This window comes from Drosophila kikkawai, chromosome 2R (assembly GCF_030179895.1).
Source record: "Drosophila kikkawai strain 14028-0561.14 chromosome 2R, DkikHiC1v2, whole genome shotgun sequence".
In the NCBI taxonomy this organism is placed as follows: Eukaryota; Metazoa; Arthropoda; class Insecta; order Diptera; family Drosophilidae; genus Drosophila; species Drosophila kikkawai.
The window spans coordinates 5,324,404-5,468,582 of NC_091729.1; the positions used below are offsets into that span (position 1 = coordinate 5,324,404).

Here is a 144,179-nt window from a genome sequence, read left to right on the forward strand (position 1 = left end):
AAGGTCTTCCAATATCGAGAAGTTTGTGGAGGCCCTAAGGTCTACCAATAGAATGAAGTTTGCTGAGGCCCTAAGGTATTCCAATATCGAGAAGTTTGTGGAGGCCCTAAGGACTTCCAATAGAGAAGTTTGTGGAGGCCCCAAGGTCTACCAATAGAGAAGTTTGTGGAGGCCCTAAGGTCTACCAATATCGAGATGTATTCGGAGGCCCTAAGGTCTACCAATATATAAAGACGTAAGATATGGTCGGGGTCCGACTATTACACCACTTTACCAATTCCATGTCATGCAGCATTCTCCCAGGCGAAGTACCTGGCTGAACGATGGGTGAGTCGGAGCACATCCTGGCGAAGATCGTTCCCTTCGCAACCTGAGTGAGTAACCTTACGGACTTCTTGCAGTCAGCGGAGGCGGAGAAGCACCTGGGAAACCCAACGCTCATGGAGGAGCTTGTGGCCAAGCTTCCTAGGAGCAAGCCAGTGGGCGGGGCTATGTATTTTGTAACCATTGTGCCCTTTTCTACTGTAGTGCACTTCAGCGCGTGGCCAGAGGAGTAGGTATTCTGTGACGATTGTGCCCTTTTCTACTGTAGTGCACGTCAGCGCATGGCTACAGAAGAAAGCAAACGTCGTGTGTACGATTTCGGACGTCCAGGGAAAGAAGCCGAAGCGTCGAGTGCTACAAGTAAACATCGACCAAGGCGTATGCAATCAATAGCATGAACCGCATCGAGGTTTTCTAATCTAATAGAATCTAATAGAAAATCAGTTAGAAACTGCCGAAAGTTCATTGGAGGTTCGACACCAGGCAGGTGGCGCATGGTGAGGAGACATTGACTTTGCTTTACATGCTTACAAAGTGGACATCTGACTAGATCCTGCGAGACGCAGGGTGAGGGTCAGATCGGACGAGGAGCGAAGGCCGGCTGCTATTGGCTTCAGGCGCCACAATGGAGGGGGAACCAGGAGTCAGCTCCTGCTAGGCGCAGTCCGGACAGGTGGTTTTCGCTACGAGGTGGTTACAGGGACCACGAGGGGAACAAGCAGCGAGCAGTTTCCAGAAACAGTCTGGACAGAGGGGCTCCGCAGGCAGCGGAGGCGTCCGTGTAGAGGAATTTCGGCTGTGTTGACTCTCCCGTATACTGTCAATAACGCTGTATGGAGCCAGTAGGAAGGTGGATACGTTTGCGCTCTTGGAGGGACGACGATTGACAACGAGCTACGGAGAGATCTGGTTTGAAGGTAGGGCAACCAGAAAGTCTACCAACGTGGTGAGTCTGAAGATAAGTGATTTTGGGAAGCCCACTTACCACGTACTGAGAAACGTCTATGCCGTATCGAGCTTGATTCTGCCGATGTTGAGTCAACGGGATCTGCTGATGAAGCCGTATAGCAACGTAGTGCCGAAGATTCTTATCGGACTGGACCATGGACACCTAGGATTGCCACTTAGGATGAAGTGGTTTCCCAGAGAGGGCCGTATGCGGCCGCAACCGAGCTGGGCTGGGTTGTTATTGGGCCAGTAAGTGGGCAATCGACTACGCCGTCACCGAGGTCTTGCCTACTAGCAGTTTCAATGGATGATATGATAGAGCAGATGGTGGAGGACTACTTCGACATGCAGAACGTTGGTGTGAAGCTCGTGCCTCAGGTCGCAGGCAGCGATGATATGCGGGCCCAAAGGATGTTCGAAGACACCACGGTGAGAGTGGGATGTCGCTACCAGACGGGATTACTCCAGAAGAACGACCACATTGTGCTGCCACAGAGCTATGAGATGGCGTACAAGCGGCTGGTGAACGTCGAGAAGAAGTTAAAGCGCAAGGACTTGAGGAGTTTCCAGCCGGATCGGTTTGTTGGCAACCGAGTGGAGAAGATTTCGGAGTCGTCGATTTCCTAATGGCGATGGGTACATACAGCCGACAATGAGGCGGATGACGCGACTCGGTCGCAGAGCGACGTGTACTTTAGTCAGGAATCACGTTGGCTAAGCACCTGCTTTTTTATGGCAGCCAGCGGGCAGCGTGTTTCATCTGCAAAGTGAGTTTATATTAGTTATGACAAAACGATTTTGTTATACCGCTTCAGAGTTTCTCGAGTTTCAGTCGTCTAGTCTGGGTCTTAAGGTTTGTACGCTAGTGCCGCAAACAGTGAAACGAGCACGAGGAATACGGCCCCACTGCAGCAGAACCTGTTGGTCAGACAGTCGACGGAAGCTGGAAAGGAACTCACTAGGCTCGAACGATATTCGAAGGCTGGTGCCTTACTTGGATAAAAACGGGGCTCTGCGAGCTTACGGCATAATTGACGCCGCATTGTGCATACCATATAGTGCGAGATACTGTGTCACAAGCACAGCTTGACAGAGATGATTGTGCGACACTTCCACGCAAAGATGAAGCATCAAAACGTGGACGCAACGATTGTCGAGATCTGGGTCACGAAGATAAGGCGTGTGCTACAGAAGGTGGTTGCAGCGAGCACGGCCGAAAATGGGACCCCATCCAGGAGTGAAAGACCGCCCGAATTAGAGGACGTCTTCATACGGAGTTTTGTTTCAAACTGATTTTATTTCATTCAAACCCTAGCTTATATAGCTAACATGAGAATGTACATTGTAGATCTTAGTTCTAGACCCACGCATCGGACAGTTCCCGATCGTGAGAAATATTCTAAGTGCGATAAGGGTGCACATTGTCAAAGCGATAGCACATATCTTAAACAAACCCAGACCGCTCACAGGAGGTCATATTTCGGGTTACTTGTTACATAGGCTCAAGTGGCGGTTTCAAATAGCTATGCACACAAGTGCTAGACAGTGCACTGTGGCCGGGACTTAATCGCTAACAGATGCTTCTTATATATAACCGTGTTCATGTTTGAACAAGGAGAAAGACTTAAAGCGTGTAGTTGACCATTCAACTACACTGAATTGGACTATTTTGAGCCACTGTTGGTGACTGTTTCCCGTCAAAAGGACAAGCGCTGGACCGGCTTATTTACATGTTTGACTACAAGGGCGATTAACCTGGAGTTGACGCATGACCGTCGACGAATTCCTGCAGAATTTTTTCCGCCTTAGACCAGTAGGTAGGCTTTGTTGACGTGTTTTAAATAGAAAGGATTAGGATTGAGTTGTCAAGCAGATGCATAGAATTGGTTTTTAATTGCCCAGTGAACTGGTCTGAGGGCGGAGTATGGGAGCTGATGGTGCAGTGCGTCAAGAGAGTACTGCGTCGTACCCTAAAGGAAGTCGCGCCGACGGACTATGTATTGGAGAGTTTCCTGATCGCGTCCGCTCACCCACTTGCTGGTGGATGCTGACCAGGAGGCACCGTTTACGCCGAATGACCTACTTAAGGGAGTAGCCGACGTGCCGGATACACCTAGCTTGGATGCTGAGCTGCCCAAGGAGGGTTCTACGCGAGTGCAGTAGAGGATTGCTCATGGTCGCTGGCCGCGTAGATCTCGCTGATCCTCCACCTGGCTTGGCAGGCTAGTGCGCTGCTAGCGTACGTGAGATCTATTATGGACCCTACTCCAGCTCTGTTGAAGGTTTGCTGGGTGCCCCCGTTAACAAAGTGATGTCCAGGGAGGCGAGGGCTTCCAGGATGGTCCGGCCTCTGGCGTTGGTTGACAGCGACTCCCAATCCTGGGCCCAGACGTTGAAGTCGCCTCCCACTATGGTGTTGCTTCGTCTTCGGATGTCATTACTGAGCTCGTCGATGATGCTGCTGAACGTCTCCAGGGTGAGGCTCGGTGCCAGGTTCTTCCGCAGCCTTGCCGGAACGGTCCGTGGCCCATCCGTGTGTGCTAGCAGCCTTTTTTGGCTCGCTAAGCACCGCCACCTCTGCGGTCAGGTCGCGCACTGACTGCATCACCAGATCCTGCGCGGCCCTGCAATGATTCAGGTTCACCTGAATCCTGGAGTACCTGCCTATGCTTGTGCGCCAAGAGAAGTGGTGCCGGAGAACGAAGCCCATCCGCCAGGGCGACGTAGTCTTCGTCTGTGATCCTGCCCTGCTGAACGTGGCACAAGGGCATCGTGGAAGAGGTATCCAGCGCAGCTGATGGAGTCATCAGACGCGCCACAGTGCGCGTGAACGACAACGGACTATCTCAGACAATGATGCGACCCGTCGTTAAGCAGTTTTGAATTTAAGTGAAGCGGTCGATAGTCAGTATTTTAGGGATCGAATATTTTGTGAACTTGGTTATGAATAAGTGGACTGTATTAATGTTTTAATTAGTTTTGTAAGTCTTATTTAATATTACAAAGGTTTAAGCGGGTTACGGCTTGCGAGCGGTTGCGGTACTGTACAATTCTTGATAAGCAGTTTAGCGTACGGTTGCGGTCAACTGTACAATTGCAATGCTGGCGAAGAACAATGTGCAGAAAAAAAATAGTTCAATGATCGCGTGATGTTCTTATACATACAACTAAACGCTGCATTTTCGGCTACGTATGTGAGCTTTAAGATTTCATGTTATAAACAATAGTAAAGCAATTATTCTACTGATAATAATAGCGAAATTCAATTAAAAGACCGATCTATTCCTCAACAGTGGACTAGTCCGAAACAGTATAGATTTAGCCAGAGTTAGAAACGGGCATACTGAGAGCGCCATTATAAATTTCCGGGAAAATTTGTTTTTTATTGTTGTGCTAAGTTAGGAGGACACACTGCGGTATGTTAAGACTAATTAGATCCATAAGTTATCGGCTATTTTCAAAATTTGTTTTTCACCACACCTTTCCTTTAGGAACTATCATTCAAACAATCAATCAGGTAGCACTCAAATAGTGATTTCCTCGCATTCTTTTCTATTATTCCATTCGCACTTACTAACACTTAACAAGAACAAGAACGTGCGTGGTGTGCATCAAAGTCCACATACATATTCAAGTCGCAGTAAATAATACATATTCGTAAGAGACACGTACACTTATCTATTTTTAATTATTTATTAAAAATTCAAAACAAAAAAACCTCCAAACAAGACACTTTTAGTAGTTAAAATGATGGCGCTACAATATGGAAAAAACGGTTTGCTAGCTCGATGCCAAAGAAACAAGCAGCATTGGCAGGGAATGCGCGAATCATAATTGGTGTAACACCACGATATAAAGCTAGTGGACCATCCTTAACAATCAAATCCTTGAACACGCTACGAATTCCATGCTTGTATGTTCCCTCTGGAGCTATAACGGCACAAGGGTTATAATATTGGCTTAATAAATATATAGGTAATAATATAGTCACCTGATTGCAGTCGACTCTTTAAAACATCCGCTGGCATTCCCAAAATCCAGTAGGCCATTCCGGCAGAGCCACCAGCAAAAATAGTTGAGGCTGTATTAATTTGTCCAGTTGCTGATTTACTTTTAGCCACGTCTTGAATATATTCATATACCAGGAAGTACAAACCGTTTGCGGGTAAATCTGAAATAAACATTTTTATTATATTTTATTATTATTATTTTTTTTTAGGTTATTACTACAAACAATTATACCAGGAAGGCGGTTGTAATCAGCACATAAAAGGTTCGTGTATGTCAAAAAAAACGCGAAAAAAAACCATAGTGCAGTGGTAATATTCGAGACAATCAACATATAATTATAGTTACGGCATATTTATCGGCGTTCTACTCTGGGACCGTGTTGCCATCTCTTTCAGCAACCACCTTTGACTAAAAATACAAATTTCTGAGACGAACCCTGGCCAGCTCTGAGCCACCGGAAACGACCAACCGTCACAAAATAAGGGTATAAAGGATCTAGTGTTCTACTCGGTAGGTCAAAATTAAGCTAACCCAACAGCACTTTCCACGTCACCGCGGACTAGGTTATAAATGAATCGAATACCTAGCATATGGTAGTTTACGGTTAGATAGAGAAGGTAAGTTGAGTTTATTAGAATACGATTGTAACCTCAGGTTTCCATCCCAGTTAAAACCGCGTAAAGCGAATACCGATTCGATGTATTTCAGATAGGATGAACTAGAATAGTATTGTAACGAATCTCGGCCGCGCGTAGGAGGTGCCGGCCGAGATCACTACGGAAAGCCGAGCGGAACTTTTATTTAAAGGTGTGGCTGCCAAGAACTCTGCATTGCCAACACCCCGTCTATGCCTCGCAATGATCACACGAGTATTTCTCGTGTATTTCGTAGCTTTTATTTATTTTCGCCAAATCGGCATGTTGCTTACGGAAATCGGGCTTAAGAACAAGAAGAATAAGAGAGACCAGACATCCTGGCTGTCAAGATCTCGGAATTGCGCAGCTTAGCTCGTTTGGAGATCCGTGCTGCTCGCGTTGCTAACTGGCTTGAGGATCGAAAGCTCTATTGAGCGGCTTTCGTTATAGTATATATAAATTTTGTATCATAGGGGTCATTGAATGCTTTTGACCAGCATTTAAAAAAACCAAGCACACACACATGGCTCTACCATGCACGATAACGAACGGACCAAATCATCATTTATATTAATTTTTTCCAAAAAAACAGCAGTTCGGCATATAGCTCAATAGCTAGGGAACGACACGGGAGAATGTCATAGGCTTGCATTTACAGCCATTTAAGTATATTGCAGTAGTTTTCGCGGCACCATGTTTGTTAAGTATTATATCTGTTTGTAAGTCTGACTTAGACGTCATCAGCGTGCATAAGTACTTTTGAGTTAGTCAGATCTTTGGGCAAGTCGTTAATAAATAATGTAAACAATAGGGGACCCAAATATCTCTCTTGCGGTGCGCCAGATGTAAGCCTGAGAACATTATACAAGTTTTTTTTTTTTGCGCATTGACATTCAGATAACTTGAGATCCAACTAAGAAGATCAACCGGAAAAATCATTAAATCGAGTTTCCAAACCAGAAGAGGTTGGTTAACAGAGTCAATGCTTTACTGAAATCAGTATAAATTACATCTGTCTGAGAGTTATTTCGGTAGCCCTTAATAAAAAAGGAAGTAAGCTCCAAAAGATTGGTTGTTATTGATCTTTGCTTAATAAAACATTGTTGATATGGAGAAATAACCGACCTACACAAATGAGGAGTAATGTCATTTTCGAAAAGTTTTGGGATGGCCGAAAACTTAGAGATTTCTCTATAGTTGTTGGCCTCCAATTTGCTACCTTTTTTGTGGAGAGGAATAACAAGCGATTCCTTCCAAATGAGGGGAAAGTGGGAAGTTTCTGAGGAAAAGGTATTATTATTAATTAGGAAGTGAAAGTGTAGTCAACCGTAATAAAGACGCCTCCCACAACTTTTTCCCACCACTAAAAACTACTCCTAAAAAAAAAAATACGTTTCACGTGTATATAAGCCCTTTTTTTTCTTTCTTATTTATTACATACTCGTTTTCCTTTTATTTTTGTCTTAGGATTATTGTAACAACAATAAACAAATAAATAAAATAGAAACAGAGATAAGCAAGCCCTTAATTAACTTTTAATTTTTATACCCTTGCAGGGTATTATAATTTCAGTCAGAAGTTTGCAACGCAGTGAAGGAGACGTTTCCGACCCTATAAAGTATATATATTCTTGATCAGCATCAACAGCCGAGTCGATCTAGCCATGTCCGTCTGTCCGTTTCTACGCAAACTAGTCCCTCTGTTTTAAAGCTATCTGAATGAAACTTTGCATATAATCTTCTATATACTCTTACTGCTATATATGTCGGAACGGGCCGGATCGGACGACTATATCATATAGCTGCCATACAAATGTTCGATATATTTTTAGAAAAAAAAGTATAACTTTGCTGTTTTTCAACATTTTTGCACCATTTTTTAGATATGGCCATTTTAAATTATTTCAGAATTTCGATAAAAATTTAATGAAAATCAGACGACTATATCTTATAGCTGCCATAGGAACGATCGGTAAATTAATAGAAAAAAATGATAACTTCCTTGTTTTTCAACCTATTTTCATCTAGCCATGTCCGTCTGTCCGTTTCTACGCAAACTAGACCCTCAGTTTTAAAGCTATCTGAATGAAACTTTGCATATAATCTTCTATATACTCTTACTGCTATATATGTCGGAACGGGCCGGATCGGACGACTATATCATATAGCTGCCATACAAATGTTCGATATATTTTTAGAAAAAAAGTATAACTTTGCTGTTTTTCAACATTTTTGCACCATTTTTTAGATATGGCCATTTTATATTATTTCAGAATTTCGATAAAAATTTAATGAAAATCAGACGACTATATCTTATAGCTGCCATAGGAACGATCGGTAAATTAATAGAAAAAAATGATAACTTCCTTGTTTTTCAACCTATTTTCATCTACTCTGAGATATAAGCTTATAGAGATATAAGCTCATATAGCTGCCATAGAAACGATCGGTAGATGTAGAGAAAATGTAAAACTGGGAATGTAAAACTGGGAATGTAAAACTGTAACTGTCAAACTGTAAACATAAGTATAGGTAAATTGAAATAGTATCTGCAAGGGTATACAAACTTCGGCGTGCCGAAGTTAGCTTCCTTTCTTGTTTAGTTTCTGGCACTAACTATTCAGTACAGTATTTTAAAATATGGTTATTCCTTTTCATTGAAAGAAAAAATATTTTTTTCTGCCTTTGGTAAAAGGACAAAATTATTGCAATTTGAATATTGTACCGTTCGCTATTATATGTAGGACAATGCAAATGCTTACTTTTGTATCATATATACATTAGGAATTGACGAAAAAGAATTTTTGATCTATTCTATCAATGAAACGCAACATTATTATTTATTTAGTTTACATATTCAAACAAGACTTCAATTTTTTTATTATTTGTAAAAATTATTTTATAACTGCAAGTCCGTAATACTATCTTTTTATACTTCAAATAGTACTGGTAAAATCGTAAAATAAAAACTTTTTAAAAAAATTCAAATTTTAGTCATATTTCTTTCACTTTATGCCGTACGAATGTATCGTTATTATTATTAGTCACAAAAGAATTCTTAAAAATAAATTATTTTTACCACATCCACAATTATTCGGATTATAATAGTAGTTTACTTTTTGATTTTAGAATACCCAGTCAACTGAAGAAACCGAGGCTGGGATGTCAGCCCAAAAAGCAGTGAAAAGCGTGACCGCTACCACCGGCGGGCACGGGGGAGCAATCCTTTCTGAGTGTCGCCATCGGTTACACCTCTGATGTGACGGGAGCAGGTCATGTCAGTTTCAACGCTACTGCCCCAAAAACACCGCAGGGGAAGTTAAGCCGCTCACGTGCCATAGTCGATACAGACTCGGTCCTTGAGAGCGTGCAGCTCTCCAAAGAGAAGGAAGAAAGCCTTCTCCACTCAAGTTGGAGGAGACGCTTGCCAACAAAATGCAACGAGGTGGAAGATGGTGCATGCATGAAGTGCATGAATGACCCGAAGGGAAAGTGGCTAACCCAAGCGGTTAGAGGCGTTAGAGGCGCTGTGTGAGGGGGCCAAGCTGGAGGTGGTGGACCGGGAGCTAATGCCATCCATTCCAAAGGCAATGGTACTCTTCCCCATCGCAATCCAAGCGGACCGAGCGCTGAAGCTGTCGCAGCGTCAGAATCCGGATATACCAACCGCGGACTGGAAGGTTCTGCACGTGGTGGCCCCATCATCCAAGGAGGGGGAGGGGGCAAAGTGCAGTTCTCCAGATAAACAAGGAGGCAGAGGACATCCTCTATGACGCTGGATGAGTCCGACGAAGGAAAGGACGGTGACCTGACCGTAGTAGTCAACCAGTCGTATGGAGGTGAGTCCATGACACTCAGGGTGCTGCAGCTCAACCTCCATAAGAGCAAGGTCGCGTCGGCGGAACTCCTCATAGCCATGGAGCAAGGATCCGCCGACATAACAATGCCATCGCCGGACTGAAGTCCGCAAATTACAATTTGCTCCAACCACCAACGGTAAGCAGGAATAGAACCGCCGTATTTGTACGGAAGGGTCTACACGCTAACCTTATGTCTCACTACAGCTCTGATGACCTGACCGTGGGGATGCTGGAGAGCGGGAAAAAGCGCCTTTTGGTAGCTTCCTGCTACATGGCACATGACAGGACGGCCCCACCAGAAGATCTCATGAGCTTGGTAGAAACCAGCCCGAAGGACCAGCAAGTGCTCGTGGAGAGCCCCGACATAAACGACAGAGGTGAGTTCCTCTTAGACTTTATACTCTCAACCAACCTGTGTATAGCAAACGTGGGGGAGGAACACACCTATATAGGTCCCACCTCCTCAAACGTGCTAGATCCTACTCTTGTAAGGGGACAAGGTACTTTGGTATCAGAATGGAGAGTCCTTGAGAGACCATCCTTCTCAGATCATAAGTACATACGGTTCCAATACGCATTCAAACACTCTCCAAAACAATAAGTCCTCAGGAAGCCCCGGAATACTAACTGGGGAAAGTTCAAGGAGACTGTCGCGACACGGCTCGCGATCTCTCCGGGCATAGTAGAATCCGCGGAAGACATAGAAAAGTCCCTAGAGACCCTCTCCAAAGAACTGCTGGATGCGTACCACGCATCATGCCGAAAGAGGACCAGGCCACCCTGGTGAAATAAGGACCTTTCACTCCGACGCAACAAACTCAAAGAATTCTTCAAAATCGCCAAGCAGGCGAAAGATGATATCATCAATGAGGAATACAAAGTCCTACTTAGGGACTACAAGAAAGAAATACGCAAGGCGCAGAGAAACTCATGGAGAAACTTCTGCTCCAATATAGAGACTGACCCGGAAACGGCTAGACTCCGGAAGCTGCTATCGAAGCAGCCAACCATACAGAGTCAGCTCAAACGCGACGACGGACAGTGGACTGAGGGCAGCGAAGAGGCCCTAACACCACTAATGCATGGGCATTTCCCAGGATGCACTGAGGTACCCGATGCAAATAAGCACCAGGAACTAGCAACTGGAAAAGAGCATCTCAGAAAAGATCTAATATCCTCTAGAAGAATCAACTGGGCTATAGACTCCTTTGCGAGGATAAAAGCACCAGGACTAGATGGAATATTCCCAGCCATGCTGCAGGCGACCAAGGAAGTGATCACCCCATGGCTCTACGCAATATATACAGCTTGTTTAAGCACGGGCTATATCCCTATCCAATGGAGGACCTTTCGGATTGTCTTCCTGCCCAAAGCAGGAAAGTGCAGCCACATGAGCCCCAAGGATTACAGACCGATAAGTCTCACCTCATTCCTACTTAAATCTCTGGAAAAGCTGCTGGACCTATACATTAGGAACGATGTAGGGAGACAACTGTCGACCAACCAGCACGCCTACACGAAGGGGAAATCAGTGGAGACGGCACTGCATTCGTTGGTAGCCACCATTGAGAGAGCCCTAAACAATAAGGAGTATGCACTTGGAGTGTTCGTGGACATATCCGGGGCATTCAACAACGTTAGCACGGACGCAATAATGGATCGCCTAGAAGCGACCAACTCGTCCCCCGTTATTAACTTGTGGATAAAAAATCTTCTAAGTTGCCGGCGGGTACAATCAGATTGGGGCACCGCTTCCGTGGTGAGAGGAGCGCACAGAGGCACGCCGCAAGGTGGGGTTCTGTCGCCCCTCCTATGGAATCTGGTGGTAGACGACCTAATCAAGAGATTCGAGAGGAAAGCACCAAAGATAACAGCTTATGCGGATGACATAAGCATAATTATCACGGGTGTCTATCCATCGCCCCTCAGCTCGATCATGGAAACAACACTCAGGGAGATATGTGAGTGGGCGGAGAAGGTAGGACTCAATATCAATGCGGATAAGACGGACCTAATTCTCTTCACCAAGAGATACAAGGTGCCGCAATGGATCCCCCCGAAAATTAACAAAACCAGGCTGACCCCTAAAACACAAGTCAAATAACTCTGCATTGTACTTGACAGCAAGCTGACGTGGAAGGCCAATGTAGTAGAGAGGGTAAAAAAGGCCACCATAGCGCTATATGCATCCAAGAAGATGCTTAGCAGCACATGGGGCCTCTCACCCGCTCTAATGCATTGGGTCTACATATCGGTGGTGCGTCCGACTCTGCTGTATGGAGTCTTAGTGTGGTTGCAAGCCACGGAGAAAAAAAACGTATAATAAGCTTATGGAGAGAACCCAGCGGCAGGCACTGCTCTGCATATCAGGGGCGCTGAGGTCAACCCCCACCAAAGCACTCGAAACCATAATCAGTATATATCCCCTAGATATCCAAGCGCAACTGGCAGCAGGAAAGGCGGCACAACGTCTGGTTGCATCAGGAAACTGGTCGCTACAAGGTTTCGGGCACAGTTCAATTGGTCGAGACATGAGCAGTACATCTGACTACATGATATCCGGAACGGCCCGGATGTAAACACAACAGTATTCATGGGACCAAATGACTGGAAGTCAGGCCAGGACTCTGCTCAACACCTCAATATATACACCGACGGCTCCAAGATGGAAGGAGGAGTTGGAGCGGGCATATACTGTTCAGACCCTGAAATGAGGCTGTCGTATAAGCTACCAAGCCACTGCAGTATATTCCAGGCGGAAGTATTCGCCATCAGGAAAGCACATGAGGCGGTCAATTTGTTCGTAGACAGTCAATGTACTGGCAAGCAGGGAGTCACTAGATAGCCTAAAGCACGACTAAGTCAGTGAGGATCTACTGGGTTCCCAGCCACCAAGGCATAGACGGTAACGAAACCGCGAACGAACTTGCAAAGGAAGGCGTTGGACTGGCGAGTGAAAGAACAGAAAACGTCCCTATCTCCCTAAGAACGCTCCAAAGCGAGCTAGAGAGACGGGCTGACGCAAGCGCAAAAAACAGGTGGAGGAGTAATTCCGCAATATCAAAAATCATGTGTAAAGAGCACAACGAGAAACTCACTCACTACGTGCTGCATCTTAGGCGGAAGGACTGCAGAATGTTAGTGGGTATTCTTACAGGTCACTGCCTGTCTGCTGCACATGCAGTCCAGCTGGGTATTACCGACAACGTCAAATGCCGGAAATGTGATGAATCCGAGGCAATCGAAACCTTGGAGCATCTCATTTGCAAATGTCCGGCCCTAACGAGGGCAAGAATGAGATACCTAGGCTCTCCAGTTCTGGCATCGCTAGAAGATGCCTCTAGGAGAAAGCCAGGCGAACTCCTTGCCTTTGCGAAAAACACCTTGATATTCAAGGATCTCGAAACCCGCATAAATAGTCTCTAGGTCCATCCAGGAGTTTCCCCGGATAGCTATGGGCCATATTGGCCAATGTGTGGCCCATCGAGGGCCGTCCGGTTTAACCTAACCTAACCTATTAAAAAGTTGTCAAAATGAATAAAAAATTAACAAAAAAAATATAAAACTAAAAACAAAAAAAAAAAAAAAATTGTTTCATTGTTTAAAATATTTTTATTTGTTCAATTGAAAAAAAAAATAAAGCAAACAAATTAATAAATTGTTGTTTTTAAAAATTCGTGATCAAGGAAAAAATGTATTTTTTCACTTTGATACCCTATAAAAAGGCCAATTTGTATGCTTGGCAGATTATGCAGTACATATATGAATTTTACAACAATTACCTGTCAAATGCCGTTTAAATTTTTTGAGTTTCTTACTTGGTTCAAATGTTATGAATTTTGCAACGTAAAATGAGAAAAGGCGCTACTGTGCGACGCCTGCGCCGTGGGAATTTCATTCAACATAACGGAAAGAGTAGAGCGAGCAGAAAGAGCCACTGCATACCCTTCCCTGATATAAATTAATTGTATTTTATAGAAGGCAATTACGCTCTTTGAATCGCGAGACGATCTAAATTTTCAGAAGAGATTCTTCAGTATGTATTATGCATTTTTACATACCTCGCTTAGGAGTCACTTTGAGAAAAGTTCAGAAGTTTTTTTCTAGCCATATTGTTAACTCGTAGAAGAACTATTATTAAATACTTATGGCTCCTTTGATCACATGATTTATTTTAATAAGGATCCTTAATCTTTTTTAGCAATAAATATATTTTTTCACTTATGGACACAGAAATACTGATCTTTCCTCGTTATAATATGTTGAATATGAAAGGATGCTAACTTTGGCTTGCCTATGTTTTAATACCCTTGCAGTTTGCTATTGAATTATTAAGAATCGATCCATTCTGGTCAAATTAATAGAAAAAACAAGAAAGGAAGCTAACTTCGGCACGCCGAAGTTTGTATACCCTTGCAGATTGGTTTTCATATTTATATTATAAATTATAATGCCGAAAACAGACACTAAACGGAGTTTCATAACATTTTACCTATACTTAATATGTTTACAGTTTGACAGTTACAGTTATACATTCCCAGCTTTACATTTTCTCTACATCTACGGATCACTTATATGGCAGCTATATTATATAGTTCTCCGATTTTCATAATATTGTTACCAAAATTCTGAAATAATACTAAAAGCTCATGTCTCAAAGTAGATGAAAATACGTTGAAAAACAACGAAGTTATAATTTTTTCTATCACTTTCCCTATCGTTCCTATGGCAGCTATAAGATATAGTCGTCCGATTTTCATTAAATTTATACCAAAATTTTGAAATAATACCAGAAGCTCATGTCTCAAAGTAGATGAAAATACGTTGAAAAAGAACGAAGTTATAATTTGTTCTATTACCTTCCCTATCGTTCCTATGGCAGCTATAAGATATAGTCGTCCGATTTTCATTAAATTTATACCAAAATTCAAAAGTAATATATAATGGCCATGTCTTAAAAATTGTGCAAAAATGTTAAAAAACATCCAAGTTATAATTTTTTTTCTAAAAATTTATCGAACATTTGTATGACAGCTATATGATATAGTCGTCCGATCCGGCCCGTTCCGACATATATAGCAGTGAGAGTATATAGAAGACTATATGTAAAGTTTCATTCAGATAGCTTTAAAACTGAGGGACTAGTTTGCGTAGAAACGGACAGACGGACAGACGGACGGACAGACGGACAGACGGACGGACAGACGGACATGGCTAGATCGACTCGGCTGGTGATGCTGATCAATAATATATATACTTTATAGGGTCGGAAACGTCTCCTTCACTGCGTTGCAAACTTCTGACTGAAATTATAATACCCTGCAAGGGTATAATAACAGGAAATATATAAACTTTATATTTGGTATATTATAATTTGGTTTCGATAAAATAAATAAATAAAATGTTTAATCGTATAAAATAACTAGTTTTTATTTGAAAAAATCTAATGAAATACACATTATTAACATAAATGCTGAAAAAAACCATAGTAATATAAAATTTCATAGCACTTACCTATACTTATTATATTTACAGTTTGACAGTTTCAGGTTTACATTCGCAGCTTTACATTTTCTCTACATCTACCGATCGTTTTTAAGGCAGGTATATGATATAGTCTCCCGATTTTCGATCCTATGGCAAAGCTTCCAAATATTTTCCGCTCTCGTGCTGCCGCCGTATCCTCAATTTTGCAAGCATGCCTGTTAGACCTCCGCGCTCTTCCCAACGTTCCATTAGCTCTCCGCTCCTTAGGACTGCCAACCTTCACTCCCCCGCATATTGCTTTACGACTATATATTTAGCAAAATGTTATTTGTTTTAGTTTTAAATTGTATTTTTTTTTTGTATTAAGAAAAATAAAGGCAGCAATTGCTTATACACAAAAAGGGGCTTCCAACTTGCATGCAATTTTAACTCTAGTGGTCTCAATTCAATTTTTACTGCTCTTTTAATAAAATAAAAATTGTTTTATTTATAATGAAAGACAGCTGACTTCGGCACGCCTAGATTTTAAATAACCTTGCACGTTGCATTTCGATCATTAAGAATATATATCTATACATAACATAGAATAATTTTGGTTTCATAATATCTCTAAAACATTATTTTTAAATCGTATAAAATTACTTAATTTCCTCCGGGGCGCTCAATGGATAATTCATGTAATTATGACAGCTACTTATAACCCGATGGACAGGCAGAGTTTATGGTAATTAGTATAACGAACTAAAAATTTATATTCTCTATTTGCCTCCTTATGCTTTTGTTTATGTTTGTTTACATTTATTTAAGATACCCAAAACCCAAAGAAAGGGTCGACAGTCAGATAAATACAGTATTGGAGAAGCTTATTTGGTTGGCAATCGATTTTTCACTATAAAACTTTTAAATTTAATCCTGAAGTAATGCGTTATTCTAGGAGAATGCTAGTACATACAGCTGTGTTCACTGAAATAGCAGTGCGACAGAGGAACAACTTCAAAACTTTTTTTTGTACATATTCCTTTTTGCAAGCTGATCTATTGCACATTGTTTTTGTAAAATGGAACATAAAGATAAGAATCGAGAAAAAATTCCGTTAGATTTGCTCTATTTTTATGTTTTATTGCTATTTTTTCAGATATGCAGCTCGTTTTGGCCGATCACTGAAATAGCAGTTTTTAATTTTTTTTCGCAAAAAGTGCCGAAATTTCTTTTAATTTTGTAAAAAATGGCTTTAATTAAGGTCGTTATTATAGTTTATACTATAATACACCTTTACAACGCAAAAAAAAATATTTTAGTGGGCGCAGGACCTCACTGCTCCATGAGAGAAAGATATCAGATAATTTAGCCTAGAAAGAAGGGCAAAACTGGTAAAGAGTCTCTAAATCTTTCAAATTGTTCTTTTAAAATAGTTTATAAGTCATAAAATATGAACCGAACCCAAAAAAACCGAGGTACGATTCGCAAAACCACAATTATACAGGCTCGACGCGTACTTCGCTTCAGCAAAGCTCGTCCTTTTGCATCCTCTAGGGATATATGAGCGGGAATTGGCATGGGAATCAGTCATGGGACCATTCGCCGGGGACTTATTGAATAAATTTTAGATTCGCGAAGTCCATGGAAAATGTCACTGCTTGGTTACAGGCATATCAAGGCCAGATCCGAGTTCGCCAATAGCCACTTGAACTGCCACTATTCAAATGGCGTAATATCCTTTGGACAAATGACTCCAAACTGGTTTTATTTGGTGGAATAGGACAAGACAAGACCTCCAAATAGATAGTACCCCCCAAACCATACGCTGAAGACAGTAAAACACGGTGGCCTAAAAATCATGGTTTGGGTATACTTTTCATACAACGTTTTAGGTTCCGTATATATGATCGGTGGGATCAAAGACCATTATGTTTATGTCGAAATATTAAAAACTGTCTTGCAGCCGTATCCTGATGAAAATATGCCATTAATTTGGACATTTCAGCAGGACAGTGACCCTAATCATACCAGCAAGGTGGCCAAGGAGTGGGTTCTTAAAGAAAAGGTGGATGCAATGCCATGGCCTGCACAGTCCCCGGATATTATTCCGATCGAAAACTTATGGGGGACATCAAGGGCTACGTATTAAAGAAGTTTCCGACTTCTAAGCCGCAGCTTTGGCAATTTGTGCAGGAGGAATGAGGCCATATTCCCCTCAAGCGTTGCTAAGACTTGGTGGACTCCTTGCCACCCAGGTATGAGGCTATGATAGCCTCTAAAGGCTATTTAACAAAATATTAGATCATAGTCAATTAGAATTTAAGAAGAAATAGGTTTCTTATACGATATTTTTAAATTTATGAAGAATTTTAGTTTTTCACTGCTATTTCAATGAACTGCATAATATAGACCTTTTTTGTTGTTATTGGCTATATCTTCTAAAGGGTTTATGTTACCTAAATTAAATGATTGTGGTATTGTTAATAATTAAATATACTAAGCTTTTATGAAAAAAAAATTTATGAAAATAGTGTTTGTAACAGGATTTTCCGATCTTAAACGTGCAGGTCGTTGGGCACTGCTATTTCCGTGAACACAGCTGTATATACAAATTATGTTTTATTGTTATACCCTTTCAAGGTATTATACTTTTAATCAGAAGTTGGCAACGCAGTAAAAGAGGAATTTCCAAACTTATACAGTACATATATTCTTGTTCAGCATTAACAACCGAGTCAATCTAGGCAAGTCCGTCTGTCTGTCCGTTTCTACTAAAACTAGTCCCTGGGTTTTGAGGCTATCTGAATGGAACTATGCAGATAGTATTCAAACTAGTCTCACTAGTATACATATATGTCAAAATGGGCCGGATCGGAGGACTATAGCATATAGCTGCCAGAGAAACAATGGGTAAACTTGAGGGAAAATATGTATACTACTCTGATACTTGGTCACTTAATTTCTTTCAGAATATATTATTTAAAAAAAAAATTATTTTTAAAAAGTCGGACGTCTATATTATATAGCTTCAATAGAAACGATAAGAAAACAAATTAAAAAAATTACTAAATTATTAAACCACCTTTTATACCCTTGCAGGGTATTATAATTTCAATCAGAAGTTTGCAACGCAGTGAAGGAGACGTTTCCGACCCTATAAAGTATATATATTCTTGATCAGCATCAACAGCCGAGTCGATCTAGTCATAACCGTCTGTCTGTTTCTACGCAAACTAGTCCCTCAGTTTTAAAGCTATCTGAATGAAACTTTGCATATAATCTTCTATATACTCTTACTGCTATATATGTCGGAACGGGCCGGATCGGACGACTATATCATATAGCTGCCATACAAATGTTCGATATATTTTTAGAAAAAAAATTATAACTTTGCTGTTTTTCAACATTTTTGCACAATTTTTTAGATATGGCCATTTTAAATTATTTCAGAATTTCGGTAAAAATTTTATGAAAATCGGACGACTGCCATAGGAACGATCGAGAAATAAATAGGAAAAAAATTATAGCTGCGTTGTTTTTCAACGTATGTTTATCTACTCTAAGATATAAGCTGTTTTTATTATTCTATTATTTTATAAAAATCGGACAACTATATCATATAGCTGCCATAGAAGCGATCGGTAAATGTATAAAATATATGTATATGTATGAATGTAAAACTGTAACTGTCAAACTGTAAACATAATAAGTATAGGTAAAATGTAATGAAACTCTGTTTTGTGAGTGTTTTCAGCATTTAAACCCATCTGCAAGGGTATACAAACTTCGGCGTGCCGAAGTTAGCTTCCTTTCTTGTTTCAAAATATTTTCTTCTACTCTGAGACGTGGCAATTTTGTATTATTTCAGAATTTTGGTTTAATTATACTATATCATATCGTTACCATACCACGTAAAGTAAAATGTAAAGCTGTGAATATAAAACTTTTACTAAAAATATTTATATTGGTAAATATATTAGAAAGTTGATATTATTTTCTTATTCTTCAGCATATACATTTGTAATTTAAATTATACTAAATATTTCAAATCTAAAAAAAAATATATAAATTATAGTTTTTTATTAGGTAGTTATATTAGATAGGGCAACCCAAAATATAGTTTTTTATACGATTTCAAAATAATGTTTTTGAAATTTATTCTTCCTCTTAGTTTTTCTATTAATTTGAGCAAAATGACATATATTTTTCTGTAGGTGTATACATATATTTATTTATTCTTATCGAAACAAGAGGAGGATGTTCTTATCTGGCAATTTCCTTTATAGCAATAAGAATTACAAAATAACTACAATGCTCCAATTCAAATGTGGAAGCCGCCTGATATCTGCCATTTAATACAGTATGAAACTGTTACGCTGTAGGTTTGGTTCAGTTTATATATGGTATTCGACTTTAGAGTTTGCCCGAAGACTGTCAATTTTAAAATACGGGTGCTGTTTAAACTAGGTTTCTTTAAAGATGAAAAGTTTTATCATGATATTGCTCACATTTGTAAGTAGTCTCTTGAAGAACCAACTAAATGATTACTGAAAACTGTAATTAATTAAGAGCATTGACGGCTCTGTAGGCCTAAAGCCACTATTGATTGAGCCAAAGGCGAAAGTGGAACAGGACGTCTTCAGTTGCCCAAAGAGCTGCGTGTGTCAATATGCCGCCTTCGAAAAATTGCCTATTGTTCGTTGGGTTAAACATTACAAAGCAATCGGTGGTAATAAGGACGATTACTCAAAACTTACAAAACTGGCAACTTGCCTTCTGCAGCCGAATGGTGAGACGCAGAAACTATTGGATTCACTTCCCTCCGATTTGCAAGCTTTGATTTTACTGTACACAGGTGGCAATCAAGAAAATAAATTATCAGGTAAATAAGCTGGATTCCAGTAAGTTAATTTATTCATATATTCTCTTTAACAGTAAATGCTAGCGACTTTGGCAGACTTCAACAGTTAACATCTTTGGAGTTTCGAGGACCGGGTGCAACAATGGTCATTGATGAGCCCATGGATTTCTTGCAGCATGCTAATTTTGAGCAGATTCAGTTGCACGCCAGCGATACGCTGCAGCGCCCCAAATTTGCGAAATTTCCCAGTGAAGATTACGACTACAAGCCGCCCAGTGAACTCCTTTCATACAACAACAAATATCCGCTTCAATTTATAAATTCTTCCGCAGAAATTATAACTTATGAGCAGCACATTCAACGTCTAAAGCGGACGCGAATGCCTTGTTTCTATGGATGGTCACGTTTAGAAGTATTGCGCATCCACAATTGTGATCTGAATGAGCTGCATTGGCAAATGTTTGACGGGCTGACCCACTTGAGACACTTAAGTCTGGAAGGAAATAACATCCGAGAGATACCGCCATTTGCGTTTTCTGGGGCTTTCCAACTGAAAAGTATCTCATTGGCCCACAATTCACTGGAACGATTGCACTATTTTGGTTTAGCCGGATTGCTTCAGCTAGAAACACTAAATCTGTCTGACAACCAGCTGGATCAATTGAGTGAACTAAGTTTCCCACCCCTTCCCAAACTACTAATGGCCGACTTGCAAGGCAATCCATTGAAACACATTTTACCGGCTACATTTTGGGTGATGAACGCCACAAGAGAGCTCTATATAGGGAGTGATAAAGAAGCTCTTAATTTACGGACTTGGAACTTTTATGGGCAATTCGATTCCCTCCATAAGCTAAGAACGCTTAAACTAGGTAATGTTACCACGGAAGCATTGGAGCACGGCGTATTCATGGTAATTATACAGTCTTGATCGCAAAATCATCTATCTTAACGGTGAAATCTTCTTATGCAGGGTCTCCACAACTTGGAATGTCTTACACTACGCGGCACTATCAAAAGTCTACAATTTGACGTGTTTACTGGATTAAATATGCTAAGGGAGCTTGACTTAAGTCACTGCATGATTAGGGAACTATCCATGGACGCATTAGTGGGCGTGAAACAGCTGCAGCTTCTCAATTTAAGCTACAACAATCTCACAAATGTTCCGCCAGGTTTGCTGGATGATCAGCTTGAGCTGAAAGAGGTTCAACTACAAGGAAACCAACTAACATTTTTACCTCTTCAATTTTTTAATTTGCCACGCGTCAGGGTTGTCCGCCTCGATCAGAATCCCTGGCAGTGTACATGCCAGATGAGCAGTTGGGTGGCACATTTAACCAATGTAATGCGAGGGTCTATGAAAGAGATATGCGTCAAAGGTAACGATAATACCCTATCATGTAGAAATGTGACTACATATAAAATAGACAAAACTCTTGCACCACGATGCGCTAATTATAACGGACGCAGTGTCTACTATGTCCTTCGAAGGCAGATAAACTGTGGCGCCATAAAAATCATTCAACCCTCTTATCAAAGCCCAGGGTTGCCGCACTGGCGAAAAGTACAACTGCAAGGAATAAATTTGAGGCCTATGAACCGAAATCAACAAAATATTTCACATAAAAAACAAGCAAATAGTCTATTGTTCGTCACAGGGCAAGATAAAGTGCTGTCCAAGTCTCAACCCTCTTCTTTGAATATATTCAATAATATATAATATATTTACATATATATTGTGGTATGATTAAAACTTATATATGGTCACCCTGTTGGTAATGTTAGTATCTTAGATATTTAAGTTATTGTTTATTTACTTGGACTTAGGAAGCCATATTAAGTTGAAACCAAACAAAAATTCCTATTAACGATGTGAGATAAAAGTGACAATGCCACCTCCAACTTAAAAAATTGCGGATATTACATTTTGTGACGATTAATAATAACATTAAGCAAATGTACATTACTTATTATAAGTTATTTATTCGGCACGCTAAACACAAAATAAATTAGAAGTTTTTGCTTTAGACTCACATGGTACAATTAATTTTTTTTTTTTTTTTTTTTTTGTATACAAATATTTTAAACGTTTTTGGCACTTTTAAAATTCGTACTAATATTAATAGTTAATATTTATATTAAATTTATGAAGATTTTGTATGTATCAGGAAGTTTGCCGGTTTTTTCGATAAAGAAAACACTCAATTCTCAAGAGAATGTGAAAAATTTGTTATTCAAAGTATTGACCGTTGGCTTCTACACATTTCGCCCATCTTTCAGGCAAATTATGGATACCATTCCAAAACAACTTTTTTTCTTACGAAATTGGCAAAGAGCTGCTCTGCCAGTGAGTGTCCCATCGATGCAAAAAGGTGATAGTCGGACAGGGCGAGGTCTGGAGAGTACAGCGGGGGCGATAATATTTCCCAATCAAGTCCTTTCAATGTGTCCTTCGTCAGTTTAGCGGTATGAGACGGCGCGTTGTCATGTTGCAAGATAACCATGCCATGTTTTCGGGCCCATTCCGGCCGTTTTTCGATCAACGAATTATTCAAATTGATAATTTGTTGTCGGTAGCGATCCTTTTTAGCAATTTTACCAAGGTTTGAATAACTTGAATTACACGACACCACATGGGTCCCGCAAATTCGATTTACTTGGAACGAAACTCGACATACTCACTGAGGAAAAAAAGTATGATGTTTTTATTTTGACGGAATGCGACTTGTGTATTTCTTGAGGTTAATCTCAACAGAAAAAAATGACATATGTATATGTCGAATGATACAAATGTATATAGTACTGCTAGCGACATCAACAGTAAAACCGGCAAACTTCAACTAACACCCCTGGTATATCAGGGTTATAAAGTCTTTTGTTAAAGTTAATTAAGCGGGGTTTTAAATTATAAATTATTTTAGTTAGTCGTTAAGAAGCTCTTTTCGCGCTAAACTAGAGGGAAAAATTTGTAAATTAAGTTGTTTAACTCATGCTTTTTAATAGAATAAAAAAAAGGTCTTTAATTTTATACGTTTTTATTAATTCTTAACAGTTTTACATCGATCATAGCAAATCCTGCGAAGTTATGGGTAGTTAAATGAAGGTCGTGGGTTTTTAATTTGTAGGTAAATGGCAGAAGCATTTGTATAATTCGTCATAAAAAAAAACTCCTAAAAAACATAAAGTATTCGTCGCAAAAGAGGTAATCAGGAAAATGTCAACTTAAACTAAATAACAACTTCAAAATGTGAAAAATATTTATTACTATCTCAACAAGAAAGGAAGCTAACTTCGGCACGTCGAAGTTTGTATACCCTTGCAGATTGGTTTTCATATTTATATTATAAATTATAATGCCGAAAACAGACACTAAACAGAGTTTCATAACATTTTATCTATACTTATTATGTTTACAGTTTGACAGTTACAGTTATACATTCCCAGCTTAACATTTTCTCTACATCTACGGATCGCTTCTATGGTAGCTATATGATATAGTTGACCGATTTTCATAATATTTATACCAAAATTCTATAATAATAAGTAAAGCTCATGTCTCAGAGTAGATGAAAATATGTTGAAAAACAACGAAGTTATAATTTTTTCTATTACTTTCCCTATCGTTCCTATGACAGCTATAAGATATAGTCGCCCGATTTTCATCAAAATTTATACCAACATTTTGAAATAATACCAGAAGCTCAAGTGTCAAAGTAGATTAAAATACGTTGAAAAACAACGAAGTTATAATTTTTTTCGATTAATTTCCCGATCGTTCCTATGGCAGCTATAAGATATAGTGGTCCGATTTTCATAAAATTTTTACCAAAATTCTGGAATAATATAAAATGGCTATATCTCAAAAATGATGGAATAATATTGAAAAATATCCAAGTTATACTTTTTTGTTCCAAAAATTTATCGAACAGGTATTAAATTTTTTTTTTTCGTACATTTTTTTTTATTTTTTATGTTGAAGGCTCAATATCTTAAGAATATTGTGTCCGAGTTTTACATCGATCATATGAGAATTGATGAACTTATGCAGAACTGAACGAAGGTCGGTTGGTGATCAATGCATGAGAATCACAAAGTTTAAAGCGCTCTCCTGAAAAATGCCATTTTAAAAATCGGTGTACACGATAACTCAAAATCTACTGAACCAATCGTTTTGAAATTTGGAACATAACTTCTTTAGGTAATTCCACAGGTACTCACGTCGAGCTTTTTTTAATTTTTAATTTTATTATATTTTTTATTTAACAAATTAACTTCTTTTTTTAGTCAAAAATCGGGGTTTTGACTTCAAATTTTGATAAAAAAATCAGGAAAAAAAATTTAAAATAAAAACGCCACGTGAATACCTTGGGACACTTATCCTTTACCGAATGAGGTATAATTATTGTAGATCGGATGATTTTGTGGACAGTTAGGATGTACATCGCAAACCAACTTCTTTTTGAAGGCGACTCAGGAGATTCCCTATAACTCCTCTACCTCTAAATATTTTGGGTTGGTGACGGGAAATAAAAGTTACTATCATACCGCCTTAAATCTAACTTATTGTATATATTTACATTTATGTACAGACTTATTTTAAGTTTCCTATTTACAGAGTTATCTATATTTATGTTTGTTTATATTTTATTTGTGGGGAGTCGGTTGACTTGAGACAGCAAAATGTCAAACAAGCCAGCAATAAAATAATTTTGTGTTGTATGATTTGTATATAAAGATATGACTTTACAGCCACTATTTACAGCTTTGCTAACTGATATAAAATTACACTGTAATTGTGGAACATACAGCACATCTTTAAGAGTTATCTCACATTTGTGTGTTTTTAGTTTCTTTCCTTCTGCGTTAACATATTTGTTACCAGCGAGATTTATTTTATTAGTATATTCTGCGAACCGATCGAATAATTTCCATCGCATACAGTGTTGAGCAGTCGCTCCACTATCTAAACACTATATATTTTTATTGAGTGAAATATTATTGCTCAAACTGCATAGGGAGAAAAAAGCTTTTGCACTTTTGTCTTTATCAGCCTGCTCCGGTAATCGAAAACGGCAAGATTTTTTCGTTTTCGTTTTTGAAAACGAGAAATTGGTGCTCCGGTAATCGAAATCGAAAGATTTGTTCGATTTGAATAACGGGCACTTTTTTCTGGCCGGAATGAAAAGTAAATGGTTTTTTATACCCTTGCAGGGTATTATAATTTCAGTCAGAAGTTTGCAACGCAGTGAAGGAGACGTTTCCGACCCTATAAAGTATATATATTCTTGATCAGCATCAACAGCCGAGTCGATATAGCCATGTCCGTCTGTCCGTCTGTCCGTCTGTCCGTCTGTCCACCTGTCCGTTTCTACGCAAACTAGTCCCTCAGTTTTAAAGCTATCTGAATGAAACTTTGCATATAGTCTTCTATATACTCTCACTGCTATATATGTCGGAACGGGCCGGATCGGACGACTATATCATATAGCTGCCATACAAATGTTCGATCGATTTTTAGAAAAAAAATTATAACTTTGCTGTTTTTTAATATTTTTGCACCATATTTTAGATATGGCTATTTTATATTATTTCTGAATTTTGGTAAAAATTTTATGAAAATCGGACGACTATATCTTATAGCTGCCATAGAAACGATCGGGAAATTAATAGGAAACAATATATAACTTCGTTGTTTTTCAAAGTATTTTCATCTACTGAGGTATAAGCTTATTTTATTATTCTAGAATTTTGATATAAATTTCATGAAAATCGGACAACTATATCATATAGCTGCCATAGGAGCGATCGGTAGATGTAGAGAAAATGTAAAGGTGTGAATGTAAAACTGTAACTGTCAAACTGTAAACATAATAAGTATAGGTAAAATGTAATGAAATAATATCTGCAAGGGTATACAAACTTCGGCGTGCCGAAGTTAGCTTCCTTTCTTGTTTTTATATGAAATCAGATCTTATTTACAAAAGGAATAATAGTTTACTCAGTGGTCTATTGATATTTATTGCACACCACCACAAGATCATTCTGGCAGGTAGTTATTTTATAAAAAATTTATTTCTGACCCCATCTCAAAATTTTTGCCGTGTTCAACAAGTTTTCTCGTTTTGGGTATAGGTCGATAAGTTCGCCGCAAAAAGTTATCGCCAAGGTTGCTATATTCTTGGTGGAACGAAACAGCCAGTTAAAAATACTTATAAAATATAAATGAATATATTTAGGGGGGGGGGGTTAAAGTTAGCTTAACGAATTAAATAAATATATTAACACAACATTTAAATAAATTTTTGATAAATTTTGTATTGAAAAATATTTAGAGGTAGAGGAGTTATAGGGAATCTCCCGAGTCGCCTGCAAAAAAAGTTGGTTTGCGGTGTACAGCTGTGTTCACTGAAATAGCAGTGCGACAGAGGAACAACTTCAAAACGTTTTTTTGTACATATTCCTTTTTGCAAGCTGATCTATTGCACATTGTTTTTGTAAAATGGAACATAAAGATAAGAATCGAGAAAAAATTCCGTTAGATTTGCTCTATTTTTATGTTTTATTGATATTTTTCACATATGCAGCTCGTTTTGGCCGATCACTGAAATAGCAGTTTTTATTTTTCTTTAGCAAAAAGTGCCGAAATTTCTTTTAATTTTATAAAAAATGACTTAAATTAAGGTCGTTATTATAGTTTATACTATAATACACCTTTACAACGCAAAAAAAATTATTTTAGTGGGCGCAGGACCTCACTGCTCCATGATAGAAAGGTATCAGATTACTTAGCCTAGAAAGAAGAGCAAAACATGTAAAGAGTCTCTAAATCTTTCAAATTGTTCTTTTAAAATAGTTTATAAGTCATAAATTATGAACCGAACCCAAAAAAACCGAGGTACGATTCGCAAAACCACAATTATACGGGCTCGACGCGTACTTCGCTTCAGCAAAGCTCTTCCTTTTGCATCCTCTAGGGATATATGAGCGGGAATTGGCATGGGAATCAGTCATGGGACCATTCGCCGGGGACTTATTGAATAAATTTTAGATTCGCGAAGTCCATGGAAAATGTCACTGCTTGGTTACAGGCATATCAAGGCAAGATCCGAGTTCGCCAATAGCCACTTGAACTGCCAGTATTCAAATGGCGTAATATCCTTTGGACAAATGACTCCAAACTGGTTTTATTTGGTGGAATAGGACAAGACAAGACCTCCAAATAGATAGTGCCCCCCAAACCATACGCTGAAGACAGTAAAACACGGTGGCCTAAAAATCATGGTTTGGGTATACTTTTCATACAACGTTTTAGGTCCCGTATATATGATCTGTCGGATCAAAGACCATTATGTTTATGTCCAAATATTAAAAACTGTCTTGCAGCCGTATCCTGAGGAAAATATTCCATTAATTTGCGCATTTCAGCAGTACAGTGACCCTAATCATACCAGCAAGGTGGCCAAGGAGTGGGTTCTTAATGGAAAAGTGGATGCAATGCCATGGCCTGCACAGTCCCCGGATATAAATTCGATCGAAAACTTATGGGGGACATCAAGGGCTACGTATTAGAGAAGTTTCCGACTTCTAAGCCGCATCTTTGGCGATTTGTGCAGGAGGAATGAGACCATAATCCCCTCAAGCGTTGCTAAGACTTGGTGGACTCCTTGCCACCAAGGTATGAGGCTATGATAGCTTCTAAAGGCTATTTAACAAAATATTAGATCATAGTCAATTAGAATTTAAGAAGAAATAGGTTTCTTATGCGATATTTTTAAATTTATGAAGAATTTTAGTTTTTCACTGCTATTTCAATGATCGGCATAATATAGACCTTTTTTGTTGTTATTAGCTATATCTTCTATAAGGTTTATGTTACCTAAATTAAATGATTGTGGTATTGTTAATAATTAAATATACTAAGCTTTTATGAAAAAAAAATTTATGAAAATAGTGTTTGTAACAGGATTTTCCGATCTTAAACGTGCAGGTCGTTGGGCACTGCTATTTCCGTGAACACAGCTGTACATCCTAACTGTCTACCAAATCATCCGATCTATACAAATTATACCTCATTCGGTAAAGTCTCTCGGGGTATTCACAAAGCGTTTGTATTTTTAAAATTTTTTCCCGATTTTGTATCAAAATTTGAAGTCAAAACCCCGATTTTTGACTCAAAAATTTAGTTAATTTGTTAAATAAAATATATAATAAAATTAAAAATTAAATCGTGACTTGAGTACCTGTAGAATTACCTAAAGAAGTTATGTTCCAAATTTCAAACCGATTGGTTCAGTAGATTTTGAGTTATCGTGTACACCGATTTTCAAAATAGCATTTTTCAGGAGAGCGCTTAAAACTTTGTGATTCTCATGCATTGAATACCAACCGACCTTTGTTCAACTCTGCATAACTTCGTCAATTTTCCCATGAACGATGTAAAACTTGGACACAATATTCTTAAGATATTAGGCATTAAAAATAAAAAATAAAAAAAAATTTACGAAAAAAAAAAATTTAATACCAAAATGGTTGTTTATAAATAATACTATTTAATTTGAGTACTTAAATGGTCAAAATTAACCAAATAATTAATTGAGACCACCGGAATTAAAACTGTGAAAAGTGTGGCAGCATCTTAGATGCCTAGATTTACTTAACTCTAGCATTTTTTGCCGTTTTCTGGCTTATAAAAAGGGCAATTGTAAATATAATAGGCAGTACTTTACGTTGTTAGCTTATTACAAAAACACAAGTTAGCTTCTTGAGCAGTGAGAAACGATGAGAAAACGAAACATTCCGATAGCAGAAATTTGCCGAAAACCGGAGCAGCTAAAAACGAAAACGGTTCGTTTTCGCCCAAAACGAAAACGAAAACATTTTACGATTACCGGAGCAGGCCTATGTTATATATTTGTCTTCTCCTCTTTTAAGCCTACACTCACTTTGAAGGTGACCCTTACGACCACAAAAGTATCAGTTCATATTCTTTTTGGCCCGTTGTCTATTTTTCTGCACTCTTTCACTTGTTTTTACTGATAGCGTAATCGTGGCTTGGGCCTTTTCATCTTTTAGTTTTTAATTAGCGTCTTTCTCTATTTTTTCTTGCGAAATAACTGACCACAATTCTTGATGCACTAGTACACTTTTCATTTGTACACACCACGAGTCATAATTGGACTCTCCCAATTTTATATATGTAATATATGTTTTCGTTTGTTTTGTTCACGAAAAAAAAGTTTATTATTTTAACGATCAATACACACAGTAATAATCGGCTACTCTCAACACATGAGGTTATCTTGGAGTGGTTACAAATTAACTTTTTTTTTTTTTTAGAAATGGCCTGGGCCCATAACCTGTTGGTTATATTATAACAGAGTGTGCCTAAATAAGAAAAGTTATGTTTCCAGTTGGACTCCAGAACAAAATAAGGAAAAGCTTTATTTAGACAGCAATTTATATGTTACGTTACTTATGTATGTATATGTATTTACTTTAAGCTCTTATACAGATCAAGGTTTACCAATCTAGTTTACTTATAATGTATTGCATATTCCCTATAAAAAAAAAGGCTAATTTGTGGGCGTGGTACATTATGCAGTACTGACATACATTTTACAACACTTACCTGTCAAATAACGCAAAATGAGAAAAGGCGCTGCTGTGCCTCGCTTTACTGCTTTTATTACATCATATCATATTTGCGCAAACAAACGAGAAATGCATAATCAAGTTAAGGGGTTATCCGGGTTTAGAACCACAAAAAAAGGCCTATTTTCCAGAATTTTTTTAAAAGATCCTATGACAATTTTGCAAATTTCATTTATTCTACATTAATACATAAGGTTTGAACTAAATTCTGTAAAATAGGTAGGCAGGATTTCTCCTTCAATTTTTATTTGAAATCAAAAAACCAAAATTTTTCTGTTAGCTTATGTGTCTGGCTTGTCTTTGAACGAAGGATTTTTTAAAAAATTAAAAATTGAATTTTTGGGATCGTTTTTCATGAAAAATGTCAATGTTTTTACGTCAATTTTGGCCATATTTTGGGTTATAAAATTGGTTCTTATTGAAGATATAAAAAATCCTTCGTTCAGAGACAAGAAAAACATGTCTAGAAGAAGTGTGGAAAATCTGAAGTCGATCGGTCCAGTAGTTTTCGAGAAATCTTGACTACCGACTTCAAGAAAGTGGTTTTGAGAAAAACGCTTTTAAAGTTTTAATTGCCAGTTGTGACTCATACGACGCGCTGGGCTTTAAATTTCTCCCATTCCTACAGTTTTGCTTCGATCGACTTGAAATTTTCGGACAACATTCCAGACACTTTGTACTATTATATAAAAAAGTTTGAAAAAAATGCATTTTTTGAAATTTCAAAACCCGGATAACCCCTTAAAGAAAATCCTGCAGGAAGCGGCTAAGTATTTGATAAAAGATGTCCAATAGTTCCTTGGACTGACAGGATTTTTCAGTGTACGCAATAATAGCTCGGACGGCAACAAATTTACTAAAGAAAGACGAGTTTTTATTTTAAGCCGAGCAGATAGGCGCAATGAACCAAATATAGGATATCCTATCAAACGAACCAGTCCTGCTGCAGTATAGCAGAAAAGCACAACCCGAACTACACACTGATGCGTCCACAAATGGCATACTTTAGCCGTCAAAAAGTTTAGCCATTACCTGTTGGGAGTCAAGTTCAAAATGCTCACCGTTCTCTGTGCGCAGCGTTCTCACAGACTGTGAAGAAGGATATACCCAGAGAAGTAACTGAATGGATTACATTCCAAGTTGAGCATCGAGCAAGAGATAAAATGAAACACGTTAACAATTTAAGTCGCTATCCAGTGGAAATGATGTCATGGTTGTCCCTAAATCAAGGGAGAAAGAATTAATAACGGAAGCACATGATATTGGTCACTTTGCTCTGCAGAAAACTGTGCATTTCTTACAGCAACAGTTTTGGATTCCACATACGGAGAAAAAAAGTAGCCATCAGCATGATAAAAAAGACAACCGGAAAGAAAAAAAGGTCAGATGTATTGTATCGACAATACAGATCTTCATGTAGATCACCTCGGACCAATAGACGCAACGTCAAAGCAGTATCGGTTTATCTTTGCAACCGTGGATGCACTCATCAAGTTTGTTTGGTTATTTCCAATAAAGAGCACGGGCAGCGATGAGGTTCACTACCAATTGCAGGAATGGTCATAAGCGATAAGGTATCGCCTTTACCTAGAATCAATTTCAAGAACACGTGACGAAAAATAGAATTAAACATGTGTGACTACAACAGGAATTGCAAGAGGAAATGGACAAGTTGAACGTGTAAACAGATGCATAATCTCAATAATGGTTAAACTGTGCGCTGAAGATCCATCCAAGTGGTATACACTGCTCAACAAAGAAGACACTGTTTCAATTATTGTTCGGTGTACAAATGCACAACAAAGCCAGCGATAATGTGTTGTCTTTGCTGAAAGAGAAAGTGACCACAGATTTTGATCAAGAAAGAAACCAGATGCGAATAGAAGCAAGGATACAGATTCAGGAAGCCCAAGAAGCGAACACGAAGAACTACAAGAATCGAGTCATGGAAAAGCTTTACAAAGATGGTGCACATTAATTAGAGGCGTCATTAAAAATTTGACAGCGCTATAGCGTTTTACACAAGTGCGAGCAAGGAGACTATATGGCGCTCTAATGCATTAGAATAATGCATTAGCTACTTCATTGCCGCAATAGTCGATAGATCTACATAAAATACACTAGATACTCGATAACAAAATACGGGTTTAATTAAGAAAATTGTAATTAAAAAGTGTATTTGCAAGTTCATTGGAGCGCGAAATAGAGGTGGAGAAACATCGATGTTCAGGGACATCGATGTTTTCGATGTTTTTGGCGAAAAAAAATTAGCAATTATTTTAGTGTATTTGAACTTTATTTTAATTTGTAATATTACAAAAATAAAAGTCAAATTTTCGACAAAAATATTCATTTCTTTAATCACTTGTTAAATTAAAAAGAAAACAAAAAACAAATTAAAATAAAACTTCATGATATTCATGTTCCACTTCTTTGGTATATAGTTTCTTTTTCTTAGTTTGTAAATAAGAACTAAAAACAAAAACAAATTTAATATCAATGTTTCAATATATACATGGTCCAAAGAAAATAATAGTTTTTTAGGATATTGCTATCCCGAACTCTAGTATATATATTTATACATTTTTCCATGTTTGTTTTTGTTTAAGGAAGAGGAGCCGCGTGCGAAGCTCACTTATAAGTTGTGAAGCTTTACTGAAAACTCTTTCAGATTCGTGCAAAGATGCGAGAACGCAGAAGTATTTTTTAGCAAACGTTTTAAAGGAGTCGCCATCTGTAGTAATCTAAAATATAATTAATACAATAAATAAATGAAAAACATCGATGTTGCCCCGCTAAGCATCGATGTTTCCGATGTTTCGAAAACATCGATGTCGTCGATGTTCGCATCGATGTTTCTCCACCTCTAGCGCGAAACTCAAAGTGGTCTCACAATGAGAATTTTATTTTTATATCATTTCGCTGGTTTTTGAACTGAAAAAATATTAGAAAATTAGGAAAAATAATATGTTTTGTGGTGGCAAGGTTCTTGCGCTGTAAAATTAATTTAAAAATTTTTTTTAAATAATTAAAAACATTTTAAGCAGTATAGGTTAAAAAGGTATAGGTTTTAAAGGATTCTGCATTTATTTATGCAAGAATACTTTGACGAGGAATTCAGAAATTCATAGTAATACGCCGCAAATGGCGGCCGTTTTTTTTTTGTTTACCTTTTACGGTCGGTGTGACCGTAGTCGTGTTACCAAAATAATCCAAGCAAAATTACACATAAAAGTTTTTTTTTAAGTTCTAATGAAGTAGCTAATTAATGAAAACTGCATTAGAGTGTCATACGGCCATTAGCAAGTTCATACCTCGGCTCATACACAATGACCGAAATGGGAGTTACTATGTGAAGATCGTAGCATGTGTGGAAGGACCAACTTGGATAAACATTAACATTTGCAAGAGCTGTAAGGTAAAATTATAAATAACATATGTAAGCAATGTTTCTACACAACTACACAACGTTTCTACACAAACTAGTCCCTCAGTTTTAAAGCTACTGAATGAAACTTTGCATATACTCTTCTGAGTATGCTATATATGTCGGAACCGGTTGGATCGGACGACAATAACATATAGAATTATTACTTGACATTTCTTTGTTTTTTCCAGCATATATATTGAAAATGTTTATTATATTAGAAATATCAAATCTAAAATATAGTTTTTTATTCGATTAAACTATATTTTTTAATTTTATCAAAACGAAATTATTATTTGCTACGTATAAATATAAAAATGTTTATATATTTTCCTCTTATTATTTTCTATTAATTTAATCAGAATGGATCGATTCTTAATGATCCAATTGCAAACTGCAAGGGTATACAAATATTGGCGTGCCAAATTTAGCTTCCTTTCTTGTTTTAAGCCTATTACTCTGACGACGAAAATCCGCTGTAACCCGTGTTATAGCAGAATCGCTGTATATTTTGCTCTGTAACCAGTGTTACAAAAAAAAATTAAGGAAAAGCCATGAAATTCCATTAAAAAAAGTACCTTTTATGGCGTTTAAGGCTTTTCTTTGGTCGCACTGGACAGCTGTTTGTAAACAAATTTGTTAATAAATACTGCATTAAACTGTCCTTTGTGGGTTAAATTCCATATTACGGGCTTTGCCTTAACAGCCCCTATCAATGCCACTGTTTTCCTTCAACTTTCCCTCCATTAGGGGTGTAAGAATAAATCAAATGAATTATTGTTACACTCCGATATCAGCTGTTTACTATCTTGATCTGGCAACGCCATTCAATTTTAACAGGTATCATTTTCGTCGTCAAAGTACCGGCAAAATCGACGAGCCAAAAAAAATTCTTTATTTTTCACACCGGTTTTTTATATGGAGTTTGGCCGCTATAACACATGTTACAGCTGATTTTCGTCGTCAGAGTACTAGGCCTTAACTTTGAATGCGTACCAAAGTGGAATTCGACATTATAGAAATATACATATATAAATAGTAATATGTTACGGAATAATGGAAGGATATATTCCGTTAGATCCTTGTTTATTGTACACTCAGCGTCATATCTCTGCGTACAGGGCAAATATTTTTAAACTTGTCACTTTGACAGGTAAAATCTTAGGCTAGACGTGATATAAAAACATTATGATTTTTGTTACGGATAGTCGTAGCAATTACCTTCATATTCCATATTTTAGAAAATTTTTATCTTCTTTGGTACCCCTATAATTCGTGTTTCGCCAAAACCCTCTAAAATAACATGCTTTCAAAAGTTTGCGTACAGCTGAATATAGTTGCATTTATTGACCATTTTATCGCAATTTAATATGAGGTTGGATAACCTTTCCGTTTTAGGACTTCGGCGAGACGTCTTGGCATAGAATTAACCAACTTCTCAGTCTCAGCTTCGGCTATTTGGTCCCATTCCTGCTGCAATATGGTTTTTAGCATTGCTTTGGATGTAATTGAGTGCTGCCTAATTCTGCGTTCCAATAAATCCCACAGGTGCTCGATGGGGTTCAGGTCTGGAGACTGTGGCGGTGTTTTCAGTTGATTTTTCACGTTATACAGCAACCAGAGCTTGATATTTTGAGCTGTATGCTTGGGATCGTTATCTTGTTGTTTTTATATCACGTCTAGCCTAAGATTTTATCTGTCAAAGTGACAAGTTAAAAAATATTTGCCCTGTACGTAGAGATATGACGCTGAGTGTATATACCTAAAGAGTAATTACCGTACTAAAACTTACCTCTTAACATTGTTGCACAACTGCCCTTAAAAACGCTGCGTAGGCCTCCCTCCTTATACAGCTTTCCCGCGCAATCAATCATTCCATTGTATTTGCGCTGACCTCCTGACGCCTGCTGCGTTTGCAATAACACTTTTATGCGCTCTCCGGGTGCCATTATCAAGGTGGAGAACAGGCCAGAGAACGAGCCGGCAACAAAGACCTGAGAGTATGATAGCTTAGCATCTTCTCCCCGTTGTTGGAGACGTTTTCCCAACGCGTAGCCAGCAAAACACATTGCAAAAATAGGAGCAACACCTGTCAAAGGGGCGGACATGCCCTTGTATAAACCACGCACGCCTTCCTGTTTTATGGTTTTCGCAGCGCAATCAAAGGTGCCTTTATACATTGGCTGTTCACCAGGCGCCGGCCGCGGCATTGTTTGCAAACGCACCTGAAACAACAAAAGTTAACAAAACGCAAAAATAATATGTAGCTGAATTTACCTTTATTGTGTCTAGTGGATGACCAGACAAAACATTGCAAATCCCACCAAATCCACCCGTAATAAGAGACTTGATAGGATTAGCTTTTTGCTCGGTGGATATTTTCTCAACGGTGGCCATATTTATACGGGAAATATTTCTGTAAATATGCAGTATTATAAATGATTTGTTAGTCAAAATCTATGGCTAAGGACAGAGTTTTTTTGGAATTTGCACCTAAAGGTATAATCTTAAGCATGGCAGGAAGTGAAGTCTCTAATCAGTAACATCTCACCTTGTGGGTTAATGAAAGATTTCTACAGCACTGAAAGTTACTGCTATGTATTAGCCAAGCCAAGTCTAATTGACTGATTTATGAAGCCAAGGATAACTAGTATTGATATTTTTGATATCGGCAATGACCCTACAGCACGGTCTCAGTCACATAAATGCAGTAAAATCACGTCAATGTATTATGTATAAGCTTTTTGACAGCTACTACTGAGTGGGTTCAAAGTCCTTAACTTGGTGCACTTATGGAATTGCTTTCAATTTTAACGATGACTCACAGGTAAAACCGTCAACAACTTCTTTGATATACTCCGCTTACTTCTTTTATTGAGTACTCACATTTGCTTAAGTTAATTGTTAATGGTCTCAGTTCTGCTGCCAACAATGTGATTGCGGTAACAAATATAAACAATACTTACATACATACGTATTAACCGAGATGCCAGACCTGTAAAAGTGGTTGCCTGTTCGCTAATAAATCGTATGGCCACTTTAGGCCTATCTGCCGTGATATCGATAGATTTCTATAGATATGAATATGTAGGAACAGATGCCAAGTCAGCTTAGGGATGCCACCCTGTCCCGAAGGGAGTATGATATTTATGCGCCACCCACACAGCACATTTGTGAGGAACGTTTGGGATTTTTCACAAATGTGAAACTCGTGTTCCCACACAACATTAAAGTACATTTAACATCCGAAAAGCTGATCGATCAGCTGTGGCTCATGAAAACGTAAACAAAGGCTGTCGAATTGGCAGTTGCAAATTTGAAATGGAGCATTTACCAACTATTTTGGCTGTTGTACAACAGCAAAAGGCACAGATTGCGTCAGAATTTATCCGCAATAAATTTAAATGAATTAAATGACAAGGAATTTTAGTTTTTCTAATGATTCTTCTCTAACAAAGAGCAAATTCCCCGAAGAGTGTCTATAGGTGGTATACGCATCCAAAATCTTTAAAATAAGGTAGAGGTAAGAAGATTATATTAAATAGTAACAATTGGGGACATATTGGGGCAAGAATATACAGAAAAAACGCTAACAACTATTTTGGGCATGCTTGTAGCTTTGGCGCCGCGTTTTAAATTCCGTATCTCATTTGTTCCTTGCCAATTTGTTTACATTTTCGTGGTGAATGGTCAAATTAAGAAGAAGAATCAGAGTTGCACCGAAAAACTATCGCCTAACTATCGCCAAACAAACCGTGATTAGATTTTAATGTTGATCTAACGCCGGTCCATTTGCGAAAATTCGGTACGGCAAAACCTTATGGACCGTTTGTTCAAATGATGTTGAATGTGCTTTAATGTTGTGTGGGAAGACCCTAGGAACAAACGAAATATGGAATTTAAAATGATGCGCCAAAGCTACAAGCATGCCCAAAATAGTTGTTGGCGTTTGTTTTTTTGTGTATATTCTTGCGCCAAAGTGTCCCCAATTGCTACTATTTAATATAAAACGCCTAATTCTACTTTATTTTATAGATTTGGGAAGCGGCCAAACTCCATAAAAAACGGTGTGAAATAAGGAAGAAGAAGAAATTTGTGCCTCGTCGATTTTGCCGATACTCTGACGACGAAAATGATGCCTGTTCAAATTGAATGGCGTTGTCAGATCAAGATAGTAAACTGCTGATCTCTGAGTGTAACAATAATTCATTTGCTTTATTCTTACACCCCTAATGGAGGGAAAGTTGAAGGAAAACAGTGGCATTGATAGGGGCTGTCAAGGCGAAGCCCGTAATATGGATTTTTTTTAATGGGATATTTATTAATATTTTAATTATTTTTTTGGAATATTTGTTTACAAACAGCTGTCCAGTGTGACCAAAGATAAGCCTTTAAAGCCATAAAAGGTACATTTTCTTGGCGTTTTATGGTTTTTCCTTAATAGCCAAATAAAGAGCGATTCCGTTACCACACGTGTTACAGCGGATTTTCGTCGTCAGAGTACTACGCTTTAGAGAAAAATCATTATAGAAACTCAAATTTGTCGTCATCTCATTCATTTTAAGTTAGTGCGGATATAATCTGACGCAATCTGTGCTTTTGCTGTTGTTAAGCAGCCTAAATAGTTTATATACTATTAATTTTACTCCCACATCGGCAGCTTCAGCCGTCTTTGTTAATGTTTTCATGAGACACAGCTGATTGATCAGCTGTAATCGGATGCTGATGCACTTTGACGCAGCTCTGTTGGAACACGAGTTGCGTATCTGCGAAAAATCACAAATCACAAATGCGTTGAGTGGGAAGAAACTATAAATTGCTAATGTTTTAAATCTAGTATTTTTTAACATGGTTCTGCTGTCTGGTTCGGCAACTGGTTCTAAACAGGTACAGAGCTGGCTCCATTTTCAAAGCTCGCGCCTCTGTTATCAGCCCCACTGCTATGCTATTTTCTCAAAAACTGAGTGATAGAAACGAATGAAATATTCGTTAAACTTCCCATAGTAAGCTGTGCATATTGGCACAAATTCGTCATAGGACTTACAATGTTTTCTGCCCTATTTCGTATGGAGCAGAACCCGAAGTTAGTTCACTGTTATGCAATTTTCTCAAAAACTGTTGGATAGAATTTAATGATACTTTGCAGGGTAAAACTACAATAAATGTTCTTTATCCTGGCATACCGGGTATATATGCACAAGTTCGTTAAGCGGAGATATATACAAAATAACGACAGCAATATTTTTCAAAGGTTTTATTTTTATTTAGACCTAAAGGTCAAATCCCCTCAAACATATTAAAAATCAATTGTAAATTAAATTTTAAGCACTTATAAACTTTATTTTGTTCAAATTAGTGCGTTATTTACGAAATAAATTAAAAATAAAAAACCTCCTCCGTGTTCCAGTTCCCACCGTTCCATTTCGACGCTAACTCACTGTAGCCTATTTTGCGCACATATTTCTTTCAATTTCATGCATTTATTGGGTCGTATAGCAACGGTCATACTGTCGAGTTTTTGAAGGAAATCGACCGACGGTCTTTTGTTTTTCGCGTTTTGTTTTTGTACATATTTTGAACAAAAAAAAAAATAAAACGAACATATTAAAATAAATTAAATATATTATTGTGTAGATAGATAATTTCTTTGTAAATACACGCTCCTCACTTAAAGTTACAGAGACAGATGAGCAGAAACCGAAATTTGACTGTCATGTAATAGCCAACTTCAGTAAAAGCAACAGCACTGTTAAGCATTCAAGAGTGCACCTTATTACTCAACGGGTGTATGCGCGAGCTATTTTCATATTTTGCACCAGGACGACTTTAGACTACCTAAATAATCGAAGCTAAGGTGAGTGTGCACTTCCAGCGAATATGACAGGAAAGCACAGCTGACGCATATATGTACATATGTATGTAAAGCAAATGGTGCACGTCTTGTTTTAAGGCTAATGACTATGGCAACAATAAGGGCGTTGAACCGCTCAGCACAGTAATGTTCTCGGGTTTTTATTTATTTAGTCGTGCTTCGTTCTTAAACATGGTCGTTTTAGTGACGTGTAATGACGCGATTCCCCTTGTATTACAAGGAAAATCGCCAAGTCAGATTTAATTTATTTTTAGCACCCCCGCTTATTCTTGTTATCTTTAAGACTATCACTATTTATACATACATATGTACATAGCTATCAGACATATGTATGTATGTATGTATATATGTGACAGTATTCTAGTAATAGGGTTCGAGCTACGAAATGTTTTGTGGTTTAATATCTTTATAAACAATAAGTATACATATGTAATAAATACATATATGTAATATATACATATATGTAATATATACATATATGTAATATATACATATATGTAATATATAGATAAATGGATTCATACATATATGTAAATATGTATGTACATATGTTTGTATGTATGGAATTGAAAATGTGCACCAATCTGGGTCAATGTTATTGGGGACAAGATCTTATTGATAATTAGCAAAAAGCTACTTATGTACATATGTATGTTATATATGTATGTTATGTATGTATATACATATGTACATATGTATGTTTTTTTTTTTTTTTAATTTTAAACACTTACAGGGTATTATAATTGAAGTAGGGAAATTTGCATACATACATTACATATGTACAGTTGCGGCAAAAAAAATAGCACCATGACATATATTTTTCTTTATTGATTAATTGTTTTATAACTATTCATATATTTAACTTGTTTAAGGCTTTTATTTTTACTTTAGGCTCTAATTTATCGAAATACACTGCAAGTGTCGTCGATAATAACATGAAATTGAAATATTTACATTAAGAATGTGAACGTTGAACATTTTAGGCGGCAACAAAAATAGCACTATTTCAAAAATAACTTAAGAAAACGAAAAAAAACGAAAAAAAATACGGGAAGTTCTGGAATATTTGTATTTATTTGTATTCCTTATCGATATAGTGTATTAATATTTCGTTGTAAAAGCTTTGGCAGCAATGACAGCAGCACAACGTCTCGGCGTAGAATTGACCAAATTTTGGCACCTTTCCCGTGGAATACTGCTCCATGATTCTTGAATGGTGGCCCAGAGCTCATGATTAATCCTTGGTTTTGCATTGGAAACATATTTCTTTACATCAGACCAAAGATTCTCTATCGGGTTTAAGTCTGGAGACTGAGCAGGCCAATCCATTAGGTGAAGGGATCTGTCTTGAAACCACTTAGGAGCGTTCTTGCTGGTATGTTTAGGGTCGTTATCCTGTTGGAAGACCCACAATAACGGCATTTCGTATTCTGCATAAGACAGCATCACTGTTAGCAAAATATCGCAATAGTAATGTTGATCCATAATACCTTTTATCCAATGTATTGGACCCACTCCGTAATAAGAAAAGCATGCCCAAACATCCAATGGTCGGATGAAAGCAAAATCGTGCTATTTGGAGGAAGAGGATCTCGATCCTATGTACGGCGACCCCCCAATTCGGAATGCCGCCCAAGTTTCACCTGCAAGACCATAAAACACGGTGGAACGAGTATCATGGTTTGGGCATGCTTTTCTTATTACGGAGTGGGTCCAAAACATTGGATAAAAGGTATTATGGATCAACATATCTATTGCGATATTTTGCTAACAGTGATGCTGTCTTATGCAGAATACGAAATGCCGTTGTTGTGGGTCTTCCAACAGGATAACGACCCTAAACATACCAGCAAGAAAGCTCCTAAGTGGTTTCAAGACACATCCCTTCACCTAATGGATTGGCCTGCTCAGTCTCCAGACTTAAACCCGATAGAGAATCTTTGGTCTGATGTAAAAAAATATGTTTCCAATGCAAAACCAAGGATTAATCAGGAGCTCTGGGCCACCATTCAAGAATCATGGAGCAGTATTCCACGGGAAAGGTGTCAAAACTTGGTCAATTCTATGCCGAGACGTTGTGCTGCTGTCATTGCTGCCAAAGCTTTTACAACGAAATATTAATACACTATATCGATAAGGAATACAAATAAATACAAATATTCTAGAACTTCCCGGTTTTTTTTTCGTTTTTTTTCGTTTTCTTAAGTTATTTTTGAAATAGTGCTATTTTTGTTGCCGCCTAAAATGTTCAACGTTCACATTCTTAATGTAAATATTTCAATTTCATGTTATTATCGACGACACTTGCAGTGTATTTCGATAAATTAGAGCCTAAAGTAAAAATAAAAGCCTTAAACAAGTTAAATATATGAATAGTTATAAAACAAATAATCAATAAAGAAAAATATATGTCATAGTGCTATTTTTTTTTGCCGCAGCTGTATGTATAAATACACATTCTAGATCAGCATCAAAAACCGAGTCGATCTATCCACTTCCGCTTTTCTGTTTTTACCCCAACAAGTCTTTAATTTCTGGAGCTAACGGATTGAAACTTAGCAGATAGTTGGACCGGCCGGATCGAACGGCTATGTACAGTGAGTCACAAAAGTATTCGTTGCAAGGTTCCCGACGAATAATTATGTTATTTTTTTAATGATTAAGTATCAAATTGATAACTTTAGTTTTTATTTTATGTTGCTCAGATATTAAACAATAGGAAAACAACAAAAAGTTGTTAAAAATCTAGCTTCATTGCTGTTTTTTTCTAAGAAATTCATTTGAACTAAAAAATTTCATGTCACAAAAGTATTCGTTTTTTTGTTTCGCCATTAAATATTTATTATTTTTTTATTGTGTTATATCTTTTGTGCAATCCTTTGCTTTATTTAATAGCTTATAATCGTCCTTGCATTGGCTTTACCCATTTTGGGCACCTCTTTCAGGATATATTCGACCATTTCTTCCACATTATATCTTTAAGTTCCTTTTTCGGCAAAAATCCGCTGTTCCTGGAATTTTAGCTTAAGATGGTGTCATAGATTTTCAGTAGGGCTAACGTCTGGGCTCTGTGAAGGAGTTTTAGTCTGGTTTCAATAGTACAACACCCACATCTTGATTTTAAAAGTCGTTTGTTCGGCGCTATTGTACTGGTGGAAATTGAACTTGTCGGGTTCTGGACACATTAGGGTGCCACTAGAGAGTAAAATACACCTTAATATATTAAAATATATATCAGCAATTATTATTCCTGTCTAAAAAAAACATATTTCCAACTCCTGGGGCGGACAGACACCCTAAACTAGAACAGAAACTCTGACGTGCTTTACTGTTGCTGTATCATTTTTTAACTTGAGGGCTTTTCCGGGCTTGCGGCAAACTATCCCTTCTCAATCCGATCCCTAAACATTGAAAACCTTTTTTACTTAATATTACTTGCCCTGAATACTCTCAAATTTGGTTCAAATACGCTATATCAAAGAAAATAGCTTCGGCATATTGATAGGTGAAAACAAGGATTTTATTTTAGGGCTTCTACCATCCTCATCATGGCTTCTAGGAACTGTTCCGATAGTTTAAGTGGATACATTTGTTCCTTAGGATGTGGTCATGGCGGTGTTAATTTTTGCAGCCTATAAATGTATGCCTTTCCTGTTTTTTTTTAATAATTGTTCTATCTTCTCTGATTTTCAATTACTATATTCGGCCAAAACGCGGCTTATTTTCCAGGAAATTTCTTGATTTCAGTAGAAAAACCACGCTTATTATGGTAAGAGGACTATTATCAAACATACCAGAAATATATTTTAAGGATCAACCCTCATTGTGTAGGTGTAAAGTAATTTTCTTCTGGAAAATGTTTTGACTCCGTACTATTCGGCATTTTGTAATTGATTACGACCCACAATGACGCTTAAATGTTGTGTTTTTCCATGAATTAAATTTTAAAATGTATTCCCAACCAGAATACTGAAAAAAATTGCACTAACCCATGAAAAAAAGAAAAAATAATTTAAAAAAAATCTCAGAAAAATCGATTTAGTTTTATATATTTGTCTGTAGCTTGTTTTGAAAAAGTTTTCTCTAAGTTTTTTTTTGTCATATGCTAAACAAAATATACATCTTTGGGATAGTAATCCATTTTTTCACATTTTGAAGCTTTTAGCTAGTGAAAGTTGACATTTTCCTCAAGACCTCCTTTGCAACGAATACTTTTGTGACTCACTGTATATAGAAAAAAAATTTGCAGTGAGTCACAATAGTACTTGTCGCAAAGAATGTTTATATGCTCACAAAAGTCTTCGGATATTTTTATTTTATTTTTTTTTTCATCGTTTAGTTCTCTTTTTTCCAGATTATGGTTGAGATTAAATTTTACAAATGAATTCATGGAAAACACACAAAATTTAAGTGTCGTCATTATGGGTCTTAACAAGCCCTTTCATGCCCACTGTTGCCTATAGGCAACATTGACTTTAAATTTAAATTTCGGTTACGATTCAAAATTTTTGTGAACTTTTTTTTTTATGGGGGATTCCCCTTATTAATGTTCTTTCATTTTTGGTAATTTTTGCGAATGCAGCTGCAGCGTGTGCTCAGTTATCACTAATTATTCGAAGCGACCACAGCTGCCGAAAAATTGTGCCAAAAAGTGTCCGTGAAAAAAGTGTGATTAACTAAAATTAGTGACAAATATTAAAAAAATAAGTACGTACACATCTTTAAAATAGGTAAGACTGTGATAAAAGTATAAAGTTGGGCTTGAAAATTGTTTTATAAAGAGTGTTGATGGACAAAAGTTGCCTATAGGCAACATTGCAGTAAGGACATACCAAAGGACTTAGAGTATCGAAAATCAAAATGAACGCTAATTGGGGCTCCTATTAATCATTTATGGCGTTAAATATTTTCTATGTGTTCCCAGTTTAATTTGAGCATGAAAGGGTTAATTACAAAATGCCGAAAGGTTCCGAGTCAATTCAATTTCCAGAAGAAAATGGTTTTACACCCACACAATGAGGGTTGATCCTTTATTTCTGGTATGTCCATTTACCATAATAAGCGTAGTTTTCGACTGAAATCATGAAATTCCCTGGAAAATAAACCGCTTTTTGGCCGAATACAGTAAATGACTCTCAGAGAAGATAGGAAAATTCTTTAAAAAAAACAGGAATTACATACAGCTGTGTTCACGGAAATAGCAGTGCCCCACGACCTGCACGTTTAAGATTGGAAAATACTATTACAAACACTATTTTCATAAAATTTTTTTTCATAAAGGCTTAGTGTATTTAATTATTAACAATACCACAATCATTTAATTTAGGTAACATAAACCTTATAGAAGATATAGCTAATAACAACAAAAAAGGTCTATATTATGCCGATCATTGAAATAGCAGTGAAAAACTAAAATTCTTCATAAATTTAAAAATATCGTATAAGAAACCTATTTCTTCTTTATTTCTAATTGACTATGATCTAATATTTTGTTAAATAGCCTTTAGAAGCTTTCATAGCCTCATACCTGGGTGGCAAGGAGTCCACCAAGTCTTAGCAACGCTTGAGGGGAATATGGCCTCATTCCTCCTGCACAAATTGCCAAAGCTGTGGCCTAGAAGTCGGAAACTTCTTTAATACGTAGCCCTTGATGTCCCCCATAAGTTTTCGATCGGATTTATATCCGGGGACTGTGCAGGCAATGGCATTGCATCAACTTTTTCATTAAAAACCCACTCCTTGGCCACCTTGATGGTATGATTAGGGTCACTGTACTGCTAAAACGTCCAAATTAATGGCATATTTTCCTCAGTATTCGGCTGCAAGACAGTTTTTAATATTTAGACATAAACATAATGGTTTTTGATCCCACCGATCATATATACGGGACCTACAACGTTGTATGAAAAGTATACCCAAACCATGATTTTTAGGCCACCATGTTTTACTGTCTTCAGCGTATGGTTTGGGTGGTACTTTGTATTTGGAGGTCGACGGACATATTGTCTTGTCCTATTCCACCAAATAAAACCAGTTTGGAGTCATTTGTCCAAAGGATATTACGCCATTTGAATAGTGGCAGTTCAAATGGCTATTGGCGAACTCGGATCTGGCCTTGATATGCCTGTAACCAAGCAGTGACATTTTCCATGGACTTCGCGAATCTAAAATTTATTCAATAAGTCCCCGGCGAATGGTCCCATGACTGATTCCCAAGCCAATTCCCGCTCATATATCCCTAGAGGATGCAAAAGGACGAGCTTTGCTGAAGCGAAGTACGCGTCGAGCCTGTACAACTGTGGTTTTGCGAATCGTACCTCGGTTTTTTTGGGTTCGGTTCATATTTTATGATTTATAAACTATTCTAAAATAACAATTTGAAAGATTTGGAGTCTCTTTACATGTTTTGCCCTTCTTTGTAGGCTAAGTAATCTGATACCTTTCTCTCATGGAGCAGTGAGGTCCTGCGCCCACGAAAATAATTTTTTTTGCTTTGTAAAGGTGTATTATAGTATAAACTATAATAACGACCGTAATTAAACTCATTTTTTACAAAATTAATAGAAATTTCGGCACTTTTTGCGAAAGAAAATTAAATACTGCTATTTCAGTGATCGGCCAAAACGAGCTGCATATGTGAAAAAATATCAATAAAACATAAAAATAGAGCAAATCTTACGGAATTTTTTCTCGATTCTTATCTTTATGTTCCATTTTACAAAAACAATGTGCAATAGATCAGCTTGCAAAAAGGAATATGTACAAAAAAACGTTTTGAAGTTGTTCCTCTGTCGCACTGCTATTTCAGTGAACACAGCTGTACATTTATAGGCTGCAAAAATGAACACCGCCTTTATCCACTTAAACTATCGGAACAGCGCTTAAAGCCATGATTTATTATTTTCCGGTTATGGCATCGCTAGAAGATGCCTCCAGGAGGAAGCCAGGCGAACTTGCCTTTGCGAAAAACACTTTGATCTTCAAGGATCTCGAAACCCGCATAAATAGTTTCTAGGTCCATCCAGGAATTTCCCCGGATAACTAAGGGCCATATTGGCCTATGCGTGGCCGTCCGGATAAACCTAACCTAACCTAATATCTAAATATTACTTTTGTGACTCACTGTAACTATGACAATTTTAGAAAAATTATACGAAAATAAAATTACAAGTAACTGCTTTTTTCCGCATATTTTTCTCTACCCTGAGATATATTTATTATTTACTTTTTCAAAATATCGGTTTAATTTTAAGCAAACCGGGAGATTATAATAATAGAGCTGCAGTGAACGATCGGTAAATGTACAGAAAATGCCAAACTTTTAATTTAAAACTAGACCAAGAAAGGAAGCTATCTTCGGCACGTCGAAATTTGTATACCCTTGCAGATCGCAATTGGATCATTAAGAATCGATCCTTTCTGGGCAACTTAATAACTTAACTTCGGCTAGCCGAAGTTTAAATACCCTTATAGTAAGTAAAAAAATAAAAAATAGTTTTTATAAGGATTGCGGTTAGTTTCAGTGATAACATTTTTAGATTGTTTTTATGGCAGCTATTAGATAAAGTCGTCCGATTTTCATAAAATTAAAACCCATATTCTGAAATAATAAAAAATCCCCATATCTCAAAATAGATAAAAATATGTTGAAAAAAAGCCAATTTACAATTTTTTTTCTTAAAATTTGTCGAACATTTGTATGTCAGCTATATGATGTAGTCGTCCGATCCGGCCCGTTTTGACATATATAGGAGTGAGAGTATATAGAAGACTATATGCAAAGTTTCATTCAGATAGCTTTAACACTGAGGGACTAGTTTGCGTAGAAACGGACAGACGAACATGCGAACGGATGGACAGAAGGACATGGCTAGATCGACTCGGCTGTTGATGCTGATCGAGAATATATACACTTTATAGAATCGGAAATGTCTCCTTCACTGCTTTCAATTTTACAGGAGATGCCTTTTTTTTATTTAATATCTTAGGAAGCACTCAACTTTATCGAAACTATAGGGTTTTCAGTTATAATATTTCACAGGGAAGTGATCTCAATCTCAATTTTGAAAAAAAGCGACATACGATATATACATATTTATAATTAATATTATGTTAGATATTTTAACCTGAAATAAAGTTATTTTATACGAAATAATGTTGAAAATAGATCAAACTGAATTATTATATATTTTATCTTATATACACACAAATGTCAAAATGCGATAAATCGATGTTTTGGAGATGTTCAATTCTATTTCCATGAATTTCAATGATTTCGGCTGATTTTTTATGAATTCACGCACAGTTTGGATGGAATTTTCGATGATTTTGGTTGGCCCACATGTTCATCATTTATGTCCTCACGACCACTTTGAAAACGTTGAAACCACTCGTGCCCTCTGCTACGGGATAGGCAATCATCGCAAAAAACTTGTTTCATCAATTGAAACGTTTCGGTAAAAGTTAAAACCAATTTTACCAATTTTAAAACAAAAGTTAATATTGGGTTTTTTGTTCGAAGCTCATTTTCGCACCGATGACAAAAACATACTGACACTTAAAACGCAATAACCTCACTTCCAATAGATGAAATGTCATAAAATTTTTAATGGAAGTCGAAAAACGATAGCAGATTCTAACGCACCAGTTGACATATGGATGGCGCCAGTAAAAATTTCGAGAGGCGCTACTGTGCGCCGCGAGTTTTTGACTTTATTAGAATGGCAGCATATCCATTGTTGATTTCGACGCGACTATACATGACGGACGCATAGGCCCAGAGCAAGCAAACCCAGAGGATCATAGATCTTGGCTAGCTCCGAAAGCAAAATGCGTTTCGTAAGAGCAGTTCTAATTCCTGGGGCTTCTATCTTGAAGAAAATATAGTCATTTTGTGGTTCCTAACGCAATCCCAGTACTTTAACAAATCGAAATGAACTGTCCTCCTCTAAGGCTTAACTCTGATACTCACCAATCTCCTTTGGCTATGATTTCAATAGGGCGCAACTGTTTGAGCTCCACTTTCGAAGTTTGAATTGAGCTTTGCTCAGAAGCAGAATCAATTTATCTTTGAGTGCAACAAGAGCCGTTTCATTTGTTCGGCTCCTGTGCTGTGATTCTTCAGTGTAGAAAGTATTATATATAATTAATATATAATAAATAATATATATATATGGTTAACTGCATTTTTCTTTTCATGTTTAGTCTCTGGCACCCAGCTTAATCCTAAACTGAGGTATTTTATCCCTTTGTATGTATGTGTTTTTTTTTCGATAAGGTTGTGTTGTTATAAGTTCATTGGGTTAGAACCACTTTTGTTTTTTAGCTGAGCGATCAATAACACGTCTACACTGATCGACATTCAAATTTCGAAAATGAAACGAAGCCAAACTTCGTCACGCCGAAGTTTGTATACCCTTGGAGATTGCAATTGGCTCATTAAGACTCGAAAAGAAAAACAGAATTTCTGAAATAATTACAAGTTAAGTACAAGACTAGTTCAAGTGGAAACTGAAAGACAGACATGCCTAGATCGACTCGGCTGTTGATGCTGATCAAGAATATATATACTTTAAAGAATCGGAAAGTCTCCTTCACTGCGTTGCAAACATCTGACTAAAATTATAATACCTTGCAAGGGTATAAAAATAAAAATAAATTAGATTTATTAAAGAGCGAAATATTAAAGTGCAGTTGCACAGCAGAAGTGAAGTAATAGTATAAACTATTAGAGAACCTAAAAAATACGGCACTTTGGTTTGGGCTTGTACAGGTAAATCGCTACCTGCCAGGTGTCAATTTTTTCACCGTTTTCTGCCTAAAGTAGTCTATAACTTCTGAAGCCGATGAAAGCCACCGACTACACTATGTTTATAAGTTACGTGGATCTTTCCTGGACCAGAATTAACTTTCATCGGCTGCGTCTGCGAAATTGCAACGACATAAACCAAAACTACTCAGGGTTAAATATACCAAAATACCGACACGATTTCATACATACCAATAAATATACTAACTGTAGCGCTATGCGGTTACACTTTGAATTAAAAAAACAATTTTTTTTCAGTTTTCAAATTATTTTTATTTGAGCGAATACATAAAAATAAACATAAAAACATACCCTTTATAAAGGCGAATTTGTGGGCGTGGTACATTATGCAGTAGATATATACGTTTTACAACAATTACCTGTCCAATGCCGTTTAAATTATTCGATTACCTTATTTGGTTGAAAAGATATGATTTTTGCAACGCTAAATGAGAAAAGGCGCTACTGTGCGGCGCAAGCAACGGCAAACGGAAAAGGCACAACAAAAATGCAAAATATGCAAAAACAGGACAAACGGCAGCACAAAATAAATTGACATATTAAATAGAGTTAAAACACAAAACATAAAAGCATACCTTAGCTTTCTTTCTTGTATTTTTTAAAATGTTATGTTACTGATAGGCTAATTCCGAAACAGCTTTCGTCTTAAACAATCATTTAGACCTTCAGTTTATTGATATGGTAACTCATATGTGTAATCGTCAGCAATATATTTCAATTAGGGAAGCCAATTCAATTGAATCTAAATTCCTTTCAATGATAAAGTCAAAGTTTTACCATAACAATTAGGTGCGGAAGGCGACAGATATACTGACAAAACATGTATGCATCAAGCAATTAAACATTTTGTTTTTTAAGTTTTAAGACATGGGGACATAGAAACGCTGAAACTGGCGGAGCTAAGTTATGCACATTTTTAATTTAAGGACTGCAATATATTTTGTGATATCAATTAATTCTGCTGACAGTTAGGATCTTCTCCGCAAACCACTTATTTTGGATGGGACTTTGGAGATTCCCTGTAAATTTTTAAACACTACATATTTTTCAATACAAAATTTAAAATAAACATTATTCGGCCTGTTCTAGTTTCCACTTCCGCAAAATTTATTCGGATTCGGATTTCCCTGACCTGTTCTAGTGTTCACATCCGAAAAATTCTTACGGATTCGTATTTCCCTCTGTTAAGTCTCTGTTAATTTGCAGGCGAAACGCTTAGAAACTTTCCGGCGGATTTAAATCCGCAAAATCCGAATTTAATTATTTTAAAATACAATGCTATTATGTAAATTACAAATGTTAACTGTATTTTATTCCTTGAGGTTTTGGGAACATTATTGCATAATTGAATCAGCTAATACTAACACCCTTGATTTATAAATAATTATTTTGTGGGTGCGCCTTAAAATCGGTTCGATTCTAACCTTCAACATTATTGTAAATCCGCCGCCGCTGTGTCGTATTTAAGAGGGACCATTTAAAAGTTGTCAGCGTTTCACAAAATAAAGGCATATATTTAAGATTAATTTTGAACAATTACTTATGTTGTTTTACAATTAAAAAATCTGCTATTAGGGTAAAGTATATGAAGAAGTGTTTTTGTTTAAAATACCAGCCAATTTAATATGCAAACTCAACTAAGTGTTATGCGAAGGGAATTTTTTGTAAACCCTCGGCAACTCTACTCTTGAGCATTTTTCCACCAGAACAGCTGATTGCAATTACAAATATTTCAAAATTTTTATATCCTGTCGTAAATGCTTATTACTTCGATTTTATTAATTAAATTAGTGCTTCATTACTATTTATGAGTTGGAGACTACAGCGGGCCAAAATTTGATCAGCCCCTTTTAGCAAATCTTAGACAAGGCAAACTCTTTTGTTGAAAGCGACCAGCTGATTTTGTTTGGGAATTTAAGGGAAATTAAAAAAAATTTCCTTAAGGAATATACATGTAAACCAAAATTTTTTGGGCACATTTTTTTTTTGGTTTAAAAAATAGTTTATTATTTAAAGAATATAGTGTGTAAGTTTCATTATCGAATTCCAACTCTAAGTGCCTCAAATCAAGTATGCACGCAAGGTTCACAAGGGTTAACGTGGGCGCATTAAAAACTTTAAACGTCTTTTTCTCAGCTTCTAATTTTTGCACTTCTATCTATGCTATGGACACGATTCACAAAAAACTATGTAACATATCGGAGTGAATCAAAAATTATTATGATCAGCATGAAATTATCTTCTATTTGAACCTACATGGTTGTTATAAAACTGAGTATTACTATTTTTTAAGAGGGTGGGAAGTGAAAACTGATCACCTGAAAATGGCATTTTTTCCTTCAAATCAAAATTTATTTTATTTGTCTTGATTTCTTTTTGGTTTTTTAGGTTCAAATAGAAGATACAGGTGTAATGAATACAAAAAAATTTAGTTTAAGGATTTCGGACAGGAATTACGAGCTCTATCGTGTCCATAGCACGGCAACTCAAAGCTCAAGGCGCTACGGCATATGTTCCATAAGTCCGCCATTTTGTAAAATATTGTTTATAACTAATTTTTTTTTATCATCTCTGATTCTACTTTAAACTATATCCAAAGTTTCACGACGATAGCTTGACTATTTCTTATAAAAAAAATTCACGAAAAATGGCCAAATTTTGACCGCTTACATGTATATCCCCCCTTAAATCACCAAGGGAAATTCGCTTATGTTAAAGGGAAATCCGCAAATGTTATCAAATTCCCTTCCGAGTGGAAATTAGAACAGGCCTTTATATATTATTAAATTTATCAAGCTAAAATTAGCTGATTTCCCATACCAATTTTTTTAAAAGTGGCGCGTTTTGCATCGAATTAACCATTCAATTACTATTTTCAAACGACCATTACGTTACCATAAAGTATTATTCTTGCCCTTAAAAATTATTATTATTATTTTATAAATATAAGCAAAGAGTATTATATGCTATGTATAAATATAAAACTTTTATATATTTCCTTTTATAACCTTCTATTAATGTAACCAGGGCTCAATTCTTAATGATCCAATTGCATACTGCAAGGGTATACAAACTTCAGCGTGCCGAAGTTAAATGATGCAAAAATGTTAAAAAAACAGCCAAGTTATAATTTTTTTTTCTAAAAATTTATCAAACATTTGTATGGCAGCTATATGATATAGTTGTCCGATCCGGCCCGTTCCGACATATATAGCAGTGAGAGTATATAGAAGTCTATACGCAAAGTTTAATTCAGATAGCTTTAAAACTGAGGGACTAGTTTGAGTAGAAACGGACAGACGGACATGGCTAGATCGACCCGGCTGTTGATGCTGATCAAGAATATATATACTTTATAGGGTCACTGCGTTGCAAACTTCTGACTGAAATTATAATACCCTGCAAGGGTATAAAAAGGAAAGTTATAATTTTTTTGCTTACATTTTTCCCATTTTTCCTATGGCAGCTATATGATATGGTCGTAAGATCCTACCCATTCCGACGTATATATCAGTTTTAAAGATACTTGTGTTGAGAAACAGAATGCCTAATCAATGCCTTCTTTTTTTTTATCAATTAGGCTTATTTTGTTCTTTAGTCAGACTGCAATATGCCCTGTTCCTATCTCAGTAGATGGATTTTTATTCATTCGAATACATACATATATGCAACTCATTTCACTGCTGCCACTGATTTGAATTGTAAACAAATATGAAATGTATGCTGAAACATTAAGAAATATATTATAACATATGTATATCATTCTTATTTTTATCATTAACTGAATATGCCCATATTGTTAGGGTACTGAGTATGAAAAGTAGCAAAAGACCAAATATTCTTGCTGGGCCGAAATGAAATGTTCGCACACATGCACCGTGTACGTGAATGCATGAACACACATACATGTAAAGGCCTGTCGCTAACAGCTAACAGGGGGCCCGTCGCTAACAGCTAACAGGGGGCACGTCGCTAACAGCTAACAACGGGCCTGACGCTAACAGCAAATAGCTAACATGGGGCCTGTCGCTAAGAAATTTTTGTGTCCATTTTCGTTGTATGAAATGAGTAGTCTATATGTTGTTTGGTTAGTGGTACAGGTCATTATATTTATATTTATTATTATTTTACTTATTAAACCTTACTGACTGCGGTGTTCGGTTCATTCACGATACTGTACAAAAATTATGCAATAACTTTTGATAAATTACATTTGTAACAAATAGAGAGTGGTCGCTGGAAACCGGTTTGCCCAGTAATCCGTCAAATCCATCTTACGATTAAAATAAGATCTTTAATCGATTTAAATAAATTAAATACGTTTTCCTTTATTTGTTTTGCAGGGTAAGTTGACATGAAACTTTCAATTTCGCGGATACACATCAGACAAGTGAGTACTATTCATGTCTCGTATAGTATTATATTTAGATTTACTCAAAGAATTTTATGGGGATAAATTCAAAAGCTTCGTTTAAAGGTAAGGGTACTGGCCATCAATTTTTTGACAGCAAGTTCATTTTATGATAGCAAAGAATTCTTCAAAACACATACGGTGTCTTTTTGGATCAAAAAATTTGGGACAGTTGGGACTAAGGTGAGCTTTTCAGACTGAATTCAATACTGTTAGTATTGAACCACTCAGCCCAATTTTATTTGGAGAGCAATATTTCTGTTAAACTAAGTTTTGGCTAGTATATATGTGTCGGAGAGTAGGCCAGAAGTAGGCATGAGACTTTAATGTGTGTCCATAGGTTGAGCTGGTTACTTATCTAGTAATAGGTACTAGTTCTGGTACTATGGGGACTCGGTTTGCGAACTGAGACTGTGTGTGGCTTTCTTTGCGTTGCTAGGTCTGGTGTCTCTCGTTTTTGCTTCCTTCTGGATTTTGACGTGAGTTGGACCCGTGTGAATAAGGAGAAAATGTAATGAACAACAAAGGCAACGAAGTCTTGCTACATTCGCCAGAACTCTAAAAAATTGAGTTTTCTGGAACTGGTTAAGAATCTAAAGATGCTGCCGAGCGAGTTCCGACGGACTAGCGAAATTTGCCAGCCGAGATATAATCTGGACATTGCTGGGGTGGATGCCACGCAGTGCGTTGAGTAAGGCGGAGCGGCCCAGTGTTTATCAGCGATAGTGAGCAGGAACAAAAGCTACAAAGATAAGCGAATTGATTTGTGTGTGTTGATTCAACCTAGGGGCGTACAGTAACACTATCGGGTGAGCTCTTACCATTCTTCTTTGATTTGGGTTCTGAATGTGGTTAAGAGCAATTTGCAAAGCTTGGGGAAAATCAGATTTATAAGAAGATTCTATAAAGTTGTAAAAAAAGTCTAGCGGTAATTTGCCTCTTTTGTATGAGTGCTGCATTCAAGCCTTCCAGTTGTTGGCAGTACAGGTCAGAATTGAGCGTTTGGCCATGGGGGAGCAGCTTATGGTGGATGATTCTCTGCCAATCCCACCAAACACACAGAAGAACCTTCCTAGCCGTCAATCCAGGCTTGGCCACCGTCTGGGCAGTTTCACCGCTTTTCGACCACGACCGTTTGCTCTTCACGTTGTCGTAAGTGACCCACTTTTCATCGTCAGTCGCCATCCGCTTCAAAAAGGGTCGATTTTGTTGCGATTCAAAAGATATTCGCATGCATCCATACGGTCAAAAATGTTTTTTTTTTTTGTCAAGTCGTGTGGCACCCATACATCGAGCTTTTTATATCCTTGCAGGGTATTATTTCAGTCAGAAGTTTGCAACACAGTGAAGGAGGCCTAGCCATGTCCGTCCGTCTGTCTGTCCGTCTGTCCGTTCGTCGTCCGTCTGTCCGTTTCTACGCAAATTAGTCCCTCAGTTTTAAAGCCATCTGAAAAAAAACTGCATATAGTCGACTTTATCATATAGAAAAAAAATTTAACTTTGCTGTTATTCAACATATTTTTATAAAATTTTGAGATATGGCCATTTTTTATTATTTATTTTATGAAAATCGGACGACTATATCTTATAGCTGCCATAGGAACGATCAGGAAATTAATAGGAAAACAAATTTTAACATCGGCGCTTTTCAACGTATTTTCATCTACTCTGAGATACGAGCTTTTTTTTTTTATTTTAGAATTTTGATATAAATTTCATAAAAATCGGGCAACTATTATATAGCTGGCCATAGAAGCGATCGGTAGATGTAGAGAAAATGTAAAGCTGGGAATTCAGCGATTTTATCGCAATTTTCGACGACAGGCCTTCCGGAGCGTGGCGCATCTTCGACCACCTCTGCACCAGAAAGAAAACGTTGTGCGGTTGAAATGGAAACTGTATCGGGTCCATAAATTGCACAAATTTTATTGGCAGCATGAGATGCATTTTTGCCTTCATCGTAGTAGTACTGTAAAATATGCCGTATTTTCTCTATATCTTGCTCCATGTTTGCGACGCTATAACTCACGAACGACTGAAAACAAGCAACAATAAATCAAACACGTGTTAGCGCGTGAAAATAGCTTTCCAAAAAGCTCTAGCGTTAACCGATGCGAAGATTTTTTAGACAACCTTATATTTCATATAGTTATTGAAGACTACCTACGAGTAGTAATTAGTTATGATTCACACAGGCCATCTCTTAAAAAAAAAACCGAAGTAGTTAATGGAATACGAATTGTAAACAGCTGCGATAAGCTGGAAAATAACAGTTCCTTGCCGTGCCGTTTGGTCTGGGGAATGCGTCTTCTTCTTCATCATTAAATTATTAAAGAGTTTGGGGCTTAGCATGATTGTTTGCGATAGTTTTCATAGATAACGTGTTGATCATAGCAAACTCTGAGGAAGAAGCTTTCCGAAGGATAAAAATTGTGTTAGATGTGTTGACTGCACCAGGGATTTCATTTAATCGTGGCCAAATGTGGGTTTCTCGAACCTGCTACTCAGTATCTGGGCAATGGGATGCGCGCAGGAGAATTCAGACCCTTTTCCTAGAAAATCCTTACGTTAAAAATTCGTCCTTTCAAAATAGTACAAATAGTGACCATCATAAGACCATTTATTGAATGGGCGTCTGATTTTTAAAAATATGTGCCTCGATTCTCTTAGATAAGGAAACAGATTCTTGAACTTCAAGTACCTTTATGTGGAGTACTTTAGTACAACTATATTACTCGTGGATATCAAATGCCATTTATATAAATTGGAAACACTGGCTGTTGGCAATTGGTTTAACATTTTTGGTATTGTTATTCGGATGAGAGTTCGTAGTCTATACTGGTTGTAGTTGTAGTCAGGCAAAACAAAAAATTGAACTGAAGTACATCAATCGTGTGATTTTGGAATGGAGTATAGGGAAGGAGAGCGCAGGGCGAATGTGGATTTTTTTCCCGAAAATTACTGACTGGTTTCAACTCCAGTGAGTAGAGGTTGAGTAGAGAAACGTGTGGGCTTAGAACAAAAATCTTAAATGACTGACTGATCAACGTCAGGATGCGGAAATTGTTGATATAGTTTATAAACTCAACTTAAAATAATTTAAATTAAATTGAGCTAAGAAAAGGAGTTTTGAAAGATACAAGGAGTTCTGAGGTAATGTTGTCTGCTAGTAGTGTCCCTTTTCGGTCGGTTATTAGTCAGGGTTATGAATTCGTTATGTATTTGGGTTGAAGAAAAACCAACCCAAACCCGTCAGAGATGCCAATCGGACCCTTCCTTTGGCCTTGGTACCACCACATGACACAGAGAGAAGAATAGACAAAGAAACATTTAAAAAACATAAATATTGGTGCAAAAGGAAGAGCACCAATTTTTTTTTGGCAAGATTAATTTTAAACGAAAATAATGGTTAAGAGAGGTTAAAAAAGAGATACAGATATTAAGATGGAAAATGAAAATGAAGCAATGTTTGCTTAGTAGCATTGGATGCAGAAAGACTTGCATCAATATTGTTGATATGAATGGTTGCAGAAGGACTTGCGCCAGAAGTTATATGTTAATTGGTTGCGGAAGAACTTGCACCGTAGTTTTTATACCCTTCAGTCAGAAGTTTGCAACGCAGTGAAGGAGACGTTTCCGACCCTATAAAGTATATATATTCTTGATCAGCATCAACAGCCGAGTCAATCTAGCCATGTCCGTCTGTCCGTCTGTCTGTCTGTCTGTCTGTCTGTCCGTCTGTCCGTCTGTCTGTCTGTCCGTCTGTCCGTCTGTCCGTCTGTCTGTCTGTCTGTCTGTCTGTTTCTACGCAAACTAGTCCCTCAGTTTTAAAGCTATCTGAATGAAACTTTGCATTTAGTCTTCTATATGCTCTCACTGCTATATATGTCGTAACGGGCCGGATCGGACGACTATATCATATAGCTGCCATACAAATGTTCGATATATTTGTAGAAAAAAAATTAGAACTTTGCTGTTTTTCAACATTTTTTAGATATGGCCATCCTATATTATTTCAGAATTTTGGTAAAAATTTTATCAAAATCGGACGACTATATGATATAGCTGCCATAGGAACGGTCGAGAAATAAATAGGAAAAAAAAATTATAGTTTCGTTGTTTTTCAACGTATGTTTATCTACTCTGAGATAAAAGATTTTTTTATTATTCTAGAATTATGGTATAAATTTCATAAAAATCGGACAACTAGCTGCCATATAAACCGATCGGTAGATGTAGAGAAAATGTAAAACTGGGAATGTAAAACTGTAACTGTCAAACTATAAACATAATAAGTATAGGTATAGGTAATTAATGAAACTCTGTTTTGTGAGTGTTTTCAGCATTTAAATCTATAATATAAACATCGAAACCAATCTGCAAGGGTATACAAACTTCGGCGTGCCGAAGTTTGCTTCCTTTCTTGTTTTTAAATGTGTTTTAGAAGGACTTACGCCCAAGTGCATAAAACTGGCAAAAGTATATTAAGTTTATTGGTAACAGATGGACTTAAGGGGGTTTCCTGAATTAGGAGGCAAAAAAAATCGATTTTTTTTTTATTGCTTAAATCGATAGATAAACTATCTAAGAATATACCACAAAAATTTCAGAAGCCAATTCGAAGTACAGTGGCTCCAAGCTTATTTCGTGCAAGAATTATTAACAATTTTAAATCGGCCCTGCCGGATAACTAGCAAAGATATCTCTAAAATTTAAACGCAGTATTTTGGAGAAACACTTTGTTTATTTAACTAACAAAATTTTATTTTCCTAATCTTTAAAATAAATTAAAAAATTAAATAAATAGAAAAAATGTGACAATTCTCACACCCAAGCTTATTTCGTGCAAATATTTTAAAAACAAAAAACAGCTATTTTAGACTTTAAAATCGAAATTTTTTTTCTATATTACTTTTTTAAGTACTAGTCAATACATATTTTATTGGTTTTAGATGCTGGCCCTACATATTTAAGGATATATAAGAAATTCTTTGTGGCAGTACCATGTACCATGAGTGATCAATGGAAATTACTCCAAAATCACTTTAAAAGTGACAAATATCATCGTGATTTTTCCGATATGGTTTCCTTAACCCCTACTGCATTCCATTACATAATTAAATCATTTTTTTGTAGGAGTTTCGTGGCAGATTGGGGTCGAGATAGACAAATACTTATACATTTTTCAGTGAGCTGTGTTGTATTATCCTTATAATAAAGGAACAGGAGATACTTTCAGTTCCCAAATTAGATGCATTATATTGAGCACGAAATATGTAACAAATGTAGTGTGAAATAGGTGCGCCCTATGTTGCAGGATCACATATTAAGAGGTCAAGTAGTATCAAAACAGCCATTTATAAGCAAACATTACAGCAAGGATCGTCTAAAATCTGCATAGAAGGTTATAATTCACTCGATTTTCTTTCGGAATGATTTTATCCTTACATATAAGTAAAAAATTAGCCAATTTAGTTTTGGATGGACTTAAATATGTGCTGTGGTGACTGAATTCCGGCCTGTAAAATAACCACCTCAATGCATTTGTGAAGCAAGCCGGATTCATTCCATTGTTGGACCTGTATGGCGTCAATTGGCGTGACGAAACAATTTTTTTTCAATGAAATAGTAAATGGCGATATGTTTCCTTAAAAATTAAAGAAAAATTTGCTTAAAATGGCAGAAGAACTGCGCCTACGGGGTCGTTTTTGGTAATATCAGACTAAGATCATACGTGCTCGGCAGGCTTTGTGAGGGCGTGGCTCGTCTGGAAACGAACAAAATTTATAAAAAACATTACAAAAATCAACATTTTGAAGTGTTACTACAAATTTTAACCAAAAAGTAGACTCAGTCATTATAAAAAAAGAGATAAAATAAATATTAACTCAAAGGTGCTATAAGGAAATAATGGCTTAATAGTCTAGTAGAAATATATATAAAAAAAATTTTTTTTCGTATAGAATATTTGGAAAGTTGTTAAAGAATGAAGATAGGTAAAAAAAATATGGTAAAATCTAAAAATAAAAAAGTTATTTTATATTTTCTGAACTGCACGAAATAAGCATCAACAGCCGAGTCAATCTAGCCATGTCCGTCTGTCCGTCTGTCCGTCTGTCTGTCTGTCTGTCTGTCTGTCTGTCCGTCTGTCCGTCTGTCTGTCTGTCCGTCTGTCCGTCTGTCCGTCTGTCTGTCTGTCTGTCTGTCTGTCTGTTTCTACGCAAACTAGTCCCTCAGTTTTAAAGCTATCTGAATGAAACTTTGCATTTAGTCTTCTATATGCTCTCACTGCTATATATGTCGTAACGGGCCGGATCGGACGACTATATCATATAGCTGCCATACAAATGTTCGATATATTTGTAGAAAAAAAATTAGAACTTTGCTGTTTTTCAACATTTTTTAGATATGGCCATCCTATATTATTTCAGAATTTTGGTAAAAATTTTATCAAAATCGGACGACTATATGATATAGCTGCCATAGGAACGGTCGAGAAATAAATAGGAAAAAAAAATTATAGTTTCGTTGTTTTTCAACGTATGTTTATCTACTCTGAGATAAAAGATTTTTTTATTATTCTAGAATTATGGTATAAATTTCATAAAAATCGGACAACTAGCTGCCATATAAACCGATCGGTAGATGTAGAGAAAATGTAAAACTGGGAATGTAAAACTGTAACTGTCAAACTATAAACATAATAAGTATAGGTATAGGTAATTAATGAAACTCTGTTTTGTGAGTGTTTTCAGCATTTAAATCTATAATATAAACATCGAAACCAATCTGCAAGGGTATACAAACTTCGGCGTGCCGAAGTTTGCTTCCTTTCTTGTTTTTAAATGTGTTTTAGAAGGACTTACGCCCAAGTGCATAAAACTGGCAAAAGTATATTAAGTTTATTGGTAACAGATGGACTTAAGGGGGTTTCCTGAATTAGGAGGCAAAAAAAATCGATTTTTTTTTTATTGCTTAAATCGATAGATAAACTATCTAAGAATATACCACAAAAATTTCAGAAGCCAATTCGAAGTACAGTGGCTCCAAGCTTATTTCGTGCAAGAATTATTAACAATTTTAAATCGGCCCTGCCGGATAACTAGCAAAGATATCTCTAAAATTTAAACGCAGTATTTTGGAGAAACACTTTGTTTATTTAACTAACAAAATTTTATTTTCCTAATCTTTAAAATAAATTAAAAAATTAAATAAATAGAAAAAATGTGACAATTCTCACACCCAAGCTTATTTCGTGCAAATATTTTAAAAACAAAAAACAGCTATTTTAGACTTTAAAATCGAAATTTTTTTTCTATATTACTTTTTTAAGTACTAGTCAATACATATTTTATTGGTTTTAGATGCTGGCCCTACATATTTAAGGATATATAAGAAATTCTTTGTGGCAGTACCATGTACCATGAGTGATCAATGGAAATTACTCCAAAATCACTTTAAAAGTGACAAATATCATCGTGATTTTTCCGATATGGTTTCCTTAACCCCTACTGCATTCCATTACATAATTAAATCATTTTTTTGTAGGAGTTTCGTGGCAGATTGGGGTCGAGATAGACAAATACTTATACATTTTTCAGTGAGCTGTGTTGTATTATCCTTATAATAAAGGAACAGGAGATACTTTCAGTTCCCAAATTAGATGCATTATATTGAGCACGAAATATGTAACAAATGTAGTGTGAAATAGGTGCGCCCTATGTTGCAGGATCACATATTAAGAGGTCAAGTAGTATCAAAACAGCCATTTATAAGCAAACATTACAGCAAGGATCGTCTAAAATCTGCATAGAAGGTTATAATTCACTCGATTTTCTTTCGGAATGATTTTATCCTTACATATAAGTAAAAAATTAGCCAATTTAGTTTTGGATGGACTTAAATATGTGCTGTGGTGACTGAATTCCGGCCTGTAAAATAACCACCTCAATGCATTTGTGAAGCAAGCCGGATTCATTCCATTGTTGGACCTGTATGGCGTCAATTGGCGTGACGAAACAATTTTTTTTCAATGAAATAGTAAATGGCGATATGTTTCCTTAAAAATTAAAGAAAAATTTGCTTAAAATGGCAGAAGAACTGCGCCTACGGGGTCGTTTTTGGTAATATCAGACTAAGATCATACGTGCTCGGCAGGCTTTGTGAGGGCGTGGCTCGTCTGGAAACGAACAAAATTTATAAAAAACATTACAAAAATCAACATTTTGAAGTGTTACTACAAATTTTAACCAAAAAGTAGACTCAGTCATTATAAAAAAAGAGATAAAATAAATATTAACTCAAAGGTGCTATAAGGAAATAATGGCTTAATAGTCTAGTAGAAATATATATAAAAAAAATTTTTTTTCGTATAGAATATTTGGAAAGTTGTTAAAGAATGAAGATAGGTAAAAAAAATATGGTAAAATCTAAAAATAAAAAAGTTATTTTATATTTTCTGAACTGCACGTAATAAGCTTGGGTGTGAGAATTGCACTCTTTTTCCTATTTATATGATTTTATTATTTGTTTTAATTATTAGGAAAATAATTTTATGTTAATTAAATAAACAAATACTTTCTCTAACATACTGCGTTTAAATTTTTAAAATATCCTTATTAGTTTAGCGGCAGTGCTAATTTAAAGTTGTTGTAAATTCTTGCACGAAATAAGCTTGGAGCCACTGTATTTTCGAAGATACAGAGATGAAAGCAAAGGAGCGCCGAGCAGGTTTGCAGGCGCTTGGCGAACTTTGAAGCGCGTTTTCTCCACTTTTAATTTTTACGATTCTTTCGAATTGGCGGGAAAGATAACAAAAAAACTTATTGACCGATTGAAACGAATAATGGCTTATTCTCTTTAGAATTAAATTCTCTTATATTTGAACTAAAACGGTTGTTGAAAACAGCTTTTTATATTTTTTACAGCATGTTAAAGTCAATATTTTATCCCGAAAAATGCAATATTGAATTTAACATGCTGTAAAAAATATAAAAAGCGGTTTTCAACAACCGTTTTAGTTCAAATAGAAGAGAATTTAATTCTAAAGAGAATAAGCCATTATTCGTTTCAATCGGTCAATAAGTTTTTTTGTTATCTTTCCCGCCAATTCGAAAGAATCGTAAAAATTAAAAGTGGAGAAAACGCGCTTCAAAGTTCGCCAAGCGCCTGCAAACCTGCTCGGCGCTCCTTTGCTTTCATCTCTGTATCTTCGAAAATACTTCGAATTGGCTTATGAAATTTGTTCGAATTAAGCGCCTCATCCAAAGTACCAATCTGGTAACTCCATCTGAGGACCGTTTTGGCCAGCATATTATTCTCAACTGGCCACACTTTTGATTTCAGTCTTTCGCGACGTGGTTTCAAGAGCAGTCGATCTTGCGTGCCATTCTTTTGTTCTCCATTCAATATATAATAAACTTATGTATATGTATTAATCCGAAACGGCTAAAGTCTACTTATTTAATCCGGATACTCATGCACCTGCGTTGGGGGGAAAATCCCAACAGGTTATGGGCCCAGGACGCGTAGTATCGAACGCGGAAAATTAAATAAGTGCGAAAGGAGAGAAACGAGAGACGCCGTGAAAAATGGCGGGTACATACATGCGCATCGAACCGCTAAACGCGGAGAACTACGACACATGGAAGTTGCAAATGTGTGCTATACTTGTGAAGAATGATTTATGGCCATACGTGAACGGTACGAAAAAGTGTCCCACAAATGAAAGTGATCTCGCAGAATGGACCATTAAAGACGAGAAAGCTAGAGCAGATATACTTTTGTCCATAAGTACATCCGAGCTAGGATTGATCGAAGATTGCACTACATCGAGAGATTATTGGTTGAAATTGCAAACCACATTTCATTCAAAAGGGCCAGTGCGAAAGGCCAGCTTGTTAAAGCGTGTAGCATTGTCGCGAATGAGTGAGGGGGACGACGCCCGCCTTCACATCAACGGTTTCTTCGATGCGGTGAAGAAATTAAAAGAGATCGGAGTGACAATTGGAGATGATTTGCTCGCGATTCTCTTGCTATACAGCTTGCCCGACTCATACGAGACATTTAGGTGTGCGATCGAGACACGTGACGACTTGCCAAGTCCAGACGTGCTTCGTGTTAAAATATTGGAGGAATCGGAGGCAAGAAAATCGAAAAGTGACCGCGAAGAACAAAGTGCTTTGTACGCGAACAAAAAGAAAACAGCTAAAGAAGGCAAGCATCAAAAGGAGAGCAGAAAATGCTTCGTGTGCAACAAGGTAGGACATATAGCGCGAAATTGTCGAGTGAAGCCGAAAGAGAGCAGCTATAGTGCGAAAAACGAGGAACGCGAAACCAACGGAAACCAGAAAGAAAACGTTGTGCGGTTGAAATGGAAACTGTATCGGGTCCATAAATTGCACAAATTTTATTGGCAGCATGAGATGCATTTTTGCCTTCATCGTAGTAGTACTGTAAAATATGCCGTATTTTCTCTATATCTTGCTCCATGTTTGCGACGCTATAACTCACGAACGACTGAAAACAAGCAACAATAAATCAAACACGTGTTAGCGCGTGAAAATAGCTTTCCAAAAAGCTCTAGCGTGAACCGATGCGAAGATTTTTTAGACAACCTTATATTTCATATAGTTATTGAAGACTACCTACGAGTAGTAATTAGTTATGATTCACACAGGCCATCTCTTAAAAAAAAAACCGAAGTAGTTAATGGAATACGAATTGTAAACAGCTGCGATAAGCTGGAAAATAACAGTTCCTTGCCGTGCCGTTTGGTCTGGGGAATGCGTCTTCTTCTTCATCATTAAATTATTAAAGAGTTTGGGGCTTAGCATGATTGTTTGCGATAGTTTTCATAGATAACGTGTTGATCATAGCAAACTCTGAGGAAGAGGCTTTCCGAAGGATAAAAATTGTGTTAGATGTGTTGACTGCACCAGGGATTTCATTTAATCGTGGCCAAATGTGGGTTTCTCGAACCTGCTACTCAGTATCTGGGCAATGGGATGCGCGCAGGAGAATTCAGACCCTTTTCCTAGAAAATCCTTACGTTAAAAATTCGTCCTTTCAAAATAGTACAAATAGTGACCATCATAAGACCATTTATTGAATGGCCGTCTGATTTTTAAAAATATGTGCCTCGATTCTCTTAGATAAGGAAACAGATTCTTGAACTTCAAGTACCTTTATGTGGAGTATTTTAGTACAACTATATTACTCGTGGATATCAAATGCCATTTATATAAATTGGAAACACTGGCTGTTGGCAATTGGTTTAACATTTTTGGTATTGTTATTCGGATGAGAGTTCGTAGTCTATACTGGTTGTAGTTGTAGTCAGGCAAAACAAAAAATTGAACTGAAGTACATCAATCGTGTGATTTTGGAATGGAGTATAGGGAAGGAGAGCGCAGGGCGAATGTGGATTTTTTTCCCGAAAATTACTGACTGGTTTCAACTCCAGTGAGTAGAGGTTGAGTAGAGAAACGTGTGGGCTTAGAACAAAAATCTTTGTTCATAAGAACACGATTATTTTTATTATTAAGAAAGACAAAATAAAACGAATGTTAATTTAAGAAATAAAAAATCTAATGTTTAAAAGGAAATATAACTAATCAAAAAGAGAAAGACTTAAGTTGAAATTAAAGAAATTAAATGGGATAAATAATTACAGTCCACTAAATCGTTGAAGCAATTATACATAAGCAATAAATTATGTAAATCTTATGTCAGTTTTGCCGGCCTTTGGCAGAATGTTCAGAAAGAACACACGAAAAAGTATATACATAGATAAGATGCATATGTTAGGTACTAAATCTTTGCAGCTATGTACTGCATTTGTCTATCTATAAGTACATCCGCCACTTGGGCCTACCTAAATACAAGCAACCCGAAATATGACCTCCTGCGAGCGGTCTGGGTTTGTTTAAGATACCATATGTGCTATCGGAGTAAATGTGTGCTCCCTTATCGCACTTAGAGTATTACCCACGATCGGGAACTGTCCGATGCGTGGGTCTAGAACTAAGATCAATAATGTACATTCTCATGTTAGCTATTTAAGATAGGATTTGAAAGAAATAAATTCAGTTTGAAAGAACAGCTCACCAATGTCAGACGCTCGTTTCATGTACAGCCTCTCTCGACATTTTGGTCCTTCGAGCGCTTTCCAACCTTCCCCCCTGTGGTAAGAGGTTCAGAGTCTCGTTTTGGTCCTTAGAGTTTGTTTTATCATCTCAACCACGTCAGACGCGTGTCTCTTTTTTTACAGCCTCTCTGACATTTTGTGGTACTTTGGCCGCTCGATCAAAGACGTCAGACGCTTGTTTCATGTACAGCCTCTCTCGACATTTTTGTCCTTCGGCCGCTCTGCAACTTTCCCCCCTGTGGTAAGAGGTTCAGAGTTATAAACCAGCACCTTAAAAGTATTAAGGTTGCTAAAAATAAAAATCTCTTGTGTCCCCCCACCCGTGGTAAGGAACAGAGAATAAATATATGAACAAAAAGACACAAAAGAGTCTTTTATGTTTTAAAATACTAGCACCATTTAGGTTGCTGAAATACCATGGAAGAAATGGTAAGGCGTGCTGAAGCCATGAATATCAGTAGTGAATGTGTTTAAAAGAAAAAAAAAAAATATATATATATATAAAAAGTGCATTAAATTAAAAAATAATACAAAAAAAAAAAAAAACAAAAAATTGTTCCACCTCCATTGGTTGGTTTTTTAAGTATCCAACTCAAGACGGGTACAGAAGGAGGGAAGACCGCACGGCAGCAAAGAAGTCTGCAAAAACAACTACAGCCGCAGCGACGATACAGGCGGCATCAGAAAATCGTCCTACAGCCAACAACGGCGGCAGCGACGACAGCAGCAGCAGAAACAACAACATCAACATTAAAGACGACGGCGGCGCGGCAGAAGCGGAAGAAGCAGCAGCTTAGTCAACTTTATTAAAAATTCTTTTTTATTAGAAATATAATTATTTTTTGTTTTTGTAAAGAAAAAAAAAAAGAGTATAAAATATCATAAAAACGCAAGTTAGATCAGGAGTTAGGTAACGTAATATTCCCCCGGCAGGACCTCACTTCGGAGGTATTTAGAAAGCTGGAGTTAAAATCATGAAATATTAGATAAAACGAATAGTTTCAATACCGATTGCTTAATTTAAAAATAATTGTTCAAAAATTAAGAAAAATAATACCATCCACAATTGCATATCCATCAAATTTCCAGACACGCTGGTTTTATATTTTCATTGATAGTTATAGCAGTTTTGATAATATATTTTGTGAAAAAATGTTTGATTAGGCAAAGATTAGAAGCCATCACATTCGCCGGCCCGTTGCCCGGAATTTAATGTCAAGTAATTGAGTAAAAGATATATATAAATATGTTAAAAATTATACAAATTTACAGTCCACTAGATTATTGTTTGCACAAATGTCCAAAATAAAATAAAATATATTGGTAACTAAATGTCAAGCTTGCCGGGCCTTTGGCAGAATGTTCATAAGAACACGATTATTTTTATTATTAAGAAAGACAAAATAAAACGAATGTTAATTTAAGAAATAAAAAATCTAATGTTTAAAAGGAAATATAACTAATCAAAAAGAGAAAGACTTAAGTTGAAATTAAAGAAATTAAATGGGATAAATAATTACAGTCCACTAAATCGTTGAAGCAATTATACATAAGCAATAAATTATGTAAATCTTATGTCAGTTTTGCCGGCCTTTGGCAGAATGTTCAGAAAGAACACACGAAAAAGTATATACATAGATAAGATGCATATGTTAGGTACTAAATCTTTGCAGCTATGTACTGCATTTGTCTATCTATAAGTACATCCGCCACTTGGGCCTACCTAAATACAAGCAACCCGAAATATGACCTCCTGCGAGCGGTCTGGGTTTGTTTAAGATACCATATGTGCTATCGGAGTAAATGTGTGCTCCCTTATCGCACTTAGAGTATTACCCACGATCGGGAACTGTCCGATGCGTGGGTCTAGAACTAAGATCAATAATGTACATTCTCATGTTAGCTATTTAAGATAGGATTTGAAAGAAATAAATTCAGTTTGAAATATCAACTCAACAACGTCAGACGCTCGTTTTATTTACAGCCTCTCTCGACAATCTTAAATGACTGACTGATCAACGTCAGGATGCGGAAATTGTTGATATAGTTTATAAACTCAACTTAAAATAATTTAAATTAAATTGAGCTAAGAAAAGGAGTTTTGAAAGATACAAGGAGTTCTGAGGTAATGTTGTCTGCTAGTAGTGTCCCTTTTCGGTCGGTTATTAGTCAGGGTTATGAATTCGTTATGTATTTGGGTTGAAGAAAAACCAACCCAAACCCGTCAGAGATGCCAATCGGACCCTTCCTTTGGCCTTGGTACCACCACATGACACAGAGAGAAGAATAGACAAAGAAACATTTAAAAAACATAAATATTGGTGCAAAAGAAAGAGCACCAATATTTATTTGGCAAGATTAATTTTAAACGAAAATAATGGTTAAGAGAGGTTAAAAAAGAGATACAGATATTAAGATGGAAAATGAAAATGAAGCAATGTTTGCTTAGTAGCATTGGATGCAGAAAGACTTGCATCAATATTGTTGATATGAATGGTTGCAGAAGGACTTGCGCCAGAAGTTATATGTTAATTGGTTGCGGAAGAACTTGCACCGTAGTTTTTATACCCTTCCATCCTATATTATTTCAGAATTTTGGTAAAAATTTTATCAAAATCGGACGACTATATGATATAGCTGCCATAGGAACGGTCGAGAAATAAATAGGAAAAAAAAATTATAGTTTCGTTGTTTTTCAACGTATGTTTATCTACTCTGAGATAAAAGATTTTTTTATTATTCTAGAATTATGGTATAAATTTCATAAAAATCGGACAACTAGCTGCCATATAAACCGATCGGTAGATGTAGAGAAAATGTAAAACTGGGAATGTAAAACTGTAACTGTCAAACTATAAACATAATAAGTATAGGTATAGGTAATTAATGAAACTCTGTTTTGTGAGTGTTTTCAGCATTTAAATCTATAATATAAACATCGAAACCAATCTGCAAGGGTATACAAACTTCGGCGTGCCGAAGTTTGCTTCCTTTCTTGTTTTTAAATGTGTTTTAGAAGGACTTACGCCCAAGTGCATAAAACTGGCAAAAGTATATTAAGTTTATTGGTAACAGATGGACTTAAGGGGGTTTCCTGAATTAGGAGGCAAAAAAAATCGATTTTTTTTTATTGCTTAAATCGATAGATAAACTATCTAAGAATATACCACAAAAATTTCAGAAGCCAATTCGAAGTATTTTCGAAGATACAGAGATGAAAGCAAAGGAGCGCCGAGCAGGTTTGCAGGCGCTTGGCGAACTTTGAAGCGCGTTTTCTCCACTTTTAATTTTTACGATTCTTTCGAATTGGCGGGAAAGATAACAAAAAAACTTATTGACCGATTGAAACGAATAATGGCTTATTCTCTTTAGAATTAAATTCTCTTATATTTGAACTAAAACGGTTGTTGAAAACCGCTTTTTATATTTTTTACAGCATGTTAAAGTCAATATTTTATCCCGAAAAATGCAATATTGAATTTAACATGGACCATTAAAGACGAGAAAGCTAGAGCAGATATACTTTTGTCCATAAGTACATCCGAGCTAGGATTGATCGAAGATTGCACTACATCGAGAGATTATTGGTTGAAATTGCAAACCACATTTCAATCAAAAGGGCCAGTGCGAAAGGCCAGCTTGTTAAAGCGTGTAGCATTGTCGCGAATGAGTGAGGGGGACGACGCCCGCCTTCACATCAACGGTTTCTTCGATGCGGTGAAGAAATTAAAAGAGATCGGAGTGACAATTGGAGATGATTTGCTCGCGATTCTCTTGCTATACAGCTTGCCCGACTCATACGAGACATTTAGGTGTGCGATCGAGACACGTGACGACTTGCCAAGTCCAGACGTGCTTCGTGTTAAAATATTGGAGGAATCGGAGGCAAGAAAATCGAAAAGTGACCGCGAAGAACAAAGTGCTTTGTACGCGAACAAAAAGAAAACAGCTAAAGAAGGCAAGCATCAAAAGGAGAGCAGAAAATGCTTCGTGTGCAACAAGGTAGGACATATAGCGCGAAATTGTCGAGTGAAGCCGAAAGAGAGCAGCTATAGTGCGAAAAACGAGGAACGCGAAACCAACGGAAATCGGTACAAAAAGGAAATGACAATGAACGTGAATGAACATGCATTCATAGCCGAAGGGCGAAATGATATGTGGTGCCTGGACAGCGGTTGTTCGGCACATATGAGTTCCAATAAGAATTTGTTCGGTGAAATAAAAAGCATTGATAAAACATTGCATTTGGCCGACAGCAACACAACGAAGGTTAATGGTGTTGGTGACGTGAAGATAGACATTAAAGGAAAGAGAAATGAGAATATCACCCTTAAAGAAGTGCTATTTGTGTCGGATCTTCGTCAGAATTTGCTTTCTGTTTCTAAAATAACTGAAAAAGGTTACGAAGTGCGTTTTCGTAAGGAAGAAGCGATAATTATGAAAAATAATAATGAAGTGTGGCTTCGAGCAAAGAAGTACGGAAATTTGTATTATTTGAATACCGAAAAGAATGAAGCAAACAAAGTGAACGAAGAGCAAAGCGAAATAGAAACATGGCATCGTCGGATGGGCCATCTAAACGAAAAGAAAAAGAAAAGGCGTTGTGTGGAAAAGTTCACGGAATGAAGCTAAAAGAAAATGACAAACTACCGCAATGCGAAATTTGCATCAGCGAAAAGCAAACGGCAAATACGTATAAAAGTGCTACGGAAAAGAGATCGCAGAAAACTCTAGAAATTGTGCACAGTGACGTGTGTGGACCGATGCGTACACAGTCAAAAAGCGGATGCAAGTACTTCGTTACATTTATCGATAACTATTCGCGATATAGCTCGGTATATTTCTTAAAGCAAAAGTCGGACGTATTAAACGCGTTTAAATCGTTCAAAGCCTTAGCAGAAAATGTAACAGGTAACAAAATTAAACAATTACAGAGCGATAATGGAACCGAATTCCTGAATAAGGAATCCGACGAATTCCTGCGACAAAGCGGAATTACCAGACGTCTGTCAGCGCCACATACTCCTCAACAAAACGGCGTGGCAGAGCGGCAGAACCGCACTTTGGTAGAAATGGCCAGGTGCATGATGAAGCAAGCGGGGGTTCCTCCGTCATTTTGGGCAGAAGCTATTAGCACGGCTTCCTATCTCCGTAACCGGTGCCCAACGAAGGCTCTATTTGGAGAGCTACCCTACACCTATTGGACAGGTAAAGTTCCCACGGTAATGTATTTACGTACATTTGGAACAAAGGCGTATGCATTAATAAAAGGCACGAATAAGGGAAAGTTTGAGTCACGATCTGAGGAATGCATACTGGTAGGATACGCTGCAGAATCGAAAGCGTATCGCCTTTATTCTCCTCAGAGAAGATCCATCGTGGTAAGCAATTATGTAAAGTTTATGAATACATCGGGGTTCAAGAGTAAATATGAAGAATTTTACGAGAACGAACCTGAGGGAGAATTGTCTATTCAGATGACTGATAATTTACCGGACGAACAAGTAGAAGTTTCTAGCAGCAGCGACGTAGAAGAAGAGACTCCTGTTGTGGAGAAAAGGGGCAGAGGACGCCCAAAATTGCTGAGAACCGGACAGCGTGGGAGGCCACGTAAGATGTATCAGCAAAGACAGGAAGATGAAACTCCCAACAATAATCCCGCAGAAAATGACACATCGATTGATGACGAATTTGAGGATTGCGAATTGGCATTCTTAGCAGTAACAGGGGATCCTTTAACATTAGAAGAAGCATTTAAATCCAAAGAAGCAGTTCATTGGAAACGCGCAGTGGAAGACGAGTTTATGGCCCAAGTCTTCAACAAAACTTGGGAGATAACAGAACGCCCGGAAAAACGCAAAGTAATTGGAAACAAGATGGTATTCCAAACGAAAGATGACGGCAGCAGCTTGGGAAAAAAGAAAGCCCGTTTGGTTGCCAAGGGGTATGCTCAGAAACCTGGAGAAGATTTCTTTGAGTCCTACTCACCTGTAGCGCGATTTACATCAGTGCGACTATTGGTTGCTCTATCAGCAGAATTTCAGATGGAAGTTCACCAAATGGACGTCGTCACTGCCTACCTCAACGGTGAGCTAGAGGAGAAGGTATTCATGGATATACCTGAGGGTTTCAGCGAGTTCATGGAGCAGCTGGAATCAGACGCGAAAATCGGATCGAAGCAGGAGTTAGCATCGACAGATTTTAGAAAGGCAGCATGTTTTTAGAGAAAATCCTTAAAACAAATGAGAGATCCTGTTTGTTTACTACGAAAGGCACTCTACGGACTTCGTCAATCAGGACTTCGTTGGTATTGCAAGCTTACAGAGAAGCTTAAGGGGTTATCCGGGTTTAGAACCACCAAAAAAGGCCTATTTTCCAGAATTTTTTTAAATGATCCTATGACACTCTTGCAAATTTCATTTATTCTACATTAATACATAAGGTTTGAACTAAATTCTGTAAAATTTTGAACAAGAAATATTCACAAATGAGCCGTTGAGGGAGGGTTGAACTTAACCCTAAAAAAAAATTATGTCCTTGCGGTAGGCAGGATTTCTCCGTCAATTTTTATTTGAAATCAAAAAACCAAAATTTTTCTGTTAGCTTATGTGTCTGGCTTGTCTCTGAACGAAGGATTTTTTAAAAAATTAAATATTGAATTTTTGGGAGCGTTTTTCATGAAAAATGTCACTTTTTACGTCAATTTTGGCCATATTTTGGGTTATAAAATCGGTTGTAATTGAAGATATAAAAAATCCTTCGTTCAGAGACAAGAAAAACATGTCTAGAAGAAGTGTGGAAAATCTGAAGTCGATCGGTCCAGTAGTTTTCGAGAAATCTTGACTACCGACTTCAAGAAAGTGGTTTTGTGAAAAACGCGTTTAAAGTTTTAATTGCCAGTTGTGACTCATACGACGCGCTGGGCTTTAAAATTCTCCCATTCCTACAGTTTTGCTTCGATCGACTTGAAATTTTCGAACAACATTCCTGACACTTTGTACTATTATATAAAAAAATTTGAAAAAAATGCATTTTTTGAAATTTCAAAACTCGGATAACCCCTTAAGGAAATCGGACTGAACCCAACTGAGCAAGATCCATGCCTGTTTGTCAAGCAAGGAGACGGAAAGTTTCTACTTGTCACCATATATGTTGATGATTTGCTTTTGGCGTCAAATTATCCTAATTGGCTGCTTGAAACCAAAGCTCACTTGGGAGCATCATTCAAGATGAAGGATTTTGGACCAGTCAAAACGTGCTTGGGCATCGAGTTCAAACAGAATGCGAGGCAGCAGACAGTCTTCATGAGCCAAGAGAAGTACATCGACGCTATCCTTCGAAAATACGGCATGGAAGACTGCAAGCCGGCTATCACCCCGATCGAGTCCAAATCAGCACTGAAGCGACCAGAGAACCCAGACGAGGAGGAGATGAAACGGTATCCTTATCAAAGCTTAATTGGTTCTCTTATGTTTCTTGCAGTTTCTACGCGACCAGATATCGCGTTCGCAGTGAATTTCCTGAGTCAGTTCAACTCCAACTACTCAGCCGAACACTGGAAGGCGTCGAAGCGTATCCTACGATACTTAAAGGGTACGAAGATGCTTGGGTTACTCTTCAAGAAGACTGGAGATGACCTTTACGGCCTCGTGGATGCGGATTGGGGGTCAAACCTATCCGACCGTCGCTCTTATTCAGGGCAAGCGTTCATCCTGGCAGGCGCTTCCATATCCTGGGAGGCGCGTAAGCAGCGTACCGTGGCTTTGTCGAGTACTGAGTCAGAGTACTTGGCGATGTCGGAAGCCGTTAAGGAGGCGCTGTATTTGAAGGCTCTCCTTAACCGGATCGGATCGACCTGTGATTCTGTCCGAATTTTCAACGACAACCAGAGCGCACAACAACTGGTGAAGGGGTTCGGCTTCCATCCTCGGACTAAACACATTGATGTCCGACACCACTTCATACAAGAGAAGGAGAAGAGTGGTGATATCACGGTGGCGTACATGCCGACTGAGAAGATGCCCGCTGATGTCCTCACCAAAGGATTATGCAGTAGCAAGCATAATAATTGTATTCTTTCTTTGGGCATAACTAATATATAGTATAGGATTGCTACTTTGAGGGGGTGTGTTCGAATTAAGCGCCTCATCCAAAGTACCAATCTGGTAACTCCATCTGAGGACCGTTTTGGCCAGCATATTATTCTCAACTGGCCACACTTTTGATTTCAGTCTTTCGCGGCGTGGTTGTAAGAGCAGTCGATCTTGCGTGCCATTCTTTTGTTCTCCATTCAATATATAATAAACTTATGTACACACCTGATCATATTAATAGGTACATACATCAACTCAGACTTTAAGGTTACAGAAAATAGTTTTATTCATTATTTTAAACTTAAAATTTGGTCTCATTGGTTCTTAAACTATTTGTTTTTAATCAAATAAACTTCATTGTAACATAGGATAATAATATAACAAAAAGGAGATCATTTTGTGTCTTAGATACGTTTTAAGTCTGATAAAAATAATAGGTACACTTCAAGTGTAGATGAGAAAAATAAATTTAAATATATATTTTGCGTTTTTTTTTTTCTAAATTTGTATTTACTAACTTAGTATCCAGTGTATCCACCTCTATTTCTGGTCACTACTGCTATTCTTTTTGGCATACTTTTAATAAGAGCCTGGCAGGTTTCTACTGGTGTTTCATACCACAATTTTTGGACACCATCCCATAATTGTGCTTTATTTGAAAATGAATACTTTGCCAATTTCTTTTTTAAGTCTCCCCACAAGTTTTCTATGGGGTTTAGGTCGGGGGATTGGCTTGGCCACTTCAGAACGTCAACTTTTTGGTCCTCAAAGAATTTAGATAAAAGCCTTGATGTATGCTTAGGATCATTGTCTTGCTGAAATACCCAACGTAATGGCATATTTTCTTCAGCATATGATACCATAACTGTTTCCAATATGGATTTGTATTCTTCAGCAGTCATTCTGTTCGTAGTCTGATAAATTGGACCTACGCCATACCAGGAGAAGCAACCCCATACCATTATATTACCACCTCCATGTTTGACTGTTTTCTTTGTAAGCCGTGGATGAAATTCCTTTCCATTAGGGCGTCGAACATTCCTTTCACAATCATTCCCAAATAAATTTATCTTGGTTTCATCGCTCCATAAAATGTTTCTCCACTTTTTCTCCCCGATGCATCCTACCCAGTCTTTGTGGTCCCTTGCAAAAGTTTGCCTCATGGTGATATTTTTTTTTTGCGCATAAGTGGAACCTTTCTGGCAATTCTTCCTGGTAGGTTGGCATCTTGTAGTCGTCTTCGGATAGTTGGAGCACTAACTGAATTCCCAATATCTGCTGCAATAGCCTTCGATGACTTAAATGGGTCCTTTTTGCTTAAAGATACTATGTAGTGGTCAAGCGTTTCCGTTGTTTTTTTTTTTTGCCTTCCACGGGATTCCTGTCTTGGTTTCCTTTCTAATGCATTTTTAACAAAATTATGGGACCTTTTCATTAATTTGGCAATAGCTCGTAAAGATTTGCCATCTTTTCTCAGACTAAGAACCAATCGAGCTTCTTCTTTAGTACAATGAGAATTTCGACCCATTTTTTCTAAAAAAAATAAATATTAAATTCTATTAATTGATAGTAGCTATACGAAATTTACCTTAAGTTGCCAAAAAATCACTGATTACAAAATTATTCACTTGTTATTTATGAGAAACGGAGACTGTACCTATTATTATGATCAGGCGAAATGTGTGGTTGACTCACAATTTATAGAAAAGCTTTGATATTCGGGGATTCCCCTCGTTCAACTCTTTGTCACAGTTTGGCCAGATATTGATCATAACAAATAACCAAAAATTTTAAGGATGTCAACACTTAAAGTACGAAAAAACCATCTATAATTAAATAATTTGTGTATGAACCTATTAATATGATCAGGTGTGTATATGTATTAATCCGAAACGGCTAAAGTCTACTTATTTAATCCGGATACTCATGCACCTGCGTTGGGGGGAAAATCCCAACAAAATTTTTGTGGTATATTCTTAGATAGTTTATCTATCGATTTAAGCAATAAAAAAAAATCGATTTTTTTTGCCTCCTAATTCAGGAAACCCCCTTAAGTCAATGTTTATGATTAACTTGAGAGTGCATTTACAATTTTTTTATGTAGGAATTGATTGGCAAAACGAGTAAAAATATTGATTTTCTGACAATTTGTGTTACCCAAACTGAATTTATTATACGATAATAATGTTTTGCGTGTAGACCCTTCCGTAAAAGTTCGGCGGTTCTATTCCTGCTTACCGTTGGTGGATGGAGCAATTTGTAATTTGCGAACTTCAGTCTGGCGATGGCATTGCCTGACGCGATTAATGGCTCCTTGACCAATGCTATGTCGCCGGATCCTTGCTCCATGGCTATTAGGAGTTTTGCCGACGCGACCTTGCTCTTATGGAGCTTGAGCTGCAGCACCCTGAGTGTCATGGGTACTGGGCTCACCTCCATACCACGGGTTGACTACTACGGTCAGGTCACCGTCCTCTCCTTCGCAGGACTCATCCAGCGTCATTTCCCGGTCGGCATCCACGATGGTTTCCAGACCTAGGTCCTTCAGGGTGTGAGTATCCTTATCCCCGAGGTGGCGCTTTTTAAGGCGCAGGTATACGCTACCCATGCCCTACGCTATCTTCCCGAATCTGGGATAAAGGATGTTCTCTGCATCCTTGTTTATCTGAAGGACTGAACTTTGAGAAAAATCGAACTGTAAATGTAAAACTATAACTTGAATGTATGTAAAAAATTATTATATATGTATGTCGTGTTTTTTTTTATTTAGACAATGAATCTATTCTTAATGTTACAATTTCATTATGCAAAGGTTTACAAACTTCGGCGCGTTGATGTTAGCTTCCTTTCTTGTTGTAATTTTAATTCAGAAGATACATATTTTCATCATATATTTCATCTGCCGTCACATTCACAACACCTGCGATTCTTATTGAAAAAATCTCCCATTAGGGCAAACGACAGCATCACATATCCATTCCTTTCCACTTTCATTATAGTAGGTAAATAAGATTGACAAGGTGGGGAGACTTAACTGTTTTTATATAATGCTTTTTGTTTTATATCAGAGTCGAACAAAATGTACTTTTTTTTACTTATTATTTTAGTGAAGCTGGCGGTAAAATATAATATTTTGCTTGACTCCTGACACACAACCATTTCAAGAAATATTTTTTCTCTTTTTAGAGACCATGCATGAGGAAAATGTATGTACACAAAAGTCAAATAAAGTATCTCATAGCGACCGTAAATTGAATGGAACTGCAAATGAAGCTTGCAATAAATCAGGTCAGTGATACACAAGGAAAGAACCATGAATTAGACATATTTTTCGACACTAATATATTTTGGTATATATAAATATATTTATATACATATACATATATAGCAAATCAATTATTTATTTATACAATTCGACTTCGATACAAAAACAGGCATGCTGTTCGTTTTGGCCTGGGATCGTAACAATTATAGTTTTTATAATAAAATTAAGGGGGGAAATCTGAGTAACTTTTTTTAAAAATCGAAAATTTTTTTTTTGCTTAAAAAATTCTTTAGGGTCTTAAAAATAACATACCAAAAGATAGAGTCCGGCAAATGTGTCTAAGTGTCGAAATTTTCCATTCTGCGGAATATACAATTTTAAATCTTTAAACGCGTTTTTCTCAAAACCACTTTTTTTGAGCTGGCCGAAAACATAACTCGAACAAATCTTAACCGATCGATCTGAAATTTTGACAGTATATTCAAAATACCTATGGCTATCGACATAAGTAGGATTTTTTTTTTTGCTTACTTTTTTTTATCAACAATTTTTTGACGTTTTTTTTTTTTATGAAAATTGACAATTTTATTTAATCACTCATCATTTTGCTATAAATCAAAATATCGAAAAAATCCCCCTTTAACAAAAAAGGGCCTACAAAGAAATGCTGCACAGCCGCCATTTGTTTTCGATTTATTAAAAAAAAATGTATTTTGTACTTCACATATAACATTATCAAACCTACTTTAAAATTTTTCGATTGGCTTTTTCATTTGGCCAAAAAAAATTCTAGAAAATGGGCTTTTTTTTTGCCAATTGCTCAGATGTCCCCCCTTAAAAAAAAAATTCTTTTCTAATTAAAAAAAAAAATTAATTTTTATATACAACTTGAGTAATAAACCAGATTGGGGCACCGCCTTGATGTTGAGAGGAGCGCACAAAGGCACGCCGCAAGTTGGGGTCCTATCGCCCCTCCTATGCAATCTGGTGGTAGACGGTAATCAAGAGATTCGAGAGGAAAGTCGGTCAATTTGTTCGCCGACAGTTCCAAAAATGTACTGGCAAGCAGGTAGTCATTAGACAGTCTAAGCACGGCTGCCAGTGAGACTCTACTGGGTTTCCAGCCACCTGGGCATAGACATTAACGAGACCGCGGACGAGCTTGCAAAGGATGGTGTCGGATTGGCGAGCGAAAGATCAGAAAACGTTTCCAAAGCGAGCTGGAGGGACGGGCTGATGCAAGCGCAAAAAGCAGAATATCAAAAATCATGTGCAAAGAGCGCAACGAGAAACTCACTCACTACGTGCTGCATCTTCCGCGGAAGGACTGCAGAATGTTAGTGGGTATTCTAACAGATCAATGCCTGTCTGCTGCACATGCAATCAAGCTAGGTATTACCGACAACGCCAAATGCCGGAAATGTGATAAATTCGAGGCAGCCGAAACCTTGGAGCATCTCATTTGCAAATGTCTGGTCCTAACAAAGGCAAGATTCTGGAATCGCTAGAAGATGCCTCCCGGGGGAAGCCAGGCGAACTTCTGGCCTTTCCGAAACACACCTTGATCTTCAAGGGCCTCGAAAATCGCATAAATAGACTCTAGGTCCATCCAGAAATTTCCCGGACAATTTAGGGCCATATTGGTCTATGCGTGCCTTTGTGGGAGTCGTCCGAAATAACCTAACCTAACCTAGTAATAATTCTTATTTTAAATTGGTAAAAGAATAATTGAAAATAAGACTTCTCACTTCTACCGCTGTTGAGTTATAGTTTTACTTTAATCTGAAATGCACTATAAGAGTGACGTTCGTCGGGATGTTTATTTATTGAGAAGTAGATAGGTTCTAACTATACAAAGAAACTTAAACCTGAAACTTGGGAGAGCCGATTGGAATGAAAGTCCGGCGGGAGAGGGAGAGGAAGAGAGAGCGTACAGGATCATTAGAGGCTGGTAGAGGGGTCACACTACATCCCGAAATTAAGCGCCTTGTTGGCGTGAACGCAAAGCAATAAAAATTGACAGAATAGTTGCTGACAGTTGTGCCAAGCTAGGAATTTTTTTTTAAAATGTTCTCGGCGGGAACACTAAAAATTAGAATTTCCGGGTACTTATTTAAGGGGTTATATACAGTTGTGATAGTCGAAAAAATCGATTTTTTTTATTGCATATTCTTAAAGTATATACTGTTGAGAATACTCTCAAATTCATAACGATCGGAGCATTAGAACCGAAGTTGAAGCTATTTATAGCGCACGACCTGCACGTCGGCCGGAACAAACTTGAAACTTTAAACGCGATTATCTCAGAATCGTTTTTTTTTTCGAAAGTACCTTTGCGGTGGACACGATTACTAAAAAACTATTAATCCGATCGACACCAAATTTTGACCACTTATTTATTAACACAAAAACTAGTCCGTGAACGAAGGATTTTCATTTTTTTTTGAAAACTTCCTTTTTTAGAGCATAAAAACGGAAAATTTTACCCCTTAAAAAGGACATTTTTTGTTAAAATCTTCGCCATTTTTTGTTAAAATCGTCGCCATTTTTTTTTTAATCAAAATTTTTACAAATCCTTCGTTCACGGACTAGACAATACAAGATACTAACGAAATTTTTTTTAATTTTTGATCTCTGATGAACCGTTCTCGGGATATGATGTCCACCGCAAGTCACTATCGGAAAAAGAGGGTATTTGAATTCGGCCATAACTTTTTAATTAGTTAAATTTTTTTATAAAAAAAATTTTAATAATTACCCAGAAAGATGTACTAAACAACGCCGGTAAAACATTTTTAATAAATATTCTTTATGGTGTCAAAAAAAAATCGACAAAACTTCATATTTTTGAGCGGTACAACTGTATATAACCCCTTAACAGATTGTAATATAATAAGGATTTTGTAACATATGCCTAGTAGTACTAGGCTAGTACTGAGAGAACGAAAATCCTCTGTCACAATGGTGATAGTACAATCGCTATATATTTTGCTCGGTAAACAGTGTGACCAAATAAATTACGGAAAAGCCATGAAACTATATTTAAAGCAGCGATGGGCACGAGATCTAACGGTTTGAGCAGCAGCTCGCTGAAAAAAAAAAAACAACAACAACCCCCAGCGTTGCGAAGCGTCGCACCCACGCGACACACAGAATGTGCGAGCCGAGAAAATACACTGACAAAAACTTTTTGAGTAGATCAATATCTTCAGCCATTTTTGCGTGCATTTATGTCCGCCTAAGAAAAACGTGCAGAAGTCAACGCGAGCCGCGCAGGTCCCTTTAAAATTGTTCTTGTTTTTGGGACGATGTGCGAGTTCGGTCGCTTGTGTTTTGTTGTTGCAAACTCGGGATCGCGGGGATGTGCTCGCTACCTGCGCCAAAGGTCAGTGTGGTTGTTTTTGTAAATCTTCACGGTTCGCTGGTCGCGAGCACTGCACTTGTGCGTCTGCAATTGTGCGACATGCTGGCGCCTCCGAAAAAAAATAACGGTTTGAGCAGCGTGAGCAAATTGAGCCACTGCGTGCCCATCGCTGATTTAAAGGGTAATAATGAACAGCAGTTTGTAAACAATAAATATGGCCATAAAATGCACTTTGTCGGTTAAATCCCATATTATGGGCTTCGCCTTGACCGCACTTATCAAAGCCACTTTCTCCTCGCGGGCAGAAAATTTTTCGATCTTACAATTATTTTTTTCTTTCAAATGTCCCTCCATAATGCCTGTAAGAATAATTGAAATTAATTAAATCTCAACTGTTTACTTTCTTGTTCCGGCAACGCCTTACAATTTCCGCAAGTATCATTTTCGTTATGTCAGTACCCGCAAAAACGACGAGGGAAAAAGTTCTTCTTCCTTTTTTTGCAGCGTTTTTTTTTTAATGAATTTTTCAGATTTTTATCGTGGGAATACCTAGAATATCTGGCTGTGTGCTTAAGTATTGTGCCGACGCTCTGTGCCTTCCCCTTCTGAAATGCTTTACATTAGAAATCTTTAAAAATCTCCAGCTTCCCCCTCATTGGGATGGAATCATCTCCACAAACAAGGTATCAAATCGGAGTAATAGAGGAATCCCTAAATTGTCGGCCATCCCAAAACTGTTCGAAAATTCCATTTCTCCTCATTTGTAGCACCTGTGTAGGTCAATTATTTCTCCATATTATCATGGTTTTATTAAGTGAAGGTCAATTACAACCAATTTTTTTGAGCTCACATCCTTAATTATAAAGGGCTACCGGAATAACTTTCAGACAGATGTAATCTATTCTCATTTTAGTAAAGCATTTGACTCTGTTAACCATTCTCTTCTTGTTCGGAAACTCGATTTTATGGGATTTCCGACTGATCTTCTTAATTGGATCTCAGGTTATCTAAATGGCAGGACGCAGAAGGTCCTTTTCGAAAATAAACTATATAATGTTCTTAGAGTTACATCTGGCGTCCCGCAAGGGAGTCATTTGGGTCCCCTACTGTTTACATTATTTATCAACGATCTGCCCGAAGTTTTGACCAACTCCAGAGTACTTATGTATGCTGATGACGTCAAGCTTTGTGTGCAATATAACGATGCTACTTGCCAATCAGACTTACAGACAGATCTTAACAATTTTCAAACATGGTGCTGCGTGAACTTATTAAACTTAGACGGCTCTAAGTGCAAGCTAATGACATTCTCCCGTGTCACTCTTAAGCCTGCAACTTATACGCTAAACGCCTGCTCTTTGGAAAAAATTAATATAGTTGATGATTTAGGTGTCCGTCTGGATCCTAAACTCGACTTTATCGATCATATTTCGTGCATAGTGAATAAAGCCAGGGGTGTGCTTGGTTTCATTAAACGGTGGTCGAAGGAATTTAATGACCCTTATGTTACAAAAACGTTATATACTTCACTTGTTCGTCCTATCTTAGAATATGGATCCTGCGTTTGGAGCCCATAGTAAGCGCATAGAATCGGTTCAAAAGAACTTTTTTACTGTTCGCTTTACGTGGCTTAAACTGGGATGAAATCCTGAGGTTACCACATCGTATTCTAATAGACTCCTTCTAATCAACTTACCATCTTTAACTAACCCTAGAACCCGGGTAGGTATTACCAAAGAGTATAGAACTATATAGAGAGCGCATCTGGCATGCTTTGCCTGCTTTACGCTTGTCGGCGAGGGGAAACGGGGAATGATTTGCTTGTTCTATTTTTAGATTTCGTTTATTACCCACACAATGCATAAGTGTAAGTGGGTTTTGTGTGTATGTGTGCGGCAACACATTTTGAGACGAAATTTAATTTTTGGCTTTGCTAGGACGAGAATCAAAAGGCTTTCAAATTCATATTGGTGTTTGTGCAGATTTTTGAAAAAGAAGCAGGGAAGTTAGAAAAAGATGCAAAGATTGAGATTCAACGAGCACAGGAATCGTATACCAGCCATAACATTCTCTAAAATATAAAATGCTAACAGTGGGGGAGCATATCAACAGGCACTCAAGTCGATACAATGAACGGCTTCTAGCCCACACCAACCACCTAGCGGCATCATTGGCCATTTCCATGACCAGACGATGGCAGAAGAGACGGCATCCAGGTGACCTTTGGTTAAGAGGGAGGCAAAGACCTCGAGTCCTACACCAATAACTAAAATGTCTTTGTAATTTATAAATTGTTGTTTATCGTTTGCTGTTATGTATCCTTGTTATGTTTGTTGCTAGTTTTAGTCCCTACGTTTTATAACCATTTAATTGGTTGATTAACGTATAAATAAATATGAACTTATATAAAAAAAGGAATTGTATAAAAGGAACTTTGACCGAAAACGAAAACAGGAATTCGATTATAAAGTCGGAGATTTAGTCGCTATACGCCAGACACAGTTTGTAGCTGGAAAGAAGTTGGCTGCAAAAGTGAAGAGAAATGGCAGATACAATGTTCGGAAGACATAATCAAAATCAATATAATTTATGTTTTCAACCCATCTTACATATATAATATATTTAAACCTTAAAAAAATATATAAAAAAATTTATAATAAAAAAACATATTCATTGACTAAAATTTTTACATCCGTTTTATTTTTTTAATTTTCTTATTTTTTTTTTAAAGGAAATCACATGAATAAAACCTTATAAAATAAGAAATACCTACAGTGACGAACTTAATTTTTGGCACAGTTCTGACTGACTTTGGCACCGTTTTTCTCCGTTAAATATAGCGATATTTACATGAAACAAATCTATTATATAAAAATAAGTCGAGTTTTCTGCGGGGATCAAATAACTCCAGAACGCACGAACCGATTTCCACGGTTTTGCATTCGTTGGAAAGGTCTCGGAATTCCTGATATAATCAGTAAAGAAAATTGAGGAAAAATTGCAACAGAAAAGCGGGAAAGTCATTTTTGCATAAAGGCCATTACTGATACATAGCATGCCGTAATTCTCTACTCAGTTTATTTTATGAAACAAAACAAAACAAATTTTGTGAAATTGTGAAGAATCTGTAAAAAAAATAAGTTATTCTTTTTCAGCTATTGCCGGACTGTCTTCGTCCCCGATTTTAATTAATTTAATATTGGGCACTTTCGAATGGTTTACTAATACAAATTGTGCATCTGAGCCTTGAGAATTTGTAGCATTTGAGGGAAGCTTAGTGTCCTCTTCTTCGGACTAACCTCATATATTTCAGCGGCTTTTTCAAGAATAATTACAACAGAAAAGGTGGTGAGTGTAATGTATAAATTATGTGGATTAGAGGTTAAATTAACCGCTCTGCCTATAGTCCTTGATCAAGATAGGACAGAATTACCATCCAATCGGGACCAGCGGTGGAAATATTCTCAGCTATTGCCGGCCTGTCTTTGTCCCCGATTTTAATTAACTTATTGGGCACTTTCGAATGGTTTAGTAAAACAAATGGTGCATCTGAGCCTTGGGAATTTGTAGCATTTGAGGCAAGCTTAGTGTCCTCTTCTTCGGAATTTTTCAAGAATAATTGCAACAGAAAAGGTGGTGAGTTGAACTGTGTAAATTATGCGGATTTGAGGTTAAATTAACCACTCTGCCTATAGACCCATATCATATACATAACTCCAGAACGCACCAACCGATTTCCATGGTTTTGCAAAAAAAAAAAGGTATTCGTTTCCTAACATTTCAATTGGAAACCAGCATTTGTCTTTAAGCTGGTAAGTTGAACTGTGAAAATTGTGTGGATTTGAGGTTAAATTAACCACTTCGCCTATAGTTCAAAATGCCTAGAGCACGACGTTTGAACATCGGCCTCCGCACAAGGCATGCAACAAGTGTGCCAGCAACAAGTGTGTTCACAGAACTTAAGCGAGGAGAGACGAAATGTAGTAAGGGAAAATGACCGATTGAGACAACGCGTGAGCACACGAAGATCAACTGGTGTGCAGCATCTAAGAGGATCCCAACCAGCGTGGCAGGCTCCTAACAGCAACAGTAACCATCGACCTCAGGACAAATGTCAAGAATCCTGAGATAGAGTGCTAGAAAAGATTCGTTATCCGAAGGTGTCGCGGGTGAGACCGTGCCCCCGGTGTTGCCCATATCCGTTTTGTCCACTGGAGGGTCCCAACAGTTGTCCTCTCAGAGCCCCAGATCCCTACCAGGGTGTCAGGCCCGGACTACCGGCGGAAATTGGTAAGGCGGATAATCAGCCTGCCTTGAAAAAACCCCTTATGGCAATACCACCAACGAGACAGTTTCATCTTTCAAAATATATGTTCCTGAGGAATTCTTTGACAAACTATGCTCTGTCCAAAACTGACCAAAGCATGTGATTGTCAATGAATTCAAAGCAAAGAAAGAGAAAAAAAGGACAGTTGGAATTACTCTTCCTAGGCCCGATTTGACCAATGCGCCTTCTACGTCTTCCAATTGAGTCCCAAAAAACTTACAAACTTCCTTGGTATCTCCTATCAAAATGCTAGACTTTCGCAGTAAGCTTCCTAAATTGTGTGTCACATTTGCTTCCCAAGTGTTGTGTTTACAGAAACCTGGTTAAAGCCGGAGATTCTGAGCTCCGAAGTTTTTAAAGCTCTGTTCACAGTATACCGGCTAGATCGGACTATATTCCTACATTGTCGGAACTTCCTATTTATTGAAACCATATTTCCGCTATTCAGTTGGTCTCTAAAAGAATTTCGGATAGGGACCACTTAATTAGTAGTTCTTGGTGATTTTAGCATCCCAGGGGCTATTTGGTCTCTAGATAATTCCATTAACCACAACACATCACAAAAAATATGGTTTACCAAAGAGCACCTCAATTAAACGGATAATTTGCCGAAGGTGGCGTAACGGAGTTCGCCGGGCTTACTAGTTTTATATAAATATATTGATCAATTTCCAACTAAATGAACTTAATTTGCCCTGATTATGTAAATACAAAACTATTTTCCGTTGAGATTCGGTAGTTTACCATCATTTTGGTAAAATGAGCTACTTTGGCTTAGAAAATAGGCACTTCGATGATTTTAAGCTAAAATTTTATCAACAAGCATATTCTAAATAAAGATAACAAGGCTTTCCAGAAGAAAAAAGTTAACAGATCGATCACATTTTCACAAAATAATTCACTATTTGCCCAGAGTGCCAATAATTTTGTTCAGGGATATGTAGCATTTTTTTTTTTTTTGTTTTTTAATTTTTATAAATTAATGGAATGATATACAATGATAAAACTAAGTTCATTTAGTTAAAAATTGATCAATATATCTAAATAAAATTAGTGTCATGTAAATATCACAATATTTAATGGAGAAAAACGGTGCCAAAGTTAGACATACCAACTGTGCCAAAAATTAAGTTCGTCACATTTAGGCATTTTAGATGCTGCCACATATTTCACAGTTCCAATTCCGGTGGACTAATTAATTATTTGGTCAATTTTGACCATTTAAGGGGGGACATCTGAGTAACTTTAAAAAAAATCGAACATTTTTTTTCGTTTAAATAATTCTTTAGGGTCTTAAAAATAACATACCAAAAATTTTCCATTCTGCGGCGATGCCTCACATGTATCTATATACGATTTTAACTTTAAACGCGCTTTTCTCAAAACCACTTTTTTTGGAGTTGGCCGGAAACATAACTCGAACAAATCAACCGATCGATCTGAAATTTTGACAGTATATCCAAAATACCTTTGTCTATCGACACACGTAGGATTTTTTTTGCTTACTTTTTATACCCTTGCAGGGTATTATAATTTCAGTCAGAAGTTTGCAACGCAGTGAAGGAGACGTTTCCGACCCTATAAAGTATATATATTCTTGATCAGCATCAACAGTCGAGTCGATCTAGCCATGTCCGTCTGTCCGTCCGTCTGTTTCTACGCAAACTAGTCCCTCAGTTTTAAAGCTATCTGAATGAAACTTTGCATATAGTCTTCTATATGCTCTCACTGCTATATATGTCGGAACGGGCCGGATCGGACGACTATATCATATAGCTGCCATACAAATGTTCGAGACATTTTTAGAACAAAATTATAACTTGACTGTTTCAAATTAAAAAAAAAAAAAAAAACGAGAAAGGAAGCTAACTCCGGCACGCCGAAGTTTGTATACCCTTGCAGATATTATTTCATTGCATTTTACCTATACTTATTATGTTGAGAGTTTGACAGTTACAGTTTTACATTCCCAGTTTTACATTTTCCCTACACCTACCGATCGGTTTATATGGCAGCTATATGATATAGTTGTCCGATTTTCATAAAATTTATACCAAAATTCTGAACTAATAAAATAAGCTTATATCTCAGAGTAGATAAAAATAGTTTGAAAAACAACGAAGTTATAATTTTTTTTCTATTAATTTCCTGATCGTTCCTATGGCAGCTATATGATATAGTCGTCCGATTTTCATAAAATTTTTACCAAAATTCAGAAATAATATAAAATGGTCATATGTAAAAAATAGTGCACATATGTTGAAAAACAGCTAAGTTATAATTTTTCTTCTAAAAATTTATCGAACATTTGTATGGCAGCTATATGATATAGTCGTCCGATCCGGCCCGTTCCGACATATATAGCAGTGAGAGCATATAGAAGACTATATGCAAAGTTTCATTCAGATAGCTTTAAAACTGAGGGACTAGTTTGCGTAGAAACAGACAGACAGACAGACAGACAGACGGACAGACGGACATGGCTAGATCGACTCGGCTGTTGATGCTGATCAAGAATATATATACTTTATAGGGTCGGAAACGTCTCCTTCACTGCGTTGCAAACTCCTGACTGAAATTATAATACCCTGCAAGGGTATAAAGATGACTTGGCTATTTTCGACATATTTTCATCATTTTTGAGATATGACCATTTTTTATTATTTCAGAATTTCGGTTTTAATTTTATGAATATCGGACGACTATATCTTATAGCTGCCATTTGTCAGATTTTTTTTTCCTATTTTGTAGACCTACAATATAAGAAGATATAGTGAGTGTCTTGGATATAGAATGGGAACTTAGATTTCAGTAACGATATATCCGAGACTTTCACAAACATTTTTTAACTATTAGGGCTACAACATAGCAAAAATATGTAAAAAGAAAGTTCTGAAAAATAATATAACGGCTTTCATTAAGCCCAACGCACGGTTAGCATTTCATAAGGTTTTTAAAAGTGCCAAAACCATCTGTTTTTCATACTTTGACCGCGATTTTTTAAAAATTTGTACGCGATGGAAACTTTTTGTTTTCGAATTAGCAATATTCAGACAAAGATCTTTTACAAGCAGTCGCCATTAGTCACCGTGCAAAAAAAGGATAGAATTTTGTCGATCTGTTTTATTAAATTAACTTTGCCATAACATGAGCACATACACATATATTGATATATTCTATATTTATATATTTATAAAAATGCAGTTATATAATCTCTAATCTTTCCACAGTTAGCTTATTCAACAAAAAAAATGATGACAGTGAATATGACTTGGTACCACCTGATGGCGGCTGGGGTTGGCTAGTGCTTTTAGGATCGTGTTTGACAAATATCCTCATTCCTGGCACGATCAAAAGTTTCGGTGTTCTGTTCGTTGAATTCACTGAAGCCTTCAATTCATCGCCTACAAAGGCTTCATGGATACCAGCGTTGTGCTACTTTCTCTACAGTTCATTGGGTAAGTTTAAATTTTGTTCTGGACTAGTCAAGTCTTACGTTTTGAAATTGTAATTAACAGGTCCTGTGTCAAGTATCCTTTCTGTTAAATATTCATATCGAACCGTCACTCTTCTGGGCGGAGCGTCCGCATCATTAGGTATGATACTCTCATTCTGGGCATCATCGATTGGGTACCTGTATATCAGGTAATTAATTATACCATAGAAGTAAGGGCTTTAATGTTATTTATGACCCTTTGTTTTTCAGTTACGGCGTGCTTGTAGGAATTGGTGCTGGTCTTTCCTTCCCACCAACAGTGTATATTGTGACTTCATACTTTGCAAAGTTACGCGGATTGGCCAATGGTCTGTGCATCTCAGGCAGTGCTCTTGGCAGCATTATTCTTCCCCCCCTTCTTCGTTGGTTACTTGAGACCTACGGTTACCATGGATCCTGTCTCATAATGGGAGGCATCACCCTTAATGTTTTTGTAGCTGCGCTGTTTTATGAGCCTGTGGAGCAGCACATGGTACGTGTTCTACGTGCCCGTCAGGCTCTGGAGGACATACCTGAAGAAGAGGACATTGGAATTGTGATGAAATTCGAGAATGTCGACGAGAACGTAGTTGGCCAGGAGCAAGCTGATAAGAACCTACTACCCCATAACTCACCGCCTTCCCCCCTGTATCTACCCGACGATGAGAAGCAGCTGTTCGTTCGTAGTGCTTCCGCAGCTGTGGTTCAAAGTTACTCAAAGTCTGGTGATGAATTCCAGCCTCGAACTCGAAAGATAAGTACCCCTGTGAGGTTGCCGCAAAGGAATCAGACGTTTACACCCGGGCAACTAAACTCTCAATCTTCTTTGTATGCTGTACCAGAGAGTCGCTCTAGTTCAAACAAACTCTCTCTAAGAAATTCCTCAAAGTCGAGATTATCTAAGCGTTCTCCATCAACTAGTAGCTTTTTGTACATCAGCACACCATATCACGGAAGTACTTTGTCATTCCAGCCAAAGGAATTTTCCTCGCACATGTCTCTTCGTTCAATGGGCAGTAACGGCGGAGGAGGCGTGGCAGGAGACTCAACGTGTCCAGAAACATCCAGGGCCACTGATGAAGCTGGAGGCAAGGCTCAAGCACCACAACGCTCCAAGTTTTTTGATCTGAGCTTGCTAAGGGACCCGATGTACTTAGTCATACTTATCTCTAATTCGACAAATGCCATCAGCTACACGAATTTTATCATATTGCTTCCAAGTTTTGGTGAAGCCAGAGGTTTTAACAAATCATTATCAGCGTACCTGCTATCAGTTGTTTCCGCCACGGATCTTATTGGTCGTATTGGAGGCTCAGCACTTTCTGACATGGGCTACATACCAAAGACGTGGTACTTTGTTGGAGGCTTGTCTATATCGGGTCTTTCCCTTGCATTATTACCATTTGCATGGTCTTACGGCTCAGTTTGTTTCTGGTGCGCTCTGTTCGGCCTTGCTTCTGGAATCTACGTGGGAATAACGGCTGTGATCATGGCAGATATGTTAGGTACTGAACGATTAACGTCATCATATGGCATCAGCCTTTTCGTTAATGGCTTGCTGCAGTTGGTTGGGCCGCCGCTTTGTAACTTCTGGTTTGAGGCGGTCAATGATTATAATCCGCTCTTCCATGCTTTAGGACTGACGTTGTTGGCTGGGGCCAGCCTTTGGAGCTTTATGCCATGGATAAATCGCCGAAAGGCTAAACAAGAAAGGAAACTCGATACTCTGCAAATCGATGAAGAGGCTGTCGATAGCTACTAAATAAAGATCAGGCAAGAAACACTAACTGTATCAAAAAAAAACGTACAACTACAATTAGTTATTAGGCTTCAAATGGCGTACAAACAGTGATGAAGATACATACGTGTATATGCGTTTACCGGCGAGAACTATAAAAACTAAACGTTTTGACCGCTGTTTAATTGTTACTTCCAGTAGCTTTGTCTTACTGTTAAGTTGTAACTATAACATTGTATAATTACCACACCTATTGTTTACTTAATACTAATAATATAATAGTTTAGACAGTATAAAAATCAATAAATTAAAAAAAAAAGATTTTATAACTATTTTTTCTATAAAATGCCAAACAATATGTAAAATAATTATGAAAAAAAAAATATATATATAATAAAAATTCAACCCTCTTTGTTGTTAATGCGAAAGGATTACTCAAATAGATATTACCATGTTCGAGCTTAATAGGTTTAATAGAAGACGAAAATTACATTTTTTAATTAACACCGAAACTTATACCATAAACGAATTGCATTTGGTTGCTTTAAACATTTTTTGTTTATATTTTATATATTTAGTTGTGGTTTTTAGGCGACCTTTCCTTTATTTATGTGTTGTTGAGCCAGCTTTTGGTCAAAATAACAACATTAGGATTTTAACTTCAGACAAGGGAAATAAAACGGTAGCAATGGAAATGGACGACTACAACAGGAAAATTAAGGATATTCTGAACGATTTGAGAACTTACAAGACATTAAGGAAGGACCCAACATCAAAACTGCAAACGAAAAACAACGAAATAACAGAAAAACTTCTCAAAATGGGAATTATTACATAAACGGAAAAACAAGAACTAACTACGACGACGCACAGTAGCGCCTTTTCTCATTTTACGTTGCAAAAATCATAACGTTTGAACAAAACAAGATAACTAAATAATTTAAACGCCATTTGATAGGTAATTGTCGTAAAATTTGTATTGGAAAATCTGCCACGCCCACTCATTCGCCCTTTTAAAGGGTATCAAAGTGAAGAAAATTTTTTTCCTCAATGAAGACAATTTTTTACAAATATTGTTTATTTAATTTTTTATCTTTATTTTAACGTATTTGCTTAAATAAAAATAATTTGAAAACTGAAAAAAATTTTTTTTTTATTCTGTTTAACCGCCACAGAACCGTGAACGCTACAGTTAGTATTTTTTTGTTGGCTTTTTATTAAATTATGTCGGTGTTTTGGTTTTTTTACCCTGAGTTGTTTCGGTTTTTTGCTTCGCAATGCCAGAGTCTCAGCTGGATAGTCCGCGTCCGGATTCTGGTTCAGGAAAGATACACGCAGTGCGTAGTCATAGTGTAGTTGCCGGCTCTGGGCAGCTTCAGAAGTTATAGACTACTTTAGCCAGAAAATGGTGAAAATAATGGACACCTGGCAGGTAGCGATTTACCTGTACAAGCACAAACCAAAGTGTTTTTTTTTTCGTTAATTAACAGTTTATGAATGTATCTATAATTTAAAGTTTTTGTGTAATATTACCTGAAAGTCGACCAACTTACCCCTTTTTTTTTTGGTATGATGCAAAAAACGAAAGACAGTTCAACTTTGAATGCCCATATCTTCTACAAAAAAAATCTTAAAATAGATTTTATTGCAGATTCTGAATCCTTGGGAAATTTTCTGTCGAATAAGTATTTTGTGAACATGACATTTTCGATTTTTGCAACGCTAATTGTTCGAGAGGCGCTACTGTGCGCCGGAACATTTTGGAAACTGTTGTGCTTCCTTGGGCCCAGCAGCACTTCGGTGATACGGAGTGGACGTTTCAACAGGATTCAGCGGCAGCCCATAGAGCCAAATTGACTCAGGACTGGTGCAAAGCCAATTTTCCGGACTTTATTACATCCAGTGAATGGCCACCTTACTCGCCAGATCTTAATCCGATGGACTACAGTGTGTGGTCTATTTGGGAGCCCAGGGCATGTGCTAAACGCCACATAAGTTTGGAGGCGCTGAAGCAATCATTGCTCCAAGAATGGGATCGATTATCGGAAGAAGACCTGCGGCCCATTGCGCTAAATTTCCAGAAACGTTTAGGGCTCTGCATCGCAGCCCAAGGAAGCCACTTCGAAACCGGCTGAATATATGTTAACACAATACCTATTTAATATATGTGTATCTGCATTTTCTCTCAAATACAGTTCCTTAAAAAGTGATGATCAAAAATGTTATTTCGGGTTATTTATTCACCCTGTATAGTTGTGTGATTTTCATAAAAATAGAACCGACAATCTTCAAAAATCATAAATAGCCATATCTCAGAGTTGATTTTTTATTAAGCGGTACTCAATTTGATAATAAATGCATCCGTTTCGTATGAAATTGCAATTTGCTCATTTTAAATCTATATATAATTTTTAAAACAGCATTATGTCTTGTACAGCTGATAAGCAACGGTGTTTATCAGGCAAATAAAAGGGTTCGAAGACATGCGGAAATGGAGTATCCCATCCAGTCACACGTTTAACTGGGGCTTCAAGATGTAAGAAACACTTTTCTTGAATGTACGCAGCTATCTCTGACCCAAATCCCTGAGTGTAAGGGGCTTCATGTGCTATTATTACTCGCCCAGTTTTTTTCGCCGACTATAATTAAAGGATATATGTAAATTAATGATAGCTACAGTAATACTGTTAATAACATACTTTACAAACAGCATCAGTGTCCCATGGCAAAATAGATACCAAATCTATAACTTCACAGTCAACACCAAGTTTTTCTTTTGCTAGGTTAGCAACCTAAAACAAAATAATAATTTTAAAAAAGAAAAAGGAAACATTTGTGTGACTTACTTCTAATAGCACATGGACTTGCGTGCCCCAGCCAATGAGTGTGACATCTTTTCCTTCACACAAAACGTCAGCTTTTCCGAGGTCTGATGTGTAATAATCCAGTGGTACTTCCTCAACAGCAGCTCGGTATAATGTCTTAGGTTCAAAAACAATACATGGATTAGGATCACGAACACAGGCTAGAAGCAGTCCTTTAGCCTTGACCGGTCCCCGAGGAATCTAATAATACATTTAATAGTATATAAATATTATATTATTAGAGGCGATCTGTGTAACTACCACTATGCGAAGACCTGGGGTGTGAGCAAAGTATGCTTCTGGACTTTGAGAGTGGTAGAGTGCACCATGACCAACAGCACCACAAGGAACTCGAAAAGTTAGTGATCCACAGTCAAAGAGGCCCCCACTACGATACCGATATTTTGCAGCTTCATTCACTATCTGATCAAAACTGGGAAATATGTAATCTGCAAATTGAATTTCAGCTATTGCAGTGACTCCAGTATTGGCAACTCCGATAGCAAAACTGTAGGAGAAAAAACAAATTTAATAGGACGAAGTGAAGGTAATATGTAAATGCATATGTTATAACCTTGATCAAATCTAAAATGCATCAATGCGAAAAACCCATGAGAAATGTCCGTTAGTGCTGAGCAAAAAGAACGAATGCAACAAGAATAATACATTCTATGTATATACAGTGGATCGCAGCTTATTTCGTGCAGTCAAGAAACTAAAGTATAAATCATCACTGCTGCTCTACCATAAGAGATATCGAAACAATTTAAATGCAGTGTTTTGAATCAGATATCCTACATTTTAAATTAAAAAAAAATATCTTCCCAATTAATAAGAACAAACAATAATATTAAAAAAACAAATTTATGACCTTTTTTCACGCCGCAGCTTATTTCGTGCAGCTAGTTAAAATGTAAGAAACAATGAATTTTTGGCTTAATTTTTAATTTTTTTTTTTATTTTGGCTTTGGTATTGGTAGCTTATGTATATTTTAAAAGTTTCTTGGCCTGATCACACTAAAATATGAAGTTATGGGGAAATAAGTAAAATAGGATCGCGAATTTCTATTAAAATACGATAATTAGTTCTCTTTCAATTTAAGACAGAAAAAAAATCACCGTGGTACTACGAAAATGTTATTCTTAAATCGCACATATATAAAAACATAAATTAATCGTTTGTCCGTGAAGATTGGGCCAAACATAAGGGCCGAAATGCACCGAATACATTTTTCAGTGAACATTAAGTTCATTACATGGACCAAAAAAAAAGTGAAATCATTAACAAACGTCTGCCAAATTTGTTATATAGATAGAGCACGAAATAAGAAACAAGTGTAGTGCCGATTTAATACGCCTCTTGTTGCAAAAATACATCTATAAGGCTCTAGTAGTATGAAAAGAGCCATTTATAAGGAAACCAGCACAGGAGCAACATCAAAACTTTTCATAGGAGCTTATAATTCGTCCGATTTTCTTTTGGAATGTTTTTATCTTTACCAATAAGTAAAAGTTTAACTAATTTAATCCTGATGACAGTATAAATTATTGGCGGAGACCCAATATTGAGCTAGAAACCAAACACTTGCAAGCTACTCTGAAGCAAGGCGGCGATCGTGTCTTATTTGGGCCTAAATGGCTTCCTGTAGAGTAGGAAACCAAATTTTTTTTGGCAGGATCTTGGAAACCAATATGTTCCCTTCAATATAAAATGTTAACTTCTTTCAAAATGTAGAAAACGTGGTCACACGGGATAGTTTGCAAAACTATTAGTACAGCGGTCTCTACTACTTATCGGACTTTCGGAAGCTTTAGCTCACACAAAACGGTCCTAATGACAAAAAAACAACATCAATGTCACCCAGACATAATCATTATTTAAAATTTTTAGCAAATATTGGACTAGCCATCCCAAAAATTAAAAGTTTTGACCAAAATTATCAAAAAAGTAGTGCCTTAGAGGAATTGATTAAAATTAATCTAGAAACATTAAAAAAACTAGTTAATTCAATTGAAACATCATCTGAAAGGTATTCAGAATAAAATAAGAGGTCACATAAAATTGTTTATATTAAATTAATAAAAATAAGTTGAATCAAACGAAGTGCACGAAATAAGCTGCGGCATGAAAAAAGCCCTCAAATTAGTTTTTATTAAAATACAAAATCGTTTTTATAATTAGGAAGATTGTCTTTGTTCAGTATAAATGTTAGTACAAGTACTAAAAGTACTGCGTTTAAATATTTGGATTATCTTCAATCGTTTAGCCACAGGGACGTTTTAAATTTTCGTTTCTTGACTGCACGAAATAAGCTGCGATCCACTGTATATGTTTGTATGTATATATACATATGGATATAACTTTTATAACGTACCCAGCAATTCCCTGTTCACATAACGGTGTGTTAAAAACTCTGTTCTTTCCGTACTTATCTCGTAGATTAACAGAGCACCTGTTGAAAACACATACATAAATATTTGTATTAAGCGTAATTATTCGTTCATTTTACCTAAAAACTCCACCGAAGCCCACATCCTCACCAAACAACAATGCTGAATTATCATTTTCTAGCGCAAGATCCATTGCATTATTAATGGCGTTAAACATATTCATTTTTTTTCCGGAACTCGAGGAGGTTGGATAATACGTAAAATGAGACCGCGACAAAAAAAGGGCGCTCACATTGGGCCGCAGTGTAGTAAGCCGGCCACGCAATATTTGAGGAACAATCATTTTTAAATACAAAATATATTTGTAATTACTATTGCGTAAATATTAAATCCACGAAATTGCATCAGAGATGTGAAAAATATATGAAAATATCAATATATCGATACATCGATTTTTGTCAGAATAAATATTTGTATCGTAATTTTTTTGTTACCTAATAGGGTCTTCCCACAGAGCATCAAACCGCATTCACCGTCCGTTTAATAAACTGATCATAATACTGTCGGTTGGGATTTTTTGCAGATGCGAAACTCGTGTTCCCTCAGAGCTGCGTCAAAGTGCATCCGCATCCGAACAGCTGATCGATCAGCTGTGGCTCATGAACACGTAAACAATGATGGCTGAAGTTTATCAACTATTTTGGCTGTTTAACAACAGCAAAACGACAGATTGCGTCAGAATTTATCCGCAATAAATTTAAATGAATTAAATGACAAGGAATTTTAGTTTTTCTAATGATTTTTCTCTAACAAAGAGTAAATTCCCCGAAGAGTGTGTATATGTGGTAAAGGCATCCAAAACCTTTAAAATAAGGTAGAGGTAGGCGGTTTATATTAAATAGTAACAATTGGGGACATTTTGGGGCAAGAATATACAAAAAAACAACAACAACTATTTTGGGAATGTTTGTAGCTTTTGGCGCCACATTTTAAATTCCATATTTCATTTGTTCCTTGCCAACTTTGTTTATATTTTCGTAGTGTTGGTCAAATTTTCACTGTTAAGAAGAAGAAATCAGAGTTGCATTGAAAAACTATCACCTAACAAACCGTAGTTAGATTTATATGCGTTCTAACCGCGGTCCATTTGAGAAAATTCGGAACGGCAATACCTTATGGACCGTTTGTTCAATGGACGGTGGATGCGCTTTAATGGTGTGTGGAAAGACCCATAAGGTTTTGCCGTTCTGAAAGTTCTCATTTTTTACCGCATTAGAGTATATGTATATTTATCCACCGTTAGTTGGCGATAGTTTGTCGGTGCAACTCTAATTTCTGCTTCTTAACAGTGCAAATTTGACCATTAACTAGAAAAGTTTAAACAGAGATGACGAGGAACAATTGAAATATGGAACTTAAAATGCGGCGCAAAAGCTGCAAACAATCCCAAATAACTAGTTGGTGTTTTGTTGCATTTCTAGTCTGAATGGGCTGGAGGACTATCGATATATCGATAGAGGTAGATCGGTGTGACCAGGGTGGGTAGGGATTTGAACGAGCGAACCGGGAATTTAGCTATGAGAAAGGGTTTTTACCCTTTGATTTCGCCATTGCACTGAGCGCCAAAAGAACGGTTGGCCGCAGTTGGAACTCGGGCAACGGACCGAGCATATATTGGGTGGCAGAAAGCAGGAAAAGGGAAAAGATTAGCGGGTCGTCAGGCGGTCAGCTGCAGTAACAGTAGATGTGTGGAAAAAAAATAAATAAAACGTGAGAAAAGTGTAGTGAAACTTAAACCTAATTGTTTAAAAAAAAAGGAAGTTTCCTTAGCGTGGCCGTGACAAGTTGCGCGGACCACGGGGTTTTTTTTTTTTTTTTTTTGTGTAGTGCCGTGTCTCCGAGCCGCTGCCGGAAATTTGGCCGGGAGAACTCCTCCAGCCGGAAGCCACCTGCGCGCCACCAAGCCGCTATCAGGCTCCTGCCGCCTACGGGCCGAAGACCTATCTGGAGGACTACGGAAACCGGTGAATCCGTTGTGGTAGAACGCCGTCATAAAACGGCCGGTGTTAACCTAAGTGGTATTGGATACTCTTTTTGGCACTCGCCGCCACCTTGGTGGGCACAAAGGCCAGCAGCCGCCTATTCTGGCCGTTGCTCAATATAGTGCCGTCTCCGACCATATAGAATACCATATATGTCGGAGAATGAATATTCTTTTCAGCCATTGTCGAGATAGTCAGTTTTGTTCGCCTGCGCAATATCAAACTGAATGCGGCATCACGCAACTTTTCCTTTGGCCCTTTTACCCTTTCTCACTTTTCACTCAAACGACAATCGTAGACCAGACATTGTCTGTCCCTCTCTCTCTTTCCTATTGTTGCGACAGACGAACAGACCTCACTTTATTTATTGTTCTCTTTTGTTTCTCTCTTTGGTCTTAACTTAGGTTAGGTTATATTAGGTTTATCCGGACGGCCCTCATGGCTCATGGGGCCACACATAGGCCAATATGGCCCCTAGCTATCCGGGGAAATTCCTCAATGGACCTAGAGACTATTTATGCGAGTTTCGAGATCCTTGAAGATCGCCTGGCTTCCTCCTGGAGGCATCTTCTAGCGATGCCAGAACCGGAGAGCCTAGGTATCTCATTCTTGCCCTTGTCTAGCCGTTTCTGGAGCAGCAGTTTCTCCATGAGTTTCTCTGCGTCTTGCGTATTTCCTTCTTGTAGTCCCTTAGTAGGACTTTGTATTCCTTATTGATGATATTATCTTTCGCCTGCTTGGCAATTTTGAAGAATTCTTTGAGTCTGTTACCTCGGAGTGAAAGGTCCTTATTCTACCAGGGTGGCCAGGTCCTCTTTTTCGTGTCCGATATAGGGATGCGTGGTACGCATCTAGCAGTTCTTTGGAGAGGGTCTCTAGGGACTTTTCTATATCTTCCGCGGATTATACTATGACTGGAGAAGTCGATAGTCTCCTTTAACCCAGTTAGTATTCCGAGCGTTTATGAAGGCTGATTGTTTGATTGATTTTTCAGTGCTAAAAATAAAAAAAATATAAAACAAAAATAAAGCTATAAAAAGTATAAAACTTGTTTTCTCAATAAAAATGTATTTTTTCACTTTGATACCCTATTAAAAGCCGAATTGATGGGCGTCGTATTTTTTATTTTTTTTATTTTCAGAAACGACGTTGGCATGGAGCGCCCGTTGCATATATTTTGACATTCGTTTTGGTACTAAACTTAGCTTAGCCTAAGGGCCAGCTGCCGACCGAGAAGCCCAGCTTAACAGCGCGAGAGCGGGAGAACAGTGAATTGGAGCGGCGTAGCCGTACCTAAGCTCGTCTAGGAGCGAGCGACGATCGGGAACACGGGTGCGTGCGATCGGGAATGCCGAGGAGCGGAGAGCGTTGGTAAGCTGGAAGCTTACTGGGCAGAGGGGGGACAGGGGCCTCCTGACGTGAACATTCTCCACCCCCTTGCAATCACTCGGGTTGCAATAAACCCGTGCAGGACGATGGTATAGAGGGGCATCAGAGCCCTGCGTAGATCGTTGATGCTGGAGCGACGAGTAGCGATGAAGGACTAGTGCCATGGAGAGGCGGATGATTGCCATGGAGAGCTGAGAGCTTGTCGTAAGGAGCTTACTGAACGATGATTAGTAGGCGTCGGATGTCGTGAACAGGACGCATCACTGAGCGCACGAAGACGTCGAACTTTCCGTAGCGGATGAACTTAGGCAGACTCGGAAACGGTAGGACTAAGTACCTCGGGTACGTCTGCTTTCCAGAGCGATCGCGGTGTGTGGAAGTGATCTGGATGAAAGAGGATGACATGGAGATGAGTAATGGTCAATAATGTGCGAACTACTACATACTCGTACAAGTATGGGGGTGACCGATGCTGCGAGCGGAATGGATGCTCAGGACGGTCATGCGGATGCAGAAGAGTGTGGTGGTGCTGATTGCACGTCTTGCATCGGTCACCGCTGCGGCAGGTTCCCTCGGAATGTTTGTGGGCCAAACAGTTTGAACAATAGCGGTTGTCGAGGACCGCACGGAGCCTCTTAACAGCGCTGAGTCTAAGGAACTGTTGGCATATCCGGAGCGGGTGGAATCCGCTGTAGACTCGGCAACGGTAGGACTGCGTACCTCGGGTACGTCTGCTCTCCAGGCCACAGCACTGCGAGTGCAAGGAATTTTTTCGGTGAACGGTTTGACGAAACGGAAATTCGTGTCGAGAAAGACACGCCGCCCGTAGCTTCTGTAGACACTGGGCCTGTGAGGACCCATCCGAAGATTGTCTCTTGGGCCAGGAGAAAGCAGAAAATGTTATTTTTGGAACCGCCCAGAAGCACAGACGGAAGTATGTCAGCTCCAATTAGGACGTCGAATTCAGAACTCTCGAAGAACGTTGGATCCGCTAATGGGAGCTCAGGAAGCTCCTTTAGGAGATCTTTTGGAACTGGATATGATGGAAGTTTTCCAACGAGTTGAGGAAGAACATAAGAAGTCGTTTTTAACTGCAGCCCGGGTCTGGAGGGAGCGCGAATTAAAAAATTGCAGAGCTTTGTGGCTTGAGTGGCAACTGTATCATTCAGACCGGAAACTCGGGCTTGAGCTGGCTGGAATGGAAGTTTGACGAGATTGAAAAGCCTCTCCGTAATAAAGGTTGCTTCAGAACCTGAATCGATTAGAGCTCGCGCTTGGAAGTTGCGGCCAAGATGGCAATGGGTGCGGGTCGTAGACTAGATGGAGCGGAGGGTCTTGGAACGGTAGTCGTAGGATTGTCGCGGTGTAGCAGAGTATTATGCCGGCTGTGGCACATAAAGCAGGAATGGGCACTAGTACAGTCCCGCTGCTGGTGCCCTAGAGAAAAACAATTTAAGCAGAGTTGCTTTCTTCTGATGAAATCTGTCCGCTCATTGATATTCTTGTCCAGGAAATGCGGACATATACGTATAGGGTGCTCTTCTCTTCTCTTCTCTGGCACATAAATTACACCCTCTCGGTGTTGGAGCCACCCTAGCTTCATATGAATTGAGCCTACGCACCGGTGGATTGGCATTAGCTGACCTTGGCGGAAAATGCCCAGAGCCGCTAGGCCTGACGTCGTCGATGGCCTCCAACGTGCGATAGCGCTTTGTCAGAAATGCGTCCAACTCATTCCAGCTTGGAATTTCAGACTTATTGCGTATGGATTGCTCCCACAAGTAACGTGTAATCTTGGGACACAAAAAGGCAGTCCCACGCCTGAACTTGAATGGAGAACATTTTTAAGGCGGTCAAAAAACTTTGAATGGTGCCTTGCAGCTCTCTTAGAGCGACTCCGGATTCTTGAGGAACAGACTGGATGACTAACAACCGCTTATTTTTAAAGCGGTCGAAAAGGCTTCTCCATGCTGAGATGAAACCCTTCGATGGTCTGATGGCCCTTTGAAACGATGCATGCGCATCGCCACTCGTCTTGGAAAGAAGGTGAAACAACCTCTCCACTGGCGTGAGTCTGGAATTATTCATATAAATCGCCGGGAAGAGGTCCCTGAAAGTGGGCCACCGAAGATAATGGCCTGTGAAGACCTCGGGGTCCACTGGTGGCAGGCGACAATCCGAAGAAGGAAGTGGTTGGACACTGACGGAAGCCTGGGAGGCGGCCTTGTCAAGTATGTCCGGAAGCTGGACAACACACTTCGAATAAGTGGAGTAACTGTAGTTGTATTTGGACTCGAGGACTGTCGAGGTGGCGGTGTAGCTTTCATAGCTCTTCTACACCTTTTCCCACAGGGCCCGGATTTGGTCCCGATGTACTCGGCACACGGCAGAGGAAAACCTCTCAGTTTCAGGAGCGTCGTAGTGTGGATGTTAGCTTCGAATTTGCTAACACAGTCCGTCGTGGCAATAAACTTTCTTAAGGCGATGTCTACTGCATTTTGAGCCATCTTGGAAACCGACGGAGCTAGTATCGACGGACTCGCCCTTGGATTGGCAGTGGCAGCCTTTTGAGTTAAGTGAGACGGCCGCGGAGACGCGGGTCGGGACCAGTCCAAACAGATTGATGGGGTCAGACGTGGCTTTTTGTCGTCTCCCGTGGGCATACTTGAACTCGGACACTGAGGATCAGCGGTTGTCGACTGACCTGAGCAAAGGATGCAGAGGGTGGCGTCTTTAACCTAAAGTTCCCTCGATAAATAAATAAAACCACGGGAACATACAGAATTTTCTGCGTGTGTTGGATATATTTATTGGACAGAACATAAATTGGTACTTACTTAATAGCTCTCCCATTGCAAAGCTTTATGGAATGGATGCTTAGAGAGTCAGAGAGAGAGAGAACGTAGGGCACATTTCGAGGCAAAATAAATAAATAAATATATATTTATAGATATTGTTTTCTTTTGACCAATGGATTAATTCATAATGAATCAATTGCAAATTGCAAGAAGCAAGATTTTTTCATGTTTTTTTTATGAATCCTAAATTAGTGTTAAATTTAAGCGTTCTTTGATTTGCACGTGCACTGCAAAGCTACTAAAATAAAAATAATTGTGCCAACTAATGCAGATATGTGTATCAGCAAACTTACTTACTGTCCCCAGGTTTGTCATAATTTAGTTTTTTTATTTATAGATTGTTTACATGGTAAATATATAGCTAAAAATATACACCTAAAACATTTAATTTGTAGAACATTTATAAAATATGAAAATACTATGGCTTTAACAAATTTGTAATTTGCTATACCTTAAGTATGAATATAATTGATAAGGATGACAGCATTTCAAATATTTCAGTTTTTACTTCTTTATGTACATTTGTATTTACAAAATATGCGAACATACTTGTATATGAGGCATTGTATTCAACAGACCGCACCATTTTTATTACAATGTTTTTTACATTTTTCCATAACTAACATACATGCTTTGTAAAATGTACACTAATTTTCCTGTACAGGGTTTTTTTTTTACATTTTTTATATAAATACTCAACATGTAAAGAATTTACTGCTAACATCGCTGGTACAATGACAAATGTATGAGTTTGAACGGAGCCTGGTAAACAAAATTGAAATCGATCGGTTTAGTAGAATTTGAGCTAAATCTACTGCGCCGATCGATTTAATTTTGTTTTTTTATTATAGGGTAAGGTGGGGTAAAGCCGACAGTGTGGGTAAACCCGACCCCCCTCTGTTTTCGAAAATCGGAAGCACTACGCAAAATAATATTAGTGTTGTCGTGTAGAGCATCGAAAACAATGAAAATGGTGGTATGACACCATTTTATTAGTCAACATTGAGATGGTCAAACGACGACAAGTTTGTTTTCACAATTTTGACTTTCATTTTTGTGCATAATTAACTGCAGGATATTTCTTTTTGTCAAAGTTATCGCATGAAAAGGTAAGTGGATTTAGATTCTTTGAATAAAGTCCTACAAAGTGCATATAAGTTTGGTTCATTTTTTTTCATAATTTCTTTTTTAATTGCGTTTTTATGAAAAATTACGTCGTGGGGCAAATCCGACCTCTAAATAGTGGGGTAAATCCTGCCGCAAAAAAAGCCAAAAAAACAACAATCACACAAAAACCATCAACATCGCAGCGAACCAGACGTTCAACTCGAACCAAAAAACGCCAGCAAGCTATTTGAGCAGCGAATCAGATGATACTGATTAATTATTTTGCTATTTTCATTTTTTTAATTCTATTATCTTTTATTACCATTATATAACATAACTTTGATTGATATATCATTGCAAAACCTATATTTAGGTTATATCTGTACTAAATCAACCAAAAACATAGGCGGTCGGGTTTACCCCATCATTTTTGAACTTAGCAAAAATGAACTTTTTCGTAAAACGCTTGTATCTCAAAACTTTTCAAAGGTATGAATAAAATGCTATGCATAGAAAGTTGCGCAAAGGTCTAACCTTTAATTTGGTATATATAACGACTTGATCCGATGTAAAATAAGCATTTTATAGCCAAAACCATTTACTAGGTCGGCTTTACCCCACCTTACCCTATTCTTTATTTTTTATAAATTTACCATTTTTAAAGACAAAAAAATAATTTTTGAATTTAAATTTTGCACAAAACAAAATTTAATAAAATTACCTGTTTTGCACCGAATTAGCCATGCACCCCAAACACACACCTCCCTTAAATTGTTCAGTTAATTAAAACTTACTCCACACGATCTGCCAGGGATTGTCTTTGCTTTACATAATGGCTGATGGGAGAGCTAAGCTTAGAAATAATAACTGATTCTAATATAGAAAAATAACAGCCCCTCACTCGGCACTGAAAATAATAATGTATATAATAACAATTTGATGAACATAAACAGTTTAAGTTTTACCAAGTTATTTTTATTAAAGCCGTCTATATTCATAATACAGCATAGAATCAAACTAAGTCTCACTTTTTTAGAAGTGGGAGTAAAGGTAAGAAGGGTAGGTAAGTGGCCGTTCCTAAATAACTTCTTAAGTACATATTTTATGAGGTAACACAATAATATATTTTCTAAAGAAAATCCATATCAACCACTTGCCTATAGTGAATATAGATTTTTTTTCTTAATTTCACAAATGCGCTACAGGAAAAAGTAACAATTAATTTTAAACAACAAGAACACAGAAACTTAAAAAAAGCGCTATCTGAATTTGCATATAAATGAATCAAATTTGTGGAAATAATCAAGACAATTCTGAAAATATAACAGATAATTAAGAAATTTGACCAGACATTGGATTTTCTTCCATAAGGTCAAACATTACAGCTGACGACTTCAAAATAATATGTTATTTAGGATTATTTTCCCTATTTTCAGGTCTATCTTGTGGCTTCGGTAGAAGGGGCATAGAAGCTATAGTAATGTCCCTGTCGTCTTGTTCCCCATTTTGAAGATATTCCCCCACTTCTGAAGCAACCAAACTACTTATTGAGGCATTATCTGTGTGCTCAGGGTTGATCATCTTTTTGTCATCTTGGATGTCTCCACCGACGCTTTGATTGCTTCTTTCATCATGAGATAAGTCAACATTGGTGGGGGATGAAGTCATACTTCGATTAAGTTTCGAATGGTGCCTAGCGCTTTGATTCGCAGTAAGTAATTGGGGTTTTTCGTCTTCATTAATAGAATGCAACAAGCGTTCCACCTCGTCGTCGAATGTTTCGCTTGAGAATGTCCCAGATTTACGACTCTTTTCCAACAAAGTAGCCTTTTTAGCCGTTAGATATAGCACCCTTTTAATTGCAATATATATGACATCAGATATTGCACGAACAGAGTAATCAGGTACAAATGATTGCCGAATTTTCGAGTCCATATTAAGAGACTGCAAGGACCCAAGTTGCGTTGGAGAGTCTTTAAGAAAGAAAATGATAGACAAATTAAGGATGTTTTTAAAATATATATCATTTGATGAATGTAATAACTTGATTAGATGTTTATATCCTTAACATTAAGTTACCATATTCTATATCTGGCATATACTGCGCTGCATAAATAAAATATAGCTTTATATAAAAATATAAGTTCCTTGAAAATAATTACAATGAACTATGTATTTTCATTGGAATCTAAAATTCTTCCTTTAAGAAAAATTTTAAAAATTGTATTAAGGGGTTATCCGGTTTTTTTCAAACTTTTTTATATAATAGTACAAAGTTTCAGGAATGTTGTCAGAAAATTTCAAGTCGATCGAAGCAAAACTGTAAGAATGGGAAATATTTAAAGCCCAGCGCGTCACGTGAGTCACAACTGGCAATTAAAACTTTAAACGCAAAACGCCAAAATATGGCAAAAATTTCCGTAAAAACTGACACTTTTTTATTAAAAGCGCTACAAAAAAAATCAATTTTTAATTAAAAAAAAAATCCGTCGTTCAAATACAAGCCAGACACAAACACTAACAGAACAATTTTGGTTCTTAGATTTCAGATAAAAATTGACGGAGATATTTTGGTGGCCTGCCTCAACGGCTCATTTTTTAAATATTTTTAGTTCAAATTTTCTCAGAATTTAGTTCAAATCTTAAACAATATTGTAGAATAAATGAAATTTGCAAAATTTTCGTAGGTTCTTTTAAAAAAAATCACGAAAATAGGCATTTTTTGTGCTTCAAACCCCGGAAATTAAAAACGAAATTCTGAAATAATTAAAAATTATCATATCTCAATAAAGATAAAAATATGTTCAAAAACAGTCAAGTTATAATTTTATTTTTCTGTAAATTTGTCGATCATTTGTATAGCAGCTATTTGATATAGTCGTCCGATCCGGCCCGCTCGGACATACATATATAGCAGTGAAGAAGACTATGCAAAGTTTCTTTCAGATAGCTTTAAACTGAGAGACTAGTTTGTGTAAAAACGGACATACGGACATGGGTAAGGTCGAAAATGTCTCCTTCACTGCGTTGTGACTAGCGCACTAATTTATAAGTTTTTTAAACTTGTAGCGTTGGGAAGGCAAATAAAATCAAATCAAAATCAAGCTTCTGACTTAAATTATAATACCCTGCAAGGGTATAAAAATGCTCATACTGAAACAATGCATGGAGGGGTAAACTTAATGCGAAATTGCATCCAAAGAAAATATTGATTTTTCGGTTTACAGGCAAAATACAGCAATAATGGGTAATTTTCCACAATATAGGGTTACGATGTCGTTTCCATTCTTACATACTGGAATATATTACGCAGGTCCGTAATTTGTAAAGTGCTCGAAAGATCGCGTACAAAAGACTAACTAATCTAGCGCCGAAAATTCGAAACGCCTTGCTCAGAGCAAATAAAATATCATTCCAATTGTACGATGGACAATCGGGAGTAGCGCCGAAAGCTCGCAGCTGTTTGTTCTACAGAGAGACAGACATGAGATAGCTATCCCTGCATGTCATCAACTGGCCCTGTCATCAACGTACCCACTGCGACCTCTACCGAGCCGACGTTTCATTTAACAATGGTATTAAAATCGACTCTCTCGTAAATAAGAGTACTTGATGAATTGAAGATGAATTGCTGATTTCGTTTTTCAGAAAGCGAAAAATTGAACAAGGCTACTGCTGCTGATTTTTGATTTTTGTTACTTTTTGGTCTCAGAACAGGCTTTGACTGCGACTTTTGATTTGTTTAGAAGCAAAATCAAAAGCAAATTCATTTGAAATTCAGTTTTTACTTCAGTTTTTCAAAAACTGAATGGACTGGCTTCGATGATTCATCGACAAAACCTGTATGTTGATGAATTACTAATGAATTACCGCTTACAGGTACTTCTGGTATTTGACCAAATCACACATATTTGGCGTAGTTTGTTTTATAATAATGCTTATTTCTAATGACTTAGATTAGGGCGAAAGAAATTAGAGTGAAATTTGTTTGTTTTCCTTACGGGTCTTTGTACTTACCAATAACCACATTTTGCACCAAGGCTTGTGTTCCGAAATAAGTAAACGGACCACTTTCAAACATAAGAGCTTCTTTTCCAATGGTAACTTCCACGCGACCCTCCAATATAAGTACGAAAAAGTCCACATGTTTTCCTTGTGTGAAAATGTACAGACTTTGGTCGTCTTTACTTTTACCTTTTGTTTTAATATTGTGGAACACGTCTTGATTAAGTAGTCTCCGCAAAATTGGTTCCGAGATGACATCCTTTTTAAAAGCGTCAACAGCTAAGAAAAAAATTGTTTAAAATGCGAATGGTATCCACAATCGATGTAATTACCTGTGCTTAGGTACTGGAACGTAGCCAACGTTAATTGAGGAGAAATTCGAACAGCTTGAATCTCACGACGCTCAGCAAACGCAGAAAAGTCTGCTTTCTTATAACGATTTCGTTTTGTCTTTGTACGGTTATCAACAAAAACATCGGTTTCGTCAACAATTTCAGCCTGAATCAGCTCTTCAATAACATCTTCCAATGTAACTAAGCCCACAGTTTCATAAAACGGGTCTCCATCTCCCTCATTATTTACGCGATGGACAAAAGCGATATGTCCAATTGTACCCTCTTTGAATTGGTTGAACATAATGTCTAAAGTATAATCCTCAAAAACGAAATGAACTGGATTTTGGTAGAACTCGCAAAGTGTTTTCAATGGCGTATTATCATCAGTATCAACAAAGGCCAAGTCTTTGATGTAAAGTAGTGTAACAATGTTTTTCCTATCGCCATCGTACACAGGAATACGTGAGTACCCTGAATTCATGATTTCCGAAACAGTTTCAAAATCAAGTACCGCCTCTAATGACAGCATAAAAGCATCATTTATATGCGTCATTACGTCCGCAACAGTTTTTTTACGTAACTCCAGTGCTCCAGATATGATGTTAACTTCATTTTTATCAAGATCGTTAACATCATTTGTAACCTAAACAGTGGCAAATAAATAAAAATATATATAAATTTTTTTTACATATTTAACAACAAAAATTGCTAAATTCGAGAAGCCGAAGTTTGTATACCCTTGCGATCGCTTGTAAGAAGTCCGAACTTATCCTAAATTGAATAGGTATTCATGTAAATGGACCCAACGCTCCTATGCCATCTATATGATATGGTTATCGGATTTGGTAAATTTAACTTTATCGAAGGATATATGCGACTATTTTTTAACATATCGACATTTTTCTATTAAAAAATCGTAATAATAATAAACTAGTTTTATTATATATATTATAAGTATATGCTAAAAACAGCAGTTTCTTCTATTCTTTTTTTTTCATATGTCTCCATATATAAAAGACGATAAGCTTCATTTAGATGGCTCAAAAGCTAGTTTGTGTGGATACGGACAGACGGACATACTGACAAGTCCAGCAAGACTTATCTGTTAATGATGTTCAAAATATATATTCTTTATAGGGTTGCAAATCGGTCTTTTACTGCGTTGCAAACTTCTGACTTAAATTATAATACTCTGCAAGGGTATAAACCAATTTTTTACTTACACGAACAAGTTCCTTCAATCGTTCCCTATTGTAAACATTACCAATTTCTTCGCCCAATAACTTATCGAGAATTCGAGACACTGGATAAGACAAAGGAGCTGTTATAGCCATAACAGTTTTGGTTATTAAAATGGTTTTGGCTCCAATGGCCAATCCATGACGTGAACACACAGCCTGTAAAAAAGAAATTAAAATTAATATCTCCAAAACAAATTATTACTATCATTATAATAATCTGGTTTAACACGATTAAGATCCAAAACTAAGGTAGCTTTTGTATAAAATAGGACTGAAGATTGGGTTTTTTAGGACTAAAGACCGACGGATAGGTTAACGGAACACATATCCATGGCGGCCACCAGGATTGGACGCAACTTAGATCTAGTAAGCGATTCAAAGAATTATGGACATGGCTAACTTGAGACAAAGAAATATCAAGCAAGACATCAATGAGGTCATGCTGTGCCTAATATTGGAGGACAGTTGACGCACCACCTGATGACCAACGAGCTCCAGGTATATTGAAGTCACCTGGAGTTACTAGTCTGAAAGCATGTTGGAAACCGTCTGAAGTGCCAAAAGGTGTTTGGAGAAGTTACGTTAAAACATGTTTTTTTTTCGACATCAAGCACGTCCTTGTTCATGTTAGCAGTTAGTAGGCGCGAAGGAAATAAATAGAAAAGAATGCAAGGAAACTACTACTGGCGTGCGTAAAGTTTTTAGTTTTGGGAGGCTATCAACATTAGATATTATGGCGTACAAAACATTATAATTTGCACAGATGACTCTAAAGGGTTCATGCAGTTCAATGGATGTTTTACAGTGGGGAAAAAGTAATCGTAAAAAAATCTCATGTTTCTTATTGGTACGTGAAAATTAAGCTGACCCCACGGATTAAGTTGTATAAGAATGTAATACCTAGCATGGTTCTACAATTAGATAAAGAGGGTAAGTTAATTAGTATGAGTCTACTAGAATAAGACGGTAACCTCTGGTTTGCATCCCAGTTTAAACCGCGTAAAGCGAATAGTAAAAAGTTCTTTTACTGTGGACACCATACTGAGGGCTCCAAACGCAAGATCCATATTCTAAAGATGGGACGAACAAGTGAAGTATATAAAGACTGTAACATAGGGGTCATTGAATTCCTTCGACCACCGTTTAATGAAACCAAGCACACCCCTGGCTTTATTCACCATGCTCGAATATGATCTATAAAGTCAAGTTTAGCATCTAGACGGACACCCAAATCATCAACTATATTACTTTTTTCCAAAGAGCAGCAGTTCAGCGTATAAGTTGCAGGCTTAGGAACGACACGGGAGAATGTCATTAGCTTGCATTTAGAGCCATTTAAGTTTAATAAGTTCAGGCGGCACCATATTTGAAAATTTTTAAGATCTGTCTGGAAGTCTGACTGGCAAGAAGCGTAGTTATATTGCACACAAAGTTTGACGTCGTCAGCGTACATATGTAGTACTCTGGATTTGGTCAAACCTTTGGGCAGATAATTGATAAATAATGTAAACATTAGGGGACCCAAATGACTCCCTTGCGGGTCGCCAGATGTAACCCTAAGAACATTAGATAGTTTATTTTTAAAAAGGACCTTTTGCGTCATGCCATTTAGATAACATGAGATCCAATTAAGAAGATCAATCGGAAATCCCATTAAATCGAGTTTCTGAACAAGAAGAGAATTCTTAACAGAGCCAAATGCTTTACTGAAATCAGTATAGATTGCATCTGTCTGAAAGTTATTTCGGCAGTTCTTTAGGAAGGAAGTGAGCTCCAAAAGATTGGTTGTAATTGATCTTCGCTTAATAAAACCATGTTGACACGGTGAAATAATTGACCTACACAGGTGCTGCAAATGAGGAGTAATGACATTTTCGTACAGTTTTGGGATGGCCAACAACTTAGAGATACCTCTGAAATTGTTGGCATCCAATTTGCTACCTTTTTTGTGGAGAGGAATAACGAATGAAAAACTGGCTTAACACGATGAAGATCTAAAAGAAGAGAGCTGTCGTTTAAGGTGGGTCTGAAGATTTGGTTCGATTTGGGGATGATGTAAGAATAAATCTGATTTGGGTCTATTAAGTTGGAGTAAGTGGTTTGAAAAAACTAAACAAATATATCGGCTATTGCCTGATCATTATCTGCTGTTGTATTTTCAAAAGAGAGCGAGAAAAGATGAATAATAGGTTTACGTTAAGTCTTAACAAAATTATAAAACTGTTTTGGGTCCTCAGAAAACTGGGACCTACAACGAGTCAAATAATTATTGTAGCCCTGCGCGTTATGCACGGTAAAAGTGGACCGAGCTGATAAATAACTAGATAGGACAGTTGGAGAACCGGTACGTTGATATTTAGCATACAGATTTGATTTTTTATTTTTGAGGCGGGTCAACTCTTTGGTAAACCAAGGAGGCTTATTTGCTGTTGACAGACAGTATAACGGAACACATTCAAAAAAAAATTATAATCATGAAATTATTCAGCCGTACGAAGTCCGTCTTGCTAAAGCAGAAGACTTTTTGGGCTGGTCAATCAGATTTATTCCGTGAAACAGTCCCAATGACGATAGTCACAACGAAAGTGGGATGATAGGGATCATCGGGTTGCGTCAGGATCGCCACCCTAGCTAAACTAAATCTTGCCGGATCAGAGACAAAGCAAAGTTCAAGCGAGCGCTCTAAGGAATTTCGTACATGGTTGACTTGGAACAGTGAAATATCAAACAAGTCAGCAATAAAATCATGATGTGTTGTGGTAAAAAGTGTATTAGTGAAATTATATAGGGACCAAATAGCACCTGGGATGTTAAAATCACAAATAACTACTAAGTGGTCCCCATTCGAAAGCCTTCTGGAGACCGACTGAACAGCGATAAGATGGTTCCAATAAATAGAGAGTTCCGACAATGGAGGAATGTAGGAACATGTAACAAAAATGGAACTACCATTAACTGATAGCTTCACGCAAAGGAATTCAAAATCGTTGAATTCCTCGAAAGTTATTAATTCGAACGTGAGAGTGGAGTCGACCGCTATAAGGACACCTCCCCCTCGTCTGACAGGCCGATCTAGCCGGTATACTGTGAATCCAGCTGGAAAAACTTCGGAGCTCAGAATCTCCGGCTTTAACCAGGTTTCATTGAATACAATAACTTGAAAAGCAAATGTGACACTATCAGAATACAATTTAGGAAGTTTACTGCGTAAGCCACTTTCAATCTTAAAGGAGATTGGTTAGTTTTTTGGGACGGAATTAACAGAACAGTGGTCAAATCGGGCCTAGGAAGAGTAATTCCTACTGGCTGCTTCATCTTACCTTCGAACTCTTTGACAACCACATGCTTTGGCCAGAGCATAGTATGTCAAAAAATTCGCCATAAACATTTATTTAGAAAGAAGAAATGTTCCTACGATAAGCAAATTAAAATTTTTCCACCTTAATTTTTTCTTTTTCTGCTTTTGCTTTGAATAAAAGCTATAACATCTTTCGATGTTTGATCAGGGAAAAGCCGCGAAACAAATAACTCTTTCGTTGGCGGTATTGTCATAAAGGGTTTTGGCAAGGCAGACTGATTATCAACCTTACCAATTTCGGCCGGTAGTTCGGGCCTGACACCCTGACAGGGAATTGGACTGGGGCTCTGAGAGGACAACTATTGGGACCCCCCAGGGGACAACACGAAAATGGGTAACACCGGGGCACATTCGGGAGGCTACTGTTGAGAGCCTGTCACTGGTGGTTTGGATCCGCCTAGATGCTGCACACCAGTTGGGTTTTTTTTTTTTGCGCCTTGGAGACTCATCTAATAGCTTGAGGCTATTGTTTGCCGCCCTTGGTTTGCCGCATGACAGACATAATTTTCCTCTTTACCTCGCGGCAGGCCTCACAGCAGTAACGTACGCCGATATTTTTGGCCACGTCATCTACTGTCCGTGCAACAACACCAATGCACTTGGTATTCACTTTGTTATCACACAGCCAACAGGTGATGGTGAGTTCACCGTAAATAATATTCTTTTTTACAAGTTTTTGAGAAGCAGACCATATTGACAGAGATCTTAGGAACTTTCCACTTTACCTTCGTTAATTAAGGGGGGCGCAAGGGATTAAGTGCAGCGGCACTGGAAGAGCGGGATAGCGTGAGATTAAGCACTAAATATAACCATTTATAGCTGTCGCGACGATGCAAACAACAACAAACGCAATAGGCACAAAAGGGAATGCAAAAGAAATTCAAAGCAAATCTGCCGCTTAAACTAAGATGTGGTTTTTAGGTAATTCTACACAAATCGGGAGAGCGCACGAAAAAAACACGTCCGTTCACGTTGAAGGAAGAATAATAATTAATGTTATGTAGATAAAGCTACCTGGAAATGATAGTTTTAACCTCGTACTCCTTAACTACAGCGAATTTTGGTCAGAAGTCCACAGAACAAATTGTGTTAAAAAGATCGAGGGAGACACTTATCTTAAACAATAAGATGTCTCCGGCGTATCAAAAATTAAATTGTTCCACTTTTATATTTGCGATTTGGGTTTTGCCCTGCATATGGGCAAGAACTTCTCCCTATGTGAGGTCAAGAGCAAGCCGTAAAACAAATACTGTATTTAACAGGGGTAAGGGTCTTTGATAACGCAGCATTACCAACTTCGGCAGGTGCTCTGGCTCTTTTTTGACCTTGTGCAGTTAACATTACTTTTTCGATGTCTACGGTGTTAGAGATTGAGACACCGCAGTGGACTCCACTAATATAAATGGCGGAGTTGTCCCAATTCCATCCCGGCATATTCGGTTTCCGAATGTTTAACTGCTCCCGATCTCAAAACCATTGGGGCTGGGCCGAGGGGGTGGTGCAGATCTTGCTGGGGTTCGCCCAATTACTGCCCACCAGAATTTTGGTAAAAATTTTATGAAAATCGGACGACTATATCATATAGCTGCCATAGGAACGATCGGGAAATTAATAGAAAAAAAAATTATATTTTCGTTGTTTTTCAACGTATTTTCATCTACTCCGGGATATAAGCTTATTTTATTATTCTAGAATTTTGGTATAAATTTCAAAAAAATCGGACAACTATATCATATAGCTGCCATATAAACCGATCGGTAGATGTAGAGAAAATGTAAAGCAGGGAATGCAAAACTGTAACTGTCAAACTGTAAACATAATAAGTATAGGTAAAATGTAATGAAATAATATCTGCAAGGGTATACAAACTTCGGCGTGCCGAAGTTAGCTTCCTTTCTTGTTTTTTATTAAAATTGGAAGTTAAAACGCCTATTTTTAAATAAAAAAGTTAGTTATTTGTTAAATAAAAAAATTAAAAATTAAAAATAGCTCGACGCGAGTACCTGTAGAAAGAAAGAAGTTATGTTCCAAATTTTAAACCGATAGGTTTAGTAGATTTTGAGTTATCGTGTACACCGTTTTTCAAAATGACTTGTTCAGGAAAGCGCTTTAAACTTTGTGATTTTCATGTATTAAACACCAACCTTTTTTCTTTCACAAATAATTAACAGATAATTAAAGGAACATTCTGGTGTAATAAAACATTTGATTTTCGAAAAGTCAACTTTTTATTAAGTTTATAGCGCTCTATCAACAAAGTTATCTAAAATATCTGGCTTTTTAAGAGCCCATTCTACTTAGTTTTGTAAAAAAAATCTATTAAAAAAAAAATTCGATAGATACAAGAGCGTCTAGAATTCATACTAAAAGGGCAAATCGAAATAGTAAAATATTAAAAGTTATGAGCTTCCGAGCCGACCGACTTAAAGCAGGTAAGGAGCCTTTTTATACCCTTGCAGGGTATTATAATTTCAGTCAGAAGTTTGCAACGCAGTGAAGGAGACGTTTCCGACCCTATAAAGTATATATATTCTTGATCAGTATCAACAGCCGAGTCGATTTAGCCATGTCCGTCTGTCCATTTCTACGCAAACTAGTCCCTCAGTTTTAAAGCTATCTGAATTAAACTTTGCGTATAGTCTTCTATATACTCTCACTGCTATATATGTCGGAACGGCTGCCATACAATTGTTCGATAAATTTTTAGAAAAAAAATTATAACTTGGCTATTTTTCAACATTTTTGCATCATTTTTGAGATATGGCCATTTTATATTATTCCTGAATTTTAATATAAATTTTATGAATATCAGACGAATATATCTTATATCTGCCATAGGAACGATCGGAAATTAATTGGGGAAAAAATTATAACTTCGTTGTTTTTCAACGTATTCTCATCTACTCTGAGATATGCCCTTTTGTTATTATTTCAGAATTTTGGTATAAATTTTATGAAAATCGGACAACTATATCATATTGCTGCCATATAAACCGATCGGTAGATGTAGAGAAAATGTAAAGCAGGTATATACTACAACTGTAGCTGTCAAAAGTAAAATGTTATGAAACTCTGTTTTGTATGTGTTTTCAGCATTTAAATTTTTAATATAAATATCAAAATCAATCTGCAAGGGTATACAAACTTCGGCGTGCCGAAGTTAGCTTCCTTTCTTGTTTTATATATCACTCAATTTTCAACGAATCTTAATGTTTTTTTTTTTTTTTGTTCAGTATGTGTAATTAAATTGTCTATGGAACTATGGACTACAATTACATAGATAGCTTATATGTACGTTGGATTTTTTATCGACAAAAAGTTGGAGACAATTTTTAGCAAAACTACAATTTTTAAACGCCGCCATTGCGTTATTTTTTTATTTTTGATAAAACTAGTCTATTCCACACTGCACTCCAACTAAACAAGAAAAGTTTTCAAATTTTTTGTTTCAGACGATTTTTAGCAAAGGCTACGGTTCAACTCCTTCTGCCCTAAAAAGCCGAGGAAAGTGAGCCGTTAGCTATAGCTTCAGGTGCATAAAACGCGAGTGGGCGGTACCCCCGAAATAGATACCATTCTGGAGGGTTTAAATGATGAAACCAGGGCTGAGATGTCAGCCCAAACGTCGGTGGAAGGCGTGACCGCTACCACCGGCGGGCACAGGGGGGAACAATCCTCTCTGCGTGTCGCCAGCGGTTACACCTCTGATGTGACGGGAGCAGGTCATGTAAGTTGGAACGCTACGCCATAGTCGATACAGACTCGGACCTTGAAAACGTGCAGCTCTCCAAAGAGAAGGAAGAAAGCCTTCTCCACTCGCCGAAACCAGGCACCAGCTCCCAGCGCAAGGAGGGCCAAAGCCGTCAAGCGAGGGAATGAAGGCCAAGGCGATGTACAAGGCTGCCCTCCGCATCCAGGATCGGCTCCAGGAAAAAGCCGCCCTATCCCCAGAGGAGAAGGTAAAGCTTACCTGGGCTGAGGAAAAAATCGCTGAGGGGAGGCTTCACTTCGCCAAACTCCCCCATATGAGTTCGACTCGCGGATTCGCCAACAAGGTGGAGGAAACGCTTGCCAACAAAAGACAACGCTCAGCCGAAAGCGCCTGTATGGACGCACCGGGGAGCAAGCGGCAACGCGGGCCTAATGAGGCAGGCCCTTCCCAAATGGCGAAAAAGCCCAAAAAGACCGCAAAAGTCAGTGAGGTGATCAAACGACACAAACCAAATGACTGGAAGTCAGGCCAGGACCATGCTCAATACCTCAATATATACACCGACGGCTTCAAGATGGATGGATGAGTTGGAGCGGGCATATACTGTTCAGACCCTTAAATGATGATCTACTGGGTTCCCAGCCACCAAGGCATAGACGGTAACGTAACCGCGGACGAACTTGCAAAGGAAGGCGTTGGATTGGCGAGTGAAAAAACAGAAAACGTCCCTATCTCCCTAAGAACGCTCCAAAGCGAGCTAGAGAGACGGGCTGACGCAAGCGCAAAAAGCAGGTGGAGGAGTAATTCCGCAACCTGTAGAATATCAAAAAATCATGTGCAAAGAGCACAACGAGAAACTCACCCACTATGTGCTGCATCTTCCGCGGAAGGACTGCAGAATGTTAGTGGGTATTCTTGCAGGTCACTGCCTGTCTGTTGCACATGCAGTCAAGCTGGGTATTACCGACAACGCCAAATGCCGGAAATGTGATGAATCCGAGACAACCGAATCCTTGGAGCATCTCATTTGCAATTGTCCGGCCCTAACGAGGGCAAGAATGAGATACCTAGGCTCTCCAGTTCTGGCATCGCTAGAAGATGCCTCCAGGAGAAAGCCAGGCGAACTCCTTGCCTTCGCGAAAAACACCACATAGATTTGTAATAGTCGGACGGTGTTAATTTCTTATTTAATAATATTAAAGCTCTAAATCTAGAACATTTTTCTCATCCTTGAATGTCATATTAGTATTATCAATAATTTCATGATTTTTTACAACTGCAAAAAATAATGAATGTTTTAAAATGGCACACCTATTTAATTGAGCAACCACAAATTGATCAACCACAAATCAATAACAAACGGGTAAAAAGAAAAGTAGAGCAAATTGCACACAAATAAAATGGACGTAAAAAAGTTGATATGCCAAGGCACTTATATGTTTTTTTGATAACCACTGTATTAACATTGTTCACACGTGAACACGAATATAGATAAGATGCATATGTTAGGTATTAAATCTCTGCACTGCACTTGACTATCTCTAAGTACAACCGCCACTTGGGCCTATGAAAATACAATACAAAAAAATACAATTTTTAAAAAAAGTTACTGGTCCAACTTTACTATGGAAAATTACACACAATACAATCTCTGATATTCACTTTTAACAAGTACAGATAATTTTTTAATCGCTAGTTTTTCATTATTTAAAGATAACGAAAATTTGGTGGTGACGCACAATATATTACTGGTATTGGTCACCATATTCCACTTTAATTCAGTTTTTTTTAGAACAACTGAAGCAACAAAATAGTGACGTGCCAGAGATATGAAACGCGATGCTGATTAAAGCTCGTCTTTTTTGTAACTTTGAATTTTTTATGACGAACATGTGAGGTTCATGTTTGCTTTCACATTTCGTCTGAACTTTTTGTTTGCTGTGTTCACAAATTCATGGTCGGATTTTAATGTTTAAGAGAGTTCGTATATTTTTTAAAATATGAACTATCACTGTGGCTGGACGACAAAAAGGGGTTACATATATAAGAAAAATCCATAATAATAAATATAGCAAACTTCGGCACGCCGAAGTTACATATACCTTAAAATATATTATTTTCGGTACAATACAAAAAAATGTGTCTTTATTATTTGTTACACAGGAACACAAAATTAAACTTTGTGAAATTTCCACGAACCATTTCAAGTTTTCCATGATATTTGGGTGCTCCTGAGTAAAAGTCCCATACAAAATTATCTTCCATCACCTACAGGTTCCGCGGTATACCTAAGAATACAAAAAACCGATGTTTGCCGACAGTGCGAGTAAAAAATCTAAAATTTATATTATATATAAAAAGAAACAAATCTACTACTATTTTATAGGTTGCCTTGACTTATTTGAATTTTGACAGAAAATAGTAGTAGATAATCAAACCAAAAAAGCGGTTTTATTCGTTTAATAAATCCAATAAAATGTCCTCATGAAAACGCTTTAAACCGAAATTAAAGAATACAATGAACAATAGATTCAATGAATATTTAAAATTAGTCCCATATAAGATTTAATTCTCAGAATTGTTTTTTCATCACAGAAATGTTGAAATTTTTGGGAGTTTCAACTTTGGCGTCGAATTCCAAAGACATAGGCACGGGTCCACGATTGGGACTATTTTTTAGTAGTGCCGTGATGTATTGAGAGTAGGTCCTACCGAAAATAATAAAGGTAAGTCCAATTATATAGGCCACGTAATTCAAAATGTCGGCAAACATCGGTTTTTTGTATTCTTAGGTATACCGCGGAACCTGTAGGTGATGGAAAATAATTTTGTATGGGACTTTTACTCAGGAGCACCCAAATATCATGGAAAACTTGAAATGGTTCGTGGAAATTTTTGGCTGTGTACCTGTGTTATTATCAACCTTTCTCTTCATTAAGAGGGTTAAGGGGGGGGTAAGGTATTTAATTTTTTTTTTGTAAATTTTTTTTTTCGTAAATTTTTTTTTATTTTTTATTTTAAAGTTACGCAGAGTTTAACGAAGGTCGTTGGGTGTTCAATGCATGAGAATCACAAAACGCTCTCCTGAAAAATGCCATTTTGAAAATCGGTGTACACGATAACTCAAAACCAACTGAACCAATCGGTTTGAAATTTGGAACGTACCTTCTTTAGGTAATTCTACAGGTACTCACGTCGAGCTTTTTTTAATTTTTAATTTTATTATATTTTTTATTTAACAAATTAACTTAATTTTTTAGTCAAAAATCGGGGTTTTGACTTCCAATTTTGACAAAAAAAAATCGTGAAAAAATGTTTAAAATAAAAACGCTTCGTGAATACCTCGGGACGCTTATCCTTTAACGAATGAGGTATAAATTTTGTAGATCGGATAAATCTGTGGACTGTTAGGATGTACACCGCAAACCAACTTTATTTGGAGGCGACACAGGAGATTCCCTATAACTCCTCTGCCTCTAAATATTTTTCAATACAAAAATTAACAAAAATTGTTCAAATGTGTTATTACCACACCACTCAATAAGTTCCCGGCCTGACATATACGGGGCAGTAATAACCAAACATCGATATTTTTTATTGATAGTGTCTTTTATCATAAGCTTTGTGTAAAAATTTTACAACTCTGCGCCCACGTGTTTTCAAGTTATAAATTTTAAAGTGAAACAACCTTTGAGTTTTTCTACAATATGGAAAAAAAATAATTTCGTGTCCTCATTAAACACTGTTTTTTGATTGGACAAAATACGGTAGAAGCCAAAATTTGGCTTGATAAGCATAACCCGGACTCTTCTCCAAGAAAATCAACCATCAAGGACTGGTACAATGAATTTAAACGTGGTCGTGTGGACACCGAAGACGCTGACCCTAGCGGTCGCCCAAAAACAGCAGTTACTCCAGAAAATATCGCCAAAATCCGAAAAATGGTATTGGCCGAACGCAAATTGAAATTAAAAGACATAGCTAATGCATCAAAGATATCAGAAGACAGTGTGTTTGCGATATTCCATGATTATTTGGATATAAGAAAGCTCTGCTCAAAGTGGGTGCCGCGATTGCTAACACCGGACCAAAAGCAACAACGCATTGATGATTCCGAGACGTTTTTAAGCATGCTGAAGCGCAATAGGACCGATTTTTTTCGCCGTTACGTAACAATGGACGAAACATGGATACAACTCTATACTCCAGAATCCAGTCAACAGTCTTCTGAGTGGGTGGTATTCGGTGAAAGCCGTCCGAAGCGTCCCAAAACACAAATATCGGCGGGTAAGGTTACGGCGTCCGTATTTTGGGATGCATATGGGATTTTGTTTATAGACTACCTGGAGAAAGGTAAAACAATCGACAGCGAATATTATATAAAGCTGCTGGATCGACTGGACCAAGCTATCAAGATAAAACGTCCACATATGGCAAAGAAGAAACCGCTGTTTCACAGGATAATGCACCGTGCCACAAGTCTGTGGCAACAATGATGAAATTCAGCGAATTGAGATTCGAACTAATGCCGACCCCACCCTATTCTCCAGATTTGGCCCCCAGCGACTACTGGCTTTTTTCAGATCTCAAAAAGCACCTCCAAGGCAAAAGATATCGAAAAAATGAGGAGGTGATTGCCAATACTGAGGCCTATTTTGAGGGCAAAAGTTCAGCCTTCTACAAAAATGGTATCGAAAGGTTGGAGAAGTGCTGGACTGAGTGAGTGTGTAGCCGTAGATGGAAACTAAATTATTGAATAAAACTAAATTTTCAGAAAAAAATACGTTTTTCCTTCTTAGGCCGGGAACTTATTGAGCGGTGTGGTATATGGTATTTAATTCATTAAGCTAATTTAAGCCGTTTCGCCACAACATTTTTTTAAAAAGTGGTCATTTTTGCACCGAATTGACCTTACCCCGCCTTAACCCATGTAACGAAATGAAAAAATTAAAAACAAATTCTCATAAATCTCTTCTTATTTGATTTGCCTTTTTAATATACTATCTAATATATGGAGCATTTTAAGAATAAACTGCTTACCTGAGGTGTTATTTCACCAAAGAGAACGATGGCCAATGTGGAAAATATAACGGCAAAAAGTCCAGAAGTTAAACCATCCAGCAGAATGGTAAAGGTGGAGTTAACCAACACATTACCCAAGAGAATACTGCACAACAGATAATTACCTTGATCTCGAACTGGTGCAATTTTTGATGCATATCTCTTTTCTTTTTCCGTACCAGTGTTTCGCAATATCTAAAATGTTTCAATGTGACGATATTAAAAAAAATGTTTTATTAAGTTAATAGTATCACCTTTAACTCTGTGCGGTCCATAGCCATCAAACCCAAGTTAAGACCAGAAAATAAAGCAGAAAAGCAAAGGCATGTTACTATGATGATTATGGCTATCCAAACAGGTAATAAGGGTTCTTGTGTTTCAACTTTAAGACAATCGGAATTTCCTTGATGTGCTAGGGGCGAAGTAGTTTCGGCTGTGCTATTCTAAAGGAAATAACAATTTTTGTTAAATAATATATTTAAAGAGATCAAGTAATATATAAAACACTTGCATTATTTTTTTCCTCAGCAGTTTTGGCACAAATATAAAATACACCTAAAGTTGACGGAAATTTAACATTGTACGTTGCTGAAAACCCATCATTGGCCACTTCCAACGGTGTAAAAAGATCAGTAGCTGGTTTGAGACATGGACCACCATATTCATTTGCTTCAGTGGTAAATGTTATTACGGTATTTTTTTGTAAGCCACTGCCGAAAACTCTAAACGTTTGATCTTTGTCTACCAACACACTAGGTATACCATTTTTTGTTTCTACTGTGTCATCTTCCAATCGTATTCCCACAACTCGAATAGTATTCACACCATGTCGACTTTTAGGCAAACTAAAAAGAATAAAAGTAAAGCCGTTAAATAAAGTTGAAAATGTATTATAAACTAGAAACTATATGGGATCTATATCTCGATAAACCAAATTTTGATGTGTTTTAAAATGAGCGATACGTTGCCCTTACGTAAAGGGCAAATTATAAGTTGAATAGATATAGGATTACTAATCTACTCATCTACTCTGAGATATGAGCTTTTTTTATTTTATTTTATTTTTTTTTTTTTGTATAAATTTCATAAAAATCGGACAGCTATATCATATAGCTGCCATAGGAGCGATCGGTAGATGTAGAGATAATGTAAAGCTGTGAATGTAAAACTGTAACTGTTAAACTGTAAGTATAGGTATATTGTAATGAAACTCTGTTTTGTGTGTGTTTTCAACATTTAAATTTATAATATAAATATCAAAACCAATCTGCAAGGGTATAAAAACTTCGGTGGGCCGAAGTTAGCTTCCTTTCTAGTTTTTTTTTTAAATTTCGATTTTAATTTTATGATCATATAGCTGCCATAGGAACGATCAGGAAATTAATTGAAAAAATTATATTATTACTTGGATGTTTTTTAGAATATTTTGTTGAGGTAAGGCCATTTTTATTATTTCAGAATTTCGGTTTTAATTTTTTGAAAATCGACTATATCATATAGCTACCATAGAAACACTCGGTAAATATACAGAAATATGTAAAGCTGCGAGTGTAAAGCTGAGACTGTCAAATTGTAAATTTAATAAATATACACACCTGATCATATTAATAGGTACATACACAAATTATTTAATTATAGATGGTTTTTTCGTTTTTTAAGTGTTGACATCCTTAAAATTTTTGGTTATTTGTTATGGTCAATATCTGGCCAAACTGTGACAAAGAGTTGAACGAGGGGAATCCCCGAATATCAAAGCTTTTCTATAAATTGTGAGTCAACCACACATTTCGCCTGATCATAATAATAGGTACAGTCTCCGTTTCTCATAAATAACAAGTGAATAATTTTGTAATCAGTGATTTTTTGGCAACTTAAGGTAAATTTCGTATAGCTACTATCAATTAAGAGAATTAAATATTTATTTTTTTTATAAAAAATGGGTCGAAATTCTCATTGTACTAAAGAAGAAGCTCGATTGGTTCTTAGTCTGAGAAAAGATGGCAAATCTTTACGAGCTATTGCCAAATTAATGAAAAGGTCCCATAATTTTGTTAAAAATGCATTAGAAAGGAAACCAAGACAGGAATCCCGTGGAAGGAAAAAAAAAAACAACGGAAACGCTTGACCACTACATAGTATCTTTAAGCAAAAAGGACCCATTTAAGTCATCGAAGGCTATTGCAGCAGATATTGGGAATTCAGTTAGTGCTCCAACTATCCGAAGACGACTACAAGATGCCAACCTACCAGGAAGAATTGCCAGAAAGGTTCCACTTATGCGCAAAAAAAATATCACCATGAGGCAAACTTTTGCAAGGGACCACAAAGACTGGGTAGGATGCATCGGGGAGAAAAAGTGGAGAAACATTTTATGGAGCGATGAAACCAAGATAAATTTATTTGGGAATGATTGTGAAAGGAATGTTCGACGCCCTAATGGAAAGGAATTTCATCCACGGCTTACAAAGAAAACAGTCAAACATGGAGGTGGTAATATAATGATATGGGGTTGCTTCTCCTAGTATGGCGTAGGTCCAATTTATCAGACTACGAACAGAATGACTGCTGAAGAATACAAATCCATATTGGAAACAGTTATGGTACCATATGCTGAAGAAAATATGTCATTACGTTGGGTATTTCAGCAAGACAATGATCCTAAGCATACATCAAGGCTTTTATCTAAATTCTTTGAGGACCAAAAAGTTGACGTTCTGAAGTGGCCAAGCCAATCCCCCGACCTAAACCCCATAGAAAACTTGTGGGGAGACTTAAAAAAGAAATTGGCAAAGTATTCATTTTCAAATAAAGCACAATTATGGGATGGTGTCCAAAAATTGTGGTATGAAACACCAGTAGAAACCTGCCAGGCTCTTATTAAAAGTATGCCAAAAAGAATAGCAGTAGTGACCAAAAATAGAGGTGGATACACTGGATACTAAGTTAGTAAACACAAATTTAGAAAAAAAAAAACGCAAAATATATATTTAAATTTATTTTTCTCATCTACACTTGAAATGTACCTATTATTTTGATCAGACTGAAAACGTATCTAAGACACAAAATGATCTCCTTTTTGTTATATTATTATCCTATGTTACAATGAAGTTTATTTGATTAAAAACAAATAGTTTAAGAACCAATGAGACCAAATTTTATGTTTAAAATAATGAATAAAACTATTTTCTGTAACCTTAAAGTCTGAGTTGATGTATGTACCTATTAATACGATCAGGTGTGTAGGTAAAATGTAATGAAACTTGGTTTTGTGTTTTAAATTTTACCAAAACCAAATTATTATATGCTATGTATAAATATACAACTTTTATATATTTCCTATTATTTTTTCTATTAAGGGGTTATCCGGGTTTTGAAATTTCAAAATATGCATTTTTTTCAAACTTTTTTATATAATAGTACAAAGTGTCAGGAATGTTGTCCGAAAATTTCAAGTCGATCGAAGCAAAACTGTAGGAATGGGAGAAATTTAAAACCCAGCGCTTCGTATGAGTCACAAATGGCAATTAAAACTTTAAACGCGTTTTTCTCGAAACCACTTTTTTGAAGTCGGTAGTCAAGATTTCTCGAAAACTACTGGACCGATCGACTTCAGATTTTCCACTCTTCTTCTAGACATGTTTTTCTTGTCTCTGAACGAAGGATTTTTTATATCTTTAATTAGAACCGATTTTATAACCCAAAATATGGCAAAAATTGACGTAAAAAGTAGCATTTTTCATTAAAAACGCTCCCAAAAATTCAAGACACATAAGCTAACAGAAAAATTTTGGTTTTTTGATTTCAAATAAAAATTGACGGGGAAATCCTGCCTACCGCAAGGACATAATTTTTTTTTAGGGTTAAGTTCAACCCTCCCTCAACGGCTCATTTGTGAATATTTATTGTTCAAAATTTTACAGAATTTAGTTCAAACCTTATGTTTTGATGTAGAATAAATGAAATTTGCAAAATTGTCATAGGATGTTTTAAAAAAATTCTGTAAAATGGGCCTTTTTTTGTGGTTCTAAACCCGGATAACCCCTTAATTTGACTAGAATGGATCGATTCTTAATGACTCAATTGCAAACTGCAAGGGTATACAATAGGGGTTGTTTTTAAAAAAAAATATCGTATTGATGATATTTGCTGTTTTAAAAATATTACTCGATGATATTTGAAAATATCATAAAAAAATATCGATATATTGATTTTTTTTGATATTTTTTAATTTTTAGCAAAACTTGGATAAAGATTTCCTGTTTCTGAAAATTTGGGTAGATTTTGAGCCTAAAAATCGTTATATTTGATTTCATCAATCATTAACATCAAATAAGGGCCATTTGAGACATAATAGACTGTTTTGAATTTAAATTGTGAATAAAAATCGTCGAACTTAAAATGCAAATATTATACCCGCTCTCAAGCAACTCTTATTTACGACCCTTGGTATAGAAAAATAATAACAACATTTTGAAGGATAAGTGGTTTTATTTAACAAAAATCAGTTTTTAATGATTTAAGAAAAACTCGTTCGGTTACATGCTGGTCTATCATAACAAAAATTAAGTTGTCACTAATGTATGTATAAGCTAGGATGTACATAAATTTCTGTGTGTGTGCATTCTTTCCCGCGAAAATGTACATTATATGTCTGTTTACACATGTATGTATGCAAGTTTGTGCGTGTATAGACATGTCTATATGCCTGCGCATTTTGATTTTAAAAGATCTGGAAAACACGCACAAACTTGAATACATACATGTGTAAAACGACATACACCGGTAAATTTCGCGGAAAAGAACGCACACGCTGTATGTATGTATGTATGTATGTATGTCCATATGCCTGCGCATTTTGATTTTAAAAATTCTGGAAAACACGCACAAACTTGCATACATACATGTGTAAAACGACATACACCGGTAAATTTCGCGGAAAAGAACGCACACACACAGAAATTTATGTACATATGTATGTACATCCCAGCACATTGCATTTTGAGCATTTTAAAAAAGTATCTTGGTGCTTGTTTTTCAGGTGGGAAAGTAAGTTGGAAGAATTCCCACTACTTTTAATTATCTTTAAGCACAATGTGCATTTCGCTGTAATTCCATTGAATTCAGAATAAAATTCTTTTGCAGCACTCATAATCACACGCGTCTCTTTTTTCATGTTTGGCTTAAGAGTGACCAAATATAAAAATATCGGAAATATCATCTCAAAAAAATATCATTATCGCCTATTTTTGCCCAAAAAATATCGCGATGATAATATTTTTTTTAAGAGAAAAAATATCGATATTTTGATATTTTGATATATTTCCGACATCCCTAGTATACAAACTTCGGCGTGACGAAGTTAGCTTCCTTGTTTGTTCATTAATGCCATCCGTCTGTGAAATTATATGCCACATAGGTTTAAGACAATTAAAATCACAACTCAGTTCAAATCTCAAATAAAACGAAAAAATAATAAACTAAAAATATTTAGGGGTCTAGGACTAATCGGGATACTCCAGAGTCCCAAAAAAAAAGTTGGTTTCCTGTGTACATCCTAACTATCCATAAAAACATCTGATATCAAAAACTATAATGCATTAGTTGATGAATAAGTGTCCCGATGTACTCACGTCGCGTTTTTATTTTGAAAACTTTTTCGGGATTTTTTTTTATCAAAATTTTAAGTCAAAAAATTTAAGTCAAACGATTTGACTAAAAAATTAAGTTACTTTGTTTAATAAGAAATATAATAAAATAAAAACTTAACAAAGCTCGACATGATATAACCTTTACAATTAGTTAAAAAAGTTATGTTAATTGATTTTAGGAGAAAAAATGTTGGTTTGCTGGGTACATCCTAAAAAATCGATTGCATTCGAGAAAAAATGGGAATTTATTCCAATTTTTGTATCAAAATTGAAAGTCAAAACCCCGAATTTGGAATTAAAAAATTAAGTTACTTTGTTAAATTAAAATAATAAAAAATTTAAAAAAAAAGCCTGACGTGAATCCATCTAGAATTAGTTTATGAAGTTAGGTGAAAACATTAAAATTAAATTAAAATTAAAAAGATCCAGTAGATTTTGAGACTTTCAATATTACTTTTTACTGCTCATACATTGAACACCAAACAACCTCTGTTCAACTACGCATAACTTCGTCAATTTTGATAAGATCGATATGAAACTTTTACAAAATATTCTTAAGATATTGGACATTTATAATAATAACAAAACAAGAAAGGAAGCCAACTTCGGCACGCCAAAGTTTGTATACCCTTGCAGATTGGTTTTGATATTTATATTATAAATTAAAATGCTGAAAACACACACAAAACACAGTTTCATTACGTTTTACCTATACTTATTATGTTTACAGTTTGACAGTTACAGTTTTACATTCCCAGCTTTACATTTTCTCTACATTTACCGGTCGCTTCTATGGCAGCTATGTATATGATATAGTTGTCCAATTTTCATATATAAAAAATATATATATATTATATATATTTAGCTTTACTAAGTTTAATTAAATTAACAACATGCATTTCTATGGATTTAATGTGTTATGACTAGTCGATACAATACAAGAATATGACTCTACAAACAACCAAATACAAAGAAAAATCAACAAACTCAAGCATTGGCTCGGACCGACCATATCCAGATATTTTCGGATTGCCGTGACGAATGGAAATTCAGATAATGCCAGCGAGCGTTGTATGTCCGCTCGGTTACTTGGCAGCATGCATACAAACTTTTTATGTTTACAAAAATAAATGAAATAAAGTGCAAAGTTTCTTAACTTATCTCTGAAGCCTAAATGGGGACGAAATACTTGATTTACTTGTTTAATTTAAGAGCTATCGAATTGAATCTTGCCTCTTCAAAAATATTACCCCAAATCGGATCGGTAACTTTATCTAATAGATGGCACAGATATGAGCGAACCAAATAAAATACAAACACAACACATGATAGAAATTCTTAAAATAACCACAACAAGCAAGAAAGCTACAGTGGAGTGTGCTTAAGAAATAAAGAAGTACATACATAAAAACAGCTGAATAGTGCAATAAAATTTTCGAAATGAAAAAAAAAAAAAAAACAATGATAACTTTCAAATATAATTTTATTTCAATACATTTATTATGTTATGTTATGTTATTATGTTACTTGTTTATTTAATGGGTAGTAATTGAATTTGAATTAAGCAAAGTAAAATATATATTTTTAACTTTTAATTTTATTGTATTTAAAATTATATAAATAAATCGTAATTTAAAATTAAAAAAAGGAAAACATGAAAGGTGTCTAGCTTCGGGCCTCTTAAGTTTGTATGTATATGTAATTCTGTGGACAGTTAGGTTGTACACAGAAACACAAATTTTATTGAAGGGGACTCGGGAGCGGCCCTATATCTCCTATACCATTTAAACATTTTTATACCCTTGCAGGGTATTATAATTTCAGTCAGAAATTTGCAACGTAGTGAAGGAGACGTTTCCGACCCTATAAAGTATATATATTCTTGATCAGCATCAACAGCCGAGTCAATCTAGCCATGTCCGTCTGTCCGTCTGTCTGTCTGTCTGTCTGTCTGTCTGTCTGTCTGTCTGTCTGTCTGTCTGTCCGTCTGTCTGTCTGTCTGTCTGTCTGTCTGTCTGTCTGTTTCTACGCAAACTAGTCCCTCAGTTTTAAAGCTATCTGAATGAAACTTTGCATTTAGTCTTCTATATGCTCTCACTGCTATATATGTCGTAACGGGCCGGATCGGACGACTATATCATATAGCTGCCATACAAATGTTCGATAAATTTTTAGAAAAATAATTATAACTTTGCTGTTTTTAAACATTTTTGCATAATTTTTTAGATATGGCCATTTTATATTATTTCAGAATTTTGGTATAAGTTTCATAAAAATCGGACAACTATATCTTATAGCTGCCATAGAAGCGATCGATAAATGTATAAAATATGTAAAACTGAGAATGTAAAACTGTAACTGTCAAACTGTAAACATTATAAGTATAGGTAAAATGTAATGAAACTTTGTTTTGTGAGTGTTTTCAGCATTTAAATCTATAATATAAACATCAAAACCAATCTGCAAGGGTATACAAACTTCGGCGTGCCGAAGTTAGCTTCCTTTCTTGTTTTTATTAACATTAAACAAAAAATGCGCTTATCTTAGCCGTTTCGACACAAAAAAATTGTTGTTGCTAAGAAAACATTTTTTGACTTTTATTAAATTTTAATTTCTTAGTAACAACTTTTTTTAATGCATAACCGAGGGTATACAAATGAAGAATAACGAAGGCTAAATTAGTGATGCTGTTTTTTTAGCGATGTTTTCTGATGTTTTTCGATGTTTTTCGATGTTTTTCGATGTTTTTCGATGTTTTTGTTGATATCGATGTTAACCGATGCATCGATGTTTGACGAAACATCGGTCTCTGATTCCACAATATTTAATATTTATTTATGAGTCTATGGATAACATGGGCCTATGGATAACATCTTACAAATTGAAAGACTGCTATAAAAGATTTGTATATATATATATTTTTTTTTGCCTGTTTTATAATTTCAAATAAAATGAAAGAGTCCTATGAAAGCATCAATATTGATATAATTTTTAATTAGGTCATTTTATATATAAAAAATAAGAACAATATATATAATTACTACAGTAGTTTTTTTGCAGTTTTTACTCATAAATAAGGTAATAGAAATAAGCCCTTTGTAATTTATTACAAAATTAATCGATTCATCGAACATCGATGTTATTCTTAGCGCTATTTTCCGATGTTTTTTTTAATACCGATGTTAAGTTATACATCGATGGTCTATTTTGAAAACATCGACGGGAATCGCATCGATGTTTTTTGTCGAATTTACATCACTAGGCTAAATTAAATTAAATTAAATTTTAACTTCTTAGTGACAACATTTTTTTGTGTCGAAACGGCTAAGATGAGCGCATTTTTTTAAAATTCATAATCGAGAGTATACGAATATAGCATAACAAAGGCTATTTTAATTTTGTTTTATTCTTTCTATGGCAGCAATCCCGGATAGCTATGGGCCATATTGGCCTATGTGTGCCATATTAACCTATGGCAGCAATATGATATAGTCAGATCTGGTTGATATATCCTATAAAACAAGAAATGAAGCTAACTTCGGCACGCCGAAGTTTGTATACACTTGCAGTTTGCAATTGGATCATTAAAAAACAATCTATTCTAGTTAAATTAATAGAAAAAAAAATAAAAAGAAATATATTAAAGTTGTTTATTTATACATAGCATATAATAATTTGGTTTTCATAAAATTAGAAAAAAAAAAACAGTTTAATAGTATAAAAAAAAAGATATAAGATTTAAGAATATAATATAATAAACATTATAAATTTAAATGCTGTAAAACACGCAAAACAAAGTTTCTTTACATCTTACCTATACTTATTATATTTACAGTGTGATAGTTACAGTTTTACACTCAAAATACAAAATTCTGAAATAATAAAAAATGGCTATGTCTTAAAAATTATGAAAATACGTTGAGAAACAGCCAAGTTATAATTTTTTTTTAAATTTGGCGATCTTTTGTATGGCAGCTATGTGATATAGTCGTCCGATCCGGCATATATAGCAGTGAGATTATTCAAAAGACTATACATATGTAAAGTTTAATTCAGATAGCTTTAAAACTGAGGGACTAGTTTGCGTAGAATCGGACAGACGGACATGGCTAGATCAACTCGGCTGTTGATCAAGAATATATATACTTTATAGGGTCGGATATGTTTCCTTCACTGCGTTGCAAACTTCTGAGTGAAACTATAATATCCTGCAAGGGTATAATCTGGGTCTATCTGCAAGCTTCTTTGAGCACTAGAACTGAGAGACTAGCTCGCATAGTAACGAACAGACAAAGAGATAAGGCTGGATCATTGCGTTGTAAACTTCCCGTAAAAATTATAATATTATCAATTATCTTATTTATTGTTTGATGTGAAAAAAAAAGCTTAACGAGCTGAGATAAAAGTGACGATCACACTTTTAGCAAACAAATTTCTGACCGATCATTCATTTGATAGTCATTCGATTTGCATAAATCTAAAATTTATATTCTAAAATCATTAATAATTATTAGATGTGTTAGTGTATATGGAAAAATGGTAGAAAACGTCGAAGTTACATTTTTTGGTATGGTGGTTCTATTAGAAAGTTTGTTATGTACATTTAGCTTAAAAAACGGAGTAAATAATTAAAAAATGTTGAATACTAAGTAATTAATAATTAATAGCTAAGGATTCAACATAATTATTGACTAATAATTATCTTTGTTTACGTTCCTATTTTGACTATTTTTATGGATCTTTTAAGCATCACTATACTCCAGCAGCAATCAGTTAGCGTAATATTAAAAAAACTACAAGAAATCCAGTACTACAAGAAATCCAGTAATCAGTGATCATATTGTTCTGCTAAACGCAACCAAGGGCCCACACATAATGTATTCAGGGGATTACCTATACGACTGAATGACTAAAGATATCAGCAGCTGAAAAAAGGTGTTCCCATACAAATTTTTAGTCATGCAGCGACTCCGGGGTCGCTGAAAATATATGGTTACATATTTTATGTTGTATAAATCATAATTCAAGATTTCATAGGAGATAAATCCATGTCTTGCGATTAGGTTTTGAATAAAAACTTAGCGGTTCATTTTTTTGCGTCGTTCCCTATTCGGCTAAATATATTGCTGCTTAGAGGTGGAGGAACATAGATAAAGAAATCTATCCATAAGGGTTTTAAGAAATTTTGGAAACATTGCTATTGGTTGGTTACTAAAATACATCCATAAATTGAATTAATAATTGTATTAAAATGGTTTTAGATATTAAACTGATGATGTGGGCAACGTCGGTGTTTGTGAGGCTTTGGGGACTTCCTAAACCGCATGATACAATCATGATTGTATCATGCTAAACCGTAAGTATTCATAGAAGTAATAAACATATGGGTAGCATTTCTATTCTGTCGAATTTGAAATTTGTACGTATTCAAAGTAAAAAAAACGTATGTTAAGTTTTTTATTGTTTTAACTCATAGCTCTTGCCTATGTAGGTCTATATTTGGTACAAGTATTTAATTTGAACATATGTTTAAATTTAAAAATTTTTAAATAATTAAAGAATTCGCCGTAACAAATACAGAGGACACTTTCACATCGAGCTGTTTAAACACTGATTTCAGCGAAACACCAAAAAATATTTTAATAAGGCAAATTTTAAATTGTGAAGCTTTAATGTCCGTTTCTTGTGCTTTTAATTTCATTCAGAAATATGTGTTAGAGTAATTTATTTTAATCCCTATGGCACGTGACATTTTTTCCACCATACTTTAAATTTTGTTTTTGACTGATTAAGAGGGGACATCTGAGTAACGTTTTTAAAAAATCGAACTTTTTTTTTTCGTTAATATAATTCTTTAGGGTCTTAAAAATAACATACCAAAAATCTTCCATTCTGCGGCGATGCCTCACATGTATTTATATACGATTTTAAAACTTTAAACGCGTTTTTCTCAAAACCACTTTTTTTGAGTTGGCCGGAAACATACATAACTCGAACAAATCAACCGATCGATCTGAAATTTTGACAGTATATTCAAAATACCTTTGTCTATCGACACACGTAGGATTTTTTTTGTGCTTACTTTTTTTATCAACAATTTTGTGACGTTTTTTTTTTTTTTTTCGTGAAAATTAAAATTTTTTTAATCACTCACCATTTGGCAAAAAATCAATATATCGAAAAAATCCTACGTGTGTCCATAGCTGTTGATGTATAGAAACTAACAAAACTTGATTTTTTGTTCTAGATCAAAAATTAAGGACGTTAGGTTTCCAGCCACGGACCCCCTTCAAAAAAAAGGGCCTACTAAGAAATGCTGCACAGCCGCCATTTTGTTTTCGATTTATTAAAAAAAAAATTATTTTGTACTTTACATCTAATATTATAAAACCTACTTTAAAAATTTTCAATTGGCTTTTTCATTTGGCCAACAAAAATTCCAGAAAATCCGCTTTTTTTTTGCCAGTTACTTAGATGTCCCCGCCTTAAGTATAAGTAAGTAAGTATGATTAAGGAGCATATTTACGTTTTTGTTTGGATATATTTTGGATCAGCATCAACAGATTTGACTTAAGCTTATTTTATTATTTCAGAATTTTGGAATATATTTTATGAAAAGCGGACAACTACAGCTGTGTTCAGTGAAATAGCAGTTCGACAGATGATCAACTTTAAAACGTTTTTTTTTTTTTTTTGCATATTCCTTTTTGTTAGTTAATCTATTGCACATTGTTTTTGAAAACTGGAAAAAAGATAAGAATCAAGAAAAAGTTCCGTTAGATTTGCTCTCTTTTTATGTTTTATTGATATATTTTCACACATGCAGCTCGTTTTGGCTGTTCAATGAATTACCAGTTTTCCATTTTCTTCCGCAAAAAGTGCCGAAATTTTTTTTAATTTTCTGAAATTAATTAAGGTCAATATTATAGTTTATACGATAATACACCTTTACAACGCAAAAAAAAAAAATATTTTAGTGGGTGCAGGACCTCACTGCTCCATGAGATAAACGGATGTGATTCTATAGCCTAGAAAGAAGGGCAAAACATGTAAGAAACTCCCTGTCTTTCGAATTGTTATTTTAAAATAGTTTATAAAATCCCATAAAATATAAACCGAACCCAAAAAAACCAAGGTGGGACTCGCAAAACCCCAATTGTAGAGGCTCGACGCGTACTTCGCTTCAGCAGAGCTAGTCCTTTTGCATCCTCTAGGGATATAAGAGCGGGAATTGGTATGGGAATCAGTCATGGGACCATTCGCCGGGGACTTATTGAAAAAGTTTTGAATTCGTGAAGTCCATAGAAAATGTCATTGCTTTTTTAAAGGCATATCAAGGCCAGATTGAAGTTCGCCAATAGCCACTTGAACTGCCACTATTCAAATTCCGATCGAAAACTTATGGGGGACACCAAGAGCTACGTATTTAAGAAGTTTCCGACTTCTAAGCCGCAGCTTTGGCGATATGTGCAGGAGGAATGAGACCATATTCCCCTCAAGCGTTGCTAAGACTTGGTAGTTTCTAAAGGCTATTTAACAAAATATTAGATCATAGTCAATTAGAATTTCAGAAGAAATAGGTTTCTTATACGATATTTTTAAATTTATGAAGAATTTTAGTTTTTGCATGCTATTTCAATGAACAGCATAATATGGACCTTTTTTGTTGTTATTAGTTATTTCTTCTAAAAGGTTTATGTTACCTAAATTAAATGCTATTGTTAATAATTAAATACACTAAGCCTTTATGAAATTTTTTTTTATGAAAATTTTTTTTATGAAAATAGTGTTTGTAACAGTATTTTCCAATCTCAAACGTGCAGGTCGTGGGCACTGCTATTTCAATGAACACAGCTGTATATCATATATCTACCATATAAACGATCGGTAGATGTAAAGAAAATGTAAAGCTGGGAATGTGAAACTGTAACTCTCAAACTGTTTTGTGTTTGTTTGTGTGTGTTTTGTGTGTTTTCAGCATTTACATTTATATAATAAACAAGAAAGGAAGCTAACTTCGGCCAGCCGAAGTTTGTATACCCTTGCAGATTGTAATTGGATCATTAAGAATCGAGCCATCCTGGTGAAATTTGAAAAAAAAAAAATAAAAATAAAAAAAAATATAAAATAGGTGTATATTTATACATAGCATAAATAAAATTCTGAAAACACACACAAAATAGAGTTTCATAACATTTTACCTATACTTATTATGTTTACAGTTTGACAATTTCAGTATTACATTCCTAGCTTTACAGTTTCTCTACATTTACATTGCTTCTATGGCAGTTATATGATATAGTTGTCTGATTTTCATAATATATATACTTTATATGGTCGGAAATGTCTCCTTCACTGCGTTGCAAACTTCTGACTGAAATTATAATACCCTGCAAGGATATAAATATCAAAACCAAATTATTATATGCTATGTATAAATATAATATACAACTTTTATATGTATATTTCCTTTTATTTATTTCTTTTCATTTAACAAGAATGGCTCGATTCTTAATGATCCAATTGCAATCTGCAAGGATATACAAACATCGGCGTGCCGAAGTTAGCTTCCTTTCTTATTTCCTATTAAATTTGTATTAGTATCCAGTATAAGTTTTAAGTTTTCAAGTTTTAGATGTTTAATTTAGGAGACTGACTTAACTAGCTCATAACAGTTACCTCTCTCTTGGCAAAAGGGCCACGTTCGGTCAAACAAGCTTTTTTTTTTTTGCCAAAATTTACATTGAAATTTTTCTGGAACATTTTTTCGTAGACTGCATGGATTACAATGTCGTATGTATGTATACCCCTAAAGGTCTATTACTTCGAGAAAAGAAATCTTCAGATGAGGGAAAAGTTTGTCGAAAATTATTTGGTATGGTCAAAGGTAAAAAAAATGGAAACAAAATTCCTTGGAACAATGAAATAAAAATATTTTTTGAAAACGATTCTAGACATTTTGGTCAAAGAATTCAACTTTTAGACAAAAAAAAATGTAATCCCGGTGGCAGATGCAAAATGGTCAGGGGCTGTTTTTTTTTTTTGGCATGGCGTTGTGCAGATCCATCTCAGAAATGGTATTATGAGCCAATTCGAAGATAATAATTTTTTAAACGGACATCTTCGAACATGCCCTGCCGATGGATTATTCAACCGGATAACGATCCAAAGCATACATCAAAAGTCATCATAGCCTGGTTTACGGACAACAAAGTAACCGTTATGGGTTGGAAAGGTCAGTCTCCAAACCTAGTAGTGACAAAAATAATAGCGAAAGTTGCCTAAAATAAGGGTGATTGACCAACTTATTTTCATGCTTTTTGGATTAAAAATATACGTCTTTAAATTTAAAATGTTAAATCGTTTTGAGAGGCTTTTTTTACTAGTATAAGTTCGAAGACTAAAAATAAAGTTGATTTTTATTAAACAAAGTTTTATAGGATTTAAAACAACAATCCTTATACACATGTAATTATAATTTTGACCAGTAGTACTTACATATGTATACATACACTCAACCGCATATCTCTGCGTACACCCCAAAAAAATTTCAAATTCAAACTTCAAACCCACACCGTTCGGCCATTTTTCAACATTTTAACCAACTTTTTTTTCGTAACATAACTTTATTTAATTGCCTTCAATTATGTATTTTTTTTAGAATTTTTTAACCATGTCTTATGATTTATTTTTAATTTTAAACTTAACGCTATGAAAAAGTGTACACGCAAAAGTCTGCGTACAGCTAACTAAAAACTACTTAAAGCCTATTATTTACAACTTTTTATATTTAGTAAGGTATCCATTTGCCTTTAGCACCTCCGTAAGGCTCCTCGGCATGGAATCCATCAGTTTTTATGACTCCTCGGCTGTAATTTTGCCCCACTCCTCCACGAAGACATCCTTGAGCATTTTTGAGATGTTATGGTGTGTTTCCGGATCCTTTTCTATATTAGATCCCATAAATGTTCAATTGGGTTGAGGTCAGGACTCCTGTGGATGTGTTCGCAGCTAATTTTTAGCATTATATAGAAGCCAAAGCTTCGTATTATGCGCCGTGTGCTTGGGATCGTTGTCTTGCTGGAACCAATATTCATGTTTTAGCCCCAAACTTTCAGCACTTTTTGGGACATTTTTTTTTCAAAATGTTGATATAGGCTCCTTGATCCATAATTGTCTCGATAAAAGTCAAATTTCCCACGCCGCTCGCTGTCATACACCCCTACACCATAATGCCGCTCACTCCATGCTTTACCGTGCCCACAAAATTTTTCGTTTTAAAGGCTTCTCCGGTTTTTCGCCACACTAAAACTTTGCTCTTTATTCCGAAAATGCAAAACTTGCTTTCATCGTAAAATAAGACCAAAAGTCGGAATGTTTTAGTGTGGCGAAAAACCGGAGAAGCCTTTAAAACGAAAAATTTTGTGGGCACGGTAAAGCATGGAGTGAGCGGCATTATGGTGTAGGGGTGTATGACAGCGAGCGGCGTGGGAAATTTGACTTTTATCGAGACAATTATGGATCAAGGAGCCTATATCAACATTTTGAAAAAAAAATGTCCCAAAAAGTGCTGAAAGTTTGGGGCTAAAACATGAATATTGGTTCCAGCAAGACAACGATCCCAAGCACACGGCGCATAATACGAAGCTTTGGCTTCTATATAATGGTAAAAATTAGCTGCGAACACCTCCACAGGAGTCCTGACCTCAACCCAATTGAACATTTATGGGATCTAATATAGAAAAGGATCCGGAAACACACCATAACATCTCAAAAATGCTCAAGGATGTCATCGTGGAGGAATGGGGCAAAATTACAGCCGAGGAGTCAAAAAAACTGATGGATTCCATGCCGAGGAGCCTTACGGAGGTGCTAAAGGCAAATGGATACCTTACTAAATATAAAAAGTTGTAAATAATAGGCTTTAAGTAGTTTTTAGTTAGCTGTACGCAGACTTTTGCGTGTACACTTTTTCATAGCGTTAAGTTTAAAATTAAAAATAAATCATAAGACATGGTTAAAAAATTCTAAAAAAAATACATAATTGAAGGCAGTTAAATAAAGTTATGTTACGAAAAAAAAGTTGGTTAAAATGTTGAAAAATGGCCGAACGGTGTGGGTTTGAAGTTTGAATTTGAAATTTTTTTGGGGTGTACGCAGAGATATGCGGTTGAGTGTAAATGAAATTAAAATTATAAATTAGTTTCTTCAGATGTCGTATGCACATTATCTTCTGGTAAACAGCCAACAACTAGTTATATCTGGATATCTAAGTACATGCATACACATAAATAAATGGTAACATATGTATGTACAAATGTATGTACGTAAAAATATGTATACAATCAATTAAAAAGCATTTATAAAATAAACACAGTCGGACCTAAATATATTTATGTATATGTACATATTTGGAAAATAGGTACATATTTGTACATACATAACATATGTATGTATATAGTTAAATAGTTAAACATATTTAAGTACTTAGGATAAATACACTTACATATGTATGTCTTCAATGTTCTAAGTATTAATATATGTATGTGTCCTCTCGGAGCACTATTCTTGAGCGAAAACTTGCCTTGATACTGAAAGGTCTTCATAACCTTTCTGAAGTTGGGTATTTGAATCTCCCACCGACGTTCCATTTGTAGCATTAGTAATAAAAAGAATCACAAGAGGCACAAGCAATACTTTGTTCATTGTTATCAAACGAAGCACCTGGCATACTCGCAAAATTGATTTTTCATTTTTCACCCACGACTCTAAGTTATGAACTTCTTTGAATAGCAAACGTAAAATTTCATAGAAGTTTGCCAATTTACTAATAAAGTAAATAAACTTGTTATTCCCAGAACATATAAAACGTTTCTGACATTTATAAGTATACTGTTTACTATTTTCCATACTATGTATGCGCTTTGTGAAATATTTTATTATTGTCGGTATCGGAGTGATTCACTAGCAGTGCTAGTCTAGCACTTATTGACTTATAATAAAAATCTTATTAGAGCTGTAAGCTCGATATTACTATCGATAGTATCGATAAAAACTGTGCTGCGCGATACCTCGATTTTTTTCTCCATCGATATATCGCATTGTAAGATGCACCATCAGTACTTGCAGATGCGTGTTGCAAGAAAGGCGTATAATCAAGAAGGAAAACCATAATCAGGCCTGCTCCGGTAATCGTAAAATTTTTCCGATTTCGTTTTGGGCGAAAACGAACCGTTTTCGTTTTTAGCTGCTCCGGTTTTCGGCAAATTTCTGCTATCGGATGTTTCGTTTTCTCATCGTTTCTCACTGCTCAAGCAGCTAACTTGTGTTGTTGGTAATAAGCAAACAACGTAATGTACTGCCTATTATATTTACAATTGCCCTTTTTCTAAGCTAGAAAAAGGAAAAAAATGGTAGAATTAAGCAAATCCAGGCACCTAAGATGCTGCCACACTTTTCACAGTTTTAATTCCGGTGGTCTCAAATAATTATTTGGTTAATTTGGACCATTTAAGTAATCACATTAAATAGCATTATTTATAAACAACCATTTTGGCGGTCCTTTAAAGTTATTAATGTATTCATTTATATTTTATAAGTATTTTTAACTGGCTGTTTCGTTCCACCAACAATATGGCAACCTTGGCGATAACTTTTTGAGGTGAACCTATCGACCTATCGACAAAACGAGAAAACTGGTTGAACACGGCAGAACTTTTGTTGTCAAATCTGAGGTGGGGTCAGAAATAAATTTTTTATAAAATAACTACCTGCCAGAATGATCTTGTGGTGGTGTGGAATAAACATCAATAGACCACTGAGTAAACTATTTTTTTCCTTTTGTAAATAAGATCTGATTTCATATAAAAAAAGCCATTTACTTTTCATTCCGGCCAGAAAAAGGTGCCCGTTTTTCAAATCGAAAAAATCTTTCGTTTTCGATTACCGAAGCACCAATTTCTCGTTTTCAAAAACGAAAACGAAAAAATCTTGCCGTTTTCGATTACCGGAGCAGGCCTGAATATTACAATTTCAAGAAAAATGTACAAGTCTTTGTTTACAAAAACAAGTAAATTTATATAAAGAACGGATGATTTATACTTTATTTTTATTTTGTAAACAATATTATTTTAAGTGATTCCCGAGGAACGGATGATCTCAACTTTTTATTTAATGTATAAACAATAATATTAATTTAACGCCTTTTTGAGGAACTGAATATCTCACAAAATAGATTGTTTAATTTTTAATCTAAAAATTACATACAATATATGTTTATTAAAATGTGATAGGTTTTTAAACCTATCATTAATGTAGTCTTTAATATGTTTGATTACAGAATATTATACACAATTGGCATAATTGTTTTAAAATTTTACTCTTGAATGGTTAATAAATAACAATTAAACAAATACTTTTAAATTATTAGATTGGTTTTTATTTTCTGCAGAAGTATTTTTGGTCATGCTATTTAAAATTTGGCAGAAAATTGGTTTATTGTGCCTTGCCAATCAGTAAATCTGCGTGTAACAGTTGGGATTTTTCGCACATGTGAAACTCGTGTTCCCACAGATCTACATCGGCATCCAACATCTAATTACAGCTGATCGATCAGCTAGGCCAAATCCAAACAACAAACACAGATGACTTAAGCTGAAGTGGGAGTAAAATGAATTGTTTATCAACTATTTAGGCTGTTTAACAACAGCAAAACCACAGATTGCGTCAGATTTTTTCCGCACTAAATTAAAAATTAAATTTTAGTTTTTTATACCCTTGCAGGGTAATATAATTTCAGTCAGAAGTTTGCAACGCAGTGAAGGAGACGTTTCCGACCCTATAAAGTATATATATTCTTGATCAGCATCAACAGCCGAGTCGATCTAGCCATGTCCGTCTGTCCGTCTGTCCGTCTGTCTGTCTGTCTGTTTCAACGCAAACTAGTCCCTCAGTTTAAAAGCTATCTGAATGAAACTTTGCATATAGTCTTCTATATGCTCTCACTGCTATATATGTCGGAACGGGCCGGATCGGACGACTATATCATATAGCTGCCATACAAATGTTCGATAAATTTTTAGAAAAAAAATTATAACTTAGCTGTTTTTCAACATATGTGCACTATTTTTTACATATGACCATTTTATATTATTTTTGAATTTTGGTAAAAATTTTATGAAAATCGGAAGACTATATCATATAGCTGCCATAGGAACGATCAGGAAATTAATAGAAAAAAAATTATAACTTCGTTGTTTTTCAAACTATTTTTATCTACTCTGAGATATAAGCTTATTTTATTAGTTCAGAATTTTTGTATAAATTTTATGAAAATCGGACAACTATATCATATAGCTGCCATATAAACCGATCGGTAGGTGTAGGGAAAATGTAAAACTGGGAATGTAAAACTGTAACTGTCAAACTCTCAACATAATAAGTATAGGTAAAATGCAATGAAATAATATCTGCAAGGGTATACAAACTTCGGCGTGCCGGAGTTAGCTTCCTTTCTTGTTTTTTTATTGATTTTTCTCTAAAGAGCAAATGCCCCCAGGATAGTGTAAGGTGGTACAGGCTCCCAAAATCTATAAAATAGAATAGAGGTAGGCAGCTTATATTAAAAAGTATCAAGAATACACAAGAAAACACCAACGTGTTTTTTTTTTGGCATGCTTGTGGCGCCACATTTTAAATTCAATTTTAAAATTTTTCCTCGCCATCTTTGTTTTCATTTTCGTAGTGAATGGTTAAATTTTCCCTGTTCAGAACAAGAAATCAAAGTTGCACCAAAAGACCATCGTCTAACTATCGAAAGCAGAAGCGCCTTAAATTTAGATGCACAACGGTTGCGATACAAAATGAGAAATTTTGGAACGACAAAACCTTATGGGATGGTTCAACAAACGGGGGATGCAGATGCAAGCTTTGCAGTAAGTCCCTATTAAAGTCGGAATTGAGTAGAACCATTTAAGGGCTGTCAGGGGACTTTATTTTCCATTTTGTAACCAAAACAGCTGAAAGCAATTAAAAATATTTCAGAATGCTTATTTGCGGCAACAAATGCTTTCTTATTCGATTTTATTATTTATTATTATATTAGTGCTTCTTTACTATCCATGAGTTGGGGACAACAGCGGGTCAAAATTTGATCATCCCCTCATTAGCAAATCTCAGACAAAGCAGACCCATGTTTTGAGACCGGCCAGTTGAAATTATTTGGGAATTTAAGGGAAATTTAACAAAATTTCATTATAGGGAAATGCGTAAATGTTATTAAATTCACTTCCGAGTGGAAACTGAAACAGGCCTGATAAAGAAATAATATGTATTCGAATGATACATTAAAAAACATATTCGATCCCAAGAATACTAGACAATCGATAACAATTAACGATCGACGACATCCCCGACCCCGTGAAGAATCGCTTCACTTAAATCCAAAACCTCAAGTTTGGAGACGGTCGCATCATTGTCCGACATAGTCCGTTGTCGTTCACGCGCACTGTAGCGCGTCTGACGACTCCATCAGCTCTGCTGTAGATCTCCTCTACGATGCCCTTGCGTCACTCTCGTCGAGGCGAGACAGTATCGCCCTGGCGGATGAACTCCGTTCTCCGGCACCACATATTTCAGCGCACAAGCGTAGGCAGCTACTCCAGGACCAACCTCCTCCAGAAACGGTCTCGCAGAAGGCGAGCAATCCTCCACTGCTTTCACGTAGAACCCTCCTTGGGTAGCTCCGCATCCAAACCAGGCGTATCTGGCACGTTGGCTACTCCTCTTCGGGGTCAACGGCGCCTCCTGGTCCGCATCCAAGTCAGTGTACTTAAATAGCCATCCACCCGCTTCCAGTCTGTCTATTGAACGGGGTCCCATTATCGGCGGCATCAACCGCGCTCGCTGCAACTTGCACTCGTTGCACGATGATATCACCAGGCGACTGAAGCTCGAGAATCTCTGAAACGGCCAGCTACCGGCTGGCAGGTCACCTTAACCAACGTGACTCCTGGCTAAGGTCAACGTCGCTCTGCGACCGAGTCGAATCATCTGCCTTATTGTCGGCTGTAGGCACCCATCTCCTTTGCGAAACCTTCGACGACTCCAAAATCTCCGCCACTCGGTTTCCAACCAACTGTTTATACCGGAGTTGGGTGCTTCTAATTCGTCTTTGAGTCCGTCCATAACACAAGGTCCACGGCAGTGCTAGTTCCAAGAACTGCTGCCTGCAGCTCTAGCCGTGGGATCGTCATCGTTCTCACACACTGCGTCTTCACAGATACGAAGCTCCCCTGCACGTCGTCGTCCTCACCTGACCCTTCAGTAGGCCAGCGCCGCGAATGCTGCCTGACCAACACCCACGAAGACGTGTAGCTCTACGGTCCGAACTGCTCCACGCCCAAAGAAATGGCGAGGACATAGGAACTGTCCCAGGGCGCCCATCTCTTTGCGCAAGCTTAACTCCTCTGGTAGTGGTTCGTCCCACTGGATCTTCTGCATTCAAATCTATCGCAGCAACAGCTTCTCTGCAATCATGAGGCATCATAGAAATTCCAGTGGTCAAATATTCCCTATTCGAAGGGACTCTATCTCTATAATCCACGTTGAACCTGCCAATGGTAGCCTCGCTCTCAGTAGGGAAATTCCACATATGGAACATCTCCTTGATGTCGCTGCAGACTCCGACTGCTCCCTCTGTGAAATGAGTGCACGGCTGGCAAAGTCTTATAGTGCTGAGGCCCTTTGTCCAGTGAATGGTCGTCCTTCCGGAGTAATCCCGCCTGGTAGCGACGCCCCACTCTCACCGTGGTGTCTTCCAGCATCCTTTGTGCCCGCATATCTTCGCTCCCTGCGACCTGAGGCAGGAGTTCTGCATGTCGAAGTAGTCCCCCACCCTCTGCTCCATCATATTATCTATTGACACGGCTAGTAGGCAGGACCTCGGTGACAGCGTAGTCGATTGCCTACTTACTGGCCCAATAACAACCCAGCCCAGCTCAGTTGCGGCCGCATACAGTTCCTCTCTGGCAAACTACTTCGTCCTAATTGGCAATCCTAGATGTCCATGGTCCAGTCCGATAAGCATATACGGCACTATGTTGCTATATGGCTACATCGGGAGATCCCGTCGACTCTGCATCGGCAGACTCAAGCTCGATACAGCGTAGACGCTTCTCAGAACGTGGCGAGTTGGCTTCCCAAAACCACTTATCTTCAGACTTACCACGCTGGTAGGCTTGTTGGTTGCCCTACCTCCAAACCATTGTATATTTAGCTGTCGACGCTCTCTTTGCACTCCCAGATCTCTCCGTAGCTCGTCGTCAACCATCGCGATGGATGATCCCTCCAAGTATTCATTCGCATCCACATTCCTACCGACTCCGTACAACGTTACTGAGTATATCGAACAGAAGGCGACATCCCTCGGCGTCAACACAGCTTAAATTCCTCTGCACTGACGCCTCCGCTGCCTGTGGAGCCCATCTGTCAAGACTGTTTCTGGAAGCTGCTCGCTGCTGGTTCCCCTCGTGATTCCTGTAATCACTTCATAGCGAAGCCCTCCTGTCCGGGCTGCGCCTGGCAGGAGCTGACTGCTGGTTCCCCCTCCATTGTGGCGCATGAAGCCACCTGCAGCCGGCCTTCGGTCCTCGTCCGATCTGACCCACACCATGTGCCTTCCAGGATCTAGTCAGATGTCCACTTTGTAAGACTTGGTATATGTTCTTTTGTAGCACTCGACGCTTCGGCTTCTTTTTCTCGACGTCCTAAATCGTACACACGGCGTTTGCTTACTTCTGTAGCCACGCACTGAAGTGCACTACTGTAGGAAAGGACACAATAGTCGCAAAATAGCTAACCCCGCCCACTCGCTTGCTCTTAGGAAGCTTGGCCACAAGCTCCTCCATAGGATCCGACAAGTGGCGACGATGTTGCCACATTGTGAACCCTCATACCTGGTGAACGTTCGCTGGCCGCAGAGCCCGCACCGGTACCGCTATAGGCGACCGACCCGACCCCCGACCGTTATGTGGGGCCTCTCCTTTATATGTGGCTAATGGCAGGCCGTTTTAAGATGGCTTGTGCCAACTGCGATTGACGCCCAATTGGCGGTGCTGCCCCTTTCCAGGGTTTTAACCTACTCTAGCTTCATTTTCAAAGCTGCAATCCTCTCCGGCGCTGAACGTACAGCTGTGACCGCAGTTTTTCTGCCTTGGGAAGCTATTGTAGTCACCGTAATGGCCGGGCTGGGAATGGCCGCCGTCGTGGTTATGTTCACCCGCGGCCGAATTCCTGCTGGACTACTCGCTTGTACGCTACTGGCTCCCCGTCGCCGGGCACTTCGCCTGGAAGAATGCTGCATCTTTCCAGGTTCCAATATGGCTCTGCCTGCCCACACTCAAAATGGCGGTACCTGCGCCTTCTGGCCGCTGCCTGCGGCCGTCGATGAATGGCGCTCCTTG

The 144,179-nt window shown here is 36.9% G+C and overlaps 5 protein-coding genes and 2 long non-coding RNA genes across 16 annotated transcripts; 4 read left to right on the forward strand and 3 right to left on the reverse strand.

Moving 5' to 3' along the window:
• Nucleotides 1-4,945: 4,945 nt before the first annotated feature.
• Nucleotides 4,946-36,264, reverse strand: colt (carnitine/acylcarnitine carrier protein colt, mitochondrial). 6 transcript variants are annotated; one of them, XM_041777389.2, is made up of 5 exons: nt 36,152-36,264; nt 35,463-35,601; nt 34,978-35,410; nt 5,264-5,443; nt 4,946-5,202 (listed from the first exon to the last, which is right to left on the reverse strand). In XM_041777389.2, the coding sequence occupies exons 2-5, from the start codon at nt 35,580-35,582 to the stop codon at nt 5,015-5,017; spliced, it is 921 nt and encodes a 306-aa protein (XP_041633323.1). In that variant the 5' UTR covers nt 35,583-35,601; nt 36,152-36,264; the 3' UTR covers nt 4,946-5,014. The 6 variants fall into 6 exon arrangements, with proteins under 6 accessions (XP_041633323.1, XP_041633322.1, XP_041633321.1 ...); XM_041777388.2 differs by having other exon boundaries at nt 36,072-36,192; XM_041777387.2 differs by lacking the exon at nt 36,152-36,264 and adding an exon at nt 35,737-35,884.
• On the forward strand, nt 19,618-23,135 carry LOC108085341 (insulin-like growth factor-binding protein complex acid labile subunit). Of its 2 annotated transcripts, none has more exons than XM_041777385.2 (4): nt 19,618-19,755; nt 19,832-20,125; nt 20,179-21,017; nt 21,078-23,135. In XM_041777385.2, the coding sequence occupies exons 1-4, from the start codon at nt 19,644-19,646 to the stop codon at nt 21,825-21,827; spliced, it is 1,995 nt and encodes a 664-aa protein (XP_041633319.1). In that variant the 5' UTR covers nt 19,618-19,643; the 3' UTR covers nt 21,828-23,135. The 2 variants fall into 2 exon arrangements, with proteins under 2 accessions (XP_041633319.1, XP_041633320.1); XM_041777386.2 differs by having other exon boundaries at nt 19,659-19,755; nt 19,813-20,125.
• Nucleotides 36,265-38,692: 2,428 nt separating the features above from the next.
• Nucleotides 38,693-90,112, forward strand: hrm (solute carrier family 16 member hermes). 2 transcript variants are annotated; one of them, XM_041777436.2, is made up of 6 exons: nt 38,693-39,039; nt 53,230-53,276; nt 76,725-76,826; nt 87,725-87,952; nt 88,013-88,139; nt 88,201-90,112. In XM_041777436.2, the coding sequence occupies exons 3-6, from the start codon at nt 76,730-76,732 to the stop codon at nt 89,729-89,731; spliced, it is 1,983 nt and encodes a 660-aa protein (XP_041633370.1). In that variant the 5' UTR covers nt 38,693-39,039; nt 53,230-53,276; nt 76,725-76,729; the 3' UTR covers nt 89,732-90,112. The 2 variants fall into 2 exon arrangements, with proteins under 2 accessions (XP_041633370.1, XP_041633371.1); XM_041777437.2 differs by lacking the exon at nt 53,230-53,276 and having other exon boundaries at nt 76,724-76,826.
• LOC138928121 (uncharacterized) lies at nt 83,337-84,551 on the forward strand. The gene is made up of 4 exons (XR_011444585.1): nt 83,337-83,515; nt 83,574-83,803; nt 83,863-83,979; nt 84,039-84,551. It is a non-coding gene; the product is annotated as an uncharacterized lncRNA (long non-coding RNA).
• A 1,907-nt stretch (nt 90,113-92,019) lies between the features above and the next one.
• BckdhB (Branched chain keto acid dehydrogenase E1 subunit beta) lies at nt 92,020-95,380 on the reverse strand. The gene is made up of 6 exons (XM_017163503.3): nt 95,082-95,380; nt 94,947-95,024; nt 92,833-93,079; nt 92,554-92,772; nt 92,407-92,499; nt 92,020-92,346 (listed from the first exon to the last, which is right to left on the reverse strand). The coding sequence occupies exons 1-6, from the start codon at nt 95,303-95,305 to the stop codon at nt 92,119-92,121; spliced, it is 1,089 nt and encodes a 362-aa protein (XP_017018992.1). The 5' UTR covers nt 95,306-95,380; the 3' UTR covers nt 92,020-92,118.
• Nucleotides 95,381-102,986: 7,606 nt separating this feature from the next.
• Nucleotides 102,987-137,697, reverse strand: uex (metal transporter uex). 3 transcript variants are annotated; one of them, XM_041777384.2, is made up of 8 exons: nt 137,303-137,697; nt 120,582-120,915; nt 120,325-120,513; nt 120,050-120,265; nt 107,922-108,095; nt 106,696-107,341; nt 106,376-106,642; nt 102,987-104,331 (listed from the first exon to the last, which is right to left on the reverse strand). In XM_041777384.2, exons 1-8 carry the CDS (start codon nt 137,626-137,628, stop codon nt 103,766-103,768), a joined length of 2,718 nt encoding a protein of 905 aa, XP_041633318.1. In that variant the 5' UTR covers nt 137,629-137,697; the 3' UTR covers nt 102,987-103,765. The 3 variants fall into 3 exon arrangements, with proteins under 3 accessions (XP_041633318.1, XP_070140071.1, XP_070140072.1); XM_070283970.1 differs by lacking the exon at nt 137,303-137,697 and adding an exon at nt 131,596-131,624; XM_070283971.1 differs by lacking the exons at nt 120,582-120,915; nt 137,303-137,697 and having other exon boundaries at nt 120,196-120,265; nt 120,325-120,466.
• Nucleotides 134,458-135,071, forward strand: LOC138928109 (uncharacterized). Its single transcript, XR_011444578.1, has 2 exons — nt 134,458-134,605; nt 134,673-135,071. It is a non-coding gene; the product is annotated as an uncharacterized lncRNA (long non-coding RNA).
• Nucleotides 137,698-144,179: the final 6,482 nt, after the last annotated feature.

Bases quoted from the DNA above. Each gene is read 5' to 3' on its own strand.
- hrm (XM_041777436.2), top strand. From the start codon at position 76,730: ATGCATGAGGAAAATGTATGTACACAAAAGTCAAATAAAGTATCTCAT. The intron at 76,827-87,724 runs GTCAGTGATACA...ATCTTTCCACAG, and splicing joins TGAAGCTTGCAATAAATCAG to TTAGCTTATTCAACAAAAAA. The intron at 87,953-88,012 runs GTAAGTTTAAAT...TGTAATTAACAG, and splicing joins CTTTCTCTACAGTTCATTGG to GTCCTGTGTCAAGTATCCTT.
- uex (XM_041777384.2), bottom strand. From the start codon at position 137,628: ATGGAAAATAGTAAACAGTATACTTATAAATGTCAGAAACGTTTTATA. The intron at 108,096-120,049 runs GTAAGCAGTTTA...TCTTTTTTACAG, and splicing joins TTGGTGAAATAACACCTCAG to GCTGTGTGTTCACGTCATGG. The intron at 107,342-107,921 runs GTAAGTAAAAAA...GCCACTGTTTAG, and splicing joins GATTGAAGGAACTTGTTCGT to GTTACAAATGATGTTAACGA.
- BckdhB (XM_017163503.3), bottom strand. From the start codon at position 95,305: ATGATTGTTCCTCAAATATTGCGTGGCCGGCTTACTACACTGCGGCCC. The intron at 95,025-95,081 runs GTAAAATGAACG...TGTTTTCAACAG, and splicing joins GGCTTCGGTGGAGTTTTTAG to GTGCTCTGTTAATCTACGAG. The intron at 92,500-92,553 runs GTAAGTCACACA...ATTTTGTTTTAG, and splicing joins AAGTCCATGTGCTATTAGAA to GTTGCTAACCTAGCAAAAGA.
- colt (XM_041777389.2), bottom strand. From the start codon at position 35,582: ATGGCCACCGTTGAGAAAATATCCACCGAGCAAAAAGCTAATCCTATC. The intron at 5,444-34,977 runs GTAAGTTTTAGT...TGTTTATTTCAG, and splicing joins TTGTGCAACAATGTTAAGAG to ATTTACCCGCAAACGGTTTG. The intron at 5,203-5,263 runs GTGACTATATTA...GTGCCGTTATAG, and splicing joins AAAGAGTCGACTGCAATCAG to CTCCAGAGGGAACATACAAG.
- LOC108085341 (XM_041777385.2), top strand. From the start codon at position 19,644: ATGGTATTCGACTTTAGAGTTTGCCCGAAGACTGTCAATTTTAAAATA. The intron at 19,756-19,831 runs GTAAGTAGTCTC...ACGGCTCTGTAG, and splicing joins TCATGATATTGCTCACATTT to GCCTAAAGCCACTATTGATT. The intron at 21,018-21,077 runs GTAATTATACAG...CTTCTTATGCAG, and splicing joins TGGAGCACGGCGTATTCATG to GGTCTCCACAACTTGGAATG.